This window comes from Phocoena phocoena, chromosome 13 (genome assembly GCF_963924675.1).
Source record: "Phocoena phocoena chromosome 13, mPhoPho1.1, whole genome shotgun sequence".
NCBI lineage: Eukaryota > Metazoa > Chordata > Mammalia > Artiodactyla > Phocoenidae > Phocoena > Phocoena phocoena.
The window spans coordinates 65,275,329-65,418,528 of NC_089231.1; the positions used below are offsets into that span (position 1 = coordinate 65,275,329).

Sequence of the window (143,200 nt, forward strand, 5' to 3'; positions counted from 1 at the left end):
AACCACAATTTCAAAGCACAGGAGGAAAATTAAGGGTAAGAAAGATAAGCAACAGCAGCCAAAATACAGAGATTAATTCATTCCAGAGATGAAGATAATATAGTAATCTAATAATTTTCAAAGACATTTAGGACCTTCAAAGAGATAAAGGAGTAGTATCCATAAACAAGAATGAGAATCATTGGCAGAACCAAAACAAGAACAGGCAAATATGAACGAGAAATAATATAAAAATCCTGGAAATGAAAAACAGAAGGATTGAGGAGAACACAATTGATGTGTTGTCACGTGCATACAGTTTGAGGAGACAGTTGGGGATCTGAAGACCGCACTGTGGAATTCTCACCCAAACCTCAGAGCAGGTAGTTGAAAGAAATGGAAGGTAGACTGAGCAGCAGCACCTCAGTGGGAGAGTGGGGAGGTCAACAAGCAAAGGAGAAATAGCTGCATAGGCAGCTCAGCTCTGCCCCAACCACAAGCCCTCCAGTGGCCTTTAGAGTGGCCCAGGCCTGGGCACAAGACTCCCAAACCCCAGGACCCTGGGACCGGCCAGGCCCCTCTCCAAACCCATCAATGAGAGCAGGGCCATCTCCAGTGTTGCCTGGAGGTGAGCATCCTCTGTGTCATGGCACCTCTTCCCTCCCTCTCTCCCTCCCTGCAGGGTTGCTAGCAGCTCCAACTTCAGGAACCTTGTGAGGGCTGGGCCCCAGGTACCCTGGCAGGCACCAGTGGTGTCCCTTCCCCCGGCCCCTGGGGTGTGCAGCTGCTGCTTTCAGAGCCTGGGGGCAGGATGTGGGCAGGCCTGGGGCTGAGAGCCTGCTCCCTGCACTGAGCCCAGCCCCCAGAGCAGCCTCCACATCAGCAACGCCTGGAGCTGCAGGGCCTTTCTCCCTGCTGGGGGCCCAGAATCCCCCTTCCACCCCCTTGTGTCCAGGCCAGATGCCAGAGAGGCCACAGGCCCTGCCTCTTCCCAGCCTGACATGGCCACTCACCCCCATGGGCTGCCTCACCTGACTCCCCGCTCCAAGGGGCCACTCCACACGCGAAGTGCTATGTGCCCACCCTGTGTTGCAAGGAACCCAGATGGGGTCCCACTCCTGCTCCATCCCACACTCCCTGAGACCCTGAGCAAGAGTCTTCCCCTCTGCACTGTGGCCCCTCTGGCACAGCAGGCCACAGTGAGACAACCTCCTCACCTACATGGCTCAGCACCCACACCTCTCAAGTGAATCTTCTACTGGCATGACGACAGGCACTACCATGCCTGAAGAGGTCAAGATGGGGGGGGGGGGGCTTTCTAAATGGCCCTGAGAACATAGACCCTAGTGGGCCTGGGGTGGGACCCTGACAGAAGGCTGGCCTGCTGAAGGGGCAGTGCCAGGCGCACAGCCTCAGGAGCTCTCAGAGGGTGGGTATGCTGAGGATGGGAGGCAGGCAGACCCACTTCTGGGGTCCCTGGGATGAAGATGTGATGATGCAGCCCTGGAGGCTGAAAGGAGAGAGCAAGAGGGTCAGCCAGACCAACTCCAGCACAGCCCTGCCACTGCTCCCTGGTCACTCAGTGGCCTCTGGTACCCGGCTTAAGATTTGCAGAGGCCACTGAGGGGCCAGAGGTGAATGCTCTGTGACAGATGGGCAGACACATACCAGCCCTGGGGGCCTCTGGGCAGAAACCACTACCCTGACAGCAGGGAGGCACCAGAGTGGCACTGACTGCCTCTCCATGGCGCACCAAGGCAGCCTTTCTTCCAGGTGACAGCTGGGCTGACGCGAGCAGCAACAGAGGTGGGAACCGCAGAAAGACCCTGCCCAGCAACTTCTGAAACAAGCTTGTCCTATGGAAGGGGTTGTGGGCCAGAGGAGTCTAGAAGGGCTCTCAGAGGAGGGGGCATTCATGCTGGATTTGAAGGGTCAGGGAAGAGAGGAAAGGAGATTCCAGGCAAAGGCAACAGTCTGTGCAAGGCCCAGAGGCATGCCAGAGAAGGCCTGCGGGGGTCCTGGAAAGCTGAAGCCTCCTGCCTTCCCTCCCCCATCTCCCCCATCCACCATTCTGCTCCCCCAGCTAGAGTGAGGGCAGCTGAGCTTCTCCAGTCCCCATCAGGAGTCAGGATCCCATGGCTTCCACACTCTAGGGGCCCCTTGCATGATTCTGTGGGCAAGGGCTGGGGGACCTCGGCCACTAAACTGCTCCTTCCCACCACCCAGAGCTCCCAGCCCTGTCCAGGAGGTGAGCAGTCTCTTGGGAGGGCTCCCTGCATCCCAGCTCTGAACTCCTGCCATTCCTCACTTCCCTTCCCCCATCTGGGCCCAGCACAGACTTCCAGGGGCCCACCCTTAGCACCGCACTCCCACTGCTCCCTTCAGCCTCCAGACCATGGGGCAAACCCTCCCTTCTGTGGCCGCCAACATTTCCCAGGCCCAGATCCTTCCCTAGGGGCCGGAGCTCATCCTTTTGTCAACTTAGCACCTGACACCAGTGATCTCCTCAGGGTCCCCTGACACACACAACCAAAACTTCTTCTCAGCCCATCCTTCAAGCCCTTGCCTTCCCTCAGGCTGTGCTCGCCCTGGCTCTCATGTATACACATCTTTCAGCAGACAGGACTGACCCCCACAAGACACTTGGGGTGGCAGTTCCTGCTCACTCAGAGTCAGGTGGCTCAGGAGTCAGGCAGGTTAAATGGGAGCAGGAGTTGCTGAGGGATTTCAGGTCACTGCTGAGGGCCACCAGGCGCTGTGGTCCTACACAGCAGACCTAGAGGCCCTACATTTTGCAGGGTGTGATGCCAGGTGCTTGCTCCCAATCCAACTCCAGTCCACATGTCCCTCGGCCAACAGCGATCTCTTGTGGTGTCCCCCCCCAACCCCATAAGGCTAACAGCCTCCCTCCCAGGTTCCCAAGCTCAAGCACAGATCCCAATCTGTCCCCCACAACCAATGCCTGTCTCTCATTTACTCTCCACCACAACCCTCGGTAAGCATTGCTTGCACCATCATGCTTATTTTACAGATGAGAAGGCAGGTTTGCTGGGGCAGTGACCAGGGCTGCTCAGCAAGTGAATCAAGACTAGAACCCAGGTTTGGGCATGGAAGTCTCTGGTCCGTTGGGTTGCCTCTGAAGCCAGCCATTGCCCTCTTAGGCTGTGGATCCCTGGGGGCAGGACCAGTGTGTGGTCAGAGACCTGCACTTCCCAGGCCAGTGTGAGGAAGGCAACACACACGTCCACCAAAACCCACCTGGCCCAAAGCCTGTCTCCTGCCAGCCATGTCTGGGCTGCCCTCAGCCTCCCTGAGGCGGTGAACAGAGAAGCCAGCTTAGCCCAGAATCTGGTCTGCAATGAGGGGATAGGGAGGGAGGGAGGGGCAGTGGCCCAAGAGACACCAGGACCTGGGAGAGCCAGGGAAACCCTAAAGGGCAAGGGTAGAGCAAGGAGGTGTGGACAAGCCTCAGCGAGGAGCTCCCGCCATGGACCAGAACCTGGGAGGGGGCCTGGCCCATAGGGCAGAGCCTTTCCAGCCCATCCAAGGCATCTAGCACCAGACCCCGCAGGACTAAGGAGGCAGCCCCTGATGCCACACAGCCTCCCTAGCCCACTGTGCTCCCAAGAACTCTCCATCATGGGCCCCAGGGCCAGGACACGCAGGCGCAGCCCTAGCGGCATAGAGGTGACATGGATTGTCTTCTGAGGGTGCAGAGGCTGGGAGTCTATGCAAGCTGGATAGCAGAGGCCAAGGAGAGGGCAGCCTGAGCTCCAGGTGGGAAAGGAGCACAGGCCTGTGGGTGGAAGCGGGCCTAGGTGCCGCCTGAGATGGGGAGGGAGAACCGGCACAAGGGGCCGCCCTAGTCCTCCCCCAGGGGTCAGCTCCAGTCCAGAGAAAAGGGGGTGGGGACTTCTCTCTTCTCTTTTCTCCCCTGCGGAGCCCTCGGCCTCCGCCTTCCTCCCATTGTACAGTCGGGGAAATTGAAGTCTAAAGCGCGGTGGCCGCGCCCGCAACGCAGACATCTCTGCTCCGCTGGCCCCGGCCCCTCCTTGATCCCCTGGGCATCCCGCGCCAAGTCCCTCGAGCGCCGCCACCATTCCCGCAATTCCTACGTCGGCTCAGGGCAGCCCGGCGGACGGCCAGGACAGTCCGAGGCGCGCCCCCAACCCCGGCCTCTCCTGGGACCCCTAAGTCCGGTTCCCGCCACCAATGCCCACTGGACGCGCCCGCGCTCGGCCGGCGTTCGACTCTCCCCTTCTCGCTGCGCCCCAGGCGCTCGGACGCCGTCTGCTCACCCAGCCTCCCGGGAACACCTGGACGTTCGGCAGCTCCACCTGTGGAAGTTCTCGTCTGCGGGGTCCGGCCTGCCCTGCTCAGGCCGGCCTCTGTGCCTCGAGCCCAGCCAGGCCAGGGCGCGCCCCGAGGGCTCATAGAGTACCCGGGCGGCCCGTGGCCCAGAACGCACCGGCGAGGTTCCCGCCCCTGCCGCTGGGGCCGCGCTCTCTCGCCCCTTCCCCGCCCCGCTTACCCTGCGCACCTTCCGGTCCATTTCAGGGTGGCCCAGAGGGTCTGCGCACCGTCCCCCGACCGGGCTTAGGGCGACAGCCGCGCTCGAGCCGCCCCTGCACCCGCTGTTCCCGCCGCCGCCGCGGGCAGGGCTCGGACCCCGGCCCACGAACTCGCTCTCAGGTCGGCGGGAAGAGACGGAGCGGCGGGGCACCTGAGGAGGGGACCCGCGCCTCCCGCCCTCCCAGTCCAGCAGCCTCCGACGGCCCCACGCTGCCCGGCCGCCCGCCCGGGACCCTGGGGACCCCGGACGCGGGACCCCACTGACCTGCTGCTAGCGCGCCGGCTCCCGCCGTCTCGGCGGCCGCTGGGTCTCCAGCTCCGGCCGCGCCGCCCGCGGGCGCCCCCTGCAGGGCGTCTTCCAGACCCGCGCGGTTCTCGCTCCGCCCCGCCGCGTGGGGAAACCGAGGCCAGGTCGCCCCGCCAGGGCAGCCAGCCCACAAGTCCGGCTGATGCCCGCCTCCCGCCCCGGCGTGCCCTCCCAGCTCTCGCGTCCGTTCAGGCCACTTCCCTCCGGACCACACCCCCTCCCCTTCGATAATTCTCTCACCCCTGGGTCCCAGAGCCACACTCCCTCCCCTCCTCCAAGAAGCCCCAGGCTGCCCCTGCCGCTTGGGTCCTCCCGGAGCCCTGCTGTCCCTCATCATCGGAGCTGAGCGGGTCGGTACCCCTGTGTCATCCCGGGAAGCGTCCTGTGCCTGCTTCTCCTCAAATCTTTCCATGGATCCCCACTTTCTCAAGGAGAAAATTCGGCCTCATACCAGGGACCTCAGGGACACGCCTGCCAGTCCGGTCCACAGCCTTGCTCTCCCTCCCTAAGTCTGGTCCTGCGCTGCTGGGGGTGGAGGGCTGGTACCTCAGCTCAAAGATGCCTCTAAGAAGTCAGCCCCAATTCCAGTGATCCCTCCAAGAACTCCTCAGCTCTGGTGCCTGGTCAGGTCCTTCCCCCTCCCCAACTGCCCTGAGCAAAGAGAGGAGTCACCTGCATCCCTGACTAACCTGGAATCTCAGACCCTTGCGCTGGGATTTCATCTTTCTCCCACCCCACAGATCCATGTTGTGGTGATTCCAAATTGGAAACGACCTCACATCCATCCAGCCCCAGTCCACCTTCAGACCCTTGAATCTGGACAGAAGTGGAGTAACCCCAGTCCTGTGCACAGCAGGACCAGCTGCTCAGAGGCCAGGGTGTTGGTGGCCAAGGGTTTGCAGGAACCTTGCATTCTCAAACCTCCTGGGACCAGCAGGGTCACGGTGGGGTGGGGTGGGGCAGAGAGGGGGTGTTGCTGGCCCCCAGGGTGGAGGCCAGTGGGAGCAGAGGCCGGAGGGAAGGGCGGGTGGGAAGTGGGAGCCTGCACAGGCACTTGGCCAGCTCCTCCATCCCAGGAGCAGAGCCCAAGGTACCAGCCTCCACTGCCTGGCAGCCTCCCCAGCTTGTTGCCGGCCCCATTCAGCCAGCTTGGATCCCCTGCTCCCCGTTTCCCCTGATGTCCAGTGGGCCCCTGTCTCCAGGCACAGGGAGGCAGAATAGGGCATGCTGGGAGGGGCTGGGACTCCAACATGAGAGAAAAACCTGAGACCTCATGGTAAGAGGCACGTGAGAATGTTCAAATTGGGAACCTCCCCGTCCTGATTTCCAACCTCATCAGCTGCCTTGCCCCCACCCCCCAGTCCAGGCTGTGGTCCAGCCCCAGCTGGCTCTGCCATCCTCCCCCACACTCACCTCCACTGAGGGGAATCAAGACCTTGGCTGGGGTTGCCTTGGTTGCCTCACCTGTAAAATGGGTCTATGGCCTTCCTGCCCTGCCTCCTCCTTAGCTGTGCCAGTCAGACCATGAGGAACCTGGGGAGGTGCTGTCTCACTGGGGGACCCTTGGCTTCCCTCCCTTGCTTCTGGGCCATTACATGGGACAAACTCCTACAGCTGGGACAAAACCCTCCTGCCAACATCTGTTGGGCCCGTATTCACTCAAGTCCTCACTCAACAGACATGCAGGGAAGAGCTTGAGAGCCACCTGGGGCCCAGAGAGGACTATGGGGTTCATAGGGCAGAGACCAACACTCAGCCAATACTGGGGTCACTCTTGTCCCCTAGTCCCCAGCATGGGTCCCCATGAAGCTCTCCCCTGCCATTTCCATTCTGGGGCCCAATGGCCGTCCTGCCGAGACCTCCCCAGGTGTGGCCTGCCCCCACACTGGCTACATCCAGTGCCCAGGGGCTGAAGGCTTCATTTCCGTAGCTGGCCCTCAGGGCCAGGGTGCCAAAGCCCTTAGAGTTCACTCGTGGGGCCCAGTGGGAAGCCCCTCCTCGGTGTGGGTGCCCCAGGCCTAGGGTGGTCAGCAGGGCCTGGCTTGGCTCCAGCCCTGGAGCCAGCTCCCTAGGCCCTGGAACCCACATGGCCTTGAAGCAGCATGGTCCCCAGCCTTGCTCTACAGCAGCCCCTGTTAGAGATGGGAGGGGGTGGGGGTGGGGGTTGCTCCAATGGTCTTGTGTCATTTGCCAGGTGCCTTTGTTCAGGTCCCCAGTGAAGCCATTGCCCAGAGAGCACATGACAGGAAGCAGGCACATGGGAGGGCTGTTCACGAACTCTGCCTCCCCCATGGAGCGGATGTGCTCCTCCAGGCCCTCCTGGGGGACCGTCTGCTGCCCCACCCCACAAGCCAGCGAGCCCCTTGCCCTTGGCCTGGAGAGTCCTCCTCAGGTGCCAGGCTCCGGGAGCCCTGCAGGCCTGAGGCAGCACCGAGGGTGATGGGCTCAGGGATGCCCTGGCCGGCCCCATCTACTACCTCCAGGCCCTTGGTTTCCCTGCCCAGCCTCAAGACAAGCTGTGAAGGCTGTGGGCACCCACCCTTCCTTCCCTCAAGGCCCGGCTCGGCAGGCGAGGCAGGGGGCCAGCTGGGCTCTCCCGCTCCAGAATTCCGTTCTCAGACTCCCACCCCCAACCTACTCCCGCGGGCTCTTTGTTCCTATCCAGGATGCACCTGGGTGGCCTCTGGCCCGATTGTTTGCTCTGGGGCCAGCTGGGCCAGAGAAAGGCGGCCAGACCCAGGATGAAGCACCCAATGGGTGCCGGGGCCAGTGTCCCCGGGACACTCACCAACTTCTGCGGTACTCACCAACTTCTCCTCTAAAGGAGCAGGCACCACACACTTCCTGGGGTTCTGGGATTGAGGAAGTGGGGGGACCTCACGGGACTCCACTTTATACTCAGACTAAGGCCCCCAAAAAGCAGAATCACATGAGGAAGCTCTCCAGCCGCCCGTAGCCAGGCAGCTGAAGGACCACCCCATCCTCCAGCCCAGTCCTGGGAGGATGCTTCAGCCCACGATGACTTCTGGTGTCACACGGCAACCCTGCTGGGAACCCTGTGCCTCTGAGCTGATCTGGGTGCATCCCTGTGGATATGGAAACTGAGGCCCAGATGGGAGTGGGGCCTTGTCCTGGACAATGGTGGCAGGGACAGCCCCTGGCATGCGAGACTTGGGTCACTCACAAACCTAAGAATGGCCCTAAGCCAGGGCCCCAGGCACCCACACAGCAGCAGCTGCCAGAACATGAAAGCCAGCCCTCGCCACTCTCCCAGGAACCCCGCCTCAGACCTCCCCACGTACCTCCCGCCCCACTTCACAGAGAGCCTGGGAGCACGGTCCAAGGGGGACCCTTCCAGGGGTGACCATATTGCAGAGGTGGGAAGAGCCCCAGCCCCTCACCGGTGTTGGTGGCAGACCTGGGTGTCCCTGCTTCCTGCCTGATGGGTGCTGGTAATGGTCCACCCCGTACTCCTACCCAGCCCTTCTGGTTCTGCCACCTAAGGTTCCAGACCTTGTGGTGTCTCCCTCCTTGGAACCCTGGATGCCCACCCCCCCACCGCCCCAATAATGCAGACATCACCATCCAAGGGCTCCTAGGGCCTGCCCTTGCCCTGGGCCTGGCACAGCTGGGGTGGCACAGACTGCAGGCCATGTCCAGTCACCCTCTGCCCTTCTCCACAAGTCCCCCAGCTCCTGGCCCTTCCCGCACACCCAGCCTGCTCTCCCAAGTGCTCCCCGCCAAGGGAGCGGGTTGAGCCCAGGGAGCGTGGAGCCCTGTCCTCTGTGCACCCATGCTGCCTCCTGCACCAATGACCAGGGCAGCCCAGCGAAGTCCTGGCCTGCTGGGGCTGGCACTCTGGCCAGCACTTTCCCAGCAACCTGGGGCCTGACGAGAACCCGCCCCTCACACCGACACAGCACGGGGCCTGCAGGCACCAGAGCCCTGATGTCTGTCCCTGTCCCCCGCAAGGGACCACCTTAGACAAAACCTGGCCAACCCTGGGCCGCAGGAGTGCTGTGCCGTGGGAGGGAAGCCAGGCCTCCCCAAGCCCAAGAGGACGCTCCGCAGTCTGCCCAGCCGCGCCGGAGAGGCTCTGGAGATGAGGAGTCGGTCTGCTACTGGGGCAGCTGGCACAGCAGGCAGGAGTGTTCTGGGGAGGGACCCCACCCTGTGGGGCAGCAGCTAAGACAGCAGAGCTTCCCCCACTGCCCAGGGTCCCGGGTGGGGTCCCCCACTCCTGCCGCCACATGCAGGGCCCACAGGCCCGTGTCTCAGAGCCTGTGGCCTTGGCTGGACGACCTCCCTGCAGCAGCCAAGGGAGGGAGCTCAGCGTCTTCGGCCCCGGCCACGTAGCCCTGGCCACACAGCTGCTGAGTGGGGAGAAGCCGGGCCACCGCTGCTCTCGGACACATACACCTCCACTCAGCTGGTGGCTCTGGGCCTCCTGGGGAGCGAATCAGTTACCATATGAAACCCTAACCCTGGGGAGGGGGTCGCAGGCCTGGGAGGGGCGCCCAGGTCTGCCAGTGTGAACAGGAGGGGACGCCACGGCCTCTGCACGTGACCTGTGTCATGTGCAACGTGACGAGGTGCAGTGCTGTTCCCGGCTGTGCTCTGTGGAGTCACTGTCATTCCACACAAGATGCCCAGGAAGAAAGGCTTGATTGGTTGGGTGCCTGTGAGTGGTATAATTATTGATTTTTTTTCTCTATAATTTTATACATTCTCAAAATTATCTCCAAGAAGACACATTTCTAAAAAAACCCAGAAAACCTCAAGGCACCCTCCCCAACCCAGAGCAGCACATGTCTGGGCCACAGGTGGGGGGTGTGGGGGCAGCTCAGGCGGTGCTTCTGGGGCCTGATGCCCATTACAGAACCTCCGCAGTCACAAGGCCGCCCAGGCCGCATGGCTCACCTGGGCCATCCCACCCCAGATGCAGGCAGATGGCCAAAGCCTCCCCTGCCCCACCCCACTCAGGCCCCCTGGCGACGTCTCCTGGCCTGTGGGCTCAGGTGCCCTCCCTGCCACAGCCAGTCCCCGGAGGTGGCGAGGGTCCTGTTCACAGCGACCCAGAAAAGCCCAAGCCTGATGTGTCACGACAATTTTAATACATTCAAGAACATTTAATAGAACAAAAACTTAACAGTATCATCAGTCAGCAGAAGCTTGTTGTCGAGAGAAAACCAACACTGGTCCTTTTGCAGTAAAGCTTGTGCTTAAAGGGAGGAGGCAGGATGTCTTCCTGGAGACTTCGCAGCAACTGCCACTGGGCCCAAAGCACCTCACAGCACCGCTTCTAGGAACACAGGACCGCCCAGGGTCACCCCTTAAAGCCAACAGTACAGGGATCCTACCAGGAAAAGCGAAATGTCTTGCTTCTGGAACCTTCTCAGCCGTGGATCCATGTGGAAATCGTGAGCGGCTTGGACACACAGCCTGTTGTCAGAGAGGCGGCTGGGCACCCAGGAAGCCCTCCCTGCAGCCCCCTCTGCCCCGTCACCAACCCCGGGGGCTGAGGCCGGGCAACACCAGCCCATCAGCAGTGGCCACACTCCTCCAGAGGACACCGGCGACCCCCCCCCCCCACCACAGGCCCGGCAGCAGGAGCCGCCAGGGACAGCGGTGTGAACTGCAGACCCAGGAAAGTCTCCACTGGCCAAAACAGCCGCCTCACATAATAAATAGGCAAAAATGTGGCCGCGGATCAGGCACACAGGCCACCATAAGAGCAGACGAGAGAAAAACCAAGTGGAGAGACACTGAAAAGCAACAACCCTCCCCTGACAGTCACTCAGCTGACAGCACAGGTGCCCAGCAGGGCAGCAGATGCGAGCGAGGCCAGAGCCTGTCAGGGAGGAGGGGTCTCCTGTGTGCTCTGCAGCTGAAAACAGGCGTTTCACCAGGAGCCTCCCCGGGGGCGGCAGCCGGTGACCTGGGCCAGCGGGCTGCATGTACAGCCCGTCTCACAGCCGCCCTCTGCCCTGGGCTGGTGACTCGTCCGACCCCTGGTCTTGAACCTCCTGCTCACGCATGGAGCCGCAGCCCCCAGGCTGGCTGGGTGGCCTCCCCAAGCCCCTGCCTTGCATCCTGTGGGGCAATGGCTGCTCTTCGTCCTGCTTATTTGTGTTCTGGAAGTGCAGGTCTCGAAACTGTTTGAACCAACAGCGGCTCCCTGTTCGCAAGAAGGGCTGCTGAGGGTTGTCATCTGGATGGCGGCGGCAGCCTCGCCTGCAGAGCTAAGGCACTTTCTTCCACCCCAGCCAGGAGGGTCACTTCCGAGCGACTCAGGGACTGAAATCGCACCATCTGGGCCCCTTGACTTGTTCAGCTTTTCCTCCTGTTTCTTGCGACGTTGGTTCTGGCTTTCATCACCTTATGTCCAGATTTTGTGTTTTATCGCTACACTTACGAAAACAATTTAACTTTGGTACTAAGAAAACAAAAGCCATTTCCCCCCAGTATTGCTCATAAGAAAAAAAGAGAACTCCTTAGGAGATTCCTTTGTCTGGAACCCTGAGGTTGGTGCTGGGTTTCCGAGCCCCTGGAGCTGGAGATTGGCAGAGCCTGAGGGCGGGGGGCACGGTCCGTATCGCCGGCGAGGATGCCCTGTCACACAGGAGGGGAACAGGGGCCTATAAGGTACCCATTCCCCCCACCCCGCCCCGGTTCTCAGGGGCGAGCAGTTGAGGTGCTGCAGGAAGCTTTCACAACCTAGGGAGCTGCCCGCGCACGAATCCCCTTCCCTAGGTTGGACCGTGAGTGAGCCTTTCCTCCCACCCCAGTGCTAATGGTCCCCCAATCTCTCCAGCAAGTCAGCGTGTGCGCGGGGCCCTGGCCACGGAGGCCAGGTGGAAGAGCCTGGCCCGAGTGCGGGCCACACAGGCCGAGTCCCCTGCCCGCCGGGGGCGGGGCTCACACGCTGCGGGGCGGCCAGGGGCAGAGTGTAGGGAGCTGCGTTCGGGGTGACCGTGGGGCCTCAGGTGCTCAGGTCTCAAAGTACTTGTAGATGGCCGTCACGTAGAGCATCACGTTCTGCCAGTCCGGCCGCTCGGTCCCGACCATCTCGTTTATGTCCTGACAGAGGAGAAGAGGCTAGTCAGAGCCCGGGTTGCCTCCCAGCCACAGCACCAAGGGCTCTGGGGGTGGGGGCCTCCCTCATGGGACTTTTGTCTGAGTCTCACTGCACAGGTCAGCAGCCAAGTACCCAGGAAACTCCTCTCCCTGGGCGTAGGCAATGTCCAAGCCTCCCGCCCTGCCCAGGGCTGCCCCTCAAGGCTGGAAGGGGCTGGTCTCCTCTGGGGGAGGGGGAGTTGGGCCCTCCTCACCACCTGCCTCTCCTCGCTAACCCCTCCGGCATCACCTCTGAGTGTCCTTCCCACCAGGCACTGCCTGCCCCACGGTGGGTGACCCCCTGAAGCCCTGGAAGCCACAGTTCTCTGTGTCCTGTGTGGCCCCCGTGGTTGGGGAGACATCAGCTGATGCTGCTGGGAAGTGGGCGGGGGACCCTGGGCTCTGAGACGTGCCCGGGAGGCCCCCAAGAAAGACCCGCTGTCCTTGCAGGGCACTGCTCCCAGGGGTCCCATGGGTGCAAGACACAAATGAGGACCAGAGTCAATGGGATGGGGAGAAAGAACACATGTATGTTCAGTGTAAGAATCTCAATGGAAAGTTTTTAGGCTGGGGAACTGCCTGCTTATATATCAGCATTTACACATGGTGTAAGACATCCAGGTAATGAGAAGTATTTCAACTGTAATTTCTCTCTCTCTATGATTGAATAGAAGCCACTCAGAAACACGTATTTCTGTGAACTCAGAAGACATATTTATGGAACTCTACACAAACACTCCTGCAGGGTAAAGATGAGTGCAAATATGTCTTCAAAGCTATCAGCTGTCACAAGGCAGGGTGATGGGTACCCTCGGGGTGGGAGGTGGCACTGGGGGTTCCTGACCTGGCCCTGTGGGGTCCTTCACTCTGTGGACCCCCGAGCTGTGCAACACCCCTGTCACGTTAATTTCATCAGCATCTCTGGGTGTGGAAGTCTCTGGCTTTGCATTTGGACGAGGTATTTTCTCCCTGGAAGTCAGACTTGGTGACGAGGCAGGAGCCCCCACGGAAACATGTCTGTCCTGAGCTACTGTAGCCCAGAGCACAGCCCTGACCCCAGGGCTCCTCCGCCTCCCTTCCGCGCCCTTGAGAAGCGCTCTGGGGCCTTGCCCTGCCCTCCCCTGCCTCTACTTTGACACCCGAGGCAGATCTGCTGGAATGTGCTTTTGACAGTGAAACGTGACCACCCCCCACTCAGGGCGCTTCCTTGGGACACTTGACGGGAGGCATAAAGAGCGCCGGGCAGGGGACCATCTGCACCCCACCCGCAGGATGTCCTTGCGGCTGGTGCAGGGCCCGCCGGGGCCCCAGTCCCCACCCAGAAGCCTCCTGGTCACCAGGCCTCCCAGGGGTCTCTCCTCAGGGGACGGGGGCTCACCAGTGTGGACTTGATGCCGACACTCTCAGCAGCCTGGAAGGCCAGGGTGAAATTCCTCCGCTGGAAAAGAAACCATGTGACAGGTGCATGAGCGGGGCCGGGGAGGGCAGCCTGACCAGCCTGGTCCACACCCATGCCCGCCGCCCCGCCCCTCTGGTGACAAGCTGCAGAGTGACACCCACACACTTGTTCTTTCCTCTCCGCACAGGAGGGTCACTTTTCACACATCAGCTCTGAGCTGCCCAGCACCCCCAAAGCTAATAAGCAACACCTGTGACATTGTTTCCTCCCCGTGGGGGTTTTCAAAGGTCATCTGAAGGGCAGGAGGGGCCAGTGGGAGTGCACACCAGAGGGCTTGGGCCTGGGTCCTCTCCCAGTGCCCGTCTGGGCAGGGCTGCACCGTGAGCCGGTCGTGGCTGGACGTGGGGAAGGTGGCCTGGCATGGGTGGCGCTGCCCAGACCACTCTCCTCAAGAAGCCCTGACCCTCAATGTCGTTCCCAGAGAGGTCACCGGGGTGTGCGAGGAGCCAGCAGCTTGCCCCCCGCACCGCCATGGAGGGCTCGCTCCCCTCCTCACGGCCTGCCCTCCATGGCCTCACCTTATCCTGACTGTTGAGCTCCTGGTAGGGAATGTGGGCGGGCAGGTACGTGTGCAGGAGAGCACAGAAGGCCAGCCCGTCGTTCCAGCTGCTGCTAAAGTTGGTGATGTCGATATTCTGCAGGAAAAGAAAGAAAACATGTGAGCAACACACACTGCGGGCTTCTCAGGAGATGGCCGAGGGAGGCGGAGGCCCCCAGGCCCAGCAGGCTGAGCCTCTGCAGGAAGCACGGCAGGATGGGGGGCTGGGGGCCGAGCCCAGGACCAGCGGGTGTCCGTGACCAGCCCCCACCCTGCACACCAGATCGCTGCAACCACAGCAGCAGAAATTTGAGCCACCCAAACCCTGGCCCGAGAGGACACAGCCCTGGGGGCCGGGGGCTCCGCCTCTGGGGCACCGGGAAGCAGCAGCGCTGTGTTAGGAAGAGCTGTGGTCCAGCCTCCTCCCCATAATTTACAGGACATCACAACCCCTGCACTCTGAGGACCAGCCACCAGCCTGCACTCGGCGCCAATGACCGGGGGCTGGGGGGTGGGGGGGTGCGTGGGGCTCCCACAGTGCATCTCCGAGAACCACCTCGACTCTTTGAAGGGGCACCTAGTCCCTATTCAAATTAAATTTTCACAACTACAGAAGAAACACGTCATTCAGAGTATTTTATTATATGATAAAAGCAATTCAGCTAGAAAGTAGCCTTTACCTTTATTTGCAAGAACCCTTTTGAAGCTGAAACTCCACAATGAAATTTGGAAATTCACATGCTTTATGAAAATGCCACAAACTGAAAAAGAGAGCACCCCAACCCCCAGCACCTCCTGCTTCATGTCTTACTACTGTTTCATGCAGCCTTCAAATGCACGGGTCCGCTTCCTGGGTGACCGTGCTCGAGGCGGCAGTCCTCACTCCCCGGGAGCAGCGGCCAGAGAACAGCAACGCTATTCACCTCCGTAGGGAGTGTTCTACGAAGCCTGCCGGCCTGAACCGTTAGGTCCTGACACCAAATAGGGCCCAGGGGCAAAGGGCGGGTGGGGAGGGTGGGGTTCTCCTGATAAAAGCAGCAGGTAGTGTGGACACAAACTCTGTCACCAAAAGGAAGCGTCTAGCCCTGACTGCAGGCACCCAGGACGCTGCCCTCTGGGGACTGCTCAACCATGACCCTCTGAAGGGCAGCAGCTCTGGGGGCAGTGATCCCAGAGGTCACTCCCTCAGTGGCCACCAATCCGGCCTGGAGGACTTGTCCATAAACTGTGGTGGGGAAAGTGATCAGGTTAAGGTGCAAAGGGGCGCAAATCTGCTGACAGCCCCAGGGAAAGGCGGCGGTAAGGTGTGGTGGCCACGGGCCATCTGACGCGGCCATCTAGGGGCAGTGCCAGCCACTCAGTGACATCACCGCCCCCCTAAGATGAGGCCTGGGCAGCCCCTGCCTCACTGGTCCCCACACTTGTGACCGTGAAGACACTGCCCCGACAGGCTGGCTGCCCTCACAGGCCTCTGCTCCGGCAACAACCACAGTTATGGCCATGGCCAACCTGTCCCTTTGATGTCATCGGGATCTCAGGAAGCAGCCAGCAGGGGCGCTTCAGCACCACCTGGGACTAGGACCAGGGAAGGAAGTCACCTGTCCAAGGTGTGGGGCTGGTGGGTGGGAGGACAGGGCTGGGAACCCTGGTCCCCAGCATCCTCCGGGCCGTGTCTCACTTTAATTCTCATAAACCCCAGAAGCGTTTTTCCATGAGGCTCAGGTCACAGATGATTCCTGTGGGATTATTCCTCCCAGTCGTCAGGGCCAAACGCCCTGACAAAAGAGCCAGGACACTGGTCGCCATCGCATGGGCAGCAGGGAATGAGCTTCTTCACAATGTGTCCCAGCTCTGCACGGGGCTGAGTGTAGCTTACAGCAGCCAGAGGCGCCGACCCCTGCCCGTGGGTCACATGCACGCCCGGAGGAAAACAAATCTCTACTTCCTGCCACTAGGCCTGATGTGGCGGAGCCTACGTGCCTGGCCTCACCGGCCTGAGGCAAAGGCCCCAGCACCAGAGAAAGCAGCTGTGCCCCAGCTCCCAGCTGTGGGAACCCGGCCATCCAGCTTCCTCCAAACAGACCAGACCCCCAGCCTGGACCCCGCAGTCAGAGCAGCACCTCGTGAATGAGGCACCCCGAGGAGACAGCGGGCCTGGGGCCCCAGGGCAGCGACGACCAATTTCCAAATCAAAACAACCGAAACCCAGACCACTGCCCTGCTCCCTGCGAGATGGAGGGGGCCCAGCCAGTGTGGCCCCGGCCCATCCAAAGACGCTGGGGAAGCAGACAGGCCCTGACACAGGGGTGGGCGGGGAGGTGGGGAGGCCTGCACCCTCTGCTCCCATCTCACCATCTACTTCAGTGTTTTTCATGTTCGGGGCTGAAAAATCAAACTATTGATACTATGAAATAACACAGACAGAACACAGAAAAGCATGGAGACAGCAAGGCTGTCTCCAAAGCTGAAAAGCACAGGGAAGGTGGGACGTTCCCAGCCTCCTGTCTGTGCTCTGGGCCCCACGGCTGTCACAGCGTATTAATAAAAGGACAGGATCCATAGAAAGAAAGAAAGAAATGCGCAGAAAGGTACAAACACTGTATGAAATTGCCAGAGGAACGGCCGTTCCCACGGGAGCCACCCCCTCCCACTACCGGCTGTGCCCAACCAGGGACCACAGGGAGCTCCAGGCCCCCGAGGTGAGCAGTGGGCAGGGGACCCGGGCCCCACCCCACCGGGTTTCCTGAAGAAGAGCGCAGATAACAAGCTCTCATAAAATCATTCAACACCCAAGGCCGGAGGGATGGCGACGCTATGACCGCTCATCGCAAAGCAACTCAAACGCCACAGGGACATGCATGGACCGTCTCTGCAGGCTGGTGAGGACACCAGAGCCGCAGCCCTCCAGGGTGGTGCAGGAGACCTTGGCCTTGGAGGGAGCCAGAGTGCTGACCCCCAGCGAGACACCCTCAGGCCTGCAGGCAGGGACCTGGGTATGAGTCGTCTGGGGCTGAGCTGGGAGCAGGGGACAACAGGGTGGCGAGTAGGGAGGGGAAGTGAGGGCTACAGAGGCTCCGGAGAAAAGCAAACTGGACTTGGGGACTGACTGGCTGCTGGATAGCAGGGTCCTCCAGTGACGCACGGCTCACTGGGGGGAGGTACTCCCGACAATTACGTCTGTGGCACCCAGGGAGGTGCCTGGTGCTGACACGAGGGTCTGCAGCTGGGGACGCAGTGTAGGGGGGGCGTCGGGGGTGGCCGGAGCGGACAGTGCGCAGGAGGGAGGCCTCAGACCAAGCCCCTCAGTATAAGGGCCAGGCAGAGGAGAACCGCCTTCAACGGGACACAGGGGAAGGCCCGACAGGCGGGACAAACCAGAAGCCAAAGGAAGAAGCGTCAGAACTGGGAGGGGTCAACAGCATCAGTGCTGCCAGAAAGCCCGCTGAACAAGGCAGCACTCAGGGTGCCACTGGTCCCAGTGAGCAGGTCGCCAGAGGAGGAGTACCACAAACCACAGCACAGGGCACATCATCTGCACAGCCTCGTAGCTCTCACAGACAGACTTCTTCACGTATTTCCTTCACAAAGTTGTCTAGAAATGGAATTTCTGTTTTCAGAAAGTGGTACTTCCAGTGAAGAAGAAGGTCCTTGACTATGAGACCCGTCTTCCAGTGCGTTTCTCTCTGAAGCAGCTGCAGGGTCAAGGACCTTCTGCCCTACGGGCCCTGACACCGCAGCTCTGCAGGTGGCCAGCTGACCCCTTTACAAAAAATAATACTCATAGAGCCAAAACTGGTGCTTTTTGAGGGGAACATGCACACTAACGGGAGGACTTTCTTTGCACTATTCACAGGCGATGCCAAGCTCTCTAAGAATGAAACAGTTTTCTTTTAAAATAGAGACACAGTAATTATAATACAAGTTGCTAATTAATGAATTCAGATTTCGCATTTAGCTTTCAGGTGTCTTCAGGGCTCTCCTACTGCACAAGATAAGTCTAAGTTTGGACAAAAACAAGAGGGTTACGGGAGTTCAAAAAAGCCTTGAGGGACTCCCCTGGTGGCGCAGTGGTTAAGAATCCACCTCCCAACGTAGGGGACATGGGTTCGAGCCCTGGTCCATAAAGATCCCACATGCCACGGAGCAACTAAGCCTGTGCACTACAACTACTGAGCCTGTGCTCTAGAGCCCACGAGCCACAACTACTGAGCCCACGTGCCTAGGATCTGTGCTCCGCAATAAAGAGAAGCCACCACGTGAGAAGCCTGCTCACCGCAACAGAGTAGCCCCCTCTCGTTGCAACTAGAGAAAGCCCGCGCACAGCAACAAAGACCCAACGCAGCCAAAAAAATAAATAAATAAATAAATTTATATTAAAAAAAAGCTTTGAGCACAGACTCAAATGAGGTGCTTCACCCCATTTTCCTTCCATCCAGGAAGGGCCGACGGTGATCTGTAGGCAGATGGCTGTGGCCTGTGTGCAGGGCCCTCAGCTGCCCTCTTCATCTCACCAGAGCTCAGACTCCCCTGGCCCCCGCTGCCCTTGGCGGGCAGCTCCCCGAGCTGGGACATGTGCCCTCCCTGCTCCTGTGCCCTTAGATGCGGCCTGCCCCCACCTGTGGCGGCAGGTGAGTCCCACCTCTGTGCATCGAGGGTTGAGGGCTGGAGTCTGAGAGCCAAGAAGTTACACAAATCGCCACAAAAAAAGATTAAGAATAGGTCATAAAACATCTTAAAATGTTTTAATGTGTCTGAAGTTTAATTAAGGGCCATAAAATGCACTCCAAATACCACATAGTTGTTAAGGTTCTGATCTATTTAAGGAAATGCCATTTTCGGGGGCACAAGGCAAAGGGCCAAAACCCATGATTAATCTCTGCAACACTCACGGCACCACTTCCTCCGCCGTCTCAGCCGCCGTCGTGGGATCCCCCCGTGACCGTGACCGTGACCATGACTGAGTACACCGCCCGCCTTCGGGAGGCAGGACAGAGCCATAGACAAACCCCTGTCCACGGGGCCTCGAAGCCTCAGCCCTGGGCCGAGGGACAGGGTTTGGAGGGTGTTAGGGAATCTGGGTGAGAAGGGTGGGGGATGCAGTGCCTAGAAGAGAGGGAAAAGCCACCAGGAGGCGGGTTTTAGCGCTCCGGGAGCTACTGTTAGCGGGAGGCCCCAGAGGCCCCGGGAGGAACACGCGGCAGCCTGCTGGTGCTGGGGTGCCCGCGCTGGCTGCACATCTGAGGTGCTGCCTGGGGCCTCCATGCTGTCTCCTGTTTGAAGTTGAGCCAGGCTCTGCTCCAGGTCAGGGGAGGGGAGAGGAGAGGAGGGGGGAGGTGGCAGGGGTCTGGGGAGTCTGAGGCCCGCTCGTCACAATGTCCATGTCGGGACGTGTGTAAAGTGGGAGGAAGGAAGGAAAGATGCCAGGGCAGGCAGCCCAGGGGGCCAGCGACCCCGGAGACAGGCCTGCATCTTGTGCCCTGTGGGGGAAGGGGTTCCAATAAAGGCCTCAGAATCATGGGCAAAACCTTTTCAAGGTGACACCTCTCAGCCATCCGCCGGAGAGGCTGATCCGGCCGGTCTGGGCACCATTCTCCGTAAAGTTCCCCAGATGCCCTGAGCGTGCAGCCAGGAGGCAGGACCACCGACCCGAAGACCAAAGGCAGCTGGAAACATGGACGGGACATCCCAGCATGAGGCCTGGCCGGGCCAGCTGGACCTCACTCAGGACCCTGTGCGCTGGGGAACCAGGCCAGGATCAAGCACTGGATGGAACCTTCCTGACCAGACTCGACAGAAGGCAACCAAACAGCCGATGGAGGAGCCTGTCTGAAAAGAGGAATTCCTGGGACAGACAGAGCGAGACCAGCACTGTTGGGCGACCGCGATCAGCAGCGGTAGCGAGCTGGCCTCCCTCCCCTCTACCTGGTCGGACGGACACAACTCCACCTGAGGGGCTTCTGCCGGAAATCTGAGCTGGAATCAGATCCAGCCTCGAATCTACTACCAGTTTATATCAGGGACAGCACTGCAGGGCTGTCAACACCAAACCTAAAATGCAGACGCTCCACAGGACACAGTCCAATTCCTTCCAAAGACAAACTGAAAGGCAACAAAAAGAGGGATGGGAGTTTTAAGATTAAAACAGACTTAAAAGAGCCATATTATCCAAATGCAATGTGTGAACCTTATTTGGATCTTAAGTCAAGCAAATCAACGGTAAAACTGACCATGATTCAATTGGGAAGTCTGACCTCTGTCCAAATATGTGGTGACATTAAATGGCTGGGACCTGCTTCGGAATCACCAGGCAGGGGTGGGAGAGCAAGGACTGTGCGCTGACCACCTGGGCCTGGGCGGTGTACTGAGTGTCCTTTTACTATTCTCACAGCTTTAGTGTGTATTTGAAAATTTCCATGAAAACCAAACAAACCTACAACTCAATGACAGACAAACAACCCAAAGGCCCAAATATGAAAATGGGCAGAGGATCTGAACAGACATTTCTCCAAAGTCGACGGACAATGGCCAGCAGCACGAGAGAAGACGCTCAACGCTGTTGGTCACCAGGGAATTGCAGATCAGAACTCGGCTGAGCCACCACCTCAGGCCGCCAGGATGCACAGTACTTGGAAAACGGGAAACGACAGATGCTGGTGAGGATGTGGAGAAACCAGAGGCCCTGTACTTGCTGCTGGGAACGTAAGACGGCGCAGCTGCTGTGGAGCAATGTGACGATTCCTGGTCACTTACACGTAGAATCACTATGCGCCCCAGTGAGGCCGCTCCTTGGGGACAAACCAAGAAGACCTGAAGATGGCGTGGACACAGATCCCCCACACGAGTGTCCACAGCAGCACAGAAGTCCAAAGGTGAAAGCAACACAAACGTCTACCAACCGGAAAATGGATAAACAAAATGGGGAGCATCCCCACGATGGGGTGTTTTTGAGCCACGGAAAGGAACGATACATGGTACAAAGTGGATGAATCTGGAAACATTACGCTGAGTGAAAGTGAGACACAAAGCCCACAAATTACATGACTCCATTTATATGAAACACCCAAAATAGTGAAATCCAGAGACAGAAAGCAGATGCGTGGCTGTCAGGGGCTGGGGCCGGGAAACAGTTCCAGATGAGAAGTTCTGGAACTAGAAGGTGCTGACGGACATGCAACAATGCGAATGTACTTAATGCCACTCAACTGTAGACGTAAAAATGGCTAAGATGGTACGTTTTATGTGTATTTTACTACAATTTAAAAAATTGTCTGATGTTCAGAAGTAGCTTATGCTCAGTAAGTCTGTACACCAGGTAGGCCTCAAAAGCAACTAACTTACCCACAAGTGTTTACTGAAGAAGTTACGGCTCACATGCAATGACTCACGAGTGCATTTTATGGGAATTTACTATGGCCCTGGCCCTGCTCTAAAATTTTTAAATTTCTTAAAAACAAACAGTTAAAGGTAGAAGCAGGGTATCAGTCTGCTTCCTTTACCACCAGGATACACCAAGCACTCTGCCAACTCAAAAGGGACCTGACCCACCGCCCATCCTGGGGATGGCTGTCCAGTGTCCTGGGAGGGAAGGGGCCGCACTGACCTGCAGTGACGCTGCCTGATGTGCTCAGGGTGCGAGCACACATCCAGGAAGCAGCTCTAACTATGCTGAAGCTCCACAGAGTCCAACGTAGAACCATGCACCACAGGCTTAATGTGCTGTAATAACTCTTTTTAGTCAAATGAACCTATTTTGAGGGGACACTTCATGTCACCCTAAGGGACCGGATAGATGTCCCCATATTTCCCATAAACCCCTCCCAAAGGAAACTTTTTGTGTTGGAGCACACAGGACCCATGAGGTCTGCTGTCTGAAAATTCAGGAAACGGCCACCAGGCAGGGATGGTCGGCAAGAGTCCCTGGTGAGGTCAGTTAAGTCACGAGCACTGGGCAAGTCTGAGCAGTTTTCTTAGCAGCGTAGGAACTAACTCTTTTCTAGACTGCGTCTAGCTCTGACAGGGTTATTACTCACTAAAATGCAATTTCAACCGAAGGAGACACAGTACTCCCAGCTGTACCTCTCCTGTGTGTGCTCCTGGGGGCGTGGGCATAGAGGGAGAAGGGCGGCTGGTCCCAGCCCCAGCGGCCCAGGGAAGTGTTTGAGGAGGAGAAGGAGCACTCCTGAACTTCCCAGGATGGCCTCTTTCAGGGTATTCTTGGGACAGAGGGCACCAATCTTGTACTCAGGCTCTGAAACACGGATGCAGTGCACTCTGGGCGCTGCAGCCTCGAGGGCTGCCCAGCATGAGCAGCTCCGACTCGTGGGAGCCGCTGTTCAAATGCCTTCTCCGAGGAAGGGCCCTCAGTCTAGCTGGAGCTCCTGGGGCAGCTCTCAAGGCTCACTCTCCCCCGGCTTATGTCTCAGTTGATGCCTTCTACCGAGCTGAAGGCTCCCTCTCTGCAGAGTAGGAGGCATCGTGGGTTTAGGGTCCCAGGGACCTGGGGCCACTCCTTACAAGCTACAGGGCTGTGGGCACACAGTTTAACTTGGAGGAGTCTCAACTTTCTCATACACAAAATGGGGAAAAGACCCAATTACGAGGATTTAATAAAGTGCCGGCTAGAGCTCGCAGGTCTCGCTCGGCCCCTCATCCGGCCTCCTGAGGCAGTGCTGACCGCCTTCCGTGACACAGACGGGCGCAGGCCAGGGAGGCCCCGCTGGGTCCTAGTCCCTCTCCTCTAGTCAACACCCAGCCCCTGGGGACCCCGATTTGGGCCGGACATGAAAACTGACGGCTCCGTGAGCGGCCCGTCTCTGTCGTGGGACCACAGCGCCTACGGCCCGAACAGCACCAAGCAACGGTTTTCCGCTCAGGCTGCAGCTCCGCGAGCGGCTGTTCTCCACCAAGCACCGAGCAGAACCCTGGGCTGCTCGCAAGGCCCTCCGCAGAGGCTGCTCCAGAGCTGGCTTAAGAGCAGTCTGAAGGGAGGGACAGAAAATCCAGGAAAAAAGGCCTGAGGATCTGAAAGCTTCAGTGTAGCAATGGGCTTTAAAAAAAAGTTTCAGCTTCTAAACATGAGGGCTGCTGAAAATAAGACAACACTTTATAAAGCATAAAGGACAGACACAGAGTGCACCTAGACTCGTTCAAACACCTTACACTTGAAAAATATAATTCATGCAGAAAAGGAAACCACCACACAGAGACTGCAGCACAGAATTAATCCTTCAGAGCAAAGGTGTGGACACAGCCCTGCTGGGACCCCAGCAGGGAGGGTGCTCATGGGGACGCACCGCCACCCTCCCAGCCCTCAGAACACCTTCGGAGGCGCTGAGACAGAAGGAGAGCCTAGCCTGGGAGGACCACGCACAAGTCTTCCCGTTTCTGAAATCGCAGGGAACGCGTCTGTCTGACCCAGGACACCAGGACGCCCAGGGGCCAGGCAGCCCGCACGTGAAGGGGCCGTGAGGGGAGGAAATGATCCCGGGACAGAGCCGCTCAACACAGCACGCTCACCTCAAGAACTCACTTCACTGCCTCCAGCAGGAACTGCTGCTTTCAAGTCTGTCAGTGGATTTGTTTCTACACCTACCAGGTACCGTTCTGGCAGAGGGAAAATGGCAAAACATCTAAAATAGGGAACACAGACAGCTGTGGCGCCACCCTCTTGTACTTCTCTCCAAAGCCCCAGCTCGATGGTTTACTTACCTGCCCTTGAGGGCAACAAGCAGAGGGAAGTGGAAAAACGCTTCTCTCTGGACCCTGTGGTGGAGCGTGACTCCCCCTTGTCCGTCCTGCTGGGGCCCTGTGCGTAGCGCTGGGCTCCTGAACTCCCGGCTCCTTACTTTTCTGGTTTTCTTTTGCATACAAGTTGGTTTCTTGGTATAAAACATGTTAGGACGCAGTCAGAGAGCGAGAGTTGAGGGCCATGAGGAGGGATACGGTGTCAGTAGAAGTCTGAAGGTCGCTCACACCTGGAGCCTTCGTGGCACAGTAGTGCACGCTTGTGGTCACAAATCTGAGTCATACAAAAGGCGGCCTTATGCCTAGGAAAAGGCGTAATTTTAAAAGGCCTGGAAATAGTATGTTTCAAAAATAATGTTGGAAGTTCCTTGAGGGCAAAGGTCATGCTCTAGATGGCATTACATCCCTCCTTGTATTCAATGACCTTGTGATGGACACTTCACCAAGAAGGTACATGAATGTATCACAAACAAGCACATGGAAAGACACCCAACACCATTAGTTCAGAGGCACCTGCAAAACCAAAACCAAAACCATACACCTACGAGAGGACAGAGGCCGACCGTGCCCAGTCCTGGCCAGGACAGGAAGGAATGAGGGCCCTTGTGCACGTGGGGGAGCGGAGCGGGTGCAGCCACTTGGGAAGACAATCTGGCAGCTTCTTAAAGAGTTAAACCTATACTGACCGCATGACCCAGCCAACCACTTTCAGATGCCTCTACAAACGCCTGCACCAAATGTTCACGGGAGCTTTCCTCACAACAAGCAACAACTGGAACCAGACAGATGTCCACCAACAGCCAAATGGATAACAAATTACGACATATTCATAAAACGGACTACTCTTCAGGAATAAAAGGAAATGAATTATTGATATATACAACAATATAAATGAATCTCAAAATAATTATGCTCAGTGAGAGAAGCCAGACCCCTCCCCTAATTGCACACACTATGATTCCATTTCAAAATTAGAAAAAATGCAAACCCTGCAGGGACAGCAGATGAGTGGTTGCCTAGGGACAGTGGCGGGGGTGGGGCAGGACAACCGGCATGCAAAGGCGCCTGAAGAGGCTTCCAAGGAGGTGGAGATGCTCATCTCACATGGGGACGGTTTCACAGGTGTGTTCCATCAAGTTGTAAAATGTAAATATGTGCAGCAGTAGTGTCCATTTTGTACTGTACAGAAACACCAGACCCCTGTGTTATGCATCACAGTGCTGTGGGCCTACTATACTTCAAAAATGAACAAACAAACAAACACACAAAAAAGCAGATCAGATTTGTGGTCACCAGAGGTAAGGGTGGGGGAGGGGGAATTGGAGGGTACAAACTTCCAGTTTCAAGATAAATAAATACTAGGGACGGAACATAAACATGATAAATAGAATTAACATTGCCGTATGTTAAACATGAAAGTTGAGAGAGTGAGTCCTAAGAGTTCTCAACACAAAAATATTTTTCTTTTTTATATCTATACAAGATGATGGATGTTCACTGAATTTATTGTGGTCATCGTTTCATGATGTATGTAAGTCAAATCATTATGCTCAGGCTTCCCTGGTGGCGCAGTGGTTGAGAGTCCGCCTGCCGATGCAGGGGACATGCATTCGATCCCCGGTCCAGGAAGATCCCACATGCCGCGGAGCGGCTGGGCCCGTGAGCCATGGCCGCTGAGCCTGCACGTCCGGAACCTGTGCTCCGCAACGGGAGAGGCCACAACAGTGAGAGGCCCGCGTACCGCAGGGGGAAAAAAAAAAATCATTCTGCTCTACAACTTAAATCTATACAGTACTGTATGTCAATTCTACCTCAATAAAACTGGAAGAAAAAATATATGTAGTAATAACATATGTCAATTCTACCTCAATACATTTGTTTAAAAAAAAAGGGCATCCCAAAGCCACAAACACATTCAGATTTAGGTACTACACAGGCTCTCTCAGTTTTTAATCTTTTCCTCTTATTCCTGGTGTTTTGGAGTTTTTGTTTTTGTTTTTGCGGTATGCGGGCCTCTCACTGTTGTGGCCTCTCCCGTTGCGGAGCACAGGCTCCGGACGCGCAGGCTCAGCGGCCGTGGCTCACGGGCCCAGCCGCTCCGTGGCATGTGGGATCTTCCCGGACCGGGGCACGAACCCGTGTCCCTGCATCGGCAGGCGGACTCTCAACGACTGCGCCACCAGGGAAGCCCTGTTTTGGAGTTTTATAACTGAATGCAGTGCAGGGTTAAACCATGGCAGAACCTGCCCCAGGCCAGTGACTTACGAGAGGTGCTGTCTGCTGGACACCCAGGGTGGGCTCCAGTGAACCCCAGGGCACCTCTGCTTGCACAGCAGGAATCCTTCACCTCTTCACCGACTGTCACTGCTCCACCCAGCCTGCCTCTCACCTGTGAGCCAGTGTTTTTAAAAATCATTACCAGGTTCTGCCAGGTTCATGTCACATTATTAGCGTCTCTACTTCCTTAAATAAGACAAAGCCATCTCTGTGGCAGCCTGGACTCTTGAGAAACAGCCGATGGTATTTCTCCCCTGCAACCTCTTCAGAGCCTCACTGCCCATCAAGAGGTGGGGTCTACTTCCCTCCCCTGGAGCCAGGCAGGCCTCTGCCCCCAGGTCATGAAAGGCGAGGGGCCGTTACCTGTCCCTCTCTTGGGACATTTGCCCTTGGATCGCGGCCAGCACGCTGTGAGGAAGCCCTGGCCACAGGGAGAGGCTGCATGGAGGTTTCCGGTCACAGCCCCTGTGAAAGTCTCAACCACCAGAGGCGTGAGGGTGGGAGCCTGCGATGGAGCAGAGGTGAACTGCGCCTACTGTGTGCCCTATCCACCGTACCTGTATGAGCCAAGTCAACGCCATGCTTACTGTAAGTCACCCACTCTTGGCGTGGTGCCTGTTACATAGCAGGAGATTACAGACCAGCCTACCTTCTCCTGGGTCTGAAGAGCCCAACTGGAAAGGAAACCAGGTTCTCTTTCCTCTTCCCTACAGAATCTAATGGTTAATTACCCTTTCCATAGTTATATGTGTACCATGAGGCAGCAGTGGAGCATCTTCACAAATAATCTGCTTCTACAAATGAAGAGGTACCCTAAATTTCCCGAATGACCTCAGGCTAAACTCACTTGTGAAAACCCAGAGAATCATGTACGTAATGAAATTACCCCGTCAAATCTCAACTCCTCTGTGGACTTCACATCGTTTTGCTGGCACCCCATCCAAAGTCAATGAAGCACAAGAAGAAAAAAAAGGCTTCTCACGATGTAAGGGAGTAAGGACTATGCATGCTACCAGAGATGATACATAAAGATTATGTGACCCAGACAATTTAATGATTCTGCTTTTAGCAAAATAATTAAGCAGCTCTTGAAAATGTTACTTTCCTGATTTATCTTCTATTTCTTAGCATTACTTATAAAATAAAAAGACCTACTTACTGGAAACTTACTGGAGTCTGGGGCACTGCTGGGGAAGCAGGACAGCTTGGTAGGAAGAGTCTGGGGCTGGGTGTCAGGAGACCCTGCAGCGAGAGCTCAGGCTGCAAGCACCCCGCTGGCTTGCAGCTTCCTCCCTATGGAATGGAAGCCCCATCTTCACGATTTCTAGGGGCCGTCTCATGTCTGACTTTCTCCAGCTTCTGAGGATGGAATTTTGGATGCTGATTCCGATGAAGCACTTCAAACTTTATCTAAGCAAATGCACTCCTGAGACAAGTATCTTAAAGCTAACTAAGAGCGCTGGTGACCAAACCGTCGACCACACACAGCAGGCTTCTCTGTGTCCTCATGGGAGTTACACGGGAAGAAGGAAGGGCAGAGGAGCAGGACCCCGAGTCACGGAGTTTGTGACTCCGCGGAAACTGTGGAAACTCCGTGGACCCCTCCCACCTCTGCACTTGCACAAGCCCATCCTGTTGGTGAGGTCACAGCAGGCATATCTGAGAGGCTGCTGCTTCTGTGTACTGACCACGGCTCCGCCCGGCAGCTGGAAGGTCAGCTCTACTGAACATCTTCCTGAATGTATGGACCCCGAATGTGGCTCTGAAAGACGCTCCCAATCAGAAAGACGAGAATCAGTGTTTAAGAACCAGCGCCGTGTGCGATTTGCACACCCTCTCACCTGCGTAGGAAAACCTAACTGGTGTCACAGGGGGAAACCTGACTGAGCAGTGTTACCTACCTCACACTAAAACAATGATCAAACTAATTTATCTCAATGTAACTAAGCAATTAATTTAAAAATTACAGCCCTGACATTTCTGGAAATAGAGGTTAACAGCTGCTGTCAAATCATGTTTAAACAGAACACAAGAAGTACATCGTGATTCTGGGAAAACTTTGTTTCCCAGCTGCTATGTTTGGCACTAAGAGGAATCCCTAAAAACAGGAAGCAGTCCCCTCACTCCACTGTGACTGCCGTGCGGAGCACAGCCCAAGCCGCGCGCGCTCTGCTCCCAGGGGCGCCTGGTGGGCAAGGGACCTTGCTCAGCTGCTGCAAGCTTTCTGGACGGAGACGGCGTGTCATCAGGTCAGAGGACAATTAGACTAGCAGCTTTAATCGCTTCACTGGCAAGAACCTGTGAGTGTATGCAAGTCCACATAAAGAACGGGTGGGACCACAAATCTGGCCATTCTTTTTCCCTTTGTTCAAGTATTTTAAACCCCTGGAACACAGTGATATTTACAAACAATAAGATCTTTCTGTATGGGAATTTAGTTTCCATGCAAAGTGACAATGTAAAACAAAAAAATTTAGACTTCCAACCTAGATCTGATTCAGATCAAAACCCTTATCTACTGCCTGCACCTTTTTTATTTTTAACTCTGGGAAGCCGTCCCTGTGGCCTGAGACTCCAGATACAGCAGAGGAAATCAAACCAACTCTAAGCTTTGCTCTGAGCTTCAGGGATCCTGAACGCATTCGTTCAACTGTACCCTATCCACTGGCAGAGCCCCTAGCTTTCCTAACCTTCCCGTTCTGCCCTCCCCCACCTGAGCACTAACTCCAATCACAAAGAGAGGATGCTAGGAAGGTGGAAGGGGAGAGAGAGAAGGGAGGATGGGGAAAGTGGCACTTGTAGCGTCTTCCTGAGAGAGACTGAAGACCTCCTTAAAAAGGGAGGGGAGTATCCACAGCAGTAACGTTCCACCCGCACCCTCAGACAGACCAGGGGAGGAGGGGTTGTATGTAGAGGAGCTGCTCTCTTCCCCGGCCCCTCCCAGCATGCAGTGACCAAGAAGCATCAAAAGGAACCTGGGTCTCTGGGGCCAATCTCTCCCCGGGGTGAAAGCTGCCTTTACAGCTTCCAAGCAGTGGCCTGGGGAGGGTGCAGCACCAGCGCCCGGGCCGTATAGGCAGACACCAGCACGCTCCCCGTGGACACGGTACACGGCCCAAGGAGGGAACTTCCTTTCTCTTACTTTCTACAGACTGTCTACTATTTCAAAGGAGCTGGGAAGGACCAAGCTATTTTTATCTGGCCATTCTTTCTCACTCTACTCTCTTCAACCCACAGGAACACACAATTCTGGGAGAATTTGTTGCTGCTTACTGAAAAAGGGTCAGGAAATAAAGAAGAATCCCAAAAGGAAGCACGCTAGGAGACTTCCAGCTGTGATGGAGCAGAGGCCGACAAATCCTCTCCTAAAAAGAACATGAAACTGGACAAACTGGTCAAAAATAATCATTTCAGGACTCTGGAAATCAATCAAAGGAAATAAATTAAGAAGCATTATTCATGAAAAGGGACTAAAACTTCCGGTAAGAACAGAAAGTCCGTGGCTCTCTCACCAGAAGCTGCCCTCATTACTGTTCTTCTTTTAGGTTTTTTAAAAAATAGCATTGTATAAAGGAGTAATTATAACACTGTACTATTGGGTTTATAACACAAATCTAACATATATTGACAATCACAGCACAAAGGAAGAGCGAGGAAATGGGGCTACACTGGAGCTATATTTTACCAAATTAAGTCAGAAAAACCTTAAGTAAAGTCTGGTAAGATGTACATTGTAATCCCTAGAGTAATCGTTAGGAAAATAACTTAAAAAATAGCCATATGGTAATACTCAGCTATATGCTACCTATCAGAAACACACTATATACACCATGCTAAACTGTAATCAAAATAATCAAAATAATAATATTTTGTAAACAAAATAAAGCCAGAGTGGGTGTATCAGACAAAGGAGACTTCAGAGCAAAGAATATTATCGGGGATAAAGAAGGTCATTTCATAATGACAGAGGTCAATTTCTCATCCTTAACATTTATGTACCTAATAACAGTTTCAAAATACACAAAGCAGATACTATTAGCACTGCAAGGAGACAGAAAATCCACAACTTCAAGTCAAGACATTCCAATACCCCTCACTCAACAGCTGACAGAGCAAGGACACAAAGTAGCTGAAGGTACAGAACATGTTGACAACACTCTCAACCAACAGGCTCTAACTGAGCATTTTTTCCAACAACAGCAGAAGAGTATTTTTAAAAACTATATACCATGTTCTGGGCCACAAAATGAGTCTCGAAAAATTTAAAAGAGATTCAAGTTACAGGGAGTACGTTCTCTGACCATAATGGATTGAAGTCAGAAATCAATAATAGAAAGATCTCTGGAAAATCCTTAAGTGTTTGGAAACTAAATAACATACTTCTATATAACCCATGGGTCAAAGAAGAAATCAAAAGGGAAATTAAATTACTAAGTATTTTGAACTGAATGAAAAAGAATATACCATATATCAAAGTTTGTGGGATACCACTAAAGTAGTAAGTACTTTGGTGGAAATTTCTAGCAATAAGCATCTATAGCAGAAAAAACCTTCAAATCAAGACGACAACTTCTACCTTAAGAAACTAAAGAAGAGCAAATAAAACCCAAGGTAAGCAGAAGAAAGAAAATAAAAAGACCAGAGTACAGATCAATGAAACAGAAAAACAATACAGAAAATAAATAAAATTAGGGACTTCTCTGGTGGTGCAGTGGTTAAGAATCCGCCTGCCAGAGCGGGGGACGTGGGTTCAAGCCCTAGTCTGGAAAGACCCCACATGCTGCGGAGCAACTAAGCCTGTGCACCACAGCTACTGAGCCTGTGCTCTAGAGTCTGCGAGCCACAACTACTGAGCCCATGTGCCACAACTACTGAGCCTGCGTGCCTAGAGCACGTGCTCTGCAACAAGAGAAGCCGCCAGAATGAGAAGCCCACGCACCGCAACAAAGAGTAGCCCCTGCTCGCCACAACTAGAGAAAGCCTGTGTGCAGCAACGAAGACCCAATGCAGCCAAAAATAAATACCTAAATAAAATTAAAAAATGGTTCACTGAGGAGGTAAATTTTTGTCCTTTTTTTTTTTTTTTTTTTTTTTGCAGTACGTGGGCCTCTCACTGCTGTGGCCCCTCCCACTGCGGAGCACAGGGCCCGGACGCGCAGGCCCAGAGGCCACGGCTCATGGGCCCAGCCGCCCCACGGCATGCGGGATCCTCCCAGACCGGGGCATGAACCATGTCCCCTGCATTGGCAGGCGGACTCCCAACCACTGCGCCACCAGGGAAGCCCAAGAAGGTAAATTTGATAAACCTTTAGCTAAATTAATCAGGAAACAAGAGAGAATATACAAACTGCAATATCAGGGGTCAGAGCAGAGACAACACTTCAGATTCTACAAATATCTAAAAGATAATAAGCGAATATTATGATCAACTTTATGGCAATAAATTCAACAACTCAGATGAAATGGACAGATTCCTTGAAAGACTCAAACAACCAAAGCTCACTCAAGAAGAAACAGATAACCTGAATAACCCTAGAGTTACTAAAGAAATTGGATTTGTCGTTAAAAACTTTCCCACGAAGAAAACCCCAGACCCAGGTGGCTTCACTGGGGAATTCTACCAAATATTTCAGTAGGAAATAATACCAATTGTACATAAACTTTTCCAGAAAAATAAAGAAGAGAGACTTCTTACCAACTCATTCCGTGAGGTCAACATTACCCTGATACCAAATCCTGCTAAAGACATAAAGAAACTGCAGACCAATATCCTCATAAACATAGATGCAAAAATGCTAAACAAATTTTTAACAAATTAACAAGACAGAAAAAGGATAATACATCATAACCAAGTGGAGTCTATCTCAGGAATACAGGGTTGGTTTACTACTTTTTAAAAAATAAATCACCTTAAACAACTGGAAGATCAAAGAAGTCACAAGGAAAATCAGAAAATAATTAAAGACAATTGAGGGACTTCCCTGGTGGTGCAGTGGATAAGACTCCACGCTCCCAATGCAGGGGGCCTGGGTTCGATCCCTGGTCAGGGAACTAGACCCCACATGCATGCACAACTAAGAGATCGCATGCCACAACTAAGGAGCCTGTGAGCTGCAACTAAGGAGCCTGCCCGCCACAACTAAGACCCAGTGCAACTAAATAAATAAATTAATTAAAAGACTCAGTTAAAAAAAGAAAAAAGGAAACTCTGGCCCCCAGATTAGATAAAAAAAAAAAGACAATTGAAAATTAAAACACAACATACTAAAACTAAAACTTATGGGACACAGCAAAAGCAGTGTTGGGGGGAAATTTATAGCTATAAACTCTTAAATGTTCAGAAATAAGAAAGAACTCAAATCAACAAACTAACTAACTTTACATCTTAAGGAACTAGAAAAAGAACAAATTAAATCCAAAAGCTAACAGAAGGAAGGAAATAATAAAGATTAGAACAGAGATAAACAAAATAAAGAGTAGAAAACAGAAAAATCAGTAAATCCAAAAGTTGGTTCTTTGAAAAGATGAACAAAATTGATAAACCTTTAGCTAGAAAGACTAAGAAAAGGAGAGAAAACTCAAATTACTAAGATGAGAAAGTAGGTGCCTTACTACTGATTCTACAAAAATAAAAAGGATTATAAGAGAGTACTATGAATAACTGTTCACCAGTAAATTGGATAACCCAGATGAAACAGACAAACTCCTAGAAACACAAAACCTATTAAGACTGAATTATGAAGGAATAGGAAATATGAACAGACCTTTAACTAGTAAGAAGATTGAATCAGTAATCAAAAACCCCCCAACAAAAAAAGCCCTGGAATGGATGGCTTCACGGGTGAATTCTACCAAACATTTAAAGAAGAAATAACACCAATCCTCCTCAAAACTTTTCCAAAAATTGAAGAGGAGGAAACACTTCCTAACTCATTCTATGGGGCCAACACTACTCTGATACCAAAGCCAGACAGAGACACTGTAAGAAAACAAAACTACAGAGAAATATCCCTTATGAACAATGATGTAAAAATCCTCAACAAAATACTAGCAAACCAAATTCAGTAGCATATAAAAGGATCACACGCCATGACCAAGTGGGATTTATTTTTGGAATTCAAGGATAGTTCAACACATGAAAATCAATGAATGAAATATACCATATGGACAGAATGAAGGAAAAAAAACACATGATCATCTCAACTGATGCAGAAATGGCATTTGACAAAATCTGGCATCTAATCCTGACTAAAAAACAAACAAAAAAACCTCTCAGCAACCGAGGAATAGAAGGGAGCTTTCTCAACCTGATTAAGGCCATCAACAAAACCTGGAGCTAATGGTACACTTAATGGTAAAAGCCTGAATGCCTTTCCCCTAAGATAGGTATCAACAAACTATGACCCTCTTGCCTATTTTGACTAAAATATAGGCACGTCTATTTATTTATGTGTTGACTTATGGCTAATTTCAAGGTACAATGGCAGAGTTGAATAGTTGCAACAGAGACCTATGACCCACAGAGTCTAAAATATTTACCGTTAGGCCTTTACGTAAAACTCTACTGACCCCTGCCCTAAGACCAGTAACAAGACAGGGATATCTGCTTCTATTCAATATTGTACTGTAGTTTCTAGCCAGTACAATAAGGAAAGAAAAAGGAATAAAAGGCATCTAGATTATAAAGGAAGAATTAAAACTGTCTTTAGTCACAGATGGCAAAATTGTCTATGTAGAAAATATGATGGAATTCATATTTTTTCCATTTTTCATAAGTACTAGTTACCTAGTGCTTATAGCCCAGAAAGCCTCCTGTGACCTCCTAAAGGTTAACCATTATTGTGACACATATTAGACTAATCTTGCCAACTTCTGGGGTTTCAAGCAACCCAAGATTGTTAACAACCTGATACATATCTTTTGATGAATGCACGTACACACTTTGGTTGAGATATACCTGAGAGTGAAACTGCTTGCTCATATGATATATGAAGATTCAACTTCAGCAGATACTTCCAAATAGTTCTCCAAAATGGCTAGAACGTATTCCAACCCCATCAGCAATGTCTAAGTGTTTTTATTCTGCTTCTTTCCCAACACTAGGCATTATCAGCTTTTTGAATTAGGCATTCTGTGTCTAATCTGCTGTAGCATCACCTCATTGTGGTTTTAATTTGTATTTCCCTGATGATTAATGACGCTGGGCATTTTTTCAGCTGTTTATTACCAGCCATTGGATATCCTTTTTTATGAAGTGCTTGTGAAGTCTTCCTATTGGGTAGTACAAGTCCTCCAGCTTTGTTTTCCAAGACTGCCCAGGCTATCTATCAAAGTGGGTTTCCATATAAATGTTAATCAGCTGGTCAATTTCCATTAAAAAAAATAAAGAAAACCCTGCTGATATTCTGATTGGAATTACATTTACTTTACAGATTATCTGCTCTTCCAATCAATGAACTTATTAGCACATCATGCCATTTACTTAGGTCTTCTTTAACTTCTTACAATGATATTTTATGAATGAAATCTTTAAAAAATTTGTTTCTTATGTTTATATCTGCATCTTTGTTAGATTTTCTATATCATAATTGTGTCTGTAAATAAACAGTTTTATATCTTTCTTTCCAATCACTACACTTTTTCTTTTTCTGCCTTACTGCCCTAGCTAGGACTTTCAATACAACATTGAAGAGAAGTGAGAGCAGTCTTCTTGCTTTCCTCATCTCTGGCAGAAAGCTCTTGATGTCACAAATAAGATTGATGTCTTGTCTACTATTTTTTTCTAGATACTTTTTATCAGACTAAGGAAAGCAGCTTCTATTCCTAATTTGTTAGAAATTTGTTCCTTTAAAAAAAATTAAACAGTGAAACAGCTGAATTTTATCAAATGCTTTTTCTGCATCTACTGATCATATCTATCCTTTCATTTTGAGAACTTACTCTGAAGGATTTTAATTCTTTGAAATATTTTGAGACTTGCTACATAAGGCTCAGGATATGGCCCATTTTGATCAACATTCTGTGGCCAACTGGAAGGAATGGGCAATCTGCAGTTGTCTGGCATAGCATTTTATAGCTGTCAGTCAGGACAAATTGGTTAACTGTGTTACTCCAATCTTCTATAGCTTTACTAAATTTCTGTTTGTTTCTTCTACTAGTTACTGAGAGAGGTGTGTTAAAACCTCCAAATATGACTGAGAGACTGTCTTTTTCTCCTTTCAGTTCTGTCAGTTTTGCTTTATGTTCTTTGGGGCTATGTTATCAGGTGCATATGAGTTTAGGATATAAGTGCCCGTGAAATCTTCTTACTGGGCAATGTAAGTCTTCCCACTCTGTTTCCCAAAACTGCCTTGACTACTGCAGTTGTTGCTATTTTTGTTTTGATCCTTTTATCATAATGAAGTGCCATCTTTATCTTTAGTAATACTTCCTTTTCAAAAAAAAATTAATTAGGGCTTCCCTGGTGGCGCAGTGGTTGACAGTCCGCCTGCCAATGCAGGGGACGCGGGTTTGTGCCCCGGTCTGTGAAGATCCCACATGCTGCAGAGCAGATGGGCCCGTGAGCCATGGCCGCTAAGCCTGCGTGTCCGGAGCCTGTGCTCCGCAGTGGGAGAGGCCGCAATGGTGAGAGGCCCGCGTGCCACAAAAAAAAAAAAAAAAAGATTAAAAAAAAAATTTAATTTATTTACTTTTGGCTGCCTTGGGTCTTCGTTGCTGCACACGGGCTTTCTCTAGTTGCAGCGAGCGGGGGCTACTCTCTTCGTTGCGGTGCGTGGCTTCTCATTGCGGTGGCTTCTCTTGTTGCGGAGCATGGGCTCTAGGTGCACAGGCTTCAGTAGTTGTAGCATGCGGGCTCAGTAGTTGTGGCTGGCGGGCTCTAGAGTGCAGGCTCAGTAGTTGTGGTACACAGGCTTAGTTGCTCCGCGGCATGTGGGACCTTCCTGGACCAGGGCTCAAACCCATGTCTGCTGCATTGGCAGGTGGATTCTTAACCACTGCACCACCAGGAAAATCCCTAGTAATATTTCTTTCTGTGACAAGTACTTTGTCTGATGTTAGTATAGATCTCCCAACTTTTGATTAGTGCTTGCATAGTATCTTTCCCATTCTTTTATCTTCTTCAGTCTTTCCAGTTAAAGGATGATTCTTATATGCAAAACAGCACTGGGTTTGTTTTTTATAGTCTGAAAATCTTGGTCTTTTAACTGTAATACTCAGTCCATGTATGTATAATGCAATTGTAATATACTTGGGTTTAAATTTACTTCTGTACCCTTATGCTTTGTTCCTTTTCTCTCCTTTCCTGCCTTCTTTTGGATTAATTATTTATTATTACTCCATTTCCCCCTCTATTAGCCTCTTGATTTTCCATTTTTATTATTGTTTTAGTTGTTACCAATATATAATTTCTAGCAGTCACACTGAAACAGTAAAAAGACATAATATTAATATATTTTAATCAATCTAATATATTAAAATATGATCATTTCAATATGTATCAATATTTTTAAATGGGTTGTTTTACATCCTTTTTTCCCCATACTAAACCTTCAAAATCTGATGTGTATTTTATGATCACAGCACATCTCGGTTTGGACTGGCCACATTTGAAGTGCTCGATAATCACATGCAGCCAATGGCCACTGTATCAGACAGTGCAGCCCTAGAGACTTATGGTATGTGACCCTTAACTCACTAATATCGACCATAAATTCAGAATTTTATAACTTTCTGGACAATACAAGGACTTTACAACATGTTAATGACATTTACTTTTCTACCAACCTCTTGAGCCATTTTTGTTTTATATTTTAAACCTAAATACATCGTTAAACAAGACATTTTTATTATACTGCAGAGTCAATATTCATTTATATTTACCCATATACTTATTTCTCCCATTGCTCTTTATTCCTTCCTATAATTTTGTTTCCCTATGGGATTATTTTCTTTTTGCTGAAAGAATTTCCTTTTTTCTTTCAGAGTGGGCCTGTTGGTGATAAATTATGTTTTTGTCCATCTATGGAGAAGTTGCCAGTCTTATCAGTACTCTTCTGAAGCTAATACATTTTCTATTTTATGATTTTTCTCATTGACTTTCATTTTTGGCAGTTTTAGTAGGACACTCCTGTCCTTCCCTCTCCTCCTAGGACTCCAACTACACACGTGTTAAATCTTCTACTGTGTCCCACATCTATGACACCTTCTTACGTATTTTTCAACCTTTCATCTCTCAGTTTCACTGTGGATATTTTTAACTGATCAACCCTACAATTCACAAATTTGTATTGTGCCTACTGTGCTGTTAAATGCATGTATTGGAATTCCTAATTTCAGCTATTGTATTTTTTTAATTCTAAAATTTCCGTCTGATTCTATTTTATAGATTCCATTTCTCTGGTAAAATTTTCTTTTTCTTCATCTATTTTCTTGAACACACATTAATCAGTTATTTTAAAGGCCTAATCTAAGTATCTGGATCACCTGAAGCTTTTCCCTATATTACTTATTATTTCCCTTGATTTTCAGTCATTTGATCATGTTTACTGGCACGACGTATTTCTGATGGACTGCGAGACACTGGGTATCAGAATGTAAGGGGCTGGATGGTGCCATCTCCCTGCAGAAAGGTTTTAAGTTTCTTCCGGCAGCTGAAGACCTCGATGTAGCAGGTGAAAGTTCTGATGCTGAATTTCAAGCTGGCCTTTTCCAGTCAACCTTTATCTGTAAGGCACTGTTCTTTTGAGGGCTCTACTGAACTCCCAGGATGTTTGCCAGGGTCACTCCTCCTTGGCTGGTCTTGAACTCTTGGTTTTTATCTTCCTGGTACCAGGAGAACAAAAGCTGTGCTGAAGTATCTATCCTCTCAGCAGCAGATTTCTGCTGAAGTTCTCCAGGTCCACCTCCACGCATCTTAGCATGCGACAAATACCTTGAGGACAAGAGCTAGGTCAAATGTTGAGTTCACTACTCTGAGACTGTCTTCTCCCTGGGCTTTAGGACCCTCAAATCTCTGTTGCCTTAGTAGCTCCAAATTCAGATTTTAGTTTCCCTCCTCAGTGACTCTGAAACAAGCTCTGGACCACTGCTTTCCATTTGGTCTCTGACCCATGCCAGGAGCTGGCAAATGCTCCAAGGGTTGAAAAAGGCAGTGCAAACAGAAGCTCAACTCAGTGTGATGTCTTTCTCCCTGCAATCTTGGCTCCTGCCAAATTTGTCCCAGCTGCCTTCATTAGTCCCCAGTACCTTCACAGACATATATATATATACACACACACATATATACATATATTTGCATTTTAAACAAAATAGTTCTCAGCAGAGTTTGATATGATAACCTATCATAACCATACACAGAAGTCCATATTGAGTTTTAATTACTAATGCATATTTCACTGACTAGTCCACAAGCTTCCAGAAACAGGAAATACCTTCCTATTTCCTGACTTCTGCTTCAATGCCCAGCACACTACCTGGCACAGAGCTTAGTATGTATTTGATAAGTTAATTTCTATATTACGAAATATTGCTAAAAAGCAAGTAAAGCATAGCACATAAAAACATCAATTTAAACCGTTCAAGTCCATCAATTCTTCTGATTCCATTAACGTCCACTAAGAAATGTACAATCTTTCCTTCTTTGGCCCAAGCACTAATGAGCAAATCCTTCAATAAAACTGTGCATTCTTAATGTTTATTTGAGATTACATTACCTCAGGCAGTACTAAAAGCTTTTGCCCATTTATTAAAACTATTTTGTACTAGATTAAGTGATTTCATTATCCTTTGGATTAACAATCCATCTCTAGGCCTGGTATTTTATCAGAAAACAATGAGATTTCAAAGTAAAGCTCTCTTAAATTAACCTTTAGAGGCTCCTTGATTGTATTCAATTAGGTTTTCCCAGAACAAGAAAACAACAGCACAACAGAAGCTGTTAAATATAAAATTTAGAACCAAAGAAAAGTATACTGAAAGTACGAGTTATTTTCCTTATTACCTGGTTAGTCTCATACCATTACATTGTTAATCCCTAAAGAAACAGTCAAAGAACTGGAGTAGTAGCTGCCTCTGGGAAGCAGAATTTACAGAGGCGATGGTATAGGGCAGCGGAGCATCACTTCTCTCCATAAGCACTAAAGAACTATTAGAGGTACCTATATATTTAAATTAATTTAAAAACACAATTGTAGGGCTTCCCTGGTGGCTCAGTGGTTAAGAATCCGCCTGCCAATGCAGGGGACATGGATTCGAGTCCTGGTCTGGGAAGATCCCACATGCTGCGGAGCAACTAAGCCCACACGCCACAACTACTGAGCCTGTGCTCTAGAGCCCGTGAGCCACAACTACTGAGCCCGCGTGCCACAACTACTGAAGCCCGTGCACTTAGAGCCCGTGCTCCGCAACAAAAGAAGCCACAACAATGAGAAGCCCACACACCGCAACGAAGAGTAGGCACCGCTCGCCACAACTAGAGAATGCCCGCGTGCAGCAACGAAGACCCAATGCAGCCAAAAATAGACAAATTAAAGAAAAATTTAAAAATAAAAAAACCCCACAATTGTATACAAGCTGAGGCACTGATTAAAAAAGAAGAAAGGCTCAATCCTTAAAGCAATAGTTCTGAAGGCTGTCTGTGATGCCACAGACTCATGGCTCAGCCTTGAGGGAGTCATTGATCCTGGTAGGGGTTCAGGCCCACATCTGTAAACCTGACAGTTAACTTAGATCGTCAAGTCCCCTTCAAAGGTAATATTCTAGTATTCTAAAACTTCGGTGAATAATTGGTGGCAGGGCGCAATTTCAAAGAGAAAAATGTATTTGTAGATAAAAGGCCAACTCACAAGGGCTTGTTCTGTAATGGATGGTTAATAAGATTACAGTGATTAGTACAATTATTTTAGGGTGACTCTTAAGAGAGTTAGCAGAAGATGATATGAGTATTAGGGAATCTATCTCTGTTGATTAGACAGTTCCTGCAACATAAAGCACGTGCAGTCCCAGCACTAACGATGCACTTGGGGCCTGAGAGTGCAGAATGTGCTAAGTGTCACGTAACAGCTCCTGCTCTAGTGAGCCAGTCCAGTGTCACAGCCTGCCCTCTCCTGCTGACTGTGGGAAGTCAGAGACCAAAGACTGGTCCCACACTGCTGGCTTCAAGGAGGGGGTACGCTCATCCATACGTACAGCTAGATAAGGAAAGGGCTCTGGCACTTCTTACGTGGCTCTTGACAAATTAAGAGCTCTATCAGATATATCTTTCAGCTTAAAAAGATTATGCATATAAAATTATGTCCAATTTTAACTCACAGACCTTGAAATAAAAGAACCAGCATTCTATCTACTTTTAAACAGCAAAACAGATACCAGTCTCACAGGAAACAAAAGCCAGACAAACAAAAAAGCCATACATAGACATCATTACAAAAGTGTCCACAGGAAGTAAGGAAGGGGGGAAACGGGTTTGTAGCACAGACTGCCCAATGTATAAAAAGGTTTTTCTTTATGTATGGCTAACCTTTCTGTTTTGCATTATATTTCCTCTTGCATTTTAAGAACCCAGTAAACAAAAAAACAAATTAAAATTATTAATTGAGGATCTTAAGGAATTGATTTGTGTGTGTGTTTTTTAACTTAATACAATGTACCTTAAAATCACAGAATCAGAGAATTTAAGTGGAGGGAACCAAGAGACATTAGTTAAATCATTGATTTAATGCTTGAATTACCTCAATCAACTTGGTTACTTAATTTTTAATCAACTTGCTACATGGCAAAATTCCGTAATCAAGGGGGAGGTACTTTCTAATTATCTAAAATTACTCAATTTAAGGGTAATGGTCTAGGAAAATTTAAAGCTTATGTTACAAGATGACATGCAATAACGTAGAAAAATAATACTTTTAAAATCTATTAAACGCATAGCATATGCTAGAACTGTGCACAACTGTCTCGCTTAAGCTTCCATTTTACAGAGGAGGAAACTGAGGCCCAGAGAGGCTAAGTAATTTGCAAAAGGTCACACAGTAAGAGGCAGAACTGACATTCAAACCTTACCTGACACTCAAGTCCAAGGTCTTAATCACGACTGTATGTGTGATTCTCACAGCATGGTCTATGGATCAAGTGCAATGCCTGTAAAAATGCAGATTCCAGAGTCTCCCAACGCACCTCTCAAATTACAAATCTTGAGAGTTGGTTCTCAGGAATCTGCACTTTTCCCACAATCTTCACAGGTTTTTGCATACAAGCCTGTGAACCACTGCTCTAAAAATGAACCTCCAAGGTAACCCATGACATTCAACATATAGGTTCAGACAGTCATTCAGCTCTGCCATGTACAGGGCCTTCTGCTGGATGCTGGGCGGCAAAGACAGGCCCTTCTAAGGAGCTCACAGTCTAGAAAGGAAGACACACACACAAACTGACAACTTCAGTATCCTTGGGATATACCATGTGGGGTTCTGTATCACAGGGAAAATGAATTACAGATACAAAGACACCCCCCCAACCAAAAAAAAAACATGCCCTGATATACAGAAAGCACTCTGCCCTGGACTGGGTTCAAGTCAAGGAAGAACTAGGCTCCCGGGGCTCTGGGAGGAGGGGGTGCACATTAGGGATGAACCCTTGTGGGGGTGGAGCAGGGCAAAGGCAACATTGCACAGATGCTGACTTTGAAGCTGAAGGAGCAGACACTCCCCAGATGGAATGGTGAAGTGACAGGATGGGGGGCACCAGTGGCCAAGGTGTGATTGTGGAGAAGCCGATAAGACTACACAGGGGCCGGATCAACTGTAAGGGGTCTTGTTCTCCACACCAAGGATTCAAGGCTTTAACCAACGGCAAAGGAGAAGCATCTTAAAGAGAAATAACCAGATCACAATTTCAAACCACTTTGGCAGCCAAGTAAAAGACAGCCAGGAGGGTGAGAAAATTACTTATGTCCATGCAAAGCCTTCATATGTACCGGCCACGACGACCAGACGGCGTCAGCAGATGATGGGATGACGACAGGTGGTCCACAGGGTGGAATACTCTTCAGTCGTAAAAGGAGTGACACGTGGAGAACATGCTACAACATGGGTGAACCGTGAAAACATTATGCTCAATGAAAGAGGCAGCCACAAAGGACCACACGCTGTGTAATTCCAGTGCCATGAAATGCCCAGAACAGGCACGTCTATGGAGACAGGAAGTAGATCCGTGGCTGCCTACAGCAAATGGGGAGGGACTGCTAACAGGTACAAGGTTTCTTTTCAGATTGATGAAAATTCTCTAAAACTAATTGTGGTGATGGCTCCACAACTCTGTGAAGACACTAAAATGTACATTTTTAAACGGGTGAACTGCGCCTTATGTGAAGTACAGCCCGATAAAAAATGATGTTAAAGAAAACGATGTAAAGGGTTGGGCAATACTGATTTATGCTCGAGATTTCAGTCCTCGATCAAATTAGGAGCCACAGCATTGATGTTCTTGCCACTTGACGAAGCTGAGAGCATCAGTTTTACCCTCACTTTCAGGTATGGAGGACTGAAGTCTTTTAGGATGGAATTTTATGTCTGGCATCTTTCACTTAGCATAATATTTTTAAGATTCATCCACGTTGTAGCATGTATCAAAAACTTCTAATCCATGAACAAAGGATCTTTCCATTTACTTAGATTTTAATTTCTTTCATAATGTTTGTAGTTTCCAGTGTACAAGCCTTGTACCCCCTTGGTTAAATTTATTTCTAAGTCTTTTATTCTTTTTTTTAATTTTTATTTTATATTGGAGTATAGTTGATTAACAATGTTGTGTTAGTTCCAGGTGTAAAGTGATTCAGTTATACATATACATGTACCTATTCTTTTTCAAATTGTTTTCCCATTTAGGTTATTACAGAATATTGAGCAGGGTTCCCTGTGCTATACAGTAGGTCCTTGCTGGTTATCTATTTTAAATATAGCAGTGTTTACGTGTCAATCCCAAACTCCCAGTCTATCTCTCCCTCCCACCCTTCCCCCCTGGTAACGTAGGTTTGTTTTCTAAGTCTGTGAGTCTGTTTCTGTTTTGTAGTAAGTTCATTTTTTAAGATTCCACATATAAGCGACACCATATATTTGTCTTTCTCTGACTTACTTCACTAAGTATGATAACCTCCAGGTCCATCCATGTTGCTGCAAACAGCATTATTTCACTCTTTTTAATGGCTGAGTAACATGCAATTGTACATACGTACCACATCTTCTTTACCCACTCATTTGTTGATGGACACCTAGGTTGCCTCCATGTCTCAGCAACTGTAAACAGCACTGCAATGAACACTGGGGTGCATGTATCCTTTCGAGCCATGCTTTTTTCCAGATATGTTATTATTATTATTTTTGGCCGCACCTCACAGAACACAGGATCTTAGTTCCCCCACCAGGGACCAGGGATCAAACCCATGGCCCCTGCAGTGGAAGTGAGGAGTCTTAACCACTGGACCACCAGGGAATTCCCCCGGATATATTATTCTTTATGATGCTATTATAAATGGAAATGTCGTCTTAATTTCATTTTCAGAGTTTCATTGCTAGTATAGAGAAATTCAACTGATTTTTATATTGACCTTGTATCCTGTAACTCCGCTGGTTTGTTTAGCAGCTCCAAAGGTTTTTATGTGAATTCTTGAAGGTTTTCTAGATAGCAATCATGTCACCTGCAAACAGACAGTTTTACTTCTTCCTTCTCAATGCCGTTTTTTCTTTCTCTTGCCCAGCTGCCCTAGCGAGAACTTCCAAAAAAATGTCAATAGAAATGGTGAGAGTGGGCATCCTTTCCTGTTCCTGATCTTGTGGGGCAAGCACCTAGTCTTTTACCATTAAGTACGATGGTAGCTGTGGGTTTTCACAGATACCCTTTATCAGGTTGAGAAAGTTCCCTTCTATTCCTAGTTTGTTGTTTTTTTTTTTTAATCATGAATGGGTTTTGAATTTTGTCAAACACTTTTTCTGCATCCACTGAGATGATTTTGTGGTTTTTCCCCTTTATTCCACAACATGGTATATTACTTTAATTTTCATATGTTGAACCAACTTTGCATTCCTGGGATAAATCCAACTTGGTCATGGTGCACAATTCCTTTTATTTGCTGCTGGATTCTGTTTGTCCGTATATTTTATTGAGGATTTTTGCATAAGAAATATTGGTCTGTGATGTCTTTTTCTGGCTTTGTTATCAGGGTAATACTGGACTCACAGAATGAATTAGGAAATGTTCTCTATTCTATTTTTGGAAGAGTTTGAGAAAGACTGCTGTTAATTCTTCTTTTAAACGTTTGGTATAATTTACCAGTGAAGCCATCAGGCCCTGGGCTTTTCTTTGTTGAAAGTTTTTTGATCACTAATTCTGTTTCTTTAGTTGCTATACGTCTACTCAGATTTTCTTTCTTTCTTTTTTTTAAATATATATATATTTTTTGATGTGGACCATTTTTAAAGTCTTTAGTGAATTTTTTGGTTACAATATTGCTTCTGTTTTATGTTTTGCTTTTTTGGTGGCGAGGCATATGGGATCTTAGCTCCCTGATCAGGGATCGAAACCGTACCCCCTGTGCTGGAAGGTGAAGTCTTTAACCACTGGACCACCAGGGAAGTCCCAGATTTTCTTTCTTCTTGAGTTAATTTTTTTAAATTAATTAATTAATATTTTTGGCTGTATTGGGTCTTCGTTGCGGCGCACGTGCTTTCTCTAGTTGCGGCAAGTGGGGGCTACCTTCGTTGTGGTGCGCCGGTTTCTCATTTCAGTGGCTTCTCTTGTTGCAGAGCACGGGCTCTAGGCACGCGGGCTTCAGTAGTTGCGGCGCGTGGGCTCAGTAGTTGTGGCGCATGGGCTCAGTAGTTGTGGTGCACGGGCTTAGTTGCTCCACGGCACGTGGGATCTTCCAGACCAGGGCTCGAACCCGTGTCCCCTGCATTGGCACGCGGATTCTTAACCACTGTGCCACCAGGCAGGTCCTTGAGTTAATTTTTATAGTTTGTGTACTTTGAGGTATTTGTCAAATTCATCTACGTTAAACAATTTGTTGGTATACTGTTCACAGTATTCCCTTTTAATCCCTTTCATTTCTATAAGGTCATTAGTAATGTCCTCTCCTTTATTCCTGATTCTAGTAATTTTAGTCTCTTTTTTTTTCCTTTGTCAATCTAGGTAAAGATCTGTAGATTTGCTGATCTTTTCAAAGAACAAACTTCTGGTGTCACTGATGTTCTCTACTGATTCTTCTATCTCCTTTATTTCTGCTCTGACCTTTATTACTTCCTTCCTCTGACTGCTTTAGGCTTAGTCTGCTCTTCTTTTTCTACTTTCTTCAGGTTGACGGTTAGATCATTGATTTGAGATTCTTCTTCTTCTTCTTCTTCTTTTAATCTTTTGGCCACACCGCACAGCATGTGGGATCTTAGTACCCCAACCAGGGATCAAACCCACACCCCCTGCATTGGAAGAGCGGGGTCTTAACCACTGGACCGCGAGGGAAGTCCTGATATTCTTCTTCTTTATAAAGATAGGTGTTCACAGCTATAAATTTCCCTGAGAGCTGTTTTTCAGCACCTCTTGCAAACTGTGTTATGTTGTGAATTTTCCTTCAGTTATTAATTTCTAATTTCATTCCATTGTGATCAGAAAAGATACTTTGTGCAATTTCAATCTTTTAAAATTGATGAAGATTTGTTTTATTACTCAACATACAGCCTATCCTGAATGTTCTACGTGCACCTGAGAAGAATACATACTTTGCTGTTGTTGGATAGAGTGTTCAACAGATCTCTCACAGGTCTAATTAGTATATAGTTCATGGTTCAAATCTTCTATGTCCTTGCTAGGTTTTTCTATCTAGCTATATCCCAATCATTTACTTTTTTTTTTTGGCCTAAGCAATTATTTTATAAGTGTACAGTTCAGTGGCATTAAGTACATTCACATGGTTGTGTAACCATCACCAGAATCCATTTCCAGAACTTTCTTCATCTTGCAAACTGTAACTCTGTACCCTTTAAACAATAAATCCCCATCACCCCCTGCCCCCAGCCCCTGGCAACCACCATTCTACTTTCAGTCTTGATGAATGTGACTATTCTACAGAGTTCATATAAGTGGAATCCTAAAATATTTGTACTTCTGTGTATGGCCCATTTCATTTAGCATAATGTCATGGAAGCAACCTAAATGTCCATCAACAGATGAATGGATAACAATGCGGTACATATATATGATAGAATACTACTCAGCCATAAAAAAGAATGAAATAATGCCCTTTGCAGCAACATGGACATAGAGATTATCATATTAAGTGAAGTACATCAGAGACAAGTATCATATGATATCACTTATGTGTGGAATCTAAAAAAATGATACAAATGAACTTATTTACAAAACAGAAACAGACTCACAGACAGAAAAACAAACTTACTGTTACCAGAGAGGATACTGTCTGTGTGTGTGTGTTGGGGTGGGGGGGATAAATTAGGAGTTTGGGATTAGCAGTTACTAACTACTATATATAAAAGATAAACAACAAGGTCCTGCTACATAGCAAGGGGAACCATATTCAATGTCTCGTAGTGACCTATAATAGAAAAGAATCTGAAAAAGAATAGAAATATATATATGTATAAATGAATCACTTTGTTATATACCTGAAACTAACACATCATAAATTAACTACACTTCAGTTTTTAAAAAAAGGTTAATTAAAAAAAAGAGAGAGAGACTGACAGGGCAAGAAAGGAGAGGCTATAAAACAGTCCAGATGTGAAATGACAGGGCACAAAGACAGCCCAGTGGGAAGGGGAAAAAGCTAAGAGAAAACTTTAAACATATCAATGATAAGTAAGATCTTAATTTAAAGTAAAATAAATATATTTTCACTCTTAGTCCAGATGAAGCCTTAACAAAAGCAATTAACTGGGACTTAAACGATAAAGTGCTACAACAGCTGAACAAGAGTACTGTAAAGGTTAGCTACTCTGGAAAGGTAAGAAACTTATTTCATCCAAGGGATACTCTGCCACGTTCAGGGTAGACTTGGAACCCAGTGCAGGACTCGTCACTGCTCAGGTGAGCTGCGCCGTCAGCACCTGGCGTGGCAGCTGCTCCCCTGGGACAAAAGAACCATGGGGCTACCTGATAGCCTTCGGTTTTCTTCTGACACCACTTCAGCAAGGCGTTCCTCTTGGATCCTCCATATTCTCTTGCCAACGCCGAGAGAGGGTCCTTCCTTTCTTCCCTGATAAGTGAAAATAAGGAACCCAAGTTGAAATATTTCTTATTTGAGCACCCTTCTAAACCAGAAATCCAACACAACAGAACATTTGAACAGAACAAACGCACACTCAGAGGCAACCAATGGCAAGATGTACCTTCACCTGTTGGATTTTTCCTGTCAATTTTTATGGGTCCCACAGACCCACCACCATCAGGGGGCTCTGCCATCTGTAGGGGGCTCTACTCATTATCCACACGGAAACTGGCAAAGATTCAGCACCACTGCATCTTGGGTTCCTCATTTTCACTTAGGGAACAAAGGAAGGACCCTCTCTTGGCACAGCACCACTGTGCCAGGCCATGTGCATGTGCGGGGCAGGGTGCAGTGAGCAACACAGAGACCCTGCCTCTCAAGGAACTTCAGAGTTTACTACAGGACAGACCAACTACAGAAGCTTGGGGGGAAAAAGAAAATCAATGGCTATACCTTACTCATTTCTTAAAATTATATGGAGGGTACTTTAGGGCACTGTCGACTGCCTTGGAGGCAGAATAAATATCCTGCCCCAGACCAGACACTGAATCAAAAAAGATTTTGTGATCACGCTGGCGATGGAGCAGGGGAGGCATACAACCCACTCCTCCAGTACCCAATCCTTCCTTCCAGAAACTATTCTAGAAGCAGAACAGAATACCAAGGAGCACTCTGTAAGACAACCTGTTTCTTGACAAGCAGCACACTCTTAAAAGCCTGGTCTATTTTTAGTGATGACTCTGCACAAGTGGAGATTCTAGCCCTACGACCCATACACTCAACAGTCCAGTAACTGCCCTAGAGGTTATGATGTTACAGGTGGCTTACTATTATTCTGTCCAGATTCACCCTACAAAGTACGGTAGGAAATCAAAGAGAACACATGTAGAACTGAAGCTTTTCCAAGTGAGAGGTGCACTGAAATAGCACCAATTTTTATTTAGAACCAAAAGTAAAATATGAAAATATTTCAACTTGCAGTTAGACTGCTGTCTTGAAGAAATATACTTTTATGTTCGTGTACCTGCCCACCGATTGCTGCCCTGATTTAAAGGGTTCAAAGAAGTTTGTTATAACACCACTGATCACAGGAAATGAGAATGAAGATAAAGGTGATATGTGAATGAAAACAAAAGGGCAAGTCAAAAGAAAAAAAAAAACCTCTATTATGCTCAAAATAAAAGTAACTACTACAATCACTTGTGAAAGGTTTCCTCTAGTTCACACAGGCCATTTTGTTATAGAAACAGCTTAAAAAGCATCAAAGACGAGTAAAGTCTATGGGCACAATGAGAAGCTGCAGCAGAGAGCCTCCTAGAGCAGAGGCTGCTCTCCTGGAACACCTTCACTGTACGACAAGGAAGCTAAGGCCAGGAGACACCGTGTGGAGGCTCACAACTTCTAAGTGGGGCACCAGGAAGAGTGGGGGCCCTGCCCCCCAGCGCAGACAGCGCTCCCCCGGGCTTGGCCAGGGCAGCCTGAGCTGCCCTCCCCACTGCACCCGGCCTGCCTGACCCGCACTGAGTACGGGACCACTCTTCTAAGAGGTCGGTCCCCGACAGGCTGGGTTGTATAAGTGAGCATATAATTTGAGTTTGAGACACCAAATATCCCACTTTTACTCAAACTTGTAAGTCAGTATACGGTAAAGTTCTGAAACCCACTTCCATCCCTCCTCCAGTTCGTGTTCAGCCCTCCTGCGCACTCACTGGAGTCACTGGCCCTGCCAGTAGCGCTCACCTTCCTCCCGGTCCCCCACCCTCAAGGCCTCGCTCGAGTTCCCCTCTTCCAGCCTCCCCAACACTCCATCCACACCCCGTTTTCACTAAACTTACTTTTGTACTCAGCTGTTCTCTACTTGAAAAAACCAAAACCAAAAAACCCCACAAAAAACAAAAACACCAGCTGCTTGGGGAAAATAATTCTCTCTTTTACTTTGCTTTACTTTTTCACTTTCATATCATCTTTCCCAATTCTAGGCATAGAAGACTAGATCAGAAAACACTAAATAACACATAAAGAATGAAAATACATCAGTGCTCGAATGCCGTTACTTTATAACCTGATCATTTAATTTCAAAAGGCCAGGAACGGCAGGCATGAAATGCACCAATACTAACTACTGTCCTCTACCTTATCCGGCTTCGAGTGGTGGGGGTCACGGAGGCTGTGGGGGAGGAGGACAGGGACAGCTGTGGCGATGTGGCACCAATGGCCATGAGCGAGGCAGGAGACGTGCCCTCAGGTGCAGAGACATCTCGCTTCATCTCTTCACTGCTTCGTCTGGACACTGAGTGTAAGAAACAGCCATTATGCAATTTATAGCAAAAACATTTTAAGCTGAGTTCTTGAGACATCTTCTTCAGCAAGTCCCCAAAAGAGCAGAAATTATCACACAGGAGGAAAAACTAACATTCTCTTTAACTTACTGATAACTTGAAAGGATTTTTTTTTTTTCCATTTTAAAAAACTGTAGGGGGCTTCTCTGGTGGCGCAGTGGTTGAGAATCTGCCTGCCAATGCAGGGGACACGCGTTCGAGCCCTGGTCTGGGAAGATCCCACATGCCACGGAGCAACTAGGCCCGTGAGCCACTACTGAGCCTACGCATCTGAAGCCTGTGCTCCGCAACAAGAGGGGCCGCAATAGTGAGAGGCCTGCGCACCGCAATGAAGAGTGGGCCCCGCTTGCCACAACTAGAGAAAGCCCTCACACAGAAACGAAGACCCAACACAGCCAAAAATAAAAATAAATTAAAACAAACAAAACAAAAAAAACTGTGAAAAAGGTACAGTTGTTGAAATATGCACAGAAGCCCACATTCCCTGAAGGCAAGGAGTGTGTCTCATCCACCCTTAACACTCAAAGCACCCACCTGGCCCACAGTGAGTCCCCCGCAAACCTGCGTTCAACTACAAACATGACCAAAGCCAAAGGCTAACTAAAGCAACATTCACTCTCAACCAAAATCAACACAACCCTTCTGAACGTGGCCAAAAACACTGCTGAAGAGACAGAAAGGAAAGATGCTTTGTTACAGGGCCACGCTTAATTCTGGGTCAAGATTTTTTTTTTTTTGGCTGCCTTGGGTCTTCATTGCTGCGCGTGGGCTCTCTCTAGTTGTGGTGAGCGGGGACTACTCTTTGTTGTGGTGCACGGGCTTCTCATTGCAATGGCTTCTCTTGTTGCAGAGCAAGGGCTCTAGGCGTGCGGGCTTCAGTAGTTGAGGCGCATGGGCTTAGTTGCTCCACGGCATGTGGGATCTTCCCGGAACAGGGATCGAACCCATGTCCCCTGCATTAGCAGGCAGATTCTTAACCACTTCGCCACCAGGGAAGTCCCAAGCCACGTTTTAAAAAACATGAATCAACAAAACAGAAAAGCAAAAGGTGTCGTGTCAAGTCAACTACCGAGGATAAGAACAATCAGGAAAGTCCTATTTTGAAAGCGTAAGGCAATACGCCTTGTTGGAATTACGAAAGTCCTGAGAACTGGGAGGTGGAAGCAGCCATTGCAGCCGTTGAAAACGGAGCCACAACAGAAGCGGCTTTCTGGCCACGATGACGTGAGATGCGAGACAAGGCTCCTGACCTCAGAGTCTCTCACGTCAGATGATGCTGGAAGCGAGGGAGCCATTACTGCATCATCCCAGGCTGGCCGTAATGCAATCATGCCAAACACCAGTAATTTCCCCCGGATGACTGGAACTGCACCCTTTCATTGACTAAACTTCTCCTGATGATTTTAGGATAGCCACAGCAGACTATAACTCGGCAAAAGCTAAGAGGTGTGTTTAAAGATCGAGAGGAGACATGCTTTCTCCTATTACAAGACTTTATCAGAGTGATCCACTTGCATATTTGACATAATTTTATAATTATTCTGCCTTTTCATTTCAATGTCAGACCTCTGTATGCCTTAAATCGGCAGTTTCTTTTAAGTGGTATGCTAGGAAATTGGATGAGAACACCTTTGATAATTTTATATCAAACAGAGGAAACAGACTGAGAAAGAATCAGAAGAACTCTGTTTCAGGAAAAGGCTCTGGATCTGGGCTTTGGGGGTGGTGATTTTGGCTGGACTTCCCACTGATTTAAAGACCCAGCTACGATGTACAAAAACTGTACTAACTTAAACCCACATACAAGCGGGGCACACACCATAGGAGGCAGGGTTATAAGAATCTCTCCTTTCCTGGTCCAATTTCTAGTTGAGCTATTAAGGGTTAAAAAAAGGCCACAAGGGGAAAATAATATGAACACTGATAAACTGAAGAGTTAGCTCTAGGAGACTGAAAAAGTAAGCCCATCAAATTCATCATTGTAAAATGGCTGTAACACTGGAAAAATCGGGCTTCTGGAGAATTTTTGGTGTGCTCTGAAATAACCCTTCAAAAACAGTCATGACACATCTTGTGATAAATATTTTAACCTTTCACAGCTACCCAACTTGTATGAACCTATATTTTCAGTGTATCTTCTAACCCACTCTAGGCACTTAATGAACACTTGTTAAGTGAATGGAACTATCTAGCTCTCATTTTTTATTTTTGAAATCAGGGCCACGAAATGTGATTTCTATGAAATGTGTAAGATACAACAGGGGAAATTCAGAGTGAAAAACAATCAACTAAAGAGGCAACTAAGGTTAAATTAACCTAAAGAGAAAGTACTCGGTACCATCACTAAAACTTCTGGAAGAATCTTTTTAAAAGAAATTTCAGATAAAAAGTATTACCTGAGATGGTCTTGGCACTTTCCATGGCAGGTACTCTCGGCAGAGAAGCAGGTCGGCTGGTTGAAGATGTTCTTAGTAGATGCTCTGCACAGGGTGGAAAGCGTCACAGTAAAGAGACCTGACCCTGAATTTCAAGAGGCAAAGGCAGCAGGAAGGTGAGTTTTGCTCACTTTGCCCCTGAGGCTCGTCTGTCCCTCCTTCCCATCCAGGGCACCTCAACGGCTCCCCACAGAGTCCCCTATACAAAACAACTCCCATAGACAAGGACCAAGGGAAAACATCTCATTCAACTTTTATTTCTAGGGATGAGACATGCAACACAGATGAACACTTCTAAACCACCGACTGCTACTTACCTCTGATGCAATTCAACCAAAATTCCAAGATCCCCCACTGCATCTAGGTCTAAAAGTACAAACTAAATCAAAGCCTTGCCCTGTGTGCCTACAGTTAGTGGAGGAGCCATACGTGTCTACAACCAGAGACAAGTCAGGATGGAAACTGGAATAAGAGAATGATAAAGCACTATCAAGCCACAAAGAGGGATTTCCCTGGTGGCACAGTGGTTAAGACTCTGCACTCCCAATGCACGGGGCCCAGGTTCGATCCTTGGCCCGAGAACTAGATCCCACTTGCATGCCGCAACTAAGAGTTCACAACTAAGGAGCCGGCAAGCTGCAACTAAGACCCGGTTCAACCAACCAAATAAATAAATAAAAAGATCTATCAAGCCACAGAGGTAGAAGCCATTTGCTTCGACTTCAGGCATCAGGAAGCCTTCAGCAGCATAATGACATGAATTAGTCTGTCAGATGGCTGGCTTCACTAATGGAGAACAGGGCTGGGGAACAGTATTCAGCCAGATGACATTCAGAGCAGAGGTAGAAGGACATTCAAGTTAGAGGACAATAAATCCCAGCATGGCTGAACCACGGGGCGGGGGGGGAACAGAGAGGGCAGCAGGGGGATAGCTCTAAAGCGGGGATGTGGCTAACTGACAAGAGCCTCACTGCCTGGCATGAGGACTTCAGTCTGAGGGCAGCGAGGACCCTCAGGAGGGACACAACCAGATCCTGCCTCCCCGTCAAGGGCACAGCTCTGCCTGTTCTCGCTGAACACAGGCTGAGCTGGAGTCTCTGAAGTTCCCCGAGCCCTGGCACAGTGGTTCCCTTGCCCCCTCAGCCCGGCCAAATTCACCAGCCTTTGGGCCCAGTCTGACACCCCTTCCTCAGCACCTGCTCCCCAAAATGCGTGCCCCAGACACAGGCTGGCCCGCCTCTGACCTCGGTGACAAGCCCAGCGAGGCTGTCACCAGGCCAGGACAACAAGCAAGGAAGGCTGGATGTGTCCCGCCTGGTCCAGTGTGTCAGGGACATGTGATGGGGCTGGGCTAAGTGAAGACAGTTAGTCCTGTCTGAGAACAAACACACTGGACGGGGAAAGGTGGGATCAACCAGACACCAGTCAAACAGCCCCATCAGCACTTCGTTTTAAGAATTAACAATTTAAAAACTACTCCCTTTCAGAATATCGTGATGTCAAAAGTAATGGCCTATCACAGCATCTTTCAAGGAGAGCACATCTTTCATGCCAAATGTGTTTTCTACGCGTGTGAGGACTATGTGGTTGTGACCTCACAGCACTCTGGAGGGAGGCTCCAGAAGACAGGACTCACACAGCCCATAGCCACTGCGCCTTTCTTATCCTGAACCAACAAAGCCTCGGCGCAGAGCCCACCAGCAAGCATCGGTCAAAATTCTGAACTCTGTGGTGCTTGCACTCCTCTTCACGGGAAGAGCACATTATGCACAGACTGACAGACAAAGCAAAGTTCGTGGAACATGGCGAGAGTAGGAAATAGGAGTCAACATTTTAAATTTAGTCCAAATGTCCACTTCACAGTTACGAGACTGGTCATGTCCCTGAAGCCTTCATCTCCCAAAGAACACAGCACATGAGGAAAATGAGGACAGATTACAGAGACACACGGGTCAGAACAAGGAGGGTGCCAGCCGAGAGCAAGCGGGAGGCGCCCCATCTCCGTCTCTGCCACTGGGCACATGGAAGGTGCGCGACTGAGGCACGGTGCACAGGCCTGCCGCCCACCCAGTGCGGCCTGCTCTCACTGCATGTGTAAGGATCCAAATCCGTCTCAACTCAGTAGACAGTCCCTGGCACAGGCCAACGCTGCCCTTCTGAGAAGGTACAAAAAGGCACTGTTCGGAGGCACCTTCCAATGGGCACAGCGCTGCCTGCCGCTCCGGGTGGTGTTCTCACTGCTGCTTGCGACACCAGCCACGAAACGAGCACAGGCCCCTCCGCTGCTGCAGCAGCGGCTAGATTACAGCTTCACGTCAAACTGCCGGAGAATCCCTCTTTGGGAAATAAGATTAGTGTGTCACAATCAGACGTGGCAGGCAGAAGAGAGCTGACGTTACAGTAATCAGGTCTACTCTATTGCCATATGGAGCTATTCTTGTCTTTAATCCACTCATTAAACAAAAACCACGTGGGTGTCCATGACTTGCCAGGCACTGGGCATGATGCAAAGGTCAGAGAAAGGAGGAAAGAAGGCAGCAACTTGCCCTCCTGGAACTCAGAGTCTACAGCGGAAGCCAGACATTTAAAAAATCGCTGCGCGTGAGGGATGCAGGAAAGAAGCAGTACAAGGGGCTCTGGGAACACAGCAGGGGACGTGACCTGCTCTTGAGAGGAGGTCCGGAAAGGCCTCCTCGGGAAACGACATCTCAGTTAAGACTAGAAGGATAATTAATAGCTTTTATACAGGCAAGGGAGAGCGTGTTCCCAGCACAGTGTTCAGCAGACACCAAAGGAAATCTAGGACACCAGTGCTGTGAGGGCTGGCGAGGCTGGAAGGCCAAAGCAGGCCAGGCTGAAGAGTGTGGCCTTCACCCACTGGCAACATGGAGCCAGTGATGGTGTCTCGGGTGGACATCCTTCCAGCTGCAGGGGGTGGGAGGGCAACAGTGCATGCAGGGTGATGAGTTATACCCAGAGCAGAGAGCAGAGAGCCTGGACCCAGGTGGTACCAGGGGAGATGGGAGAAGTACACAGATTCAAGGGCTCTTCAATGAGGCAGAATCAACAGACTTGCTGACCACCTGGAAATGGTGGAGATAGAAAGGAGGTTCCACATACAGAGATAAGAGAGAAGAAGAGGACTCTGGGAGGGAAAGAGATGAGGACACATGCAATTTGAGGACCCGATAAGATATCCAGGGAAAGATGTGGAGTGCAGGTTTGATCCCTGGTTGGGGAGCTAAGATTCCACATGTCTCGGGGCCAAAAAACCAAAGCATAAAACGGAAGCAATATTGTAACAAATAAAGACTTTAAAAATGGTCCACATCAAAAAATCTTTTATAAATAAATAAATAAATAAAAATAAAAATAGGAGCCTAAGGATTTCCCTGGCGGTCCAGTGGTTAGGACTCTGAGCTTCCACCACAAGGTGCACGGGTTCGATCCCCGGTCGGGGAACTAAGATCCTGCAAGCTGCGTGGTGTGGCCAAAAAAAATACAATAAAATACAAAATTAAAAAAAAAAAAAAAGACTCTTAAAAAAAATTAAAATAGGAGCCTAAATACCCAACTCCTGCTCATTGAGGAGTAGTTCCAAACACACTAATGTTCCTGCTGAAAATAACTGTTATATCTTGAAAACATACAAACATCAACTACTTAAAAGCACTGAAGAGAAACTAAAAGCAGGCAGAAAATGAAAGAAATCTGCATTTGGAAGGAACTGGCACTGGGTGAGTTTCCTAGTTTTATGACTATAGGTGTGAGTGTAGGCCCCACCTGAGGCCATACAGGGCAGCTGAAATTTGGTAGAAAACCCAGGGTCTTATCATTGCCTCGAAGAAGCAGAGGAGATATCTCAGGACAACCAAAGCTGCTGGAAAGCAAGGGGGTTGGGGAAATACCAGAAAGGAAAGAATCACAAATTTTGTATATAAACTCTGCTCGTATCCCACTGACCTCTGAAATCCACAAGCACTCAGATTCCAAGGAGTTGAATTAAGGAAAAATAGCTGAACAGTTATTTCAACTGAAGGAAAGAGGTTAGAGTTTGAGGTGAACCAAGTTAACTGCTTGCTAACAAAAACCAATTTTCTGCAGAGGAATAAGACAGAATTCAGAATCTCTACGATGTGTAATTCACACTGCCCAGAATACAATCCAAAATTACTAGACATACAAAGAAAAAGAAAAAGTGACTCATACTCAAAAAAGAAATGGAAACCCACCCAAATATGACTTATATGTTGGAATTAGCAGAAAAGCATTTAAAGCAGCTACTGCAAATATGTTCAACATTATAAAGGAAAATATGTTCTCAACAAATGAATAGGAAATCTCAGCTGAAACTGCTGAGACAGTATGAGACATGCCCTTCCTGAGATGCAATGCAAAAGACAGCCTAAAGCTGAAATTAGGGCAGACACAGAAAAATCCTCTGGAGCACCCGCCCCACTCTAAACACAAAGTATCACCAGAGCAACTGGAAGCCTGCTGTGCACTGAGGACATCACAGCAACAACAAAACTCAAACCCAGCCCAGCTCCTGAGCAGATTAACTCAAACTCTGACATTAAACACCTAGAAGGAAAGAGGTGCCCATGTCAAGGCATAAAACTGCTGTCCTACACAAGATTCCCAGCTTTCAACAATTATAAAATATACAAAAAGCAAGAAAAAACAATACATCCAGCTCACTGCATCAAGATAGCAAGTAATCAATAAACCAGACTTGGACATGGCACAGATGCTGCAACTATCTGACAGGTCATTTAAAATAACTATGATTAATTATGTTAAAGCCAACATGCAACAGTTACAATTTCCTATTTGATTTTCACTTATAGTTTCCACCTCTCTGCTGAAATTAGACAAATAAAACTGTGAGAACCACATCTCTGGTTCTCAACTGGGGCAGTTTTGCCAACATACCAAGGTCTTGAGGCATTTTTGGTTGTCACAACTAGGGGAGTGGGGTGCTACTAGGACCTTACCAGCTAGTGGGTAGAGGCCAGGGATGCTGCCAAACACCCTACAATGCAGCAAACAGAGAATGAATTTTATGCATATACTTAAAAAAAAAATCAACCGGAATTGTGGGTGGGGGGGGAATGAAATGCAAACTGTGATAAAACTAATCTAACTGTATTACAAAAGCATGACCTAACCACAACGAGAGAGAGGTGAAAAAAGGAGCTGACCTAAGTAACTGTGAGAAGAATGTTGTTTCGAGTGGAGACTCTCAGGCTAAACACAAAAAGGACTGTACACAAACGCTGCACTCTGCTACATTTGCTTCTCACAGGGTACGGTTTAGCAATTTGGAAACTACTGTACATGTATAAACTCATGATTTTTGATAGAGAAATAATCATCACGTGTGTACGTATGGGTTGGTGCACATACATACAGTCTTCCTGGCTCTGTCCAGAGAGGAGCTGGAGGAGGTGAAACCTCAGTAGTAGTGGGTACGCCTCGCACCCAGATCTCGTTTTCTAAATACTACTGATTCCACAGCTAGTGCAGGGGAAAAAACAAGCCTGGATCATCTGTGGTGCCCCAAAGTAAGAAAGTGCTTTGGCACTTTGGTGGGGTGGGGGATGAAAAGAGCTCCCAATGATCAACGTTGGAATAACATGAGCAGCAAAATAAATAATAGTAATAGACTAACCCAAAGAATAAAATAAATATCCACGAGTCCATACTAATACAAATAAGGGCTATAAATATAACAATAAGTATAATAATATAACACAAATGATTCCTTACAGGAAGAATGAGGAAATAGAAAATCACCGCTAGAGCACAGTACTAACTGCTGCAGGCAAAATGCACAAACAGATGCTAAAATCAGTGAGAGGAAGTTTAAGCAGGAATAGGATATTTATTATTCACTAGCAGACAACCGCTTCAACCAAGTGATCCAGGTCACGTCACCAGTAACAGGACACATCAACATCACGTGTCCCGTCACCAGTAACAGGACACATCAACATCACGTGCCCCTGACGTGATGCACGTAGACAGGCACATCACCTTGTGCTGCCCTTCCCAGCAGTACGTAACCTCAGCCTAAGCAGGAGAAAACATCAGACAAGCCCATCTTGAGAGACATTCTAAAAAATAACTGACCAGTACTCTTTAAAGTGTCAAGGTTCTAAAAGACAGGGAGAGGGAAAAGCTGCTGCAGAACGGTGGAGACTCAAGGAGGTAAGACAACTCGGTGCAAACTGGGGTCCTGCGTTTGATCCTGGAACAGAAAAGGGACAGCAGTGGAACAGTCGGTGAGATTCAGAGACTGCACTTCAGTTAATAACATTTCCACGATATTGCTTTCCTACTTTTTTTTTTTTGGCTGTACACGGGCGTCTCACTGTTGTGGCCTCTCCCGTTGTGGAGCACAGGCTCTGGACACGCAGGCTCAGCGGCCATGGCTCATGGGCCTAGCCGCTCTGTGGCATGTGGGATCTTCCCGGACCGGGGCATGAACCCATGTCCCCTGCATCGGCAGGCGGACTCTCAACCACTGCGCCACCAGGGAAGCCCTTGCTTTCCTACTTTTGATAATTGTTCTATGGTTATGTAGTTTGTCCACATAAGGGAAGCTGGGTGAAGGATTTTTTTTTTCTTTTTTGGCCTTGTGGCTTGTGGGATCTTAGTTCCCTGACCAGGGATCGAACCTGTGCCCCCTGCAATGGAAGTGTGGCGTCTTAACCACTGGACCACCAGGGAAGTCCGTGCGTGAAGGATTTAAGAGAAGTCCAATACTTCTGTAACTCTTCTGCAAGTCTAAACTTATCTCAAAACAAAGAGTTGAGAGACAGACAGAACACCTTAAACAAATAGTGCAATGCATGCTTATTGCAACAAGGTACTGACTGCAACTTACCTTGAAACACATTTAAAAAAGATGAACTGAAGGAAAGATAGAAGGATGGATAAATATGTGATAAAGTGAACATAGCAAAGTGCCATAGAATCGAGGTAGTGAGATGTGGATACGTGACTTCTTTCCACTTTTCTGTATGCTTGAAATTTTACATAATAATATGGAGAAAATATGGGAGCCTAGATGGTTTGGTTTATCAAGACAAATACTAAGAACTACAGGGAAGGAAAGACCTTTGGAAGTGAACAGATACCCATTAGGCTGTAAATACAGGAGGGTAGCATTTCTATCTGAATTTCTCCTCGAAATTTCCCAGCTAGGGCTGGATCTAGGGCTGGGCCAGAATCTGACTTAGATCTACCCTTTGGAGAATGCAAATTGCTGTGAAACTTTTAAATAAAAGGTTCTTTTTATTTTAATTTAAAACAAAGATTTGGCTTTCTAGTAAAACCTCCTAACTTTGTATCACATTCATTACATGTACCTTCACCATAAATAAATTTTTTCAAAATAATTAATTTTTAAAAAGGTTTACATCTCTATCCTCAACACAATTTAGACAGATGATCACAGCAAGAATCTCTTTACAGAACATGGCTATCCTTGGACTAATCAGCTCTCTCGGATCCTTGTACATCTGAGCTGATGACACCAACACCACACTCAGGTCCCACTGACGCTGGGCAACCCCAGGCTCCCTAACCATCTGCATCGCCCAGCCGAGGTCTCTGCTTGCACTGGGCCTTCTAAGATCACTGTGCAAGGGGACAGTGGGGACAGTGAAGACCCTCCCAACTGCCTGTATCCACGTACCTGCTTAGGCTACAAACACCAACTCATATCTTATCTACAAATATTCACCTGTCATGACCCAGATCACAGAATTCAACTGCCAACAATACCAACAAAAGAGCATTTGATTAGTCCATTTATAATAAGATCTCTGGTCTAAAACATTTTCCTGCAACTGACATACAAGCATGATGAAAGACAGAAAAAAACCCACACCTTTTATAAAATACTTAACTGGAAAAACCAACAAATTATCCAATTTAAGTATAGTAGAACAAGAGGCAGCACTTTTCAAGTTTTCAGGAATGAAGCCATTGAAATTTTCAACCTGAAAATCACAGGCTGTGTGTGACTTCGGCCAGGACAGAAGAGACAATCAGGGGAGAAAAGCACCTCCAGCAGAGCTCAGAACTACTCTCTTAACTGGCATGGAGAACCACGGTGGTTTTTTATGAACTAGAATCATTTAGTTGTTCTCAGTTTTGTAAGTGGTTTCTTTCCCTAGTGACTGTTTAAGATAAAAGGTTACACTATCAACAAATTCTCAGATACAAATTCACCCAAGTGTATTTCCCTCTCTCTTGTATTTGCAGTTTCAACCAAGCCCAGTTAAGGCACCAGAACAGACAGAAGTGGAGAATGTGGCTGGCACTTGCAGGCAGACTGCACACACAATGTGCCCAATGGTGTTATCATATGACCATTACCAATAATAAAAAGAAGAGAGCCAAAAAGAGGTTTAATTCGGCAGAGCCTCAGAGACACCTAACACATTTTGTCTGCGTCTTCAATAACCTTGGCCCGCAGACCTTCCACACCCACCTTCCACCTATAAAGCCAGGCTAAGAGCAAAACTAAATGGTAATCTCTGCCCAGTTTCCCAAACTTGTCCCTTCCTAAGAATCACTTGGGGTGCTTGTGAAAATGAAGTTTCCAAACTCCCTTCCTGGAGAGTCCATGTCAGCAGATCTGAGACGAGGCCCCGGATTCCACATTTTACCAAGTGACTCAGGTAAATCTTATCAACAGGTAAGTTTGAGAAACACCACTGATGCTGGAAAGGTTTCCCCAGTAAACCTTGTGCTGCTGTGGGCCAATCAAGATGAGTGGGGAAGGTAGCCTTGAAAGGGGAGAAGCCCCCTTCGGACGTAGTAACAGAGTGAGTACAGACAGGAGAGAGAGGCCCTGGGCACAGCACCCCTCACAGGCCAGGCAGGAGGACTGAGCACAGGAGACGGAGGAGGAGATGCAGAGTGGGCGTGAAGGACACCAGAAAGAACATCCAGGGGTGGGCGGGCTCAACACGGCCAGATGCTGCCCACAGCCACTGACACCGTGGACCACAGCAGCTCGGGTGGACAGGAGAGGGTACAAAGCTGACCACAGGGGTAAGAGAGCCTTGGGAGAGGGAGCCAAGGCCCTGAGCTAGATGTTCACGATGACCCCGACTTACACAAGGAAACAGCATCCAAGAGGTCAGCAGCAGGACCTGTGACCACACACACAATCCCTGGATCCATCTGGGGGCCAGGGTGGGAACTCGGCACAGATGTAAAGGGAGACTTTAAACCATCCACACTTGTTCCCTTAGCAGGAGGACCTTCCGAGGGGAGAAAAGAGCTCAGGCCACAGCTAACACAGGAACCAGAAGCTGAAGCCGGGATGGAAGGCAAGTCTGCAGGGGCAGTGGCAACAGCACTGTCCTGGGCTCCACCGTCCCCCCTGTACACAAACTGCCCACTGAACCCCATGCCTGGCAGCCCCCCGGAGCCCACAGAGCCAGTCCTCTGCTTCTCTCTCCCGCACACCCATCCAAACTGCACAGTTTCAGCCCCAGAGCCTGACTCCCACACCAGGAGCGCAGGAGGGGCCCAGCCTGCCCAGCCAGGGGGGGCCTGGGCTCCGGAAGGTGTCACACCTGCCGGGCGTCTCCACACCCACCCCAACCAAGTGTGCCTTTCCCAGCACCTGGTCCAATGCCCAAAACCGTTTTTCCAAAGCACTTACTTCAGCACCACACGTAGGGAGGCAGTGGGGGAGAAGGACCCCTGACCTCAAAAGGCAGAGGCCTTGGGCTCGGGTGCTGGGGCCGCCATAAAGAGCCGCGTGGAAATGGCACTCGCTGAACCCCAGCTATCAGAGGCTTTTCTTTCACAAGTGACGCAGAGCACAAAGACCAAAGAAATGGGCTCTGGAGCCAGGCTGTCCGGGTCTACTGTTCCTTAACTTAAATGTCAACCTGTGTTTATGAGTTATTTAACTGTTTGAAGCCTCATTTTTCACATCTATAAAATGGGATAACTATACACGCCCCAAGAACAACTGTAAAAACAGGGCCTGGCAACAGTGTGGACTCCCTGTCACCCTCGTGACACTATGAAGTCATCTTCCAAGATGCATCTATTAACAGTCTCCTCATCTGTAATTAAGACGTGTTATTAGTAAACCTGTGATAAAGATGTCTATCAGACTGGTAGAAATAATGTCAAGAATAAAAGAAAAACAAGTTAGTTAGCCCCAAAAGTCAGATGAATAAAAAAATTAACAACAAAAGTGAAATACTGCACATGAGGTGTACCTTGAACAGGAATTTCCCCGTAGTTTGGTCTCTTATCTGACAGGGCTGTCAGGGGTTTAGATGTAGAGATTGGTCCACTTATGGAATGTCTCTGAAATCATAAGACAAACAGTGTCCATATTAGGTTAAATCAGAGCTGGGTTTCACAGAGTAAATGTTGCAGAGAGTAAATATTTAGTTACGAATTTGCATAATTCCTTCCACACTATTACGGTAAGACTGAAAAAAACACACACACTCCCAGAGGCATATAAAGTGATCAGTATACTATTTTAAAATGAACACAGAAAGATCCCACATGCCCCTCACTCGCCAATCAGCAAAATCCGGATGTGCTCCTTTAGTACTTGGATTGGCCATTCATGCCCCAGTACCAAATGGATCTCACTCTGTCACCTCCTCACTAAGTTTCCAACACTGCTGCCGGGCACAACCTGGCACCTTAACTCAGCACCAGCTTGGTCACCGGCCTCCTCCCCTCCGGTCTCATACATACACGTACCTACCGAATACTTGAACCCTCTCGGCTCTCCTGAGCCACCTCCCGCCACCTCTGTGTGATGCCCCAACACCACCAACTACTCACTCCCGCCCACAAGGACACGCTGTTCACCAGCTCTGGACTTGTTCTCATGCTTCTTTCCTCAGCTCTCCCAGCCCTTTTTTATCCAGCTGAATTCTGACTACTCATTCCATAGTCCCAGCAGCAATGTGTGAGAGGGCCAGCCTCCCCACACCCTCACCAACACTTGATACTGGCAGTCTTCATTTTAGCCATCCCGAAGGTGCGTACTGAGATATCATAATGGATTTAACTTGCATTTCCCTGATGACTACGATGTTGAGCAACTTCTCATGTGTTTACTGGCCATTTGTGTATCTTCTCTTGGGAAGGGACTTTTCAACTCTTATGTCCGTTATTTATTGGGTTGTCTTGAACCAAGATGACAAACAAGTCTTCTCTGAATACAAGATTTTGACAGATAAATAAATTGCAAATATATTCTCCCCAGTCTTGTCTGTCATGTTCTTAATATCTTTCAGAGAAGTTTTAAATTTTGATGCCCAAGCTATTAATTTTCTTTTATAGTTCATTTTTGTGTGTGTCCTAAGTAAATTTTTGCCTTGTCGAAGGTCACGAAGACTTTCTCTAATGTTTTCATGTAGAAGTTCTGTAGTTTTAGCTTTTACATTTAAGTCTATAGTCAATTTCAATTTTTTATGAATGCCATGAGGTAAAGGTATTTTTTTTTCTTTTTTTTTCCATATGGATATCTAGTTGTTCTGGAATCCTGTTGAAAAGATTATCCCTCTCCCACTGAATTACCCTGGCACCTTTGTTGAAAATCAGCTGACCTATTTCTGGATTCTCTATCTATTCTACTGATCTAAACTTATGTCAGAACCACACTGTCTTGATTACTCTAAGTGCTAACATCAAGTAGTGGAAGTCCTCCAGATTTGTTCCTTCCCCCCCCCCCCCCAGATGCTTTGGACATTCAGGGTCTTTTAAATTTCCACATAAATAAATTTTAAATTATACTATCAATTTCTACAAAAAAGCGTGCTGGGATTCTAAGTTGGATGAGTTGAATCTACAGCTCGATGTGAGGGAGAGTTGCAAGATCCTAACAAGACTGAGTCTTCCAACGCATGAACATGATGTATCTTCCCATTTATTACGCCTTTAACTTCTCTCAGCATTATTTTATAGTTTTCACTACAAGGTCTTGCACAATATTTTATTCAATGTATCGCTAAGTATTTCAATTTCCAATTGTTCACTGGAGTGACTGAATCTAGGAGATAGCAAGAGGAGTCCTCAGACAGAAGTGAGTTTTCTCACCACCTTATCTTGTAAGGGACAGCTCATCACTCTTGCCACATTCTGTTCATGAGAAGCAAGTCACGAAGCCCAGCCAACCCTCAGAAGGAGCAGATGACACAAGAGCACAGCAGCAGGAGGCATGGATCACTGGTAAGCAGTTCAGAGACCGCCTATCCTGTTACTAACGGATCTCCTTGGACCTTCTGAGGTTGTTTTTAAGGTCACTTAGGGCAGATCTAGAATAGTGTTTACTCTAGGGCTATTTAGTTCCACTTCACAGAGTGGTCACTGAGGTCTCTAATGAATGCTCCAAGTATTCAAAGAGGTTTTTCCACGGTGGCCAGTAGGAACTCAAATGATCCCTGCTCTGTGTAAACTATGGGAAGCATCTGTCTGCCAGATTCCTGGTAACTGATCTTTCCTGCAAAATCGTTCTTGCTCAGCCTTGCGGGGTTCAACTCATGTCTACACATGTGCAGACTGGCACTCAGCGAGGACTCAAAGGGAGGCCTATGCAGAGCTCTAGACCTTTTCTGCGTGGCTCTCTCCTCCCAGGCACCCTGCCCCCAAATCCCAGCCCTTGTTCTCCCTGTACATTGATCTGTGTCTCCTCGGATCCAGCTGGCATTCCCTTCCCTGCTCCATGTGGGTTCATCCTCCCTGCTCACCATCTGGAAAAGCGTGGGCCACAGTAAGGCTCAGCTTTCTTAACTTTTCTCCAAAGATTTCAGTCCTGTACCACCTGTCCTACCACGTATGAATGTAACTGCTTCCTACATTCTGTCCAGCCTTATAGCTGTCTGTGGTGGCAGAATAATCCAGCCCTTGACTCCCTCACAGCCAGAAGTGGAATTCCCACTCAGGGAGTTTTGAAAAACTAACAATCCTAATCTTAGGCCCCATTCCCCAGGGATTCTTGTTCACTGGGATGAAGCCTGGGAATCTACGTGTTTAAAAATTCCACATGACTTTTGTGCACAATTAGGTTTGAGAAGCACTGTGCTAGCTAATCAAGTACTAAAAAGCTACTGAATGTGGCTTATGATTACTAGTTTTTTTTCCAAGTTAGAGAGATGACATTTTTTACCTCTTATCTTTACAAAAGTTTACAGAGTGACGCCATGAACATTAAATTTCAACTGACAAACACTATTTAGAGAAACTTCACCTTATATCTTGCACCTTCATCTGCTTTCATTTATATCTTCAACTTTTTTTTAAATGTTATTTTTGATTCTGTTTTTCTTTCTTTTATTAAATATTTATTTATTTATTTATTAGGTTGTGCCGGGTCTTAGTTGTGGCAGGCAGGCTCCTTAGTTGCAACATGCATGTGGTATCTAGTTCCCTGACCAGGGATTGAACCCGGGCCCCCTGCACTGGGAGCGTGGAGCCTTATCCACTGCACCACCGGGGAAGTCCCTATTTTTTTTAAAATTAATTAATTAATTAATTAATTAGGCTGCGTTGGGTCTTCATTGCTGTGTGTGGGCTTTCTCTAGCTGCGTCGAGCAGGGGCTACTCTTCATTGCAGTGCGTGGGCTTCTCACTGTGGTGGCTTCTCTTGTTGAGGAGTATGGGCTCTAGGTAAGTGGGCTTCAGTACTTGTGGCACATGGGCTCAGTAGTTGTGGCTCACGCGCTTAGGTGCTCGACGGCATGTAGGATCTTCCCAGACCAGGCATCGAAGCTGTGTCCCCTGCATTGGCAGGCGGATTCTAACCACTGCGCCAGCAGGGAAGTCCCTCTTCATGTCTTTAGAAAGTTTGATTAATCGAGTATATAAAAAGCTCATTATAGACAGAATATGGAATTCCCTTTGCCTTCCTTTCAAATTAAGAGTATAACATCTTCTACATAAACGTAAATGCAAAGCCACAACTTGCAACATTACAAATGCAGAGGGAGAGCACTTCTACCCTAAACTTTACAAAGGAAAAGGTTAAAAAGTTCACTCACAAAATACACAGCCAGTAGTTAACACCTACAAAAGTCTCTGCTCAGACAAAATGTTCTCAAACCCAATCTTTTAGGGAAGAGGTGCAGCCAAGGCTACCCTAGATCACAGGGGACTGGGTTTTAGGCTACTCTCACCTACGTGGAGAAACTCTACCTCAGCTACTGTCCCCAAAGTGGCTCACAGCAAGGGCATAGTGAGAGGGCCTCCTGAGCTCGACAGTCATGCCACCTGCCCTGCTTCTGGTCTGCACTCCCACAGTGGCAAGAAGGGCACCTGAGACACTTGTTCATGCAGCTGGGAATCCACAGATGTGGAAGCGCACACATGGAGGGCTGACCATACATTATAAGTGGATTTCTACCTATGCAGAGGGTCAGCGCCCCTAACCCCCTGTTGTTCGAGGGTTGACTGTATATTCTACTTAGAAAGTTATCTTAGTGTAGGGGTTAAAAACATCGTGTCTGAAGTCATGCCACCCAGGCTCAAATTCCAGCTCGAACGCGTCATTGTACGACCCTCAGCAAGCTGCTTAGCCATTCTGGGCCTCAGTTTCCAGATATGAAAACTAGGGATAAGAATAATACCTAATAGCCAATAGAGGTGTCATGAGGATTAAATGAGTTAACATTATAAAGCATTGGGAACAGTGTAGAACATATAATAAGTGTTCAGTAGTTGTTAGCTATCACTATTATTAGAGGATTTCAGAAGAATAACATACTTGACATTAACATAATTTATCTTAGGGAATTTCACAGCAACCTAGGAAAACAATCACAACTGTATCCCTCAAGAGGCAGCCATTTGCCCCCCGTGCCATAGTGTAGGTGACTTTGAAAAGGACAAGCTTTCAGAAGCTGGGACCCCCAGAGCCTCCATGGTCACAGGCACTTACCTGCATGGGGGAGACGGCTGCCGCAGGGGGTGTTTTCATGGGACTTGGACTCAGAGGCGTTCGAGGAATTGCAGCTGTAGCAGGGCTGGGGACTAGAAAAACAACGCACACACAAGTAAATAATGAACACAACAAGGTGCAGTGCAAGCTTTCATAACTGCTCTCTCCTTAAGGGTTCACCCCATGAACCAGCACTCGCGGCTCCCCTGGGAACGGGAGACACCTCACCTCAACACTCACGGCTGCTCCGTGCAGCCGTCCTGCCGTCAGGCGGACTGTCTGTTCCTGAGACTACTTGTGTTTATTTCCAACCCTGACTATGCCAGTCATTTCACTTTTGTTATTTAATTATGCGGTTAAGTGCTCCATAAACCAAGGAAATCAAAGTACAAAAGCTCCAGGATGAGTGTTTCTGCAACTGCATCAGATGAGAAGCCTGGCGTGCAGTTCGCGGCATATTAAATGAAGGAACGCCGGGCTCTGCTCATCTTCCCTCACCTCCTCCTAAGGAGCTCGTCACTTCCCTCCACACGGATTTTCACACGTATTTCATTTAGTGCAATTAAATGTGTGTAATTGTCTGCTCACATGTCAGTCTCCCTCTCTAGACTGAACTGTTCAAAAGTAGGATCCTGGGAATTCCCTGGTGGTCCAGTGGTTAGGACTCAGCACCTTCGCTGCTGGGGCCCGGGTTCGATCCCTGGTTAGGGAACTAAGATCCGACAAGCCGCACGGCGCAGCCAGAAAAAAAAAATTAAATTAAAAAATAAAGAGGAGGCCACTGAATGAGCAGTGGATGGTGTGCCCCTAGTGATGGAGAGCAGAGCAGGTGTGGGTGCGGGAGGCCAGACCAAGAGGCCTCGCTAATGGGTCAATGTCAAGGTGAGGAAGGAGGATTGAAGGAAGAAGGAAGATTCCGAGATTTCTGGCTTACGTGACTGGGTGGAATGGTGCTGCCATTCACATGGGGAAAGATGGAAGTTAAGGGACAAGATCTGGTTTCGGACGTGAGAAGATGTCTGGGAGACACCTGGGTGTCAGTGTTAAGTAGCATCTGAATACACTGGGCCTGAGGAATTCAGAGCAAGGGAGAGGGCTGAAGTCCCACATCTGGAAGTTCTCAGGCACGGAGAAGACACACACGCATGGGGTAAGGCCCAAGTCTGACTCCGAGATCTCTGAGGCTGAACAGATCCCGAATCTCCTGTTAAAATCCACCTTGCAGGAAGACTAACTCACTAACATCATATGAAATGTGATGAGACTCAGAGTAAGATGGTAAAGAACATCAACTAGAACAGAGAACATGTGGTACGTGAACACGACCGCCCGCTAGGGCACGATGGATGTTACCTTGAGATGCGCTGTCGAACGACTTGATGAGGGTTTTCACCGTAGGGGTCGGCTCGGAGGAAGTCGAGGACCTTCTACTCAGCCCCATCCCCTGCCTCAGGGCTGCCAAGTCTCTTTCAACAGCATTCATGTAGTTATACACCCGGCCACGCTCCTCCTCTTGCCTGAAAACAGTACCGAAATCAGGGCATTTCTGTATACATACTAGAAAATACACATTTCCCCTTCCCAACTGAGAAGTATTAAAAAGTATCAGTTAAAAACAAGAAAATAGTCAGTTGAGCTGAGTAAATTACCTGGTCTAATATTCTTATTTGCTTGGTGAATTCCAGGAAATGATACTAAAATTTTTATATCAGGTTATCCTAACTAGGTTAAGTAACCATTAGTTTCCATTTTCATTTGTTTAAGTGTAAGGTGAGAACATCAGTAATCAATTAGCAGTAAAATGGGAGGTGGGCTCAGAACTAGGGACTGTAAGGTTCTGTGCTGTGGAGAAGGCCCTTCCCAGGACAGTGAGTCTGGGAATTCACAGCACATGCAGACAATTGATACCTGCTCTATCTAACATGCCATGCATAGGCGTGGAAATACAAAGAAATGAAATCAAAGCCCATACTCTTAAATTCTTTTTTAAAAATGGTATAGCCACCAAATAGAATTTCTACAAAGGGGGAGGGGGGAAAGCCTGGACCCGTATTGGTAACGTGAATCTCCTACATGTTCAGTGTGAGTCAACTAAAAAAATCAATTCCACTTCATTTCTGGAAAGCTCTCATTCACTGAGCAAACACTGAAGTTCACATCTGGAAAGAGATTTCAGCTGCAGAGTTTGCATGTGTTATATAACTACAAGCCAGTTCATACTGTACAAAAATTAAGCCAGTCTGTAGGAAAATTTGTCTTTGGTGGCCATTTGGCTCTTATGACAGAGTTTTTTTGCCAATATGCCTCATGCTTGGAAGTTTTAATAAAGAATGTACAAGAGCCATTATCCAACTTTTTGGTCTTAGAGCCCTCTTCCACTCTTAAAAACTATTGAGGACCCCAAAGAGCTTTTGTTTATGTGGGTTACTGAGATTGACATTTACCATATTAAATATTTTAAATATTTAACTCATCTAAAAATAAACTCAGGGCTTATTAACATAATTAACATATTTTTATGAAAAACAACTATGTTTTCCAAATCAAAAAAATTAATAAGAAGAGTAGCAATGTTTTTATTTCTTTTAATTTTTAAAAAAAAATTTATTTACTTATTTGGCTGCACCAGGTCTTAGTTGCGGCATGTGGGATCTAGTTCCCTGACCAGGGATTGAACCTGGGCCCCTGCATTGGGAGCGCAGAATCTTAGCCACTGGACCAGCAGGGAAGTCCCCAAAATAGCAGTGTTTTAACATTTCTGTACATCTCTAATGTTTGGCTTAATAGAAGACTGTCAGATTCTCGTTTCTTTTGTATTCAATCTATTGTGACATGAAAAAAAGCAGGCCTCACACAGATATGTAGTTGGAAAAGGGAATAATATATATATATTTTTTCTTTTAATAAATTTATTTTATTTATTTATTTTTTGGACTGCACTGGGTCTTCGTTGCTGCGTGTGGGCTTTCTCTAGTTGCGGCGAGCAGGGCCTACTCTTCGTTGCGGTGCGCATGCTTCTCACTGCAGTGGCTTCTCTTGTTGTGGAGCCCGGGCTCTAGGCACGCGGGCTTCATTAGTTGTGGCTCACAGGCTCTAGAGCACAGGCTCAGTAGTTGTGGCACACGGGCTTAGTTGCTCTGCGGCATGTGGGATCCTCCCGGACCAAGGATCAAACCCGTGTCTCCTGCATCGGCAGGTGGACTCCTAACCACCGCGCCACCAAGGAAGTCCAGGGAAGAATATTTTAATGATATTAAAACAGATAACTATGGCTATTCTTCTTTGATAAACACTAAAACACAATAAGTGGTAGTAACTTATAAGTTAGTTAAAATGTGGAACCTGAAACCATATGAATGAATGAAATTTTCCTACTCTGTCCATCTCGCACTTTTAACGCATATGGATTCTTTACCCACCCAGGATTGGCTGACATCATGCCCTGGTCATACGGAAAATACTGGTTCACAGAGTTACATGGATTTTCCAAGTGTCGGTGCCTGTCATTAAACAATTTACTCTTTAGGGCTTCCCTGGTGGCGCAGTGGTTGAGAGTCTGCCTGCCGATGCAGGGGACACGGGTTCGTGCCCCGGTCCGGGAAGATCCCACATGCCGCGGAGCGGCTGGGCCCATGAGCCATGACCGCTGAGCCTGCGCGTCCGGAGCCTGTGCTCCGCAACGGGAGAGGCCACAACAGTGGGAGGCCCGCGTACCAAAAAACAAACAAACAATTTATTCTTTACAAGTCTCTTGTTAATATCACTAGGGATCTCATCAGGAAACTCTTTATGGGAAGCTGCTGAGCTTGCAATGGCAGATACAAGTTTTCCAAAATCCTAACATTCACTTAAAAGCCCATGTTTTATCATTGGTACCAAACACTGTTAGTTGCTTTCCTTGAAGTGACAGGCTCCCTTAATCATTTTCAAGAAATATCCACCAAACACTAAAGTCTGAATACCAATAGCTTGTGTCAGTCATTCTCAAGTAAAAATCTTCACTCCATGAAAAATGAAAACAGCACAAACTCCAGTGACACGCAGTGCTCTCTTCCAGACTGCTGCACACCTGGGCACACAGCTGCAGATGCAGCAGCAGCTCCTTACGCGACTTCCCACCCATCTCATAGGACCTTAAAAAGAATACAATGGGGGGGCTTCCCTGGTGACGCAGTGGTTAAGAATTCGCCTGCCAATGCAGGGGACACGGGTTCGAGCCCTGGTCCGGGAAGATCCCACATGCCGCGGAGCAACGAAGCCCGTGCGCCACAACTACTGAGCCTGCGCTCTAGAGCCCGCGTGCCACAACTATTGAAGCCCGCACGCCTACAGCCCGTGCTCTGCAACGAGAGAAGCCACCGCAATGAGAAGCCCGCGCACCACAACGAAGAGTAGCCCCTGCTCGCCGCAACCAGAGGAAAGCCCGCGCGCAGCAACAAAGACCCAACACAGCCAAAAAAAAAAAAAAAAAGAATACAATAGGGGACTTCCCTGGCAGTCCAGTGGTTAAGATTTCGCCTTCCAATGCAGGGGGTGCGGGTTCAATCCCTGGTCAGGGAGCTAAGATCCCATATGCCTCACGGTCAAAAAACCAAAACATAAAACAAGCAATACTGTAACAAATTTGATAAAGACTTTCAAAAAACAAATGGTCCACATCAAAAAGAAATATTAAAAAAAAAAGAATATACTCAAGGACCAAGACAGAGTGATATTACTAATTTACTGCTTCACCAAGGACATCTGTAAGGGAAACCTGCATTTTGAAAATGAGAGTGGCTGGTGGGGAAGAGCACAATGACCACGAGTACAATTTGGTGGCAAGGCCTTGATCCATCAACAACTGCTGTCCACCATCTGTGCAAAAAGTCAACATAGTGAAGAGGGCAAACAGCACGTCAGCATTATTATGAAAACAGTTTGACCTCGAAGAGCCCCTGAAAGGGCCCTGGGGACCCCTGGGTCTGTAGACCTCACTCTGAGAACTGCTGCTCTACACAATGCTACTTCTCTCGGGGGCACATCCTTTAAGTATGTGTCTCAAACACTGACAGGCTCTCGGGAGCCAGTGGAACAAGTCTCTCAGAGTAGAATTTCAGTCACTTGGGCTACCTTTCGAATGGAGCATTTCTATTCATTCAGTGGTACAAAGGAGGAAGGGTAATGTACTAGTGGAGAATTAATAATCTTCCAACTCATTCCTCCGTGTTCTGCTTATTAAAGAAGCCAAAGAAAAATGGTTTAACAATACTTCCCACTGGGCATCCACTAGACCTAGGCAACAATAAAATAAGACAGCTTTTCCAAGTTGGCCTGTTAAATATTTTTCTAAATTTTTTACCTAGGGCTGCTTAAGAATTGTTCAAAGTAATGAATAATCAAATTCTTCACAATAACCTCAAACTCTACTGATACTTAATAAAAATCTCAAAAACCACTCTCCCCCGCTCACAGATAGAATCTCACTAGGAACTCAGAGCACATCATCTAAGACTTTTTACGGGTTTCCAAAGAGCTCTATGTTAAATGGGAAAATACCTGTGTGTATTAAGCATAAGACAACTCCTCAAGCAAGCAGTGGAGAGAAATCAGCCTGTATCCTTCACCCGGGTCTCTAAAATACCTGCTAATGGACACTGGCCGTGGCCCTGAGCGCCATCCAGGGGTGTCTCACTTCAGCCCTACAACAACTCTGTGACACAAGCAGGACTGTGTCCACTGCAGAGACAAGCAAACTGAGGGCCTGAGCGAGCCCTCACACCCAGCAGAGGCAGAGCTGCATGGGGCCGAGTCTGTCTGCCTCCAGGGTCCACGCCCTCCGTGAGGAGTACAACCCAAAGAAGAGCAACGGGCTGGGACAGGGGACAGAGGACTGGCGGGAACCACAATGGACCACATGCCAGCAGCCACTCCAACCCCTCCAGAGTTGTTGACTACGGACACTGACAACAGCTCTGAAAGGCCACAGAGACCACACTACTTTACAGGGGTCACAGAGTGAGGCCAGAAAAGGTGACTAACTTCCACTGGACCCAAACTCAATCACACCAGTGTCAAGCCTACGTTCTTTCCATAAAACCACATCACAGAACCGTGACTCAAGTGCTCCCTATTGAAACATAAGTACAGAGCTGGTTTCTCAAAACATACTTGCGTGACTTTATTTCCTCCAATTCTTTTGTGAGTTTCTCATTTTTTTCTTGGGCCTCATGTAATCGGCGCTTCAGATCACCAATCTCCTCTTGGGCTTCAGATTTAATGTCATTTGCGATGACCACCGCGGTCTGGAGATCAGCCTGAAACTGCCGCCATTCTGCTGATTCTTCCTACATTAAAAAACTAAACTTTTATTTCCAAAAGAGAGCAGTAAAGACTTATTTTAAAGCAATAAAATGTGTTTATGATTAGATTGCTGTAATGCACTATCTCAAACGATGACTAATTTCTTTTAAATCCCAGAGAATTGCTATTATCTATTTCTAACAGAAAACGTAATTATTTTTGGTGAATGTGTTCTTAGTGAGGAAGAGAGTTTCCAGCTGATCTACCTACTGAGGCATCAGGCACTCAGGGTGCTCAGTATTAACAATGATAATGTCAAGCCTCCCTTCCTCATGGCAGGTATCAAAGTTAGTCTTACGAAAATAAACACAGCATCCAAAATGTACGTCTGAAAAGCTCTAGAAGGTAGATAAATGGTGTGTGAACCACACTGAAAGATTTTACAGGGAAAAACTATAAATATCCTGACACCAAAAACTAACAGGAAAAAAAAAATCAAAAGTAAAGGAAAAGGAAGAGGAAGCCAGAAGAAAAACACTGAATTTAATCTAGGCAGACAAAAAATCACACAAAGAGAGGAGCTGAGGACCTGTACAGCCTGCTGCTTCCCGCAGCCTCTGTGGCCGGGCGTGCTCCCCACGGCAGCCCCTCTCCCAGAGCTACAGCTGCTGACTGGGCCCAGTGCCCACCACCCCAAGGCAGCCTGAGCAACTGAGGCACAACCCAAACTACGAGTCCAGCTTCCCTGACCCTCTGCATCAGAGCAGAGCATTGCTGCCATCGGCAGGCTGACCAAATCCACAGAAGACAGAAAACTCACAAGAAAAGCAGTTTAGTTTGGGACGCTTCATAATCCAGAGCTAATAAACTTTCTTTCCAAAATATAACACTCGCTTCCTAAATCCCTCTTTCTAAAGTTACCACTCATCAATTACTAGTACAATCTTGCAACCAGAATCTAGCATCTGTCCCACTCTGAAGTGACAGCAGTAGCTTTCTGCCCAAAGCCCAGTGGGCTCAGTATTGTAACAGTATCTGAAGCTTCAGATGAAGGAGTGGGGTCAACGACACCAAAGTGCTCAACTTTCAGAAAACTGTGCTTTCTAATGAGGTAGTATGTGAAGATTTATCCTACCCGAAGTCGCCTGTGGAGTGTCTTGATTTCTCTTTCCATGTCATGTTTTTGGTCCTGGAGTTTTTTAACTGTATCTGAAAAGACCACAAAAGTTTAAATATTTATTCTTACAACTGTGTTCGAAAGGAATAACATAAAGGGAGGAGGTACTTAAATATGACATTCAGAAAGTCATCCTGCCCAAAGACTTTTTATTTTTAATACAAAACTTTAAAAGGAAAAAGGAATGTCCAATCCAAGTATAAACCAGTATTACTTTGTAAGGAAAATATCAAATTTGAATCACAATTTCTGGATGACTTCCTTCCTCAGCCTCTTAATTCTGAAACAAAAAGTTAAGTAAAATCAATTGTTAGAAACACACACACATTGTTGGCTCATAACCAATCAAAACAACACTGACTGCAATTAAAATGGGAGATTTTAATCAAAAGGGTTATTAATCTAAAGTATTTTTGCAAGCATCACTTACTTTACATGCTGGAATAAATTCCAGAAAAGTGGTGAATTAGTAAGATGTTTACAAACTTAATTATTTTGTAACTTGGGGGAGGTGCTATTTAATTCTATGCAAAGTCTTTCACAAAATAAAGGATTAAGTAAATCCATTTCTCAAATTATTTCTAGCATAATATGAATTTCCTTCCAACAATGTCATGCACTGTGAACATCTGATGGGCACCACTACTATGCCAAGGCCGATCTAGACAGAGTGGGGCTGCAAAGATGAAGACACAGCCAAGGCCAGTCCCCTGGGATCCAGAAATGTACAAGGAAGTCCCCTTCTATTTGGAGGTTCTGCTCAAAAACCCCTGCGTCAGGGGAAATGCCTGGGGAGGGCACCATGCTGGTGCTGCTGCCCAGCGCCTCCCCACGGCTGGTCACTCTGACAGCTCAGGAGCCCATCACTGTCTCTCTGGTTAAGCACCAGAGCAGGCACTTACACCTGGTGACAAACACTCTGACTTCACCGACGCCCCCCTGCAGCAGAGCCCTGTCCTTTCTGTGTTCCGACTCTGCCTTACACAGCCTTGTTGCTGCCACTGCCAACAGGGGTGCGTTTCTTCACACAGAGGCTGAGCACACCTCAGAGCCAGGAGCCACATGCCGAGGTTGCAGCCCCAGCACAGGTAGGCCTGTAGAGTAGAGCAAGTGTATAAGTACACAAGCTAATGGAAGCAGAAGAGAAAGCAATCCTAAGGTCATTACCTAGCATCAAGTGTTTCAATATTCCATTGCCAGAACTTAACTGTTTATTGTCAGGGATGTCAAACCATGGACACGGGTGTTTCTGAGTAAACATTCCCCCTACTCCTTACACGTAGCAGAGGGAACCCAGGCACAGCCAACACCTGTGTGCAACAACATGTACCCAAAACACCTCTTAGGCTGTTAGCTTCCAATCAAGACCCTGAAGTATGAGCAGGCTGATGCTTTTTCTGAGACTGGTCCACGTCTTCCTTCTCCGAATTCCACGAGGAATCTGCTCTGCTGAAACCTCTGAAACCTTAATTCAATGTTGATACATTTGTGTTCTGACATTTTTAAAAGGCATGAATTCACTTCAGTAACAATATAAAGTCTAGAATATTTATAACAATTATATGTGTAATGATTACTATAAATACATAATAATGATGTTTTCTAAAGCTGAATAAAAAAATAAATGAGGGGCTTCCTTGGTGGTGCAGTGGTTAAGAATCCGCCTGCCAATGCTGGGGACACAGGTTCGATCCCTGGTCCAGGAAGATCCCACATGCGCGGAGCAACTAAGCCCGTGTGCCACAACTACTGAGCCTGCGCTCTAGAGCCCATGACTCACAGCTACTGAGCCCGAGTGCTGCAACTACGGGAGCCCGCGAGCCTAGAGCCCGTGCTCCGCAACAAGAGAAGCCACCACGATGAGAAGCCTGAGCACTGCAATGAAGAGTAGCCTCTGCTCGCTGCAACTTGAGAGCTCGCGTGCAGCAACGAAGACCCAAAAGCAGCCAAAAATAAAATAAATAATAAGTAAAATTAAAAAATAAATAAACGAGGACTTCCCTGGTGGCACAGTGGTTAAGAATCCGTCTGCCAATGCAGGGGACACGCGCTCGAGCCCTGGTCCAGGAAGATCCCACATGCTGCGGAGCAACTAAGCCCCTGTGCCACAACTACTGAGCCTGCGCTCTAGAGCCCACGAGCCACAACTACTGAGCCCGCGTGCTGCAGCTACTGAAGCCCATGCGCCTAGAGCCCGTGCTCCGCAACAAGAGAAGCCACCGCAATGAGAAGCCCGCACACTACGATGAAGAGCAGCCCCCACTCACTGCAGCTAGAGAAAGCCCGCACGCAACGACCAAGACCCAATGCAGCCAAAAAAAATAATAATACATAAATTTTAAAAAGATTAAAAAAATTTTTTTAATTAAAAAATGAGATAAAACATGGGTGGAAAAAAATGGCCATTTTTGGTAGCTAGTAGTCAATTTCCTCCCATTCATCACCCCAAAATTATTCCAAAAAGTTAGAGCCTATGAAATAAAAAGTTAATTAATTACTTTTACTCAGTAATTCAACAAACTGCTCATAAGTACCTACTCTGTATCAGACTTATTTACACGGTGCATGAGATATAAGGGAAAGGAAAAAAGGTACAGTTCCTACCCTTTTAGAGACAGAAAAGAGGATGTTTTCATATGCAAAGGATTAAACTTTAAAAGTCTGTCTCGGGCTTCCCTGGTGGCGCAGTGGTTGAGAGTCCGCCTGCCGATGCAGGGGACACGGGTTCGTGCCCTGGTCCAGGAAGATCCCACATGCCTCGGAGCAGCTGGGCCGGTGAGCCATGGCCGCTGAGCCTGCGCGTCCGGAGCCTGTGCTCCGCAACGGGAGAGGCCACAACAGTGAGAGGCCCATGTACCGCAAAAAAAAAAAAAAAAAAAAAAAAAAAAAGTCTGTCTCTATACAAGCTGCTTCAGACCTCATTTAACCTGGAAACTTAATGGGCAAACGGGCCACCCAATTTGGCTGAGGGTAAAGTGGACAAGCAGGTGAATGAGTGAGTCCAATACCCTGACCCGAACCTCCAGAGGAAAGGATGACTCTGGAACCAGCAGGGAACTTGGCTCCGTATGACCTACATGTAGATGAAATCAGGGTCTTGGTGATATTACCAGACATAGACAAGGAATAAGGACAGAAGCTAAAATATTTCTAGTGTGGAAAACACTAGGGGTTACACCTTTCATTTACACTATATTTATGTACAAAAAATATTTTATAATTAAAACAAGCAAACAAAAAAATGTGTAATTTCTCCTCTGCTGCAAATCCTTTGTCTTTTCTTTTGGTCACAAAGGATCTATCTAGGTAACTTACATGAGACAGATGACAGCAAATCTTGCTGCAGCCCACTTTAACATCTGGTGCCTTGATTCCCAGGTGACACTTTAAGCCACATGGCCATCTTAGACTGATCATAAAATCTCAAATTTCATTCATTTATTTTTTTCTTATCCTTTTCTCACCAACCTCTACATTCATGGCCACAGAATTCACATGATCACTACTCTTAAAGGACATTCTTTTACCCTCAGCACTACGTATTTATTGTTGGCATGTCTTCTTTTAAACAGAAGGGAAGCTGGCAGCCAGTGGACATATTCAGACCGAATAAAGTGCACTTCAAGTGTCTCCAGGGAATTTGATTTAAACTTTACAAAAGCATTAAAAGTGACAACAAGCTTTTCCTCCCTGGAAACAAAGACGTCTATGCTCCAGTTCTCGCTGTGAAGAGGCTTAGCAAACGGCCGCCTCTCCCAGTGACCAGTCACACAGGGCAGCTTAGCCTGCAACTCTGGGGCCTCTAAACGCAGTTTCCTTCCTCAAAGCTTTAAGTGTGAGAGACACTGCCATCTATTGTCTTCAACTCAAATGTAACATTAAATTCTATCAAAGAACAGAAGAACTACTATAACCTCATTTTTAAAATTATAACTCAATTTTACAATGTTATCTTTATTCTAGAAATCAGGTAAATTTCTATTCTCATTGTTATTAGTCCAACTTTGCTCTGAACAATTCTGGACACTGCCCTGCCCATTTAATAATGGGGTTCATAATCTTTTTCACCACCAAGACCTATCATCACCAACAAAACCAGAACCATCAACCAGGCCTCCATGCTGGTTCCAGTTACAGGTCAATCACTCTTGAGGGTGTCACTGGGCAGCTACCACGGCACAGGATCTACCTACAACCCTTGGGGTGTAAAGTAATGAAAGTTCCACCAACCTTTCCTGCCCTCTGAGTCCCAGAAAACCCTTAGGGTACAGATACCCGAGTTCTCAAGTCAGACTCCTGCATCTGGTCAAGAACCTCCAACTGCCATCAGGTGCAATTTTTAGAGGAAGGGAAAGGACCAGAGGAACCTATCAGTTAAAGCTCCACACCTCAGGGGCAGGGGAACAGGGCAGGTGGTGTATCCAACTACCAGACCACAGCTTTACTCCCAAACCAGAACTCCTGATGCAGGAAGAGGACACACATGAGTTTCAAATAAACCATTTACTATTTTTATTTGTCTTTTTTCTTTTTTAAAAATTTTTTGGCCGCACCACGTGGCATGCGGGATCTTAGTTCCCCGACCAGGGATCAAACCCGTGCCCCCTGCAGTGGAAGCAGAGTCTTAACCACTGGACCATCAGGGAAGTCTCTGTCTCTGTTTTTTAATTTTTATTTTACTCATTTTTATCCCCCTCCAAAAAAGTAAATATAACTTTTACCCCTTGATTCTAAAAGTAATGCACGCTCACAGTAACAAGTCTGGAAAACAGAAAATGGTGACAAAAATAAGATTACCTAGCATTTACATTTGGCATATACCTTTCCAGATTCCATATATGTGTGTATTATTTTTAAAGAAAAATGAAATTATACTATTTATACTGCTTCACAAGCCCTTCCATTAAGCAGTAGATACTGGACACCTTTATCAATAAATACAGACCTACAGCACCATTTTGATGGCCATGATAGATGGCCATCAATTGGCTGGCCATCAATGGCTATCAACTGGATATATCATGATTTGTCTCAGCAACCTCCTATTAATGAACAGCCAGAAGGGTTCCAATTTTTGTTATAAACACTGTAAGTGTCTTTACAGTTTTTCAGATGTTACTTGAAGACCCATTTCTAGAAGTAGAAGAAGTGAAGGACCATTTGAAACTATCAACAGGATCCAAGTCAATCCATTAGAAGGTTCTAGCTCAAGAATACAGAATATTTTTTGAGAAGTCACCACGTTAGAGCATTTATGGTACAGAATACACTGAAATCCGTATTTCTTAGGGAACACCATTATGCCTGGCTACAACTTCAGTGTAATGTTGTATTTAAAACTTTTATGGTTTTAATTACAGAAGTAATATACTCAGCTCATCCTCTATGCGACTTGCCTTATTTTGTGCACACATTTCTCCGTGCCTTGTTTATTTTGGCTGATGAAAGAGCAGCCACAGTAGGGATGTGCTAGGCACATGGGTTATTAACTAGATCTCGACTTCTGAAAATACAGGTAGCTTCCAAGTTTCTGTGGTAACCAGCAACTCTGCAGCAAGCATCCACATCTATGTATACATTTGCAAACTTGTAAGAATGTTTCTGAAGAGCAGGTTTCTGGAAGTGGATTGCTAAATTACTGTTGTACTTGAAAAATTATAATCAATACTCCAAAAAAGCTGCAGTATATGAGAGGACCCTTTCTCCTCTCTTACACCTTAGCAATCTTTTCAATTTTTCACACCTGCATCTTGTTTTGAGTTTCTTTGCTTTTTTAAAAGTCAAGCATCTTTTTGTGTCTTTTTCTGACTTATCCATTCATACACTTGATTTAGCTAATGGGTTATTCTAGTCTTATTGATGTACAGAATCTCTTTACATATTTGACATGCATTATAAATATTTCTCTCAATGTCATTTATTTCTGGCACTTTGCTGAACTGAAAATTTCAATTATACATAGTCAAATATGAGACTTTTTTCCATTAAGCCTTCCAAGTATTCTACCTTCCAGGCTTTTCTCATCACAGAATTACACAGCTTTCCTCTATTTCCTTCTGCTCCTTCTCTAATCTCAAGCCACCCTTGTTCACCACTGTCGCTAATGTTCCATGTATCAGGATGTCAGGCCCTAGCCCCAATCTTGGGAAGTACAGAGGGCAGGAAAAGGGCAGGACTTAACTGCAAGCATGCACAGAGCATTACTATGCAGACACTAAGTGGTTGATAAGGTCGCAACTGAGCCAGACCTGAGGTCTCGCTGGTGTCACTACTCGTAATACCAGTCAGCTTTGGTTTGCTGGGCAAGTTATTACCTTTATTTCTGGGGATTCAGTTGAGCTGCTTCTTTATGCTGCTTCTCCCTTAAGCTCTTCTAAGGTGTTAAGTGTCTAATAAGTCCTGGCTGGTCTTTCTTACTTGTAAAGAATGATTAGATCAGTGACTCCTGCATGCTTCTCAACAAAACAAACGGCTAAAGGCTCTGCTGATGACACGAGCCTGCAGGGTGGGTGGGGCCCTCTGGATGTACAAGACGGAATGGCGGCTTCTGCTGAGGCAACAGGTGTATGTGTGTGTGTATCAGTTTCACTGCCAGGCCAAGTTGCCTTTCCCTCTAGGTGGTCTTCTCTTTAAGACAACAGGGCAGGCTGCAGTTACTTCTGGCACAGTGTGAAGGTCGTGCTGGGAGTCCCTGGCACCATACTCCCACCTTACTTAGAGGTGAGCGCAGCAGCAGCCTGGGGGCAAACACCAGAGACAGCCCCGACAGAGGAGGGGGCGGTACAGTGTAGCAATCCCTTACACTGTGGCCTGAGACCGCTGCTGGCCCTGGGGCACGACGATCCCTGATGTGGAGGTTTCAGTGCCCCCATCCCCAGGGCTCTGCTGGGAACACTATTACTCAGAGCTTTAGTGTTCTCCTAAACGGCAGAATGTTCTATTCTGATTGATTTCTCCACAGCCAATTCCATCAGCTTTATATAAAGTATTCCAGAAATTACCCCAAATTGCTGACCAACTGATAGGACCCTTCCCCTGTTTTCTATCTTTGCTCAAGCTCATTGTAATTTTTATATCTCTCCTGCCATGTCCCTTGGACTTTGGAAGGGAAAGGAAGTATGTATGATCTCAGGTCATCATCTTGAACTGGAAGTCTTAACAGTAGTTACTGAGTGACTTTTTATATCAAATCTTTCCAGCTCAGATGCTGTTGAGAAGTACCGCAGGCCAGGTCTACACAGTACAGCACTGATGTTCTCCGGGAGGCCGCCTGGACTCCCAACTACATGATACACCTGTGATACTGTCCCACAGATATCACTGATACTCTACTAATTTTTTTCCAATCTTTCTTCTCTCTGGATAATGTCTACTGATTGGTTTTCAAGTTCACTGGCTCTTCTGTATCTCTAATTTGTTGTTTAAATGACTCTGTAACTTGTTATATTAGCTGTTTAATTTTCTAGTTCCAGAATACCTACTAGGTTCTTTTTTTTACAGTTTTTATTTCTCTGTGGAGATCTGCTATTTGTTTGTCATGATGAGCATGTTTTCCTCTACGCCCTGAGTAGTTACAGTAGCTGTTTTAAAATCCTGTCCATTAATACCAAAGTCAGAATCGCTTTGGGGTAAATGAGGAGTGACTGCCAATGGGTGCAGGATTTCTTTTGGGGGTGATAAAAAAGTTCTAAAATTGACTATGGTGATGGTTTCATCCACAGAAGAATATCTCAATTTCCCAATTAATAGCATTCCCTGTCACCGAGTCCCTTATACCAAGTGCTAACTTTGCATCAATCCCAAATGCTAGAATTCTCTAGGAAGAAAATTAACTCCTATCAGACTACGGAGATGTAACAACAAATTATAATGCATGAAATTTGTTTGGATCCCAGTCCCTATAAAAAACTATAAAGGACATTTTGGGGACAGCTGGGAAAATCTTCACATGGGGTATTAGATGATGCTAAGAAATTACGACTAATTTTACTAGATGTGATCAAGGCATTGTGGTTTCGAGGAGGATGTTTAGAAGGTGCATGCTGAAATATTTAGAAGTTAAGTATCATGAAGTCCACAGCTTACTGCCAACTGGTTCAGTTAAACACACACATACAGAAGGCAAACACTGCAAAATGCTACCCACTATCACATCCAGGCAGGAGGTGCTAAACTACCACACTACTCTCACAGTATTTCTATACATTTCAACTTTTCATTTCAAAAAACTGGGGAGAGAAACTACATGGCTAAAAAAAAATTTATTAAGGCTTTTCAGCCTTTTTTTTTTTTTTTCGGTACGCGGGCCTCTCACTGTTGTGGCCTCTCCCGCTGCGGAGCACAGGCTCCGGACGTGCAGGCTCAGCGGCCATGGCTCACGGGCCCAGCTGCTCCGCGGCATGTGGGATCTTCCCGGACCGGGGCACGAACCCGTGTCCCCTGCATCGGCAGGCGGACTCTTAACCACTGCGCCACCAGGGAAGCCCTTTTCAGCCATTTTATGGTTAAAATTCATACAATGTCGATGTAACTTTTATTTTGGCAATGATAAGGAAAATTTTGTCCCAGGAATCCTTATCACCTAACAGTTTTCTAGCTATTACCCCAATTACCACAAGGTGTCACTCTTTCCACATTCAAATCAAAGGGTTTGCAAGGGAAAAGGCTATTCTTATCAGTACAAAATGGAAAACACGCTGAACCCCCAAGTTAATCTGAAAAACTTTAGAACCTCTTATATTTAGGAAGTAAAATTAGATAACTTTCTCAGTTCAGTGACAATGAAATACAGGCTAGATATAAATGTTAAACTAAAAGTTTTTTTAAACTTTAGATGAAAAAGTTCATCACTATGTAAGAAATACAATCCCACAATCCACTACTTCAGTATCCAGATACCCTGGAATATTCCAAATGATCCTGAGGTCAACCTACAGATGCTGGGTCAACTAGCCAGCACTCAGAACTGCCACCAGACACATTTAGGGCTCCTGCAAATGACCGTCTCTTACCTGGAAATATCAATAGTTCAAACCTCCCCTCCACCCCACCTCTGCCATCCACAGCCCAGGGGCTCTGGCTACTGTATTGACACGCTGTATCTGCCTGTCAATCCGCTGTCAGGGAATAAATAGTAAACCGTCAGTGCTCAAAGGAGCAGCATCATGAACCAGAAATTTTAAGAGCTTTAACCAAGGCATCCAAAAAGGTTACCTCCATTCTCCCTGTCCCCACCAGGCCATCATTAAAGTGTATGACAACTTAAAATCTGTTAACATTTGAGGAATCTAGAGGAAGAACACATAAGAATTTCTCAAATGCATTATTTGGAAATAATTTCAAACTTACGAAAAGGTGCAAGAAGTAACACAAAGAACCAAACACCCATTTACCTCCTTCTCAGATTCGCCTACTGTTAATAGTTTACCATTTATCATTTGCTACCTCCTATCCCTGTCCGTCTGCCTCTAATTGTCCCTTTTTCCTGAACCCTTAAGGATATACATCACAGTCCTTCACCCCTGAATATTCAGTGTGTGGTTCCCAAGAATACACAGACACAGCTGGGTTATCAACTTCATAAATTTGTACCGACACAATACGTTTACCTAATCTCACACACATTCCAGTTCCATCACCACACCTTTACAGCAGCTCCCGACAGCCCTGGAGCCAGTGCAGGCACAGGGAGTGCATGGGTTGTCCTCCTCAGCCTCCTACAGCCTGGAATTTTCCCTCAGCCTTTGTCTTTTATGACACTGGCATTTTTGAGGACACAGCACCATTGGACCCTGCGCTTTTAGTACAACATTCCTCATTTTTTGTCTGTTTAATGTTTCTTTATGATTAACTGAAGCTATGCCTCAGCCAGAATACAGCCTAGCGATATCCATGTGCCTCTGTCACTTACATGATCACCCAATCACCGGGTCACAGTGTTACCCAATTGCTCCACTGTGTAATTTCTGGTTGTTTCTTTTTCCTCACTTGTAACATAATAAACAGTCTGTGGGAAGACATTTTAAGATCATGCAAATTTCTGTTCCTCATCAAATTTTCCACACAGAAATGCTTTGTACTATTTTTGCAACTTTTTTTAAAGTCTGAAATACTTACAAAACAGTTTTTTAGAATCTTTTAAAAAGCAAACAAAGCAACTCAGAATCTGAGTTTCAAGTGTACCTGATCACAAAATCTCCGTGAAAGGGAGGAATATTAAACAAATAAACAAAAACCTGTGCCTCAGGCATAAGATTATAAAGGATAAATATTTTTTGGTCTCAGTATACTTGCAACCACTAGACATCGACAACAAATGGCTTTTCCTAAGATCTAGAAAGTTAACAACCCCATTAGCTTCTCACTTAAATGATTTTCCATAATTAAGCAGTTTTAAAGAGATGCTTCCACTCAACAGTCCTTTAGGAGCCAAATAGCAGCCGGAAGACTGACAATGGCCATGGGAAGCTCTTGCCCACACGCATATCTGCCGGCCACTGTGCTCCTGCCTTTGAACCCCTGCCCCCCAGGCAGAGCCACGCCCCCACCCCCACCCCATCACTTTGCTACTTAGAAGGCAAACTCTTCCCACACGTTAAGACGGGTGGGACCTCACTTACTCTCTAAGTCGGAGATGATGAGGTTGTCATGAAGCTTCACCGCCCGGTGCTGTTCTACTTCGTCTTCAAGTTCAAAGATCGTTTCTTTCATGTCACTCCTTTCTGTCTCTTTTTCTTCCAGCTCTGCTCTTAATTTTTCTAATGTCATATTCAGATCTTCTATTTGCTTCTTAGCTTCTTCTTGGAAGGCTCTGTATTCATCTTCTACCTGTGCAAAATTGATAGTGCCGATCAGAAAAGTAAGAGCTGTTCTAAGATAAGTCCTAGGACAGAGGCACACCTTGTCTCAGCAGGGAGCTGAGCGTGAGCTGCTCTGCGTGAGCAAGAACGACCCGTGTAATAACTGGGTGGAAGGCACTCTCCAGTAACATGGACTTCACACAGTATGCTTAAGCCTGATCTGCTGCCACATCACTGACTGAAAGTACACTGGCATCTCACTGAACTTCACTACATTATTTATGAGGAAATTTTCCCTTCTCCAAAGTTTGGACTGAAGGCATGCATCTGATTAATGATTAACATGCTTTCCCACAAAAATGATGTCTGATTTGTGACAGCTTCAAAATCAAATTAAAAATGGAGACAAAAAAGTTCTCTAATATAGTCAGTGTTAGTTCATAGTGGCCCCCAATATACACGCTCCGACAAATACCACATCTCCTAAACTGTATCTATGAAAGTTGTCACTTAAAAAATTAAGGTTTATATTATTCAAATTTTGAGCAAAGATATACTGTTTCCTACTTTAAAAATTTTTTGCACTGAAACAGGAAATAAAATGTAAGCTAGGATAATTAGATAAGTCATGCAAATAAACACTACATCAGGGACTTCCCCGGTGGCGCAGTGGTTAAGAATCCACCTGCCAATGCAGGGGACACGGGTTTGATCCCTGGTCTGGGAAGATCCCACATGTGGCAGAGCAACTGAGCCTGCGCTCTAGAGCCCGCAGGCTACAAGTACTGAGCTCACGTGCCACAACTACTGAAGCCTGCACGCTTAGAGCCTGTGCTCCGCAACAAGAGAAGCCACCGCAACAAGAAGCCTTCGCACTGCAACAAAGAGAGCCCCTGCTCGCCGCAGCAAGAGAAAGCCTGCGCACAGCAACAAAGACCCAATGCAGCCAAAAAAATAAATACATTTATTTTAAAAAATAATAATAAACACTACATCAGCAACCGCGTGAGGCTGGCGACTGCCAGCAACCCTGGGCTGCAGTTCTGACTGAGTCCTCACTATCACACTGCGTGTAAAAAAAAGGGGGCTGGACCAATGATCACTAAGGTCCCCACCAGCAACAAACCATGGGCCTCTAAGAAATAGGAGCCTTCTCACTCCGAAAGTAATTTTAAATCACAACAGAACTCTACTTGAAAAACTACAACCACAAAAGGATAAGAAGAGGCAGACATTGCTGGTCCCACAGACTGGAATACTGGCTCTCTGTTTTTCTTATGCCAAACTACACTACAGAGGAGGACGTAAAACTGCATGACACACTCCCCTGGGCATACCCAGAACTAGGGACAACTTCTGTTACAACTTCAGTTAGTTGTAACTCCAGCCCCATCCTCTCACAGGCAGGAAAACGGTAACAAAGTACAAGTGAGTGGAAGTGACGTTATTATAAGAATACTTTTCACTCCATCCCAATACAAGAAAACCATTCTGAAGCTTAAAAAAAATCTGATTAACAAAAGCTAATGACACACCACCAGGGCTGCTGGCTCTCAGTAAGCATGCCATGTACTGCAGCCGCATAACACTGGTCCAGAACATTCTATATACTTAAACAGTACCTTTGCGATGGTGTCCTGCAATCGATTGGCATCATTCCGGGTGTGAGCCAGATCTTCCTGCAGGCTACTGGCCAGAGTCTCTGCTTTTTCTTTGTCCAGCCTGACACTCTCCAGGAGATCCTGAATGTCAGACTTGTCTCCGGAGTTATGGATGGAATACAGCTCCGCCACTTTCTGCTTCTCGTTCTCCAGCTGGGCCTTCAGGCGATTCATCTCGATCTGGTCACTGGCCACTGTGGCTTTGAACTCCTCCAGCGTGGCTGCCAAGGCTGCCTTGCCCTTCTGCTCAGACTCAACGATTCGCTCCATGTGGTGGTTGCGCTCCTTGAGTGCCCCGATCATCTCCTGAGCTTCCTTGTTGTCTTGCTCAGCCATCTTCAAAGTATTGCTTAAATGCTGCTGGACACCAAGAAGCTGCTCCCGTTCAAAACGGGTGTTCTCAGCTAGATCCATGTAGCGTTGCTCCAGTTCCATGTAGCGTCCACTTTTTACATCTTCGTCTATGACATAGGAAATGTGATGCTCATCTAGAAGGGAGCGGAAATATTCGATCTGTCGGCTGAAGTGTTCCAACTTATCGCTTTGCTGACATAACGACTCCATGAGAATCACCTTCTCCTCTCCGAGCCTTTCGTTTTCGCTGTTCAGCTCCTGGGTGATCTGCTGTAGATCAGCGAGCTCTTGCAGAGTCGCCTGAAGTTCCTCACTCGTACTGTGTTGGTTCTCCTCCATCTGGTGTATGCGTTCCGTCAAACAAGCGACGGACACTTCGCTGGCGTTCCCGCTGCTCCCCTTCCGAGAGCGCTCTATGCTCGGAATGCCTTCTGACTCCGAGGACGATGGTGCGTCCAGGGCGTCATCGCTGGATGTGAGGGGCTGGTACACCTCGCTGCACTCGCTGTCCAGGTTGTCCATAGAGTTACTGTGCTGATGGTCCATGAGGGTGTTTTCATCCTGGCTCAGGAGATCCTCCACTGACCCAGGGGCAGAGCCCTCCACCGAGGAAGTCAGAGTCCCCCCTCCATCGCTCTGGTTACCAGGGGTGATCTCTGGGCTCAGGGACTGATAGCCAAACAGTTTTTCAGAATGGTCTAGCCTCTGTTCCAGGGAGAAGCCCAGTGCGTTCAACCTGTCCTTTAGCATTCTGTTTTCATTTTTCAGCTGGTTGAGCTCCTCACGGATGGCAGTATTCTGTTCCTGTAACTGCAATAAAGTGGACTCGACGTCAGTGGGCTGGTGAACAATGATGGCTTCCTTCTCCGACTTCTCATCCCCCTCAGGAGGGTCCTCGTTAATGCCCAGTTGAGCACGCATGTCTCGGAGTTCGTTTCTCAAATGTAAAATCTCCACGTCTTTGGTTTTTGCCAATGTGAGAAGATCCTTCACTTTGGCTTCCAGAGCAGCTTTGTCACTGATCTGATTGTCCGATTTGGACTTGCTCATACGAATGTCGCATTCCGTAGCCGTGCGACTGCGGGAACGTTTAGCCAACGCCATGTCATTAGCCCCCTGACCTGCAGAAGGTAGTTTTTTGCTCTGGTTTAGTCGGGTACGTTCACGTAATCTTTCTCTAGTAGAACTGGATTCTTTATTACCTGTGGAAGTGCTCCGCTTGGTTGAAGAACTCGTGCCTACATGTTTAAGACAAAGAATATAAGGCAAAAACTTAGCAATAGAAAGGCACATAGTGGGACTTCCCTGGTGACGCAGTGGTTAAGAATAAGCCTGCCAATGAAGGGGACACAGGTTCGATCCCTGGTCCGGGAAGATCCCACATGCCGCAGAGCAACTAAGCCTGTGCACCACAACTACTGAGCCTGCGCTCTAGAGCCCATGAGCCACAACTACTGAAGCCCATGCACCTAGAGCCCATACTCTGCAACAAGAGAAGCCACCACAATGAGAAGGCCATGCACTGAAACAAAGAGTAGCCCCTGCTCGCCGTAACTAGAGAAAGCATATGCACAGCAACAAAGACCCAACGCAGCCGAAAATAAATAAATAAATAAAAGTAAGGCACATAGTTATGCCCCCGGTTGAATGAGATATAATCTAAGGATCTATAATCATAATCACACAGTGATTCTGACCTACACTAATTCTGCCTGAGAGTCTGGTTACTGTAAAGTTGTTTCCTCCAAACTGGAAAATCAATCATCTTTTAATTATCAATTAAATGAAGTTATTACTGAGTTGAATACCGCAAAGGGGTGAGTTTTATGGAATGTGAATTATATCTCAATAAAGCTTTCACATTAAAAAAAAGCTATACACATGAACTTGAATCCCAAACCATGGCTTTCAACAGGTGGCCAGGGACATAGTATCTAGGGCAAGCCAGATGAAGGTGACTCTAGGGATAGCCAGTCAGGTAGCAAACTAACTGCAGAAACAGACAGTGAAGGAAGATTACAGATGACCAGAAGTGAGAGGCAGCCTGTGGACAAACAAAAAACCTAAGCTACCTACAATAACCACAAAAACTATGATCAAAGTAAATGCAAAAAAATTTTTCACACCATAAAATGCCACAAAATAGTACCAATAACAAGAATTATTAGAATGGACAACATGCACTTATACTTACTACACACACATATTAACACTTCATACACATTTACACAAGCTTCATTATCATCATCCTGTTTTACAGACAAAGAAACCCAAAAAGAGATGTTAAATAATCTGCTGACATCCCACAGGTAATACATGGATGAGCCAAGATTTACACACAGGCAGGCAGTCTAAGCAGTATGCCACTCTGCCTCCCTAAGTGCTCGAAAACGATGATGCATCACTGCCAAGTTATAACAGCACGTTCGTCAAATATGCCGCACAAGGCACACCATTACTTAACTGCCAAAATTTTAAACCTGTGCAAACAATTGACACGATCATGTATTTAATATAAAAAGAACAGGAGTATGTTTAAATACCCACAAACACTTAAGGAAATCATTAGACTATTTTTTACTTTGAAAAATAAGTCCTAGACCTGACCAATGAATATTTTTAAAGCACCAACTGGTTCTTTATGTGGCAGGCACCAGGCTAACCAGGTAACGGGGAGTAACAGGTCTACACGAGGGCTTCCCTGGTGGCGCAGTGGTTGAGAGTCCGCCTGCCGATGCAGGGGACGCGGGTTCGTGCCCCGGTCCGGGAGGATCCCGCGTGCCGTGGAGCGGCTGGGCCCGTGAGCCGTGGCCGCTGGGCCTGCGCATCCGGAGCCTGTGCTCCGCAGTGGGAGAGCCACAGCAGTGAGAGGCCCGTGTACCGCAAAAAAAAAAAAAAAAAAAAAGTCTACACTAGGGAGGATGATGTGGGAAGAGAACCACTAATTCTGCCAGGGATCAAGTGTAGAGCAGGGTAGGGAATGCTGGTGGCCACACGACAGATGAGGACGAGGTAGTGGAAGCAGCATCGTACACAGGAAGGAAAAGTAAGGTCCTACAGTCGATGGAAGCAGCAGGGGAAGGTTTCCATAGGGCCCTGAATGCCAGGGAGAACTTGGTGAGTTGCAGCAACAAACGTTCAATAAATTTTCTTGAGCGGGGAAGAAACACAGAGAAAGACTACTTTGATGGAAATTAAGCTAGAGGATGCGAAGTAAAACAGGAAGAAGGAAGAGCAGTAAAACTAAAGGAAGGCCTGCATTTGGGGAGCAAGAGCTAGATCTCCATAAGAGCAGAGAAGGGATAATAAATCTGTAATAGATTTCAAAGGCAGAAGTAACAGGATTAGGAGGAACAACTGCAAATGGAGGCCAAAAGAGGGAAAAGATGGGGCAACTGATCCGGGGAGGTGATAATTTCCAGCCTTGTGAGGGCAGGAGGCATTGGTCAGCAGGGAACCACGGGTGTGCACCCAGGGAATTCTAAAGGCTAGAACCAGGAGGAGATACTGGTGGGATTAGAGTACTGAATTTCCTTCTTACCACACAAGCTAGAGTGTTAAATGTGGTGACGACCCCAGGCTTGAGGGCGAAAGACTTAAGGTCCAGTCTTTGCTCCATCACCAGCTTTGAGGCCTGGTACAAAATGGGCACCCCGTAAGCATTCACTGAGCAAATGAATGCATGGCCCTGAGCAAGATACTTGAGCTTTCTAAGTGTAGCTTGCCATCTCTAAAATGAGACTAATGATAGCCTCTACTTCACAGGGCTGTAGTGAGCACAAAATGGAATAACGCCTCTAAAGCAAAGTAAGGACTTCCATGTTTCCTTCTGGTGATCATATTGCACTGCTATTACAATTAACAGTGGGGCGTGACCTGGAGTGGGCGGAAGAATCCACAGAGGGTCACAGCAGGAGAGATGACAGTAGGCAAACCTGGGCTAGGAAAAAATCCAATACACACCAGAGGGGACAAGAGCCTAAATAATGATAGAAAAAGAAGGTCTGCTATAATTTCTACCAATTTGCTTTCACACACTTTATTACAAACATATGACCTTAAGTTTATAGGAAGTTTCAAAGTTTTTTTCTGTAAGTGTAAGAAGTAAAGTATGATAACATTACTCCTTGGACTACAGAATGAGATCTAGAAACAAACTGCTGCTAATGAAGGAAGAAAGAATGGTAGGACTGGAATGAATGGATCTAGCCATCAACCATCAGAGGCTGCTAACAACATGGAACGGGACACGGCCAGAAACAATGGGCCTCCTGACGGACAGACAACTATTACCTAGGAAGGAATTGGCGGGGGTAAGAGGAAGGAACCTGAGTCTGTCCCATCAAGGCTCTAAATTCAACGACATTTATAGTAAACAGAGAGAATAAAAGAATAAAATCAAGGACATCATAGGAATGTGACATCAAAATCCAGATCACGGGACTTCCCTGATGGCACAGTGGTTAAGAATCTGCCTACCAATGCAGGGGACACTGGTTCGATCCCTGATCCAGGAAGATCCCACATGCTGCAGAGCAACTAAGCCCGTGTGCCACAACTACTGAAGCCCGCAGGCCGAGAGCCCGTGCTCTGCAATGAAGAATGGCCCACGCTCGCTGCAATTAGAGAAAGCCCACGTGCAGCAGCAAAGACCCAACCCAGCCAAAAATAAATAAATAATTAAAAAAAAAAAATCCAGATCACAGGAGGCAGTTTCATAGTGGTCCAGTGGTTAGGTCTCGGTGATTTCACTGCCAGGGCCTGGGTTCAATCCCTGGTCGGGGAACTAAGATCCTGCAAGCCACACAGCACGACCCAAGGGTGGGGGGACATCAAGATCATGGGAAACTCTACAGATCAAACAACCAGTTTCCACAAAAATTAAACTGCAAGAAAAAAGTGGGATGAACTCATAGATTTAAAATGAAGATTTAAGAGACACTTCACCAATTACTATATATGGACCTTAAGTGAATCCTGGTAAATCCTGATCCAAACAAATAAGTAAATATATGTATGTAATATTTATAAGACAGTTAGAAATTTAAATATTTACTGAATAATTTATGATTTGAGAAATGGTTATTAATTATTTTAAGGACTGATAATGGTATTATGAATATATTTTTAAAAGAATCCTTGTCTTTCAAAGATAATTAAATATTTGTGGATGACATCTGGAATTTGCTTCAAAATAGGGGAAGGTGGGTGTCAAGGAGCTAAGAGTGGCCATCAGGTGATAAGGGTGATGAGTACACAGAGATGAAATACCAGATACTTTTGTGCATGTTTGAAATTTTCTATGATTAGATGGAATTCCCTAAATACCAGTGCACTCATCTACTCAAACACAAAGGCAGTGTAACCCTCACACCGAGCGCGCGCCTACCTGTGCTACTCTTGGGTCTGTTCTCCATGGTGCTCATGGCAGGGGCGGATGCTGACGGTGCTGCGGAAGGGCAGGTGCTTTTCTTCCCTTTGACACCATTAGTCACAGTAACCCCTCCAGCCATCCCAGCTAACAGGTCATCACTGCTCTTGGTCTAGAAGCAACAGAAGATAAAAACAAATTGATTAGATGAAGCAAGATTAAATAACATTTTGACACTAAACAAAGCCCTTGACTTTTACGCTGAGTTCAAGAATTCTACAAGGACTTTCTGACAGTTACCAAGCAGCACATCACTCTGTGCTACAGAAACAGAACTTCTTCACTGCTTCATAAATGATCACTTCTTTTTTTAATTAATTTTATTAAATCTTCACCCTAGTATATACATTTTTTTTCTTTTATAAAGCCATTCTAAATTTTATTTTATTTGGTTATTTATTTTGGCCACACCATGCACAGCACGCAGAATCTTAGTTCCCCACCCAGTGATCAAACCTGCGCCCCCTGCATTGGAAGCACGGAGTCTGAACCACTGGACCTCCAGGGAAGTCACACACACACACTTCTTTTTAAAATATGAAAATCATAATGTACTCAGAGATGTTATGGAAGCCCACTGTGTGCCCCCACGTGCCAGATTCAGTGAGGGATGGGAGAAAGTGCAGACATCCTCCTTGCTACTGCTCATCTAGGATGTGACTCTAGGATAGCAACCTCACATGTGCTATCTCAGGAAAGGTCTGTAACGCCACAGGAAACGCCACCTTGCAGTTTCTAGAAAGAAGCAGTACTGAGGGTCAGGAGGAATCTTCACTGCTCTGAAGTGATGCAACGATGGAGCCAATGTCTAAAAGAAGTTATTCTGAAATTTATTTTTCTTACCTCTATTTTTTTTGTAGTCTAATTTAAGCCAAAATTGAAAGGAGGGTTGTTGTTTTTTAAAGCCTAAGTAATATACAAATAAAAAATTAGAAATTTTATGGTTAGAGTGAGGGTTAAATGATCATACTACTCGAGAAAGACCATTTGTAATATTTATTTATGTTTTATGAAGATGATTTTAAAAATGTGAGCTTTTTAAAAAGAAAACAAGCACTCTGGAGAACTGGATTGGGTATAAAATTGTTACTTAAGAAAAACAGTGAAGAAATCTGATTTTACTTCTCCTAGAAATGAGAGAGAACAAAGAGGAGTTAAAGGTCTGCGGGGGGGGGGGGGGGGAAGCCCTGCTTTTAAATAAAATAACCAAAAGTTTTGCCCACTAAGGTGAAGCCACAAGTTAACCAGCCAACTTATGTTGTTTCCCATTGAGATAATCACCCTCGGATAATCACAATGAATTCATTTCTACAAATTAAAATGGTTCAAAAACAACTCATCTCTAAATCTGAAGCCTCTCCCAGTTTTAAATGTCAGTGACTGTATATGGAGTAGTACCATTAGGTAGGTCAATCTGTCTTACTAAAAAAGAGGCAGAAAGAAGATTAATGTTTTAAATGAATTGTCAGAATTAAGCTTTGGTAATTTAGGGTTGTCATATTATGAAAAATCTAGATCACATAATAAGGAAGGGGGATATTGCATTAATCATTAAGGATTGTTCAGATTTTTTTTTTTTTTTTTTTTTTTTTTTGCGGTACGCAGGCCTCTCACTGTTGTGGCCTCTCCTGTTGCGGAGCACAGGCTCTGGACGCGCAGGCTCAGCGGCCATGGCTCACGGGCCCAGCCGCTCCGCAGCATGTGGGATCTTCCTAGACCAGGGCACGAACCCGTGTCCCCTGCATCGGCAGGCGGACTCTCAACCACTGTGCCACCAGGGAAGCCCTGTTCATATTCTTTAAGACTAGTATCTCTTAATGAAACTGGTTATCAAGTATGATGCAAAAAAAAAAATTGTAAATCAAGTTACACCCCCTTCCTGTCAATTTGTACCTCGTCTACTAAGCAGTAAATAAACTTAGCATATTCTTACATTTTCAAATTGTTTTTTATATTGTTAATAAAAGTTAAAATTATCTTTGAACTAATTTTCCTTCCTCCATAAGTTAAATATTCTTTCCTTCCATAATAATTACATCTGAAGACCACCCTACATACTCCTGTAAAAAGTGGCTGAATTGTCACAGTTCTCTGTTTACAATTTGCCTTTGGGTAATAGCAAAGTTAAACATACATCAGAGCACCAAATCAAAATCTATGCAATTATCACAATAACTAGAATAATACAATATTGTCACGTTAATTAACCAAACTGTATATATAGGCACTTGATTTATGACCAAAGAAGCAGTACAGAAAAAATGGAGTTTTCAATAAATGGTGCTAGGTCAACTGTATATTCACAAAGGAAAAAAGATGAATGAGCCCTATTTCACACCATATCAAAAATAAATTCCAAGGCTTTCTATCATTCAAAATCCTGAATGATAAAACAAAAAATTGAAAAATTTGACTACATAAAAATCTTAAGAAAAAATTTAAATTTTTGCATGGCCAAAAAAAATAAGCAAAGTTTAAAAATAAAATCCACACATGAGAAACTGGGTAAGTATACTTACAATATCTCACAGATAAAGGGCTAATATCCCTAATACACAAAGGACTCTTAAAAATTAAGGGGAAAGAGACCAAAAAACACAAAGAATAGTGAGCAAAATGAACAATCACATACAATCAACTCACACAAATGTACAAAAGAAGGTGATTAGTCAGACTAACTCATATTAGAAATACAAAGTAAACAACATTGAGATACCACTTCTCACCTCAGACTGGCACAAAAGGAAAAAGTATGATACACTCCTTTGGGAAGGATGTGAGGAAACAGGCACTCTCATAAGTTGCTGGCGAGAATGCAGCTTGATTGACAGAGCCTTACGGAAGGAGTCTGGTGACATCTAACAAAGCTACATACGCCTTTACCTCCTGCCCAGCAATCCCACTTCTAGGAATTTAGACCTGAAGACACACTTCCAATAAGACAAAAATACATACGCATAAAGTTACTCATTGCAGCATTGTTTTTAGCTGCAAAATACTGGAAACACCTTAAACGCCTGTACATAGGTTAGTAGCTGAATAAACTATATATATCCACACAATGAAATGTTAAACAGAATGAGAAAGACTGCTAAAAAGTGGTGTAAAGAGGTTTCTAGAATACGTTAAGTGGAAGAAAGCCAAGTGCAAAAGTATATCTAATTATGTCAACTTTTGTGTAAGAAAGCAGAAATAGAAAATAAACATCTGCTCATTTATGCAAAAAGAAACATAGAAAAACTAAATTAGACTGCTTACCTCTAAGCAGTGGGTAGAGACAGAGTAAGGAGTATGGGGGGCACTTCTCTGACCATATCTCATACAGTTGTGACGCGTGGAACCACGGGAGTGCTTTACGTGTTCACAATGAATAATTAAACAAACAGGGTGGGGGGACCCTAAAGTGGAACACAATGGGAAGAAGTGGACACAACTCCATTTCAAATGAATCATACAACCACATGGGGTTGGAATGGGGGCAATCAAGTATCTTTTGAACACACTATTTTGACCATAAACCCTCAAACTCTCAAGCTAAATACAAAGAAGTATAAATTCTGAATTCCAGCTGGTAGAATTGTTTTTTGCAGTGGTAACAGTGAGTAAATCTGTATTTTCTGTATATTCTAGGATTGAGAAAATAAACAAATCTATTATAGATAACCAATGCCACTGTCAGAGGAAGGGATTACAATTATGGAAAGTGCAAAGGCTACTAGCAACCTTGTGTTGTAACTGGAATTGGAAGTATCAGTGTGAACTCTGAGGTTTTAATGTATATGGAGAGAAGTAGATACAGAAATTGGTACTGATATGCATGTACACCTGTGCGCGCTCCTACCTCTGTCTGATGAAAGGGCTTATAAACAATATGTGCAAAAGCCATGAGCACACCTAGCTTCCAGATGGTTTAAATTCTACCCCTCACTGAAAAGATCAAGGCCTCCTTGAAGACAAGGCTGATTCTAGGGCTGGGGCTGGAAAAACAGGAAATTTACTGTGCCAGAAATTAAGAAATTGCTCAGAGAGGGGCTTCCCAGGTGGCGCAGTGGTTAAGAATCCGCCTGCTAATGCAGGGGACACGGGTTCGAGCCCTGGCCCGGGAAGATCCCACATGCCGCAGAACTAAGCCCAGGCGCCACAGCTACTGAGCCTGCACTCTAGAGTCTGCTTGCTGCAACTACTGAGCCCGCATGCCTGGAGCCCATGCTCTGCAACAAGAGAAGCCACCACAGTGAGAAGCCCGCGCACCGCAATGGAGAAGCCCCTGCTCGCTGCAACTAGAGAAAGCCTGCGTGCAGCAACGAAGACCCAACGCGGCCAAAAATAAATTAAAAGAAAAAAAGAAAAGAAATTGTTCAGAGAATACGAGGAACATGTCAGAAGGACACAAGACCCTGCTTGAAGGGACTCCCACCGGCCAAACTGGGGACAATCTGAGCATCAAAATAAATGATGCTAACAGTTTACAGCCCACTTAAGAAGAATCCATGAATCCACACTAATATAAATGAATACGCAAATGGGAGAAAAGTAAAAACTCTTTCTTATAGTAGAATGCTGACTAATAAATGTAGAAAGAATGATGGAATTATAAAATTACCACTTGGCAAAAATCATAGTAATAATCATAGTAATAATTGATTCTGGAAAGAATTACTAAAAATTGCTAAAACTAACGTGAAAGTTTGATGAGAGAAGAATATCTACAGTGTCAAAGTATTTTCGACAAGATACTTATTTTTACAAAAGGCGACATAGTAACCTGATAGTGGAGGAACCTAGCAGACACCACCTTCACCAAGTTATCATCACCAGGAACACTGACACCACACCCCACGTGCCTCTGGAAATGCTGCACCTAGGACGCCCAGCTTCTGTGGGACTCCTGCAGGACCCTGCAGCCCCAGCCTACGGAAACACTGACAAACCCAAATGTGGAGGACAGTCAGCCAAACAAACGGAGCTGCACGCTTTAGTAAATGTCAAGGTCCTAAAAGACAAAGACTGAGGAACTATTCCAAATTTAAGGAGAATGAAGAACAGCTATATGCAATTCACAACCCCGGACTGAATCCTGGACCAGAAAAAAATTTTTCTTCCTTTTTTGCTAAAGTGGACATTAGCACAATTGGTGAAATTTAACTAAAGTCTACAGATCAGATACTAGCATTTTATCAATGTTCATTTCCAGATGTTATTGTACTATGGTTATAAGAGAATGGTCTTGCTTTTTAAGGAAATACACACTGAAATACTCAGCAATAAAGGAGGATTAGCTCTACAATTTACACTTAAACAGATCAAGAAAAAAATTATGTACTTCTGGGGGCTTCCCTGGTGGCTCAGTGGTTAAGAATCCGCCTGCCAATGCAGGGGACACAGGTTTGAGCCCTGATCCAGGACGATCCCACATGCCGTGGAGCAACTAAGCCCATGTTCCACAACTACTGAGCCTGTGCTCTAAGAGTCTGTGAGCCACAACTACTGAGCCCGTGTGCCACAACTACTGAAGCCCACGCTCCTACAGCCCGAGCTCTACAACAAGAGAAGCCACCGCAAAGGGAAGCCCACGCACCACAACGAAGAGTAGCTCCCGCTCACCGCAACTAGAGAAAGCCTGTGCACAGCAACGAAGACCCAACGCAGCCAAATATTTAATTAATTAAAACAAAAAGAAGTAGAAAGAGAAGGTACAGAGTAGGAGAATATATGTACAACGCATATAAATGACAAAGGGTTCACGTCTAGAATAGGTAAAGAATGATAAATCAGTACAAAGAAACACTGCACCACCTCAGCCACTAGGACGGCTACTACCAAAAAACAGAAAAAACAAGTGCTTGCAAGGATTAGCAAAAGGGGAACCCTTGTGCACTGTTGGTGGGAATATAAAATGGTGCAGCTGCTGTGGAAAACAGTATGGTCGTTCTTCAAAAATTAAAAATCAAATTACCATACAACCCCACAATTCCACTTCTGGGTATATACCCAAAAGAATTGAAAGCAGGGTCTCTAAGAGATATTTGTACACCCATGTTCACAGCTATTATTCACAATAGCCAAAAGGTAGAAGCAACCCAAGTATCCGCTGATGGAAGCATGGATAAACAAAGTGTGATCTATACATACAGTGGAGTATTATTCAGCCTTAAAAAGGAAGGAAATTCTGCAATATGCTACAACATAGATGACTCTGAAGACATTTTGCTACGGTAAATAGGCCAGTCACAAAAAGACAAATACTGTGTAATCCTACTCATATGAAGTACTCAGAGTAGTCAGACTCACAGAGACAGAGAGTGGAATGGTGGTTGCCAGGAACTGGGAGGAGGAGATGGGGAGTTAGTGTTCAATGGAGACAGAGTCTCAGTCTGGGAAAATGAAAAAGTTTTGAAGATGGACGGTGGTGACAGTTACTCAGCAATGTGGATGTACTTAATGCCACAAAACGGTACACTTAACAATGGTTAAGATGATAAATGTTATGTGTGTTTTACCACACACACACACAAGTTGAGGGAAAAAAGACACCACAGTAAAAATATGGGCAAGTGATTTGAAAAGGCACTTCACATAAGAGAATATCTAAATGTCCACTAAACACTTAAAAATAAGACATGAAAAGGTGCTTAATCTCATTGATAACAACGCAAATGTAAATTAAACCCACTTTATAACACCTCTATGAATGGTTACAATGAAAAGAGTAATGTAAGTGCAGGTGAGGATGTGGGGCATCCCAGAGTTAACCCCTTTGGGAAATGACTGACCATCTACCTATGAAAGGTGAATGCCATGCACCTTACAACCCAGCAATTTTACTCCTGGTTATGGAGTCAACAGAAATGGGTGCACTTGCGTGTAAAAGACGTGTGTAGGATGTTCATAACAGTACTATGACTAATAGCCCCAAAGGAAACTCCAGATAGATGTCCATCAAGGGCAGAAGAGGTGTACGGCTTGTGGACATTCCACAGTTAGTAATCAGCAAGGAGGAGCTGCTTACACATGAATGTATATACAAAACAGACAGACTCACAGACATAGAAAACAAACTTATGGTTACCAAAGGGGAAGGTGGCGGGGGGTGGATAAATTAGGAGTACAGGATTAACAGATACACACTACTATACATAAAATAAGATAAGCAACAAGGGTTTACTACAGCACAGGGAAATATAATCAATATTTTTTGAGACCTATAATGGAAAATAATCTAAAAATATATATAATATAGCTGAATCACTTTGTTGTACACCTGAAACTAACACAATATTGTAAATCAATTATACTTCAACTAAGAAAAAAAAAAAGGGAGGAGCTGCTGCTATAGGCAACAACAGAGATGAATATCATGACCTAAACATAGTTAAGGAAACCAGACACACATGAAAAGAACTTCATGTTCAATTACATCTATATAAAGATCCAAAACAGGCAAAATGAATCTTGGGGGCTAGAAGTTAGAGTGGTAGTTACTTCCGGAGAGGAAGGAAAGGGCAGTGATGAAGGAGGCACAGAGGGGTCGGGGGGTGGCCACTGAGGTGCAGGCAGGCTCTGCTTCCTGACCTGGCTGATGGCCCAGGGTACATTCACCCCTCACTAAGCCCAACACAGATGCTTTGTGAACTTCTCTGGGTGTATGTTCTACTTTATCAGAAAAGTAAAAACAAAACAAGAAACAACTCTGCACTTTCCAACTTGCCTTTTACACGAAGGTACTTGGCAGGCTCTGATATTTTTTCTGTTTTAATTTTTGTTACACAGTTCTATAAATACATGTGTATTCCCACATGTAAACATCCCCCATCAGCAACAGTCAAAAAAAATGAAATTGATGAAGGAATAGATTTTTCACCTACTTTTTAATAACAGGTGCAAAACACAATCATTTGGTAAAAACATACAGATACAAATAACAAAATAATACAACCAAAGAATACATGCTTTTCCAGGTAAGGTCCAAGTTTCACAGTCTGCATCTCCACCTCGTATTTTAAGATTAGTTTAAAATTTCTACCTTCCAGGTTTCAGAGATGGATTACTCAGTCAAACTGTGAACTTTTTTTTTTTTTTGCGGTATGTGGGCCTCTCACTGTTGTGGCGCACAGGCTCCGGACGCGCAGGCTCAGCGGCCATGGCTCACGGGCCTAGCCGCTCCGCGGCATGTGGGATCTTCCCGGACCAGGGCACGAACCCATGTCCCCTGCATCGGCAGGCGGACTCTCAACCACTGCGCCACCAGGGAAGCCCCTGTGAACTAACTTTTACACTGAAAAGGTATGATCACAAATCATCATTGAGAATCATCAATTATTTAGATAAACCCTAACTTATTAACTCTCATCTATCAAGTTTTAGAAAAAAGTATCCCCACGACAATGAAAAAGTGTACTACTTCTAAAGGATTAAGTTTGGACAGCCGAAAAGTGCAGGCATGTAGGAGACCACCTCTACCTGGAAATAACCCTCTCTGCTGGCTGTGACAAAGAAGAATGACCCACACAAAGGCCCAAGCCAGATGTTACAGCTACTCACAGAAATGGGACCAACTTCCTCCAAACATGCTGTGAACAGCCATAGTGCTTCTTTTCATGTTTACAGAAGCTCCATTCAGACTCAAAAAGGTCCTCCCCTACAACTCACTAGATCTAGCTATAAACATTTGAAAAGAGAGGTAAAGAAACACATATCCTTGGGGATTCCCTGGAGGTCCAGTGGTTAGGACTCGGCGCTTTCAATGCCAGGACTGGGTTCAATCCTTGGTTGCAGCCAAGAAGAGAAATACATATCCCTGTACCCTGCCAAGTGTAAGAAAAGTGTTGGTGTTACGTGAATCTTGCGCGGTGACAGACACCGTGTGGGTGTCCACGAGAGTGGATGTGTGGACACGGTGTCTCAATGATTAAAAGCCAAATGCTTCATTCTTCTGGTAATCATCAAGGCTCCATCAGTTACAGAATTCAAGTTGTGGGAAGTGACCATATGCTAGAGAAGCACAGTGAAATATGGAAGCTTATAAAAATAAAATAACACAAGTTTGTGGGTTCCCTAGGTCCTTTCGCTTTTTCCAATTTTTCTATCATTTTCACTATTTTCTTCTTTCCCTCTTACTCTAATTTCTATTCAATGACTTTTCCCCCCTCCTTTTTTAAGTAAAGCACTTGCTCCAGTTGAGGTAAAGTGTTCCCAAATAGTTTCACCTCTTCTATGACCCTCCCCACTCCACACACACACATACACACACACACACACAGAGAAATACTTAAATCAGCCAACTCACCAAAGCCAAAGCCATGGACAGCTGGCACAGAGCAGAGATACGGTTCTGCCTTACAATGAAGAAGTACTCACTGCTCAAGACTAGGCTGCCATCGACTCAGGATACATGCTTTGGAAGACCAGACATGCTGCTCAGGACACGCTCCGGTGTGAACCTCAGAGACACTGCCTGCCAGCGAGGAGGAGGCAACAAGGCAGGCAGTAGTGCACACCCCGTGCCAACGCTTCAGCCTGCTCCTCCAGGCCCATAAGTCACGGGTCGCCCAGGCACACAGGCACTCCACTCTGAAAATAGGCGAGCAACTGAGTGAACAGCTGGGGCAGAAAATACCAGCTTTCTTACACGAGAGAGAGGCAGCACTGCCACCAAGGAAATTGCTCAGCGTGCTGATTCAGACTAACGGAAGCAGGGTAAAGGTCTACTCCTGGTATCACCCTCCGGGCCGCAGGATGACACCCAGCTGCTCATCAGGGATGTAGCAAGGAGAAAATCTGGTGGCATCTCCAAGCCCACAAAGTAAGTCTGCATTCAGTTTCGACAACCCTGGAATAGAAAAACCAGCATTTCCTGCTAGATCTTTCAACACATATAAGGAAGTCCCTCATCAGCTGTTCCTGTGAGGTGCTTCTTAAAATAATTGTCACATCTGTAAAGCCTTTCCTGGACAAAAGGCTTCTGAACAGATCGCGTTTCAGGTACTTCTTGGTTCCTCCCTATCAGACGAGCAAAAACTCTCTCCAGGTATTCTCCATAGAGTCAACGTTTCTAGCCCAAAACACCAAACCTCAAAACAAGCAAGCAAAGAACAAATAAGTGAATTCTGGACTGAGAAAGACCGGAAGAAGACCATGTGCATCTCTGTCCAGTGAATCTAAGACTTGACCAGCAGAAAAAAGGCCCAGAGTCATCTCAACACAGACACTGAGAACACCCATGGGAAGCCTGCTACTGTCAATCAATCCTGAGCTGCAGGAAGTTTCCAGAGCTAACCAGGAAAAACTCTACTGCCAGTCCCTTACAAAGCCCTTGCTGTGAGCCAGGCCCTGCAACGTCCTCTTTCCTACACCCTCACTTCCATCCTGACCGCAGCCCTAGTATACACATGCCCAGCCTGGGCCTGTCTGCTCCCGAAGCCCGGGATCTAACGTACCACTACCCTTTACTAACAAAAACTAAACTAGCCTCTAAAGAAAGGAGTGTAACAAGAAAACTAGTTATGCTCTGACTAAATTAATATCACCCAATTTTGCCTGGGATTAATACTGGATCAGTTGTCAAAAAACAAGTAACAGTTTACGGTAACAGTGTAGGGGGATGGGTGGGAATAAAAACCCCTGTTCAGGGGTTTCAGGAATGTCATACTGGCCGTCCTTTAAGACCTCACGCACATGCTCTTTTCATTAAGCCTTCTTGGGCAGAAACGATGTTTTCCTACTTGAAACTGTTTACGCTACTCTGCTGCTCTCCCAGGGCATCTGACTTTTTCACTTGTATTTTAGTTGTTCGTGCCAGTGACTTGCCTCCATCCTTTCCTCCACGAGCTCCTTGAAGGCAGGCTCTCCCACACCGGCACAGCGATTTGCTCATAAGTAAGCCTGCTACTTGGTTTCGTTCGTAAAGACCAACCAAACACCAATTAAGTCCACCACAACGTGAACTCTCTTTGAAGAGGGTGAATCCTAAATAACATTTATGTGATAAATCAAACATCATATGAAGACTCACTCCTCCTACAATTCATCACATATTTAAACACAACCACGTAAATACCTTTGACAACGAAGCTGCTGTTCCAGGTTTTATGAGTTTGCCTCCTGCAGATGCTGAAGAGCTGTTTTCGGGTTTCGTTTTGTCTGCTGTTTGCGCTTTGCTTATCCCAGACACCTTAGGCACTGAGCCAACACTCCTGCTTGTTTTCTTCATTCTGGGCTGCCTCTTCGTGATGCATTTACAAGCAAATCTGTGGAGATAAATGGCATTATACTGAGAACAAAACTGTAAGAAAGCTCTCTAAAAATTTGTTTTTGAAGGATCTTACCATGAACTAAATAAAAATGTTTGAAAGCTAGATGTCGCTACAGAAAATAAAGGATGAAAAATTCTTAGACTTATTAATCAGAATGCACCCTGTTTTCAAGGCTTCCTTCTTGAACACTACTAACTTGAAATTATTTTCTACTTTCTAGTTCTCTCAGTAAAAACAGTAACACACAGTACGTTTAGTGAAGCAATAATCATCCTGGCGCTTGAGAATGAGCCACTTTGCAGGTCTCTAAGGTGATCACGCTTTCCAAATTATCCAGCACAGTCCTACCTTCAAATATTTGTTGTGATATTTCCACATAAACCAGCAAAACAGCCCAGAAACTCCAACATTCAGGATCTAAATATATTTCCCAGTATATCTCTTTTATCAAGAGGAAGCATCAAAATGCCTTATAAGAACATAAGCCTCAATATTTGGTTCAGAAAGTAAGGGCACTCTTTTACAACCTTAAAACCATGACAGCAAACCTTTCGCCTAAGTGGAACAGACTCAATTTCAAGCTTAGAGGCCCTGGAATAACACTGGCCACACACAGAACTACGGGCAGAAAAACCCTTCAACATACCTCTATTAGCTGAGCTAGAAAAGCAGCCTATACCGTAGTATCATGTTTGGAAAGACACATTGGCCTGGTCTGGGTAAAGTAAATAATACGACTAACAAAAATGAAAGCCTACTGTGAACGTAAGGAAGTTTATGTACCATGACGCTGAGAAACTACACTGAGCACAAAAAAGAAGTTGGTCTATTTTAGGAAGATTTCTACACACTAATAAAAATAAAGAGAAACTTACAGAATAGCCTTTTGGAAAAGAAAAGGCTCGTTCCAATAGCTTCAATGAACACTTCACCTAGACTGTATTCGAACGCTCCAGATTTATCTTGCCTGACGTAACACAAACTGTACCAACTGGTTTGGTGGCAGAACAGTGAGACAGGGCAAAGGGGGCTCCGCTCCACCCTCACCGTGATAAGGCCTCGGAGCAAAAAGAACACTGTTTTTGACACCAAGCAAAACACAGCGAGACCTCAGTCTCCTCTCCAGCCTTCTCCCAACTTCCTGGTTCTTCCTTCCAGAAAATGCTGTACTTGGTGACAATCAAATCACCCGTCTGCTTGCCCTGAAGCCTTCTGCTTTCTACTTCCCTGTCCCATTGGAGCACTCAGCCCAGAGTTGGCACTCCCTCTAGTTTAGCTCTACCAAGCTGCTCCTTATAGGTTCCCAGAGGACACTGAAAATGACCAAGACAGACATGAGCGGCTTCCCACAACACGTGCACCACAGTTATGCTAATCCCTGCCAACCGGCAACTTTGTGCTTTTCTACCTGTAAAATTAAGGAATTAGATTGGACCCATCACTAAGTTGATTTTGTAGAAAAATCAAGTTCCTAAGGACCTTTCCTTCAACGTCTCACTTTTCCTTTGTATTTATCTTTTTTCTAAGTCTCATATCTTGTAAATGGCTTCCCAAAGTTTCTTTCTTCTCTGCTCCAAATTCCACGCCTGCACTCCTTCCTACACTACTCAGACCCTCTCCCATTCTCTGCCTACTCCTCCAGCTGCTGTTAAATTAACTTTTTCTAGACCAGCACAATCCAACAGAACTTACTGCAACTATGAAAATGTTTGGTATCCATGTGTGCTATCCGAAATACAGTAGCCACCAGCTACTTGTGGCTGCCGAGCACTTGAAATGTGGCTAGTGTGACTGAGGAACTAAAATTTTAATTTTAATCTTTTTAAATTTAAAGTTACATGGTAGACACCATACTGGACAACGTAACAGACTGTCCCTTTCCTGCTGCTGTCTCTGTCCCAGAGTTAAAACCTAATGAACTACCACTTCCCTCCCACTAGGGTGGCTATAATCAAAAAGCTAGATGTTAACAAATGTTAGAGAGGATGTGGAATGATTGGAAGAGTCAAGCACTGCTGGCACAAATGCAAAATGGTGCAGCCACATTGGAAGATAGTCTGGCAGTTCCTCAAGTGGTTAAACACAGAGTTACTAGGACTTGCCTGGTGGCACAGTGGTTAAGAACCCGCCTGCTGGGCTTCCCTGGTGGCTCAGTGGTTAAGAATCCGCCTGCCAATGCAGGGGACACTCAAGCCCTGGTCCAGGAAGATCCCACAGGCCACGGAGCAACTAAGCCCACGTGCCACAACTACTGAGCCTACGCTCTAGAGCCTGCAAGCCACAACTACTGAGCCCTCGTGCCACAACTACCAAAGCCCACACGCCTAGAGCCCATGCTCCGCAACAAGAGAAGCCACTGCAATGAGGAGCCCATGCAACGCAAGTAAGAGTAGCCCCCACTCGCCACAACTAGAGAAAGCCCGCACGCAGCAACGAAGACCCAACGCAGCCATAAATAAATACATAAATTTATTAAAAAATAATAAAATAAAATAAATACAAATTTTGACACGTAACTGTTCAGGCCAGACTATACTAGGAATAAAACAGTCAGAAATGCACAGCTCTAAGCTGAATCACTGTGAATCTGACAGTTACAAACAGTGTTGACTTGGGCACGAGGCCCTGGCAACTCAGATACATGCCATCTCCATGCACGCTCTCCAGAATGTGATTTTCTAAAAGCGGGAACCACGCTTGGTGTGATGGCTCATCTTATGTCAACCTGACTGAGCTGCAGGGCACCCACACATTTTGTCAAACAGTATTCTGGGTGTGAGGGTGTTTCTGATGGAGATTAATGATTAAATTCGTACGCTGGGTGAAGCAGGTGTTCTCCCTAATGTGGGTGGGCCTCATCCAACTAATCGAAGACCTGAATAGAACAAATAGGCTGGAGTCTGAGGGAACTCTTCCTGACTGACTTCTTGAGTTGGGATGTCAGTCTTTTCCTGGCTTTGGACTCCAACTCTCAGACTGGAACTTACGCTAGCGGCTCTCCGGGGGCCCCAGCCTACCAACTGCAGATCTTGGGACTCCTCAGCCCCCATATGCATGTGAGCCAACTCCTTATAATAAGGTTGGTTCCATCCTATTGGTTCCATCTCTCTGGAGAACCCTAATATACTTCATAGCTGAGAACAAAACAATTTCCCCTCAGTGTCTACAGTAAGTACAACCCTGGAAAATTCCATATATACCAAAAAGTATGTTTAAAAACTGCTTTCTTTGTGTAAGATGGAATAAGATTCTAGGCTCAGTCATAAACAGGTTTTTTTCTGTCCACGTAAATTATTCAGCAAGATATTCCAAAGTTTTGCAGATCTCAGGATAAGTTTTCATTCTGCAGAACTGTCACTTCATTGAGTCTAGAATTCCAGGGCCCCTACCTATTAAATATCAACAGTCTCCACCAACCATTGAGACAGTCAAAAAAGCTTCCACAATTTTCTAAAATGACCCCTATTAAGGACAAGGATCCTCCAAAACAGGTGGTAATTCACCAGAGACCTTGGTCCCCCACACCAGGTTAAGGAGCAGGCCCAGGAGTTGGCCCAGACCCTCCCTGGAGCCCCAGGCCTGGGAGAGATGCAGAGTGGAGGGAGAGGACAACACAGCATGCAGCACTTCCAGGGCCTGACTGCGAAAAGGAGTGCGATGGAAGTTACCACTACGCCTCCCCGGCCTGCACGAGGGTGTCACATAGGCACCCACCACAACCTCTAGTCCAGTGAAATCAAGGTGTGGGGGGGAATAAAAAGTAGCTCTCCTCACAAAAACAGGATGGATGCTGTCTCTCTACATATGCTAAGAATAATCTCAAATAACAATAATCCAAGGAGTGTGTCACATGTATTTCTCAAATAATATTTCTTAAGATATTAAATATTTCTTAAAATAAAAACATCAAAATATATGCACTGCTCCCCAAATAGGGAAAGACACTGAAGGCCGCAAGCCCCTCCCATGGACAGGCATCATGCCCCAGCTGCACCACACCCAGCACAGGTCCCTGAATTCCCACAGGTGGGCGCTGATGATGTAACTCTCCCTGGGTCAACCATTCTTTAGTGACAGTAGTCTCAATCCAAACCCCTCACCCTGCCCGCCAATCCATATGGCCTCCAATGCAACCATACACAAGCACTTCCTCAGAAACCGGCAATTTTTATCTCAATGAAGATTTCACAAGAGATGAACAAAATGTAACAACACTAAAATTATACTGCTCAATCTGCCCCTTCTAGACTTACCTACTTGTCCTACCGGTCAGTGCTGGTACTCTTGACCAATATCTTTCATTTTGAAGGTGCTAATTACCATGTTATTTAATATAAAATCTACCTTTTGGATAGATTTTAGAAAACTTATTACCAGGTCTAAATCAGTATGTATTATGTTACAGCTGTAAAAGTAAAAACCTTAGCTATAATCATATTCATTTATAGAGGGCTGCTACTTTTTTATTTAAAATAATTGTTAGGCAAGGGCAGAGGCACAACTGCTCTCATTTACACAAATAAGCTTGCATTCAGTGTGAAGGCTGCAGTCTGGGTGGCTGGACCTCTTACCAGGATGTCCCAGTACAGGATTTACAGCTCCAGGAGCCCTGCCTAAAGCTAATTACATAGCCGCAGCCACACAGGAAGCTTGAGTTTCCTTTACATGTATAAGGAGGTCACATAAGGAAAACAAAGGGCCATCTCTTACCTTCCACACATGGCAGGTAAAATACTATCTAAAAATCAAACTACAGACTCTTAAAAATGGAAAATATCTTGGAGGCCCCTTATAGGAAACCCCACATGGAGCACCACTGACAAAAAATGGAGCATACTGACTACTAAGTTAGGAAGCAAGTCATTACTTAACAGTCACTGAACACTTATTTTGTGCCAAGACAAGCCAAATGCCAATTCTCTGGGAATCTAGTGAAACAAGGATAAATAAATAGATGGACATCCTAAGCTGATTAAGACAAAAATACCTACCTTCCAGGGGCTCACAGTCTAGGGGAAGAATGAGGTGCATAAGTGAACAGGTCTCCATCCTTGATGAACCTACTGCAAACATGAGGGACATACATGTACAAGGTATGGTGAGAGCAGGGGGACATCGTCCCTGGTTCTGCCCTTGCAGAACAGGGAGGGAGGTACAGGTCAGAGGTTTACGAAAGCACGGGCCCCCTGAAGACCTGGGCCTGCTCAAACAGAGAAACGTCACAGTGACGACCAGTGGGGAAGGGCTTCGTTCGGTCTGACACACAGCACTGAGGACTGAAGGCAGTGCCGCCCTGACTGGATGTGTCCTTCCTAAAGAGAAACCTGGTGCTGCAGAGGATGGACTGAAGGACACCATATGGGGGCTCGGGGAGAGGGGCCAGAAGGGCATCTCCTTCCCTGCAACTCCTTTCCTCTGACCTGAATCTGAGCGCCATACTCAAAAGTACCCTCAGCCCACAGCTCTCCCAGGATCTGAGAACCAGCACAGCGCTTTGATAAGTCTGCCCTTCCCCCACGTCGGTCTGAGAGTCTCCAGCCCCTACTCCAGACTTCGCACACCTGTGCCATTGGCACAGACAGGAGGAGGGCCTGGTCTGCAAGCACAGCACCCAGCCAACTATTACTTTCTCCATCTAGACACTGAACTTCTCAACTTAATCTAAGAAAAACCCTGTTTGGCCAGGAGCTACCAGAGGCTCCTCCAGAGTTCATGGTTACCTAACACTACAAAGCCTCTTTCACACAAACTGCTGCTAAGCTGCTTTTCTCTTTTTTTCTGATAACATTTTATTATGAAAATTTTCAAACACACAGAAACGTTAAAGAAACTGAACAGTAAACACTCCACTTTTCTCCATTTCATAGCTGTGCAATTTATATTCTGAAAAAGTTTACACCTGTATCTGTTAAAATTATCATTTGGTCAAATTCAGCTTAAGGTCCAGCCTTTGAGATATTTTTAAATTTTTTTTTTTTTTTTTTTTTTTTTTTTTTTTTGCAGTACACGGGCCTCTCTCACTGTTGTGGCCTCCCCCGTTGCGGAGCACAGGCTCCGGATGCACAGGCTCAGCAGCCATGGCTCACGGGCCCAGCCGCTCCGCGGCATGTGGGATCTTCCCGGACTGGGGCACGAACCCGTGTCCCCTGCATCGGCAGGCGGACTCTCAACCACTGCACCACCAGGGAAGCCCTATTTTTAAATTTTGACTTCAATTTGAAACCCATTAGTTCTTCTCTAAAAAGCACTGTCCTCAATCTTAAGTCACTTGTCCAACCAGGATCCTCACCTACAATAAAAGGCTGAATTCTAAGGAATCTCAAAGGTACCTCCTGACTCCAAAATCCTAATACACTTCACGCAGCTGATGGTGATGTTACAGGTAGAGAACAGAGCGGTGAACAGGCTCTGCGATGTGTCACCACACCCCCACTCGACCCCGGGCCTCAGAACAGCAGCACAGCACTGAACTTCAAGTCAGGAGAGCTGGGTTCACACTCCAGCTTTGCCACACAAGCTGTGACTGCAGGCAAATCACTTCATCACTTCATATGTTTGCAAATGTTTCCTCTCCTATAAAGAGGAGTTGATAAAACCTAATTTATAGTTATTGTACAAAATAACATGTGTAGACCAAGAAAGAGAACAAAAATCCCAACACACTCATTCCAGAAGTTTTTTCACCAGGGCTCAAAGGTCAGAAAAATGGTGCAACAATCCAAGATCAGGGATGGCAATTTCTTTCAGTGATTCAGAAACTCCACCCTCCCCAACCATCCACCCATGAAAAACACACGAATCAAGTTTCAGAAATAATGCCAAAAGGACCTTAAGAATTCATCTTAACTGTCATTATATTGCAACAAGAAGCCTCCTCCCTGAGCGAAGGAGAACACAGATTGTCCTGGAAACCACGAAGGAGCTCTGAGGCCATCCCTCACCAAGAAGCACCTTCAGCCCTGGCAAAGTGCGGGACAGGAGCCCTTGGTGTTAACTACAGGGTGGTCCCTAATCCTCCCACCTGTAGACACACAAGAATTCTGATGGGTCACCACTTCTTCCTTTGAACTCCTCTATGCACCTCCTATTCACCTCCAAGTAGAATCATTTGTCCCCTCTGTTACACTAAATGTATTGCTATTTAAAACTATTTAAATGGAATTGTGGGGACTTCCCTGGCGGTCCAGTGGTTAAGACTCTGGGCTTCCACTGCAGAGGGCACAGGTTGATCCCTGATCATCAGGGAACTGAGATCCCACATGCTGGGTGGAGCAGCCAGGGAAAAAAAAAAAAGGAATTGTTATTTAATTGATAACTTTTAAATCCACTGTGCTTATTTACAGTATCTGGAGACTGCCCCACCCACCATGTCTGTTCAAATCTGTATCCCTCGGCAAGTTACTTAACCTCTCTGAAATCTCAGTTTCCTCATATGTAAAATGGGCTGGTAATAATACTACCTTCCTTATAAGGACTTTGGGAGGATTAATGAAATAATGAACCTAAAGTGCTTAGCAGGGTGGCCCACAGTAATGATGGCATAAATGTGAGCTATCTTAGTCTATAACAACACACTGCATGCCCCAAGTATGACTAATGCCTTATTAAAATAAAAGCAGCAACTCAAAAGACACTCTGTCAGACAAACCCTTCATAAAGAATGACTAAAGATTATTTTTACTCACTACGTCATTAAATTATACACTGTGGCACACAGATGTCAACAAACAACACTTGCTTCTGGTTCTTTCCCACTGAAAATTACGTATCAGGAAACACTGAAAATATATGGTAGGGAGTTCCCTGGAACGCTAATCAGGAGACCTGGATTGTGGTCTCAGGCCTGGCATGCCTTCAATGACCCTGAGCAAGTCATGCTAACTCTGTGAGCCTTGTTTATAGGCGAGAAGGATGGATTAGGATCACTCAAAAATTCAAATATTCAAAAAAAAAAAATTCAAATATTCTATTTCACAATTTATACCTCAAGAACCAGGAATGAAAACTTTTTTAAAAAAGGAAATTGCTTATTAGCTATGATGTTTTTATGTTTTTATGTTATATATTGATAATATCCCACTAAAATTCAAAATAAGGTTTCAATCCAAGCAACCTAAATACCTTTATCTCTTATTTCATAAACTCCATATTCAAAATGTAGGGATCATATTAAAACTTTAAATTAAGAAGAGACTAAAACACTGAGAAGGAATCACACTGTCAAGGGAAAATTAAAATTTAGCAAACTAAATTGAAGTGTGGGGCTTCCCTGGTGGCACAGTGGTTAAGAATCCACCTCCCAATGCAGGGGACATGGGTTTGAGCCCTGATCCGGGAAGATCCCACATGCTCCGGAGCAACTAAGCCCATGCGCCACAACTACTGAACCGTGTGCCACAACTACTGAAGCCCACGCGCCTAGAGCCCGTGCTCCACAACAAGAGAAGCCACCACAATGAGAAGGCTGCGCATCTCAACGAAGAGTAGCCTCCGCTCGCTGCAACTAGAGAAAGCCTGTGCCCAGCAAAAAGACCCAACACAGCCAAAAATAAATAAATTAATTAAATAAATTAAAATAAATAAATAAATAAGAGTCTGTAAGTAAAAGTTGCTACTAAATGGATCAAAACCAATAACGAATTGATAAAATCACGACTTCTACAAAACCAAACGTTGAAAAGAAATTCAATGAGAAATGTTTTAATTAAATAAATCATAATGCAATAGACTTCTTATACTTAATTCCTCAACATATACATTTTTTTTAAACTTTCTTATTGTGAATTGCAACACACTACCAGAAAGTGCGTTTAAAGGTGTACATTTTAAAGATAGACTCGGAGTGGACTCCACTGAAAAAGGCAAGGCTTACTCAGACAAAAGCCTGAGCTTTGCCAGGTCAAAACACTGCACATGTGCAAGTGGGCGTGTATTCAAGGTGCAAGAGAGAGACATGAAGGAGAGGGGCCAGGGAGATGCCTTCGGGCATGTGATTCTGTGCTTAGCCTGAATCTAAATACAAAAGTCCACTACTGCTCAAAATACTTCCATGCTTACTGACTAAGGAGCTTACTGGAAATTTTTAAAAGCTTATTTTTTAATGTCCATTTTTAAATGAAGTATAGTTGCTGTACAACATTATTTAAGTTACAGACGTACAATAGTGATTCACAATTTTTAAAGGTTATACTCCATTTATACTTATAAAATATTGGCTAGGGCTTCCCTGGTGGTGCAGCGGTTGAGAGTCCGTCTGCCGATGCAGGGGACATGGGTTTGTGCCCCGGTCCGGGAAGATCCCACATGCCGCGGAGCGGCTGGGCCCGTGAGCCATGGCCACTGAGCCTACGCATCTGGAGCCTGTGCTCCGCAACGGGAGAGGCCACAGCAGTGAGAGGCCCGCGTACCGCAAAAAAAAAAAAAAAAAAAAAAAAAAAATATTGGCTATACTTCCCATGCTGCACAATATACCCTTGCAGCTTACTTTATACCTAACAGTTTGTACCTCTTACCCCGCTACCCCTATATTGCCCCTCCCCCATCCCTCTCCCCACTGCTAATCAGTGCTTTGTTCTCTATTATCTGTGTCTTTTAAATGTTTATTTTTTATTATAACATGATGTCTTCTCATTTTTAAGACAGATTTTACTTCATGCCTAAAATTAGGGTGTGAATATCAACTAATGTGCACATTTAATATGGTGGTTCTACCTGCTCCCAGAAGCCAATGATGCAAACTCCGGCACTGAGGAAAGGCGGCCTTCAGAGGGACCTCTCCTCCACTTCCACCTCCAGCCCCAAGTGTGCACTGCCCTCCAAACGCCCTTGTGGCCACAGAGGAAGGAAAAGGAAAAAGCAGTTCCTCTCCAACTTCCACCCCTTCCCCTCACAGCTACCTCCTCTCTGCCTGGCAACGCTGGGTGAAGGGAGCCTGGGGGCGAATCTACAGGAGAAGGTGCCCAAGTGGACACTGAAGTCGGCCAGAAGGAAGAGATGGCAAGCAGGGCTGACACAGCTCCAAGTGGAAGGACGGGGCAAAGTCAGACCTCACTGGAATGGGATAAAAAGTTGAGTAGGAGATGAAGGAAGAACATTTCAAAAATTTGGCTTTGTGAAGGGCACAGAGTCAGAGCGTGATGAGGAGGGTGAGATACTTTGCTGATGTTGCTGTTGTGTAAATGCCAGAGCAAGCAGCCTGGGGGAGGGCGGTGCTGCCCAGCACCAGCACATTTGATTCGAAACCACCCTACGTGCCTGGAAAGGAGGAAGAAACTGAGGCTACAGAAGTAAGGAGTTTGCCCAAAGTCTGAACTCTTTTCACTAAACCACAACTACTGATAGACAGGATACTAGAAAAAAAGAGTTAATTATCAGCAACAAAAATCCAAAAGCGCAATTCTATTTCCCACAGAAAAACCCACTCATACTAATTTATGATTTCTATTACTCTGCAGGATTTAACACAAGGAAATATTTAGAAACAACTAGAAGCTCCCTGCATTTTTCAAACTTAGAACCATAAGTCTTCTCCTTCTTACTGCTTTGAAAAAAATAACAACAACAATGAAAAAACCCTAATCTTATACTAGGACCTCTTTAGATCCATTTCTGGAGATCTTTTTAATACAAGGCGCTAAAAGGCCGTTAAACTACTGCTGATACTTAACATTCCAGACAAGTGACAAGGCTGGAAAAGGACAGCCTAAAAGAATTTCTGGCTATAGTACACAAATGGTTTTTCCAGATTTAGTCCAAAACAAATTGGTTCCCAAAGTTCAAACTCCCAGAATGCAAGAAATTTTGAGTCTCCTCTCCCTCTTCAGCCATATTTACAAAAAGAAAATGTTTATTCATGGCCCCTTCAAACCATGGCTTTATGCTCAGATTTCTGGCAGGCAGTTACAAAATTGCACAATACTGTATTCATAAAAGTAACTGTCAGCCACATTTTTAATTAAAAATATCAATTCAATATATTTGTACATTTATAACAAACTGTGATCTGAAATACAAAATGAAACATTTTCTTTTGTTATTTTACTAATCATTCAAATGTAACAATGTAATAAACCCTTTAATAATAAGCTAAAAATTTTAGATTTGAGAAATGTTTTGCCAATGGCACAAAGAAAGTCTTTCCAAACTAAACAAGTTAAAATAGATTAGAATTTGAATCCAGCTTAATAAAAATTGAAATCTTTTTTCAATAAGCACTTCACTGATTAGATAACATGAAAAGCAATAAAAATTACTAAGGAGTACTTTTTTCTTATATCTACTGAGTATAAGGTAGTGGTCTCAACAGTGGGTAATTCTGCCCTCTAGGGGACATTTGGCACTGTCAGTAGACATTTTTGGTTGTCACAACTGGGTGAGAGTCCAGGGATACTGCTAAACATCCCACAATGCACTGGATACTCCTCGCAACAAAGAACTATAGGGCCCCCAAAATCAATAGTGTCAAGGCTGAAAAACTCTGGCATGAAAAGATTGGTTTAAACCGAGGAGGGAAGGGAGATGTTTGTCTTTCTGCAGCAGACTATAAATACAGTCTCATCTGCACACTGTGTTGAGCTGAGAAAGCCAACTCAACAGAACTGACCGAAAGAGCAGGGAACGCGTATGACATGGGGCCTATTACACCCTTGATTTCCATCCACATTTTCTGGGAAAGGACAGACAGCTCAAAGAAGGCTCTCTCTGATCTCCCAGAATGAAATATAAGGAGAGTCACAGGGACTCACTGCTGACCTGCACCTCCTTCTGTGGTGTCCTAGCTAGCTGCCTGGCAGACCAACAATCCCAAATGGATGGTGAAAATCCACTGTTCTCCAGTCCATCTGAAACCTCACTGGCAAGAGGGAAAGCAGGGAACTAAACCCTGAGGGTCCCCTGCATGCCAAGCACTGTGCTGGGGATACCACACACACAGCATTTCATTCAACCCTCCTTCACCTTGAGAGGTAAGGATGACCTCAGGGCAATCGTGAAAAGGATCACCCGAGCCTCCCACAGCTGGCCGACGCCAAGGGTAGAGGTCTGAACAGGTCTGACTCCAGATGTCCCATGACAGCACCACAGCAGGGTAGCTCCCTAGGCTGTCCTCCTCAATCTCAGGTGCGGCCTGCACAGTGAGACACTGAGTCACGGTAGAGACTCGTCCCTGCCCCCAACGCAGGTCTTGGCTGACAGCATCTCCTTGTCTCCGTGCCCACCACCCCTGCCAGCCCTGCTCCAGCTCTTTCTGTGTCAGGGAAGAATCACAACCCGGCGACCCAAATCCTGCTGCCCCCCAACCTCTCCAGGGGCCCGCCTACCTGCCTCAGGCCAAACGCCCCGCTCCCACCCTCTCCCCACCCCTTGTCTGACGCAGCCACACTCTTTCCAACACCTACACTTCCACTCGGCCATTCCGCCCCAAGAGCCCCTTACGGTCTTCTCCCACATCATGCCAAGACTGCTCCAGGCACTGTGACCACAGCACCCATCTCACTGTATTTCATCCCAGCAACATACTTAGACTAAAAAATATTCATTCTTTACCCTAAATTAAATGGTAGGTGGGCATCCTGTATCTTACCTGGCAACCCTAGACCCTGCACACAGACCGGCCAACAGGGAGGGAAGGGCAGCGCCAGGAGAGGAGGGAGCAGAACACGGGTACGAGACACAAGGTGAACCGGGAAGAGAACGATGGGCAGAAGCTACACAGAGAACAGCAAGAATATTAAGCCCGAACCACAGAGCTCGACAGTCAGTCCTCCACAAAACAGCCCAATCCAGAACTCCAAAGCCACTCTCCAGGGCTCCCTCCAGCAGCTGGGGTCTAGAGCGGCACGTTTCTTTCATGAAACCAGACCGCTGTGCTGGGCCCTCTGCCCGCTTCGCGCAGCTCCCTCCCACGGGCGCGTTATTCCCCCAAGTCCAGTGTCCACTGGTTGAAAACCCCCTCCTCCTTCAAAGCAATCTTGGAGGACAAGCAGCTCAAGTCCCTCAAAGCCCAGCTCAGAGGACCTGGGTCACACGAAGCCCCGCCCCCAGACTGTCCCTCCAGCACCATCAACACGCCCTCAGGGCAGCCACGTGGAGGTTTCTCTGCCTCACCAGGACCACAAGGCACACAGAGGAGGCGCATAGAGGAGGCGAGGCAGGGCCAGTGCCAAAGGCATCATTTAAGAACAACAAAGAGAAAGGAACCAAACACCCAACAGACAAAATCGGAGCTAGGATGTGAAGAGCCCAAGCCACTGCTGAAAGGACAAGCGTGTTAGAAGGAAATCCTGGAAGCGCTCTCGAGACACCTATTACCCAGTTCACAGCCTGTCACACCACATCCTGCAACTGGGGGTAGAACTTCTACTCACTTATCAGTGGCAGGATGAGGATGTAAGAGGAAAAGAGAGGAAAACCATGGCAAGTACTTCCTTCTGAGTTCCAGATGTCATGGTGCACCCATCCCTGTGAAAATGTGAGACTCACCATATAACTCAATTACACTGACTTTGCTGTTGCCAATCTAGTATCATGCTGTTTGTCTTTACTGCATGAGTAATGTATTACAAAGTCCAAGCACCGAACTTAATTACGTGTCAGAATTTCAATACAATGCAACCAACAGGGTATCAAGAAAATAGAATGTGTAAAATAAATGTTTCTTCCTAATGCTTCATTCTAATTTTTAACAAGTAAAATGTCAGAACAATGTTACCTGATTTAGCAAACTCTGAGCTTCAGTAACAGGTTACTAGTAACATATTAAGAGTAATAGGGCTTCCCTGGTGGCGCACTGGTTAAGAATCCGCCTGCCAATGCAGGGGACATGGGTTCGAGCCCTGGCCCGGGAAGATCCCACATGCCGTGGAGCAACTAAGCCCGTGCGCCACAACTACCGAGCCTGTGCTCTAGAGCCCATGAGCCACGACTGAGCCCGCCTGCCACAACTATTGAAGCCCACATGCCCCTAGAGCCCATACTCTGCAACAAGAGAAGCCACTGCAATGAGAAGCCCACGCACCGCAACGAAGAGTAGACCCCACTCGCTGCAACTAGAGAAAGCCCATGCGGAGCAACGAAGACGCAATGCAGCCATTAATTAATTAATTAATTAATTGAAAAAGAAAAAGAGACACAATACAGGCAAAAGTAAATTGAAAAAAAAAAAACAACAAACAACCATCCCTTCTAAGGACTTCAAAACACAAACAGATTTTTATGAGAGAGAAGAGCAGCATTGTTCTGGGCCATAACACTAAACACAGAGCACGGTGCCAGAAGGCAGATCTCCAACTAGCAGCCTGGGACACTGCGGCTGTGCACTCAGGAATTCACAGTCTAGTGGAAAGAACCCAGATTATTCCGGCAGAACCTGGTTCAAGTGCCAGCTCCACCACTTACTTGTTATGTGGCTCTGGGCATGTTACTCACGTCCAAGCTTCAGTCCTTGCACCTCTAGGTGGAGGCTAAGAGCTCCTACACAGGACTGCTACAGGAACCACACCAAACAGCACACTGCTATCCTCCCTACATCACAGAGGTGAATTCCCTGTACCCTAACTTCCTACTTCTTCTTTCCAACTCCTCACACCACCAGCAGAAAAGAAGGGGTCTCTCCCCCAAGGACAATCCCCAGGGCTGTTCTGCTCCACTCCATCTTCCAGACAACTAAAAACTCCACGGTCCACTCCAGGTGTGTGCCACCCCCTCTGGGGCCTAACCACTGCTGCTGTCACCCCGTGGGGTCTAACTCAGCAAGGCCCTCCTTTGCTTTCCTCATTCAGTGGGTCACTAATTGGACTTGCCCTTCCTCTGTCCCTGGTGTCTAGCCCTCTCCTCACTCGCTCCCTGGCCCAGTATGAGTCTCCCCACTGGCCTTTCATCGCACCTCCTGACTAACACACATCTCTCTCTGAACCTTTCTGCATGCTTTCAATCCCTTCTATCCTTCCATCTTTCTTCTTTTTGAATTGTTGCTTTTTTGTGTGTGTGTGGTACACAGGCCTCTTACTGTTGTGGCCTCTCCCATTGCGGAGCACAGGCTCCGTACGCGCAGGCTCAGCGGCCATGGCTCACAGGCCCAGCCGCTCCATGGCATGTGGGATCCTCCCGGACCAGGGCACGAACCCGTGTCCCCTGCATCGGCAGGCGGACTCTCAACCACTGCGCCACCAGGGAAGCCCCGAATTGTCGCTTTTTTAAGATGAGATAAAGGTATTGTGGATTTTTGTAAAAGATTCTTTATTAATTAAATTAGAAACTAACAGAAAAAAACTCTGGGCCTGGCTTCCCAGGTCCTCTAATCAGTCCTCTCTGCTTCCTGTTTCCCTATGACCGAGGACAGACAGCAAACTACAGTCCATGGGCCAAATCCAGCTCATCACTTGTTTTTGTACAGTCCACAAACTAAGAATATTTCTTGCTTTTTTTTTTTTTTTTTGCGGTACGTGGGCCTCTCACCGTTGTGGCCTCTCCCGTTGCGAAGCACAGGCTCCGGACGCGCAGGCTCAGCGGCCATGGCTCACGGGCCCAGCCGCTCCGTGGCACGTGGGATCTTCCCGGACCGGGGCACGAACCCGTGTCCCCTGCATCGGCAGGCAGACTCTCAACCACTACACCACCAGGGAAGCCCTATTTCTTGCATTTTTAAATGGTTGGGGAGAAAAAAAAAATCAAGAGTATTTTGTGACATCAAAAACTATACAAAATTCAAGTTTTCAGATCCACTAAGAAAATTTTATTGAAACACAGGTACACTCATTCATTCATGTATTTCTATGGCTACTTCTGTGCTGATTAGTTGCAACAGAGACTATATGGCCTGCAAAGTCAAAAACATTTAGTACCTGGCTCTTTACAGAAAAAGCCTGTCAGTCTCTGTCTCTACTGAGACTATAATGATATGCCTTCCCCTCCTCTCAGTTGACTTTGACTTTCCTCTTTTTTCTTTTTTGGCCGCGCCATAGAGTCTTAACCACTGGAGTGCCAGGGAAGTCCCTTTGTTTTTTGGGGGGTTGACTTTCATATAGAACTACAGGTGACTAAATTCCCCATCTCAGGAATGTTTTCCCCTTTTCCAAATCCTAACCATTACCAGCAGCTTATGTGGAAGCAGGTAAGCAAAACATTCCTTGTTACTATACAGATTGAGGCCTTGGTGATGCTGTCCCCGTGTGTACAAGGGACGGCTGACGACCCCCTATTCACTTCCAATCTTTCACAGCGGGCTGGCAGGCTAGCAGCTAGGAAAGAGAGCATGCAATATAGGGTACTGAAAGAAATGCTCAAGGAAGCCACGGGAATAATGTGTCTGTCCTGTACCACAATGTCATCATTTACGTGTTACCAGTACAAGTGAAAGTCAAAAAGATACCAACTCAAAACAGCAGAATTTCAAAAAGAAATCAGGAAGAAAAAGCTGATGAGGGGCAGAAGGGGATGAGGAGAAAACCGACAACTTAGACTCTCACCAACTGTGGTTAGTGGAAAACTGTGGAGACCCTAGCATTAAAGGGGCATGCAGCCCTCCCCCGGAGGCCAAAGCAGCCTAAGAAGGAAGGTCCCTATGAAGCTGGAACCTCAGCTCATCGGGTGTCCTGACGCCCTCGAGCTGCCACGCTACATAAGGTGGTCTAACCCCAGGGATCACTACCTCCTTGCACACCATCTGGGAACAAATAAGAAGTAAGAAACCTGGAATGCATCTCTGTGACTAGTCTCAATAGGAAACCCTGACCTTTTGAAGGCAAGATGTTTTCACCTCAAATTTTTTTCAACTTTACCGAGATATAATTGATAAATAAAACTGTAACACATTTAAAATGTACATCACGGCGACTGATGTACATATACATTGTAAAAGGATTCCCACCACCTAGTTAATTAATACATCACCGCACATATTTATCTTTTGTTCATGTGTGTGAGAAGCAGATCTTGGAAGGGTGCAGGTGCTGTCAAAGGTTAGAATCTGATCCTATTGTCCACAAGTTCCCGGGAAGAGGAAAGCTCTGAAAGACAGACTCTGGAAGACCTGCTTCTGTAGCAAAAGAGGGAGTTTGGGCTTAAAGTGTCCCCACAGCACAGCAGGGCTCTTCCAAGGGCAACAATACAGTCCTGAGCTGAAATAAATCATCTGATTTACACTGTCTGGATCCAGGAAGACAGGAGTCCCAGGTAGACTGTCCTCCTCAGAGGACCTGGTAAGGTACTGTGTGCAGTTCTAGAGCCACACTGTGAGGAGAAAATCTAATAACCAGCCTGTCTCCAGTCCAGAGAGCTCTGAAAACAACTCAAGTAAGTGAGACTTTCATCTCGGTAAGTGAAAATAGTCGTTTTCAAATTTCAAAAGGTCCAGAAGGCAGGAATAGGACTAGAGAGTGAAAGTTATCAAGCGACAGATTCCGAGGCAACTAATAATCAGCGATGTCCCTACACCAACCGAGCGGCCCTAAAACTGGTTGGGTCCTCCCCTCGCCGAAGGCACTCAAGCGGGGCCGGGAGGACTGCTCGTCATCAGACACCAGCTGAATGTTCGGCTCCTGCACTAACTTCGGACAGTCACAACGCTTCAGCTCTCAGGGCTCCAGGTAACAGTGGTGCAACATCAACTGTTTTTTTTTTTTGCGGAGCACAGGCTCCGGATGCGCAGGCTCAGTGGCCATGGCTCACAGGCCCAGCCGCTCCGCGGCATGTGGGATCTTCCCGGACCGGGGCACGAACCCGTGTCCCCTGCATCGGCAGGTGGACTCTCAACCACTGCGCCACCAGGGGAGCCCAACATCAACTGTTTTAAAGAGCGTCACATGGAACCTACACGGGGGAATTTGCTGGGCTCACTTCCTCACTTGCCTGTTTCCTGAGGGAATCTCTTTCTCAGTGCAGCCACCAGCCACCCCCATCACCTGAAATGTCCCAAGCTCGCTTCTGACGCAGCACGGCACATATATCTAAGCTCCAGGATCCTGACAATTTAAAAAAAAGTATGTAGACAAAAGACAAAGAAACCAGTAACTGCTATGCAAAAAGTAATCAGCTGTTTGAGAGATAACAGGTCTTTCTCCTCTTGACCTCACTATGCTCTGAAGCTTCACCCGCAAAGATGTTCAGAGACTAAGAATCCTTCACAGAAGCACTCTCTGGCGTCAATACAGACCCTGCTGCTGCTGACCACCCTCTCCCCACCTGAAGGACTCCCTGGCCAGACAAAGTGCAGCACCTATGCAATCACATGCGACGAGGAATGAAACAGCATAGGAACCTTGGGTGGTTATCCCTGAGGATAATGAACCTTGGGTGACAAAGTAAACACTGCGTTAGCGTTTCAGCAGACTCTCATACTTGCATGATAAATCCCCTTCTTAGCCTACCATCACAGGATATACTCTTCAATTTTTATTTCCTGCTTAAAAAAACATCACTACAGAAATAGTATTGGAGGGCTTCCCTGGTGGCGCAGTGGTTGAGAGTCTGCCTGCTGATGCAGGGGACACGGGTTTGTGCCCCGGTCCGGGAAGATCCCACATGCCTCGGAGCGGCTGGGCCCGTGAGCCATGGCCGCTGAGCCTGTGTGTCCCGAGCCTGTGCTCCGCAACGGGAGAGGCCACAACAATGAGGGGCCCGCATACCAAAAAAAAAAAAAAAAGAAAAAAAAAAGAAATAGTATTGGAAAAAATTATAAATTCCAAATTCATACTTCACTGTCACCTTATTTAAAATAATGTGTATACTGCATATGTGAGAAAAACGAACCAATCAAACAAAATCATCATTAACTACTATCAAGGGCCATCCCATATTTAAAACTTGCCTGAGTGGCTTAAGGGAGAAGAGGCATGAAATTAGGAAGAGAAGAGAGGGGGCCCAGCCAAGCGCTCAGGCAAGAAAGGGTGTAGAAGGAGGAGGCAAAGAAGAGGACCTCAGTAAGACCAGGCAGGCATCAAGGTCAGTCCCCCAGCCATCGTCCTATGACACCCCCACAGGCTTTGTCACTAGTTGCCCCTTCAATTCTTGGGCAGTTTTTCATACGTGGAGCCAAATGTCAGTGCAACTATAACTACCATTTACTAGGGAACCTGCCAAAGCAGCACAAAATAAATCCAGTCCTCTTTCCATGTGAAAGCTCTTCAAATATTTCAATTATAAGAGAAACAATGCCCTACATCGTCTTCTATTCTCCAGGCTAAATGGCACTGTCGTTCCTTCAACCATATGGCAAATGCATTCCAGTTGAAAGGCAGCATATTACAGTGAAAAGAACATAGGGCTTTTAGTCAGAAAACTGGGCTCAAGTCCAAGCTTGGCCCCTGGTTAACTCTGTATTCTTAACCTCGTTTCCTCACTTATAAAATTAAGGAAAATAACTACCTTAAGCTGTATGGTGAGAGGACTGTATTTAATGAAAGGTACACATGAAATGTATGCTTTTTCAGCCATGCTGCCACGGATGCTCATTAGATTCCACAGTACTAATAACCTAAACCTCATAAACCTTATGAATTAAATTAGTTTTATAAATAAAGTTTTGGAACCCAACCCAACTAAGCACATGTGTGGTGGGGGAGGACAGCGAGAAGCAAAGGCAGGAGAGGAGGTGACTGAGATCCCTGTACTGCTAGACAGTATGCTGGGTGGCATTTATATTCTACACTAGACCTTCAGAAATATTACTTTAACATAAACTTGCAGGTTGTGTTTTGTTCTGAATTTTCATAAACGAACATTAGTAACTGAATTGCCCAAAAAATTTTTCTGCAAAATAATGTTTTATTCATTAGAGTGACATTCAGATTATTAATAGATGACTAGCATTCCATCATGATGGAGCTGGTCTGGATGAGCAAGACTTTGACCTGGATGGGTAACACAAAGGGTGAATAACTGTGTGTCTAAAATGTGCATTTCTAACTTCATTTCAAAGTCAAATATAAAAAACAAAATCAGAACCGAAATGCTTATTTTAACTGCATTACCACTAGGGCCAACATAGAAGGGTTAGTGCAGGCCAAACTAGGCTACATATCAATATAAATCTGCCCTTATTGGGAGGGAATTCCCTCCAGGCCTAACCACTCTAGAGGACCCAGATTATTTTCCCTAAGCATCACCATGAATAATTTAAAGTAGGCTTTACTGGAGGGACAATCTCAATAATTCATAGGGCAATATAACAAACACAGAAAAGTTCAGGAAGAAAACAAGAGTCTTGACTGGGCCCAGAAGTTTTGCCATGTCCCCCAAAAGTACTCTCAACCGCATCCATCAGAAACCTCCAGCACACGTATCTCACCTGGTTTTCGGGGAACGATGTCTATTACTTGTCAACAGGATAAGAGGATTTGGATACAATTTATAAATGTGCAAACTTTGCTACCAAGGACTCATATGTGGATCTCCTAGAACTTCATATCCACATTAACCAATTGGGTCTTTTTTTTTTCCTTTTTTTTATTTTATGAAAATGTTTCTACTTTCTCCTGCAAGATTATTAATACTAATACTGACTTAAAGTAACTTGTAACAACATTTAGGGCAATCTAGCCTTTGGTACTTCATATACACTACTCAGAAAGCCCCCACAGACTCAAACTGCAATGGTAAAACCCTAGGCTATGCTACTTGTTTATTTCCTGACTTTCCACCCCTGCTCCTATTAGAAAGTAAACTCTAAGAGTGCAGGGTGTTTTGTTTGTTTTGTTCATGCTGTTGCCTCAAAGCCTAGAACAGTGCCTGATCCATAATAGCCTTTTATTATCTGCTGAATTGAATGAATAAACAGTATATTTATATTACGGAATATTACTATGAAGCCATTAACCACAATGAGTCAGAATGATACCAGCTGATTTAATGGACTTTCCAGAAGTATTAAGTGAGGAAAACAAAAAGCAGAAGTGCCAAAAATATCCCATGTTTTAAAAAGTATGCCCTGAAAACCCGTACATTGATCAGGAAGTGGAGAACTTAGAACTTGACACACTGCTGGAGGGACTGTAAAATGGAGCAGCTTCGAAAAACAGTTGGTGGTTCCTCAAAAAGTTTAACATTGCTACCATATGACCCAGTGATTCCACTTCTACATATACACCTAAGAGAACAGAAAACACCTGTCCACACAAAAATTTGTACATGAATGCTCACAGCAGCATTATTCATACTATCCAAAAGTGGAATAAACCAGGGGCTTCCCTAGCGGTCCAGTGGTTGAGATGCTGCACTTCCAATGCAGGGGGTGCGGGTTCAGTCCCTGGTCAGGGAACTAAAATCCCACGTGTTGTGTGGCCAAAAAGTTAAAAAAAAAAAAAAAAAGAAAGAAAGAAAAGAAAAGTGGAATAAACTAAATGTCCATCAACTAATGAATAGATAACAAAGTATGGACTCTTATTTAGCCATAAAAGGAATGAAGTACTAATGAATGCTACAACATGGATAACCCTTGGAAACATTATGCTAAATGAAAGAAACCACACAAACGGCCACATATTGTCTGATTCCATTTATATCCAGAACAGACAAGTCCAGAGAAAGTAGATTAGTGACCGCCAGGGGCTTGGGGGAATGGAGAATGGGGAGTGACTGTTGCTGGGTACAAGGTTTCTTCCTGAGGTGATGAAAATGCTCTGGAATTAGAGAGTGGTGCTCAATGCACAACTCTGTGAATGTACTAAAAACCACTGAGGTGTGCAATTCAAAAAGCATGGCAACCTAAATGTCGATCGACACAGGAATGGATAAGGAAGATGTGATACATATATACAATGGAATATTACTCAGTCATAAAAAAGAACAAAATCATTCCATTTGCAGCAACATGGATGGACCTAGAGACTGTCATACTGAGTGAAGTAAGTCAGACAGAGAAAGACAAATATTATGATATTGCTTATATGTGGAATCTAAAAAAAGGGAACAAAATGAACTTATCTACAAAACAGAAATAGAGTTACAGATGTAGAAAACAAACTTATGGCTACCAGGGGGTCACGGGGGAGAGATAAACTGGAAGATTGGGATTGACATATACACACTACTATGTATAAGACATTGATAGCTAATAAGGACCTACTGTATAGCACAGGGAATTCTACTCGGTACTCTGTAATAGCGTATGTGGGAGGGGAATCTGAAAAGGTGTGGATATATGTGTGTATACAGCTGATTCACTTTGCTGTACACCTGAAACTAACACAACATTGTAAATCAATTGTACTCTAGGGACTTCCCTGGTGGTCCAGTGGTTAAGAATCCATCTTCCAATGCAGGGGACACAGGTTCCATCCCTGGTTGAGGAACTAAGATCCCACATGCCTCAGGGCAACTGAGCCCGCACGCCGCAACTACTGAGCCCACGCACCACAACTAGAGAGAAGCCCATGCACCACAACTAGAGAGAAGCCTGCATGCCGCAACTAAAGATCCCACGTGCCACAACTAAGACTGGATGCAGCCAAAAATAAATTAAATTAAAAAAAAAAACTATACTCCAATAAAAATTTAAATAAATAAATTAATTTGACTCATTTAAGTTGGAAAAAAACAAAAAGGATGAACTTTATGGTATATGAATTATACCTCAACAAAGCTGTTATTTTTAAAAACCATACATGTTTGCAAATGAATACATGAATGAATATATGCATACACGATTCTTGTATTCAAATGAATACATGAACGATGAAGAGTGGTATGAAAGGTTGACATTCCTGGTGGTGGAGTTCGGGGGAGGGGAGAGTGGGGTGGGGAGAGGAGACAAGTGTTGAGGCAAGAAGTAAGAGATAAACAAAAAAAGACTAAAAAATCCAAGGCTGGTGGCCTCGAGTGGCAGGGGCCGGGCAAAGTTGAATAAGTATACAATGAGGTAAGCTTGAGGAATAAAAATGAGCGGGACTTCCCTGGCGGTCCAGCGGTTAGGACTCAGCGCTTTCACTGCAGAGAGCCCAGGGTTCAATCCCTGGCCAGGGAACTAAGATCCTGCAAGCCTTGCGGCTCGCCCCCCCCACCCCAAAAAAAAGAATAAAAATGAGGGAACTAGGTTTGAAAAATCCAGCAGGTAATTTGTAACAGGGCAGAGAAAACACACCTGAGTAAGTGTAATGATGTGACAGAGTTTGCAGAAATGCAGAGGCCAGATAGGGAAAAGAACAAGAACACAGGACAGAAGATTTAAGACTGACCCTAACCAGGGACTTCCCTGGCGGTCCAGTGGTTAGGACTCGGTGCTTTCACTGCTGGCGCCTGGGTTCAATCCCTGGTCAGGGAACTAAGGTCCAGCAAGCCACCAGGCCAGGGCTGGGGGGTTGGGGCGGGAGGCTAGGGGAGACTGACCCAAACCCACCAAGGTTTAAAATGTGCAAGAAGACTCAATAGCTCCTGCTCAAGAACTCCTGGGCCTGGTGGGGCAGAACAAACTATGACCAGGAGACGCTACCAGGGAAAGAAGGGAGTGGGACTCAGGACACTGGCATCTCCTACATGGCAGGACAGGGGCATCTCTCGGAAGAAAGTGTCCAGTTGTGACTATTCTGGAAATCAGCAGCCCCAACAAACTGCTTCAGGACTTCCCACGGGACGAGGTGCCCCTGGAAAATGGCTGAGTTGGGACTTTCCCAAGAACATGAAAAGTGAGAGAGGAAGAAAGGGACAACTTTCATTTTTAACAAGTATTTCTTGACAAATCCTAACACTGCCGTCAGTTTCTTTGCCTCTTTCCCAAGCTTAATCAGGCTCTTTTTTTTTTTTTTTCTTTTGTACAAACTCAGTTCTTTTAAAAAGAAGTGTAATACGGGGCTTTTTTTTTTCAAGAGACAAAGTATTTTTCCCCTTTAACATTTCTGTTTTCCCTGGGCTATATGTACAAGAGATGAACTTGAAATTTAATATCTTCATCTCTTAAAACTTTACCATCCAAAAACAACAACAGTAAAAACCACCACCACCAAGATGGAAGGTATACAAGGGGAAAAAGGGAAACAACATGAAACAAATGCACATTCCTTCCAGAGCCCGGAACAAAGGTGATATAATAGACATCACAGACAGAGTCTCCTCCGTCAAGAAATTAGATTTTAATTAGACACTAAGACACAATTAAATGGACTTTGCAAGTTGGTGTGCATGGCTGGGAGGTATCTCAGGGATGGCGAGGCCAAGTGGACCTGTAGTGAAAAGCTCCTCAGGGACAGGGACTAAGTGACCCACTTCCTCAGGACCCATGCCTGACAAACTACTCACCCAGCACATGCAACGACACGCACCTCACTCTGCACTGCGGTGTCCCAGCTGGTGGAGAAGAGCAGACAAAACCAGGGAGCCAAATCCTAACTGGACAGGGTGCTGGACAAGCCTGCAGGAGACAGGATAAGGGATGCCTTTCAGGCCAGGTCCTACCTGAGCTGAGTTTTGAAGGATGAAGCGAGAGAAAAGCTTTCCAGCAGAGGAGACTGGAGAGAGCTCCAAGGACCAAGAGCTCAACGAAGCACCTAAAAGGAGGTGGGGGCAGGACGAGAGTGGCGGCCAGAGCCCAGTGACACCAGGCTAAGGATCGGTAGATCTGAGTGTAAAGATAGTGGGAGCCATTGAAGGATTCTCAACTGTGCAGCGAGCAGGGCAGTAACCGTGAACAGATTAACATTTTAGAAAGAAAGGCAGGGGCAAACCTCAGGATTTAACCAAAAAATAAAGACAAGAACTACAATGAAGATGTGCAAAAAGGTCAGGGAAAACACTTAACAGATCTGCATTCTCTTCTTCTGGACAAATGTCCTTTACAGAGTTTCCATGTTATCCTTTGAAAATGGAGAACTCAGGTGGGTGAGAGTAGTCAGTCCTCCCAATGTGAACATGAGTATTTGAAGAATTAAAGATTGCATTATTAATTTTAATTTGAGACACTTTTAAAATGTATGCTTGATACACATTATATACTGTAGTTTTGTAAGTACAAAAGAAAATTTACAATAACTCTAAATCTAGTAAGATTTTTTAAATCTTTAAAAATTTTTAAGATTTCACAGACACAATGGTCATCTGTTACATTCACTTTGGAACTGGACAGGGTGCTGGACAGCCACTTCTCCCCTCAGCATATCTGAAATATAATCTGTAAGCCTAATTTCTTGATGGTCATGGTGTTTCACAGCAAAAGACTGGGGTCACAATACTAAAAAGTTTCGGAGCTGACAGAGAATCCCCACAGGGATTCTTTACCTCGGCAGCCAGTCTATTCAATACTAACAATTCCAACCACCAGGAGGAATTTCCCTGCCTAGGCTTATACACACACAAAAATATCCTGACATTTTACATCTGGTAGGAAAGGATGATCAGAAGTGTCTTTAATACCAAGCAAATTCAACAGAGCCTTCTTAGTTGCCTGTGGATTGGGACAAATGACCACAAAGTAACTCATATTTACTCTTAAAAAGTAATCTATATTTTAATCTTAGCAGCAAAAGCCCCAGGAACATTTTCACTAAACTCCCTTACTACAACAGCAAAACAATAGATTCTACGTTCTCTTTATTTCTAAAAATAGCTCATTGTTATAAGGAAACCAACGTGTAGTTGCCATTTATTACAATCTCATTTAGCACCATTTACTATCACCATCATGTCACAGAAGATGCTTGAATTTTAGTATCAAGAAAATGACATTTTTTAGAAAGGGAAGTCCTAGTTGAATAAATTTAGTTTTATGAAAAACTCCCTATATTGTCCTCGTTTTTCCTAATACACTGAAGCCCACTCAACAGTTCATTTCAGGGGCCTGACCAAGAGTCTCCGAGATTGGTTCTCACCAGCCTTACACCACCCCCTGGTCTTTGACGAAGGACCACAATGTCATGGAACTGGTGAGAAGGCCCAGTTCTACCCCTGGCTGAAGAGGACAAAGTAGGCAAAGATCCATTAAACATTAAAATTGGCAACTCAAGCTCCTTTCCATCTCCACCCCCAAACCCCACACTTTACAGATGGGGAAATGAAGCCCAGAAAGGAAAACCGACTTGCCCAAAGCCATAAAGCCAAGAAATTTAACTCACCTACTGACACCCTGTCACTGTTCCTCTACTGAGGTGGAGAGTTTGCGTAATGACTATGGACAAGTTAGCATGTGATTTAAATATGTATATGGTTATACAGCAAGTCTTAATGTATTATGAAAACCCATCCCTAATAATAATTTTGAACCAAAGCAATACTATCATCTGAGTCATCTAAAATATAAGATGTACTTTATGGAGTCAGTTATAAAGAGAACCTCTGCTTCGGAGAAATCCCATCTCAAGAGGACACACTGCAGATACACAACCCCAAAAGTTCGAGTTTAAAACAGAAATTTTGATACAAACCTCACCTTAACCAATACTGCTATGATCACTTCCCATTCACTATGATGCTGAACTACACACTTAGATATCTGGACTGTTGCCAAGGTGCAGAGTGATAAAGCTTTTCTACGGCACTATATTCACTTTCTTTTCTTTTTAAAAAAAAATTTATTTTTGGCTGTGTTGGGTCTTTGTTGCTGTGCGTGGGCTTTCCCTAGTTGTGGTGCGCAGGCTTCTCACTGTGGTGGCTTCTCTTGTTGCAGAGCACAGGATCTAGGTGCACCGGCTTCAGTAGTTGTGGCTCGCGAGCTCTAGAGCACAGGCTCAGTAGTTGTGGCACACGGGCTTAGTTGCTCTGCGGCACGTGGGATCTTCCCGGACCAGAGCTCGAACCCATGTCCCCTGCATTGGCAGGCAGATTCTTAACCACTGTGCCACCAGGGAACCCCTCACTTTCTTACTGAAAATGAATGTCAAGAAAATCCCTACATATGTAGAGTATGCACAGGCAACTAAAAAGCATTCTCCAGCTATCTCAAGATGCTTGGAGTACACTCGTTCAACGGAGAAAAGGAGACATGTTTCAAGAGAAAAAAATTACTGGATCAGCTATCTCTTTATAGGAAAAAATCTTACCTAGGTCAATACCTTACTTCTCCTTACCCTTCTGCATCGATGTGTCTATTTGATAACCTACCCATATTATAGTGATGTCTGCTGGTATCTACCAAGCCCCAGGCTCTGATTGCATCTCAAGATGCAGCCCCCGGGGTGAAAGCAAACATTTTTTAGTCTCGCATCTGTTGCAAACTTACAAAACATTATCAATGGCTGAAGATGATTTTTTTTTTTTAATACAACACAGACATTTCCCCCTGTGATCAATACAGGACGGCGAATTTATGGGAATTTTCCCTGGGTCCTCCCGTGCTTGCCCGCGAATTACCAAGGGCATTAACAAATCAAGATTCTTTGCGCTTGAATGATCACAGGAGTTACTTGGTTTTGTAAATGGGCCGAAACTGAGTGGAAACTGTTTCTTTTCCAGTCATCTCCAGGGGAGCTGCCCAGAAACGAACTCTGATGTCTTAAACGTAACCACTGAAGCCATACAATGACCACACTGCGGGAAAGGCAGAATTTCCTCGGCAGAACACAAGATTATTCACATCCAACCTGATGCAATTAACCAGGTCTGGAGAAAAAAGGATACTCCTCCTGCTCCGGGCTGCCCCGCCGGCGGAGCTGGGCGCGGGTGGGGGCGCGGCCCGGCGGAAGCAGAGCCAGCAGGAGGCCCGGGTCGGCCGCCCGCCGCATCCTCGGGCCCGGGGATGGAGGCCGGGGACTAAAGGACTGGGGGCCAGGGGCTACGGGGCGGCGGCCCCAGCCTCTCCTGGCGCGCGAGGAGAGGAGACCGGTGGGCGCGGCCGCAGAACCAGCCAGGCCCCAAGCAGCCGGGACGCCCGCCGGCCGGGGTCGCGGCTTCGGCTGCCCGGGGGCCCGCGAGGGGATGGCGCAGGCGCGCGCCAGGCGGGGGGCCCGGGAGGGGACGGCGCAGGCGCGGGCCGCAGGGGTCTGCGGGGCCGCCGGGGCCTGGCCGCGCGGGCGGCGCTGAGGAGAGGGACGCTCCCACCGCGCACACTCAGGGTACCCGGCCCCGGCTCTTACCGCGCAGCGCCGCCTCGCTTGCTCGCTGGCTCCGTGCTGGGGCCGGGCGGCGAGCTCGCCCGGTGGCGCGGCCCGAATCCGTTGAGTCCGGCCTCAGGGCAGCAGCCAACCCCGCGGCGCCGTTCGCCCGGCCCGCCCAGCCTCCTTCGCGGCCCACGCCCCCAGCCCGCCCCTTGTCCGTCCCACACGGCCGCCGAAGACTGCGCAGGCGCGGCTCAGGCCCCGCCCACATCCGCCCCCGCGCAGGCGTCTGCGGCACAGCCCACTCGGCTCGCCTCCCTCCCGGCTCTGGATCGCGCAGGCCCCGTACCATCCGGCCGGCCACAGAATGCCTCAGGCAGGCAGTGCGCATGCGTGAGGCTTCCTGCTCGCGCTCTGGCTGGCGGATGCTCCTGGAGGATGTACTGGGCACTGCCGAGTGATGTGTTAACGCTCCATCATCCCAAAGGCTCGACTTAGCCCAGCGGTCCACGATTCATGCTCGGCTTAGCCAAGAGGTCCAACATTCAGGGACGTATCTATAGCGTGCCAAGGACGGCGCTGGGCTTGAGCTAGACAGTGGTGGGAAAACGCAGAAGCCCTGCCCTCCCGGTACTCCCTGGAGATTTGGGGGGAGATGGGATGCAGGTTTTAAAAAAAGGCACTTTTAAAAAAAAATTAATTAATTAATTAATTTTTGTCTGCATTTGGTCTTCGTTGCCCCGCGCGGGCTTTCTCTAGTTGTGGCGAGTGGGGGCTACTCTTCATTGCAGTGCGTGGGCTTCTCATTGTGGTGGCTTCTCTTGTTGAGAACGGGCTCTAGGTGCGCAAGCTTTAGTAGTTGCGGCACGCGGGCTCAGTAGTTGTGGCTTGCGGGCTCTAGAGCACAGGCTCAGTAGTTGTAGTGCACAGGCTTAGTTGCTCCGTGGCACGTGGGATCTTCCTGGACCAGAGCTGGAACCCGTGTCCCCTGCATTGGCAGGTGGATTCTTAACCACTGCGCCACGAGCGAAGCCCCAACATTTCTTTATTGGTCCTAAGTCTAGACAGAATTCCTTTTTCTTCCTGTGTCATTTTTACTGAGTTATATTTTTGCAGGAAAGTGTCTTTTGTTAATGTTTTCCAAATCATTGGCATAACGTTGTTCATGTAATTCTCTGATGGTTTTTGTTATAATCATTGTTTCTTTTTGTTTCTCAATAAATTTCTAATACCTTTACATATTTCAAAATTCAGAAAGCACCTTCTCAACCCCGTCTCCATTGCTGTAGTTCCTCTTCCCAGCTGCAGCTAAATGTATTCAGTTTCTTGATAAAAATACTTTTTGAATATAAACAAATATCCAAAATAAGGAGATTGGTTCTTTAGCTTCCTTTTTTTGTTTTTTTTTACACAAATGGTAGTCTACTATACATAATGATCTGTACCTTTCTTTTTAAAACCGGAATAGCCATGATGGTTTAATAGTCTGGAGATAATCAATCATTCAACATTTGTGTAGGACTTAGGTCATGGTCCTCATCACCAGACAGCCTGCGTTTGAATCCTGGCTTCATCACTTACTAACCATTTGTCTTTGCATTTCAGTTTCTTCATCTACAAAATGGGAGCTGTTACGGGTTGGGGGGATTAAGTGGGATAATGCATGAAGGGAGCTTAGCATGATGCCCAGCACCCAGTAAACACCTGGTGACTGTGAAGGGCATTCATGTTGCATCTGTTTCAGCCTTTACAGTTCAAACAGGACTCAACATCATTTAGATCTTCACGCCAGCCCTGAAGGACTGCATGGTGGACAAGAGAGAATTTTTTTATATTAAAGTACACAAAATAAATATACAACTCAATGAAATACAAAAAAGTGAAGGTCAAGAAAAAGAACTTGAGCAGTTTGCCAAGTCCCTCCTCTCCCCTGCCAACACTACATCCTCCCCAAATGTAACCACATTCTGACATCTAACTCAGGATGAATATGCGCTGATTTTGAACTTTAAATAAATGGAATTGTATTGTATTGATTTCCTAGGGCTGCTGTAACAAATTACCACAACCTTGGTGGCTTAAACCAAAAGAAATGTATCATCTCACAGCTCTAGAGGCTGGAAGTCCAACATCTAGGTGTCAGCATCTCTGAGTCTCCTCAGAAGGCCCTGGGGGAGGATCCATCCCTTGCCTCTTCTACCTTCTGCCAGCTGCCTGCATTTCTTGATGTTCCTTTGCTTGTGGCTGCATCATTCTGATCTCTGCCTTGGCCTATGGCCTTCTCTGTGTTTGTGTGAAATCTCCCTTTGATTCTTATATAAGGACACTCGTGATGGTGTTTAGGGCCCACCTGGATAATCCAGAATAACCCCCCCATCTCATGATCCTTAATTTATCACATCTTCAAAGACCCTCTTTCCAAATAAGGTAACATTTATAGGTCCCAGGGAAAGACTGGATATCTTTAGGGGGCATTATTCAGACTACAGCAAGTATCTTTTTGTGTCTACCCTCTTTCACGCAACATGAATTCTGTGAGATTCATCCATCTTGTTGCATGCATCTGTGGCATGCAAAATGAATATCATTTTGGTTGCTGTGTAATATTGAACTGTATGAATTTACCATTCCATGGTTTATCCATTCTATTGATGGACATTTGGGTTGTCTCCAGTTGTGAGCTATTTGTGGAATGGAAATTGGATTAAGCAAAAAAAGATTCCTGGAGTCTCCCATGGGAAGCTATATGCATCCTTGGTACACACCCTTCTAGGTTATCTGATTCTGATTCTGCGGGGGGGGGGGGGGGGGGGGGGGGGGCCTTTGGGCCTTATATTGTCTTTGAGTTCTTTTGCAATATCGTAGAAAATTGACAGCAATGCGAATAATTCTTGTCCAAGAACAACCCTCCCCCACAGTGGAAGAACCAGTTTTGCCTCCAAGTTCATTTCAATATTTCTGTTCTATATATGTGTCTGACCTTGGAGTTCTCCTTCAAACTGACAGTAACACCTTACTGGTTCCCTCATTTAATGAATGAGTTAAGTAAACTCTTTGATATATGTTTATTTTATATTTGTATAAGAGTCATGATTTTACCTTTTTAAAACATTACCCTTTAACATTAGGAATAAAGTTCCTATGAACGTCTTTATACACAGCGAAGTACTTTTAATGAACCAAAACTACTAACCTAGATTTTCTGCCATTGAAATTCCAAAGCAAAAGCGCCATTTTCCACCAAGCAGGAGGCTACTGACATTTCCTGAGTAGGAGGAACCAGGTCTGCTGAACCGCACCTGTGCAGGGTTGGGTGGGTGGGTGGGTGGGAGAGGGTACAAAGATGGTTCTGACCAGGTCCCTAGCCTCTGAGAGCCTTCTCTGCCTGGGACAGCAGTGTAACCTGGTCCTGAATCAGGTGAGATGCTGCTAAGGTGTCCTGGATGGATCAGCAGGATTCTGGGAGGAGGTGGCATTTGAGGAGGATTTGAGGCAGAGAGCGCCTCCCCCACTAGACCTCGGAACTGGGCTTCTATAATGTGGACAGGGGCCGGTCACTGCAGCTTTAGGACAGGGAAGTGACATGCTGTGAGATCTTCTTGAGGAAGACTGCCCTCATGGCACATGCAGGATGGGGAGGGTGACCCTGAGAGTCAGGAGACCTGGGGAGGCTGGAGGCCCGGCATGGCGATGGGGCCAGAGGAGAGGACACAGATCAGAGCGTGGGGTGCACGGAACTGTCCAGACTTCACCCCGGTGTGTGGCTGGGCCTCAGCGCTGGGTGGTCCCATCAGCCTTACCACACCTTGGTCCCTCCTCGGCCTGTCAGGACTGGAGGGGCAGAAAGAGCAGGCAGTTTGGGCAGCTGCGGGCCAGGAGCAAGAAGCGAGCTGGCGAGGTGCCCAGAGCATTTATCACTGTGTGAGCCCCTCCCAGGGCCCAGCCTCCACGGCCCGCGACCACCAAGTGGCAGGATTTGGGACACTGTGATGATCAGCCTCAGAGGCTGACACTTCCCCCCCAGGTCAGGCCCCGCCAGCCCTGCAGTGCTGGGGTCTCATCACCACTGAGATGGGTGGAGCGCTGCAGCCTGGAATCCCCTTGAGCTCTGTGCCTCTGGTTTCCTGGTGACCCCCTCAGCTCACCCTGACGCTCACCCCTGACACTGACTGTTCCACTCGGGCCCAGCTGCTCTGTCTGCACCACAGCTGGAGGAGCCAAACAGGCAGGGACCGCAGGCCAAGTTTTAATCAGAAAACAACTGTCCCCAGCCGTTAGCAAATCATCAGCTCCGAGTGCCAGGATATCAGCCTGGGATTCTCGACATGCCTCTCTTGGAGCCAGGGGTGCGTCGAGTCCCAGGAGACGTTCAGCTGTCAGCTGAGCAAAGATGTGTCTGCAGACAGAGATGGGCTGCTTGCCCTGAGAGGGACTCAGTTACCCAGCAACCATGGTGTGAACCCCAGGAGACTCCTTGGGATGCCCAACTGGCTTGCAGGTGATCCAGAAGAGACACAGGAAGGACACCAACTCAGGACAGGTGTCCCCCCTTCCTCACAGCCCACAGAGATCAGAGATCATGAAACCTTCTTGTTTCACAATCAGAGAAACTGATGCCAGCAAGAAGGGAACCCATGTACCAAGTCTGCTGGTCTCTGGACTTGAGCCCGAACTCTGGCCGGGACAGCTGTGTGACCTTGAGTATGGTCCTCAAATTCTCTGTACTTCCAGTTCTTTTGTGAACAATGGCAATTCTCCCACACCGGTCAGGGATGCTGGGGAACTAAATAATAGGTCCCCCCCCACCCCAATATGTGCCCCTCTGGACACCATGCTTCTCTGCACATGGCAATCACACGGCTAGTAAACGGTAATGTCTATGGCCCCAGAGACTGTAAGCGTCCCAAGGGCAGGTCCTGACATGTGGCAAGGGCTCTGTCATCTCTCAGCTCTAGGTCCCCATCCACAGAAAGCAGTCACCCTTGTGCAGCCTCCTGGTTCAACTCCATGGGGACCTCAGGAAACAACAGCATATCGTGGTGGGGACATGGAAGACGAGGGAAGATGAGCTGGATAAAGGGATTCCACCCAAATGTGCCTGAGGCTTAAATAGCGCTCCTCAGCCTGTGTGTGCCCCTTACCAGTGTCAGAGTGAGCGAGTCCCGATTTTACAGGTGAGGAGGCAGTTCCCTGGCAATCTCACGCTTTCACTGCTGTGGGCCTGGCCGGGTTCAATCCCTGGTCGGGGAACTAGATCCCACAAGCTGCGCGGCGTGGCCAAAAAAAAAAATTACAAGTGAGGCTCTGGGAGCTGCATGAGTTGCCCAAGCCTTGGCCTCTGGACCCTGGGCCCTCTCCCTCAGCCGCTGGTGCCCCCCCTTGCAAACTAGTCTCCCGAGAATCCTGCACACATCCCAAGGCTCCAAATATGCCCATGTCTCCTCTTTGAGAATCAAGAATCACCTTCAGGACTCACAGCCCCCCACCTTTCTTTTTTTGGCCAGCACCCAGGTGGTGGCTGTGGTTGGGTCACCAGAGGAGCCACGGGCCAAGTGTGAACTGGAAGAGATTCCAGTTGACTTGAGGAGGGGGACGGAAAGGAGTCGGTGTGCAGACTGAGCCCTTGGTGACCTGGCTGAACTGGCCAGAGGCCCTGAGAAGGCCTGTCTTGGGACGTGTGGCCTGTGAGGTCCAGCCGGGCACTTGGTGCATCTCATCTGGGGACACACAGAGGAGCAGCCTCGGTCCCCCAGAATGTGCTCATCCATGACGTTCACTGGTGTGGCCTGGACAAGGAGGGTGATAGCCCCCTGCCCTCGGTGTGATCAGTCAACAACCCTGGGACCCTTTAAGAGGGTTGTTAACCCGGAGCAGCATGGGGAGGACTCGAGTTCCACATCCAGGGGTCAGAATAGCCAAAGGCCACTGTATTAGTGGACTCAGGCCGCCATAACAATAAATCACAGACCAGGGGCTTAAACAGACATTAATTTTTCTCAAGGTCAATGTGCCATCCGGGTTGGTTCCTCCTGAGGCCTCTACTGCGGCTGAGCCCCTTCTCTCCGTGTCCTCATACGGCCTTCCCTCTGTGAGAAGTGGAGAGAGATCACTGGTGGCTCTTCCTTTTTTTTTTTTTTCCAGCCAGCCGTGCTGCGTGGCTTGTGGGATCTTAGTTCCCCGATGCAGGGGCCTCGGCAGTGAAAGCACAGAGTCCTAACCACTGGACCACCAGGGAAATCCCTCTCTTCCCCTTCTTATAAGGCCACCAGTCATATCAGATCAGGGCTCCACCCTTATGACCTCATTTAACCTTAATTACCTTCCTAAAAGGTAATCTCTGAACACGGTCACACTGGGTGTTAGGGCTTCAACGTGTGAATTTTAGGGACACAATTCAGTCCATAACTACCATGGAGCAGTGGAGTCTAGAAAACTCTGGGGGCCAGAAAGAAGCACAAGGAGGGTGTGGACAATGCCAGCTGGTGGAGGAGGAATTTACTACCCTCTAGTACCCCAGCATGGCACCACCTGGAGGCAGGGTTAGCATGAGATGGCTTGGGTGGGCCGAGACGCAGAGGCTAGAGGCCAGCCTGCTGGGGTGGACAGGCTCCTGCAGCTGCTGCCCACTGACCAGGAGTCCCAGGAGTCTCTTCCTGGCCATCACCAGATGAAAGGGCCCTGCTTGGGAGATGCAGATCAGGAGTGCTTATCTAATGAAGAACACAGACAAAAGTCACAGATGCCGTAGCCTGTTCCAACTAACTTCTGATCGCCACCCCGACACTGGAAACGTTATTTTCAGAAGACAGAAGAAACAGCAGCCATTCCCCTCTCCCCATTGCTTCTCCCTCCTTCTGGCCCAGTGGCAGTGGGGAGGCTGGGCTTATGGGGGCTGGGGAGCCCCAGAGGGAACCAGGGCAGTGCCACCCAGCAAGGCAGTTTTTAACTGGTGGTTTTATTTAAACAAGCAGCTGCAGCATGTTTCCCTCTGCATGAGTCCCGATTTCCCACGCTGGCCCTGGGGCCGGGCCTTGGGCTTGGGAGGCCCAGCCCCAGGGGTCATTCAAGCCCTCGAGCCCCGGGGAAGCCCCACGTCTGTGGCAGCCACCATCCTGGTGCCCCCTCTTCCCGGGGCTGCTCAGCTGGCAGTGGCTCAGGACCTGAGCCCACGTAGACCACGCTCCTCAGGGTCCTTTCTCGGCCAGAATCCCATTTGAACCTCCCCATCCCCAGCTGCTGGGCTCGTTTCCACCAAGTGACTGAAAACCCCAAGGGAGAGTTTCTGGTCAGGTCTGCCAGGTTCCACCTACAGGAGGGGAACGGAAAGGAGCCGGTGCATGGACTGAGCCCTTGGTGACTTGGCAGAACTGGCCAGAGAGGCCCTGAGAAGGCCTGTCTTGGGACACGTGGCCTATGAGGTCCGGCCAGGCACTTGGTGCATCTCATCTGGTGACATGCAGAGGAGCAGTCTCAGTCCCCCAAGCAGCTGGTTTCCTTCCCAACCCAGACACACCTGAGAGACGCAGCAGGGCTCCATCCTCCAGGAAACCGTTTACGTGGCTACCTGTCATGCCGTCTGGCTTCCCACCCTGGGAGAGCTGGGGTGACGCAGGGCTCTCTCCCCTGGTCTGACAGCTCTCTCACCCAGAGGTGACTCTCAGGACCGATCCTGCCCATTGACCCACAGCAGCTGCTCTGGGAGGCCATTTGGGCCTCTTCAAGAGCTGGTGTGTCTTTCGCCCCCTCACTTTTTCTGTTTATTTTTCCGGAGCTGTTTGTGACAGCCCATCATTAGCTTCATCATAGAAATGCTTCCGTTTAAGGCAACTGGGGCATCCTTTTTTGGGGGGGCAGGTATACAGGCTCTTCTGAGATTTCTACACAAAATCCTGCCCTCCTTTATCTGCCCAGGGTATGTGTGTGACGCTGGGCCCCGGCGCAGGGCCTGCTCAGCTGGCCATGTCCAGTCCAGCAGAAAGGGAGCCAGCCTATAGGGATCAAGACACCAAGATCCCAGCCTCTGTTCTTCAACCAACTCTGGGACACCGGGTGTGTGGGGAGGCCTTTGCGCACCTGTTCACCCAGCTACCAAGTAAAGGGATTGGATTAAGAGGCCTCTGAGGGTCTTTGAGGTGTAAGACCTCAAATTCCATAGCAGTGAACGGTCTTGCTCCCTGGGCCATGCCACTGGCCTGGGCTTGGCTGGACACAGCCCCTGCTCTCAGGAACATGGGGACAGTCAGCTTGCCCCCCAAATCAACTCCTACTAAGAGAGACGCAATGGGGCTTTTGCTTTTTTTGGAACAGATTTTCCAATAGGAAGGTGGGTAGGGATAGACAGAGCTAAGTAGCCTTCTAGGGGCCAAATACTTGGAGGAGGGCCAGTGGCAGCCCTTTCGTCATCAGCAGGTGTCAGGTGGGCAGATGGCACGGTGCACGTGAAGACCCTGGGGGAGCCTCAGGGTGATGGCTGACAGGCACCGAGCACGGCAATCGGGGTCCGAGCCGGTGTGGCCCTAGCTCGTCCCAAGCTGCATCAGCAGAGCCCACCTTGCACACCCCTCTCCACCCGGGCGTGGCTTCCCTGTAAGCTGGGTGGCTTTTTCTGTGGGCAAGGCTGGTGACGGCTAAGAGTGACCCACGTCCCGTCTGCTGGCAACAGAAAGGCCGCACCTGGCAGCACCACCGGAAACCACAGAGGCTGAGGGGCTCGTGCAGGGCTAGGCTCTGTGGGGCTGGAGCCCTCCCTGCCCCCGGGCTTGGCACGGCTGGTGTCCCCTCTGCCGTTCGTCCCAAACCAGACGGCCCCATGCTCAGCGGGGCGACTGCCTGTGGGCAAGTGGGCGCCCTGGGCCTGGGCTGTCCCCAGTAGTGCCCACTACCCTCAGGGAGGCCTCCTGGACACCCACCTCTCCATACCACCTGCTTCTTCTTCCAGCTCCAATGCCCACCCTCAGCCCCAACCCAGTGGCTCCGGGGATGCTCCCAGAGGCTCCGATCATGGTGTTTCTTTCTACTGCAGCCATCACCACTGACACAAGTCATCTCGGGGAACTTTAATGAAAGTGGCAGCTGTCCTTTCCCCTGTGGTGGTACAGACATGGCCGAGCTCAAACTCAGACATGTGGCTGCGGAGAGACTGCCTGCCACCTGCAGCCTGAGGCTGGGCTGCCCTCTGCTCAGGCTCCAGACCCAGACCTAGGGCCCAGACGGCAAGGCGTCACTTCTCGTTGCCAAGTCCAGCGGCTGAGCCTTGTGGAAGGTCACGTCTGGCCTCCAGGTAATCACCTGCCCACCGGCTTTGCCGACCCTCAGGCCTGAGTGTCAGACGGACGACAGGGGCGCCCAGTGACCCAAAGCGACCACCACCACTGAGGCTCGGCAAAGGAGTGCTTTGACAGCTGAACAAGAAAGAGTGGTCATTCCATCACTAAACACCACGCATCCTACATAAATAAAAAGCAAATAGAGGAAGGAGATGGGGGGAGGGAACGAAAATTGGCACAGACACTGAGAGACTGCTTTCCAGTTTCAATGCGACAGACGCAAATCATGAGACTCCAAGGAAAAAGAAACCGGGGCCAGGTCTAGCTTTTCTAAGTAAAGTGTGTTCCCCCTGCAGGGCCAGACGGGGATGGGAAGCCAGGCCAGAAGAGGCCAGGGACTGGAGGCCCGGGAAACCCATGGATCCCAGAGACGTGCAAAGCACAAAGGACCCTGCTCCCCCCACTCATCCCCCAGGAGAGCAGCACTGCTTTAAAACGGTGGGTCTGCTCTCCTCACAAGAAAAAAGTACAACTAAATAAATACAGTATGCAGACTTAAGACCTTCGAGTGACTTCTTTTTCCGTCCCTGCCTCCGCAGGTCCGTGAGCAGAGGGTAGAGTTGGGGGGGCACATGGGCCCCTGTGTGCCGTGACCTCGGGCAGGAGCTGCCCGCTGACACACCAGCTGAGCCTTCCCACCCCGCCAGGGACATGGGAAGGGTCCTGGACAGTGCTACCTGTTACTGGTCTAATCGCGTGACAAGCAAACGCCTTTTCCTGAGTGATGCCACCGCTTCCCTCCTCCGGTTCAGCTACATCCTCTCTTCCTGCAAGTCCAGCATGGAAGTTTCTTCTCTCCTCGCCCCCATCCCTTTTTCGAAAAAAGTGATGCAATTCTTCACAGACTTGTTTCTTCAAAATACTTAGTGGTTTCCCCAGTTCTCTTTCCTCTAAGTCAGACGGTCAGGAGGGTTACCAGGCGCATCCTGGCTTCCGCACAGGTGTGTGGAGCGTGGGGGGCTCTGTCCTTCCACCTGCTTCGGGATGGCAGCCCCTACCCTCGGCCCAGCCTGTTCCTAATCCCCCCCCCAACCCCAATTCCAGATGCTCAGGAGACTTCAGAAGTGGCTCCTGATGGAAACAGAGCTGGCGCTTAGAGGAAGACGAGATGCCGCTGGGACATAGATTGTCCACAGAGTACATTCTAGTATCTTATTAGGAATTTGAATCTGTTAGGAAAAAAATTAGAAACTATGTATAAAACTTAAAAATATTCAAGTATCAAAAGGCTATTCAGATCAAAGTTTAAAACAAGCTGTCGGTAAGCTGCCGCCGCCCAGAGGAAAACTTTACAAAAGTTTGCTGAGTGTGTGTAGCAAAGAGCGAGGAATGAAGCGATCTGGGGGGGGGGGGGGGGGGGCGGGACACGATTAGGGGAAGGGAGATTTGGGGGCAGATGGGCCACAGGCCGGAGGAGGCCAGAGATCAAGGCCTTTCTGAGCTGATGAGAAGAGTGTGTGCCCGGTGGGGTAGTCGGGATGGTGAACAGGATCACTCTCCCTAGACAACCAGCCATAAAGTGCGCAGCCTGGGCCTCCCTCCCCTGGTGTCCGGTCCTGGACGTTACGCAGCTCCGCAGGGAGCTGCCTTCTGAGGGGCACGTGATCAGCAAAAACAAAGCAACAGGATAGAACCGGAAGAAGACCCATTACTGCACAAAACCTTCTAGAAAGAAAGAAGAAAGGAGGTGAAAGGGGTCAAGCGCTACACAGTGTAGATTTAGCTTTTCAAACCTGTTACAAACAGGAGTCGAATTTCTAAGTCTGGGAAATCGAAACGCCCCCACCCACGCTGGACAGGGCCTGGCCCCTGGGCACGAAGCAGCAGCAGTATTTATTCAAGACACGATACCAAGGGAATCTGCTCCTGTTCCCTTCTCCCTGGAGAGGGTGCATCTCGACAGGTGATCCAGTAGAAATCTTTAAACTCTCATAAGTTAAATGCGTAAAAACCACTCCCTTTGCCTGGTCCCGCCCAGGCCCGTGACCGGAGA

General features: G+C 47.0%; 1 protein-coding gene across 2 annotated transcripts; it reads right to left on the reverse strand.

The window, feature by feature from the left end:
• Positions 1-11,788: 11,788 nt before the first annotated feature.
• SPECC1L (sperm antigen with calponin homology and coiled-coil domains 1 like) lies at positions 11,789-103,936 on the reverse strand. Of its 2 annotated transcripts, XM_065889272.1 has the most exons (15): positions 103,739-103,936; positions 92,641-92,794; positions 86,859-88,489; positions 85,057-85,264; positions 74,396-74,469; positions 73,129-73,304; positions 68,332-68,495; positions 66,979-67,070; positions 62,297-62,387; positions 51,996-52,079; positions 49,394-49,550; positions 47,146-47,248; positions 13,952-14,068; positions 13,353-13,412; positions 11,789-11,938 (listed from the first exon to the last, which is right to left on the reverse strand). In XM_065889272.1, exons 1-15 carry the CDS (start codon positions 103,889-103,891, stop codon positions 11,849-11,851), a joined length of 3,354 nt encoding a protein of 1,117 aa, XP_065745344.1. In that variant the 5' UTR covers positions 103,892-103,936; the 3' UTR covers positions 11,789-11,848. The 2 variants fall into 2 exon arrangements, with proteins under 2 accessions (XP_065745344.1, XP_065745343.1); XM_065889271.1 differs by lacking the exon at positions 13,952-14,068 and having other exon boundaries at positions 11,849-11,938; positions 103,739-103,891.
• Between the last annotated feature and the right edge of the window lie 39,264 nt (positions 103,937-143,200).

Excerpts from the sequence above, each read along its gene's own strand:
- SPECC1L (XM_065889272.1), bottom strand. The coding sequence starts at position 103,891 with ATGAAGAAAACAAGCAGGAGTGTTGGCTCAGTGCCTAAGGTGTCTGGG. Across the intron at positions 88,490-92,640 it reads CAGACCCAAGAGTAGCACAG|GCACGAGTTCTTCAACCAAG; the intron begins GTAGGCGCGCGC and ends TTAAACATGTAG. Across the intron at positions 73,305-74,395 it reads CACTCCACAGGCGACTTCGG|GAAGAATCAGCAGAATGGCG; the intron begins GTAGGATAAATC and ends TTTTTAATGTAG.